Here is a 144,179-nt window from a genome sequence, read left to right on the forward strand (position 1 = left end):
ATTGATTTGCACATTTCTCACCAAAGTACGTTCATCTCTAGGAGACAGAACGCGTCTCCTTCCTGAGCGGTATGACAGCTGCGTGGTCCCATGGTGTTTATACTTGCGTACTATTGTTTGTACAGATGAACGTGGTACCTTCAGGCATTTGGAAATTGCTCCCAAGGATGAACCAGACTTGTGGAGGTCAAATACATTTTTCTGAGGTCTTAGCTGATTTATTTTGATTTTCCCATGATGTCAAGCAAAGAGGCACTGAGTTTGAAGGTAGGCCTTGAAATACCTCCACAGGTACACCTCCAATTGACTCAAATGATGTCAATTAGCCTATCAGAAGCTTCTAAAGCCATGACATAATTTTCTGGAATTTTCCAAGCTGTTTAAAGGCACAGTCAACTTAGTGTATGTACATTTCTGACCCACTGGAATTGTGATACAGTGAATTATAAGTGAAATAATCTGTCTGTAAACAATTGCAGGAAAAATTTCTTGAGTCATGCACAAAGTAGATTTGCCAAAACTATAGTTTGTTAACAAGAAATGTGTGAAGTGGTTGAAAAACTAGTTTTAATGACTCCAACTTAAGTGTATATGTAAACTTCTGACTTCAACTATACCACAGGAAAAAGGTTCAACATAAACACACGCCCAGAGGGACTACTACTTCGCCTGAATGGCAGTCTACTCTGTCACGCCAATATTGTTGGGAAGAGCACAGATCTGGGACCAGGCTAACTTCAACATTCCTTACTGAGGCTCCCAGGATGATGAAGATGTGGGAGTCAGATGGATGGGAGAGCTCTCTTCTCAGCCGTCCAAATACCTCAGAAAGGGTGAGACACTCAGGAACACCACTCATCTCTCTCTCTTGTGTTGTTTCTGCATGTCAAGCTTGGTTCCATCAAACAATAGCAAAAGGAAGACATTTGAGTATGTCTACTTTGTGTGTGAACTTACCCTCTTTTCATTGCCATCTCACTCTTTTCTCTGTGTTATCCCATTCACTCACAAAGGAGTGCAATTCTGTCATCACTGCACAGCAGAAATTGCAAAGTGAGGTAATGCTGCCACCCATTATTGCAAAGAAAGAATGTCTGACTTTGTCACAACACATTTCCTTATGGATGTGGTTTCCATACAGTTCAGACTGTGCCATATGCATTACTGTCATTCAGAGCTCTGCTATAACCTATTGTTATAAATACAGGATATCTTTCTTCTTGTCACTCAACACCCACATTTCCCCTCAGACAAATGTTCAGGCAGTAGCGAATGGAATAGACAGCACTCCATTGAAGATTGCCTTCAATAACTAATCTACTGGATGTGTTTCAGCCTATGCTTTATTGTTTTGAAGGCATCTGTGAGGGAGCATGCTACCATTGTTTATTACTCATTGATTAAATGTTCATGTTGTGACAGGCAAGGCATGAAAAGGCAACTCCCAACATCTCCACATTTCAACAGGCCTGGTTTGGCAACAAATTTTTTTTTTGTACCTTTATTTAACTAGGCAAGTCAGTTAAGAACAAACTCTTATTTTCAATGACGGCCTAGAAACAGTGGGTTAACTGCCATGTTCAGTGACAGAATGACAGATTTTTATCTTGTCAGCTAGGGGATTCAATCTCATTTGTACTAAGTTTTCATTAATTATCTAAAGGAATGACCTTAAGAGTACCAAGCAACTCCTTGCATAAACATTAATATTGCGCAAAACAAATTGTGTCCCAGGTATTTATTGACTAGCCTATTCAACAGCTCACTCAGTCACACGGAGGAATGTTTATTATTGTCTTCACTATGTACAGTGAGGGAAAAAAGTATTTGATCCCCTGCTGATTTTGTACGTTTGCCAACTGAAATAAATTATCAGTCTATAATTTTAATGGTAGGTTTATTTGAACAGTGAGAGACAGAATAACAACAAAAAAATTCAGAAAAACGCATGTCAAAAATAAGTATTTGACCCCCTCTCAATCAGAAAGATTTCTGGCTCCCAGGTGTCTTTTATACAGGTAACGAGCTGAGATTAGGAGCACACTCTTAAAGGGAGTGCTCCTAATCTCAGTTTGTTACCTGTATAAAAGACACCTGTCCACGGTAGCAATCAATCAATCAGATTCCAAACTCTCCACCCTGGCCAAGACCAAAGAGCTCTCCCAGGATGTCAGGGACAAGATTGTAGACCTACACAAGGCTGGAATGGGCTACAAGACCATTGCCAAGCAGCTTGGTGAGAAGGTGACAACAGTTGGTATGGTTATTCGCAAATGGAAGAAACACAAAAGAAATGTCAATCTCCCTCGGCCTGGACTCCATGCAAGATCTCACCTCGTGGAGTTGCAATGATCATGAGAACAGTGAGGAATCAGCCCAGAACTACACGGGAGGATCTTGTCAATGATCTCAAGGCAGCTGGGACCATAGTCACCAAGAAAACAATTGGTAACACACTACGCCGTGAAGGACTGAAATCCTGCAGTGCCCGCAAGGTCCCCCTGCTCAAGAAAGCACATATACATGCCCGTCTGAAGTTTGCCACTGAACATCTGAATGATTCAAAGGACAACTGGGTGAAAATATTGTGGTCAGATGAGACCAAAATGGAGCTCTTTGGCATCAACTCAACTCACTGTAGGGAATAGGGTGCCATTTGGGACGCCGACAGTCTCTTATCAGCATCTAGCTTCCGATATGAACCAGTGTCTTTACTCCAGAGCAATAAAGTTGGACCAATATCAAGCAGCACTAGCGTCATCGCTGTGGATACCGTAGGAGTGTGCACAACCACACATAATACATACCAGGCGGTGTCAGAGGAAGACCCCAAAAAATGTCAAAAACTCCAGCCACAGTCCGTTCTTTCTGCTATCGCAAGGCAAGCGGTACCAGTGCACCAAGTCTGGAACCTCAACAGCTTCTACTCCCAAGCCATAAGACTGCTAAATAGCTAATCAATGGCTACCATTGACCATTTTTTGAGTGCATGATATTAATAAAAAGAAAACAAGATCTCTCAAAATGACTAATTTACGTTTGCAATCGCAACAAATAATCTGCTCAGACCCCAACCAAGGAGCATTAAAAGTCATGCTATAAGTTCTCAGACAACCCAAAGATTCCTTGACGCCCTTCCAGACTCCCTCTGCCTACCCAAGGACGTCAGAGGACAAAAATCAGTTAACCACCTAACCGAGGAACTCAATTTAACCTTGCGCAATACCCTAGATGCAGTTGCACCCCTAAAAACTAAAAACATCTGTCATAAGAAACTAGCTCCCTGGTATACAGAAAATACACGAGCTCTGAAGCAAGCTTCCAGAAAATTGGAACGGAAATGGCGCCACACCAAACTGGAAGTCTTCCGACTAGCTTGGAAAGACAGTACCGTGCAGTATCGAAGAGCCCTCACTGCTGCTCGATCATCCTATTTTTCCAACTTAATTGAGGAAAATAAGAACAATCCGAAATTTCTTTTTGATACTGTCGCAAAGCTAACTAAAAAGCAGCCTTCGCAAATGGAGGATGGCTTTCACTTCAGCAGTAATAAATTCATGAACTTCTTTGAGGAAAAGATCATGATAATTAGAAAGCAAATTACAGACTCCTCTTTAAATCTGGGTATTCCTCCAAAGCTCTATTGTCCTGAGTCTACACAACTCTGCCAGGACCTAGGATCAAGGGAGATACTAAAGTGTTTTAGTACTATATCTCTTGACACAATGATGAAAATAATCATGGCCTCCAAACCCTCTAGCTGCATACTGGACCCTATTCCAACTAAACTACTGAAAGAGCTGCTTCCTGTGCTTGGCCCTCCTATGTTGAACATAATAAACGGCTCTCTATCCACCGGATGTGTACCAAGCTCACTAAAAGTGGCAGTAATAAAGCCTCTCTTGAAAAAGCCGAATCTTGATCCTGAAATTATAAAAAACTATCGGCCTATATCGAATCTTCCATTCCTCTCAAAATTTTTTGAAAAAGCTGTTGCACAGCAACTCACTGCCTTCCTGAAGACAAACAATGTATACGAATCACTTCAGTCTGGTTTTAGACCCCATCATAGCACTGAGACTGCACTTGTGAAGGTGGTAAATGACCTTTTAATGACGTCAGACCGAGGCTCTGCATCTGTCCTCGTGCTCCTAGATCTTAGTGCCGCTTTTGATACCATCGATCACCACATTCTTTTGGAGAGATTGGAAACCCAAATTGGTCTACATGGACAAGTTCTGGCCTGGTTTAGATCTTATCTGTCGGAAAGATATCAGTTTGTCTCTGTGAATGGTTTGTCCTCTGACAAATCAATTGTACATTTCGGTGTTCCTCAAGGTTCCGTTCTAGGACCACTATTGTTTTCACTATATATTTTACCTCTTGGGGATGTCATTCGAAAACATAATGTTACATTTCACTGCTATGCGGACGACACACAGCTGTACATTTCAATGAAACATGGTGAAGCCCCAAAATTGCCCTCGCTAGAAGCCTGTGTTTCAGACATAAAGAAGTGGATGGCTGCAAACTTTCTACTTTTAAACTCGGACAAAACAGAGATGCTTGTTCTAGGTCCCAAGAAACAAAGAGATCTTCTGTTGAATCTGACAATTAATCTGGATGGTTGTACAGTCGTCTCAAATAAAACTGTGAAGGACCTCGGCGTTACTCTGGACCCTGATCTCTCTTTTGAAGAACATATCAAGACTGTTTCAAGGACAGCTTTTTTCCATCTACGTAACATTGCAAAAATCAGAAACTTTCTGTCCAAAAATGACGCAGAAAAATTAATCCATGCTTTTGTTACTTCTAGGCTGGACTACTGCAATGCTCTACTTTCCGGCTACCCGGATAAAGCACTAAACAAACTTCAGTTAGTGCTAAATACGGCTGCTAGAATCCTGACTAGAACCAAAAAATTTGATCATATTACTCCAGTGCTAGCCTCCCTACACTGGCTTCCTGTTAAGGCAAGGGCTGATTTCAAGGTTTTACTGCTAACCTACAAAGCATTACATGGGCTTGCTCCAACCTATCTTTCCGATTTGGTCCTGCCGTACATACCTACACGTACGCTACGGTCACAAGACGCAGGCCTCCTAATTGTCCCTAGAATTTCTAAGCAAACGGCTGGAGGTAGGGCTTTCTCCTATAGAGCTCCATTTTTATGGAATGGTCTGCCTACCAATGTGAGAGACGCAGACTCAGTCTCAACCTTTAAGTCTTTACTGAAGACTTATCTCTTCAGTAGGTCCTATGATTAAGTATAGTCTGGCCCAGGAGTGTGAAGGTGAACGGAAAGGCTGGAGCAACGAACCGCCCTTGCTGTCTCTGCCTTGCCGGTTCCCCTCTTTCCACTGGGATTCTCTGCCTCTAACCCTTTTACAGGGGCTGAGTCACTGGCTTACTGGTGTTCTTCCATGCCGTCCATGGGAGGGGTGCGTCACTTGAGTGGGTTGAGTCACTGACGTGGTCTTCCTGTCTGGGTTGGCGCCCCCCCCCCCTTGGGTTGTGCCATGGCGGAGATCGTTGTGGGCTATACTCGGCCTTGTCTTAGGACGGTAAGTTGGTGGTTGGAGACATCCCTCTAGTGGTGTGGGGGCTGTGCTTTGGCAAAGTGGGTGGGGTTATATCCTGCCTGTTTGGCCCTGTCCGGGGGTATCATCGGATGGGGCCACAGTGTCTTCTGATCCCTCCTGTCTCAGCCTCCAGTATTTATGCTGCAGTAGTTTATGTGTCGGGGGGCTAGGGTCAGTCTGTTACATCTGAAGTATTTCTCTTGTCTTATCCGGTGTCCTGTGTGAATTTAAATATGCTCTCTCTAATTCTCTCTTTCTCTCGGAGGACCTGAGCCCTAGGACCATGCCTCAGGACAATCTGGTATGATGACTCCTTGCTGTCCCCAGTCCACCTGGCCGTGCTGCTGCTCCAGTTTCAACTGTTCTGCCTGCGGCTATGGAACCCTGACCTGTTCACCGGACGTGCTTATTGCACCCTCGACAACTACTATGATTATTATTATTTGACCATGCTGGTCATTTATGAACATTTTAACATCTTGACCATGTTCTGTTATAATATCCACCCTGCACAGCCAGAAAAGGACTGGCCACCCCTCATAGCCTGGTTCCTCTCTAGGTTTCTTCCTAGGTTTTTGGCCTTTCTAGGGAGTTTTTCCTAGGGAGTTTTTCCTAGCCACCGTGCTTCTTTCACATGCATTGCTTGCTGTTTGGGGTTTTAGGCTGGGTTTCTGTACAGCACTTTGAGATATCAGCTGATGTACGAAGGGCTATATAAATACATTTGATTTGATTTAATTCCATTTCTATCATATGTTTATAGTAATGGTTTTCATTATCTGAGAATATCTCTTAAACGTAAAAGCTGAGACTATATTTTTGTCATTTAGCAGATGCTCTGCAGAGCGACTTACAGTAAGTAGTGAGTACATACATTTTTCTACTGCTCCCCCGTGGGAATAAAACCCACAACCCTGGTGTTGCAAGAGCCATGCTCTACCAACTGAGACACATGGGACCAGTCATTTCACTCGTATGACAAATAATCCAACTGTATACAGATAAAACTTTATTTAAAAAAATTGACACCTTTCCCTTTGGCAGACATATGCATTGTCACAGAAACAACATTCACTATATCTACATTCATTACCTGACAAGATAAGTTAAGACAAGCAAAACTGATAAAAAAAAGAGAGAACACACTTCTGGGTTGTGGTCCTAGTGGTCTGGAAGAGACCTCCCGCCTGCCACTCCAGGGTCGTGTCCAGTAGGGCACACAGTGGCAAAACGTTTTGCAACAGGAAACTAAGATATGTGTTCTTACTGGGTAAGTTTGGGTAGTAGGCCTAAGTTCTCCCCGTTTCACTCCATTCCAAAACATTTTCTCCCTACTGAACACGACCCAGGCTGCAGAGTCCACTGTCCACACACTCCACGAGAAGAAACCTTCATTCATGAGTCTCTATTATCATAAATATATAGTTAAAAGGGGTTATCCTGAGATCCTTCACTTAGGTGTGCACTGCCATAGCACGGTCAGCACTCTATATTCAACCTGTCCACTCCACTTCGGTCATCAATGGTCTCCAGTGCAGTATGACTCATGTCCTGTCAGGTTCAGCTAGTACTGGTGCTCGTACTGCCTGCTTGACCCAGAGTTTATAGGTAGATTGGTAGGGTCTATACGTTTGTTAATAGCATCTATGGGTGGGTGGGCTGGCGGGGGGGTCAACGTCTAGTGAAAGCTTCATTTCTGCTTAAGGTCAGGGGTCGAAGGTTAGGAGTCAACTGAATGCCCAGTGCTGGTTGAGGTCAGCTGCTTTACAGTCGTCCATCACTATCTGGCCCCCTTTCAGGAGTAAGCACTTTCTACTTAGTGGGTTCTTGAGGAGATTCTCCTAGAGAGGGCAGAGGGTTAAAAGTACAGAGTAAGACCATGTACTGCAGTGGGATAACACTGGGTCAGCTATGGACAGATTAGATCTAGAGTAATAACTTCTCTTGTGCGTTGTGAAAGATCGTTAACAGATAGTTACCTAAACAGATTAAATGTACTTCATTGCGTTTATTTCATCAGTCACACATGCTTTACAAAAGCACTCTTCAAGAATGAGGAGTCTAAAATATTTCTCCCACTAAAATATTTCTCTAAAATATTTCTCCCAGCAGATCTAGAAATGTGTGTGCGTGTGTGATATACAGTGCCTTCGGAAAGTATTCCCTTCACTTTTTCCACATTTTGTTACGTTACAGCCTTATTCTAAAATGGATTAAATTGAAAGAAAAAAAATCCTAATCTACACACAATGCCCATTAATGACAAAGCGAAAACAGGTTTTCTAGAAATAAAATACCTTATTTACATAAGTATTCAGACCATTTGCTATGAAACTCGAAATTGAGCTCAGGTGAATCCTGTTTCCATTGGTCATCCTTCAAAATTCAAAAGGCACTCGCACATCTGAGCAATCCTTTTTGCAGGTGCATGGTAACAGTTCAACAAGAGGAATGAAAAAGGAAACCGCACACTGCTCTTGATAGTATCACTGATCTTTAATAAGCTTACGATTGGCCTCACGGTTTCCGTCAGAGCTTTTGTTAGTTAAAAAAAAATGTGCACCCTTATGTAGACCTAGCCCCACCCACATCCGTTCCACGCATCGAAAGGGGTTGGAGGCGAAGAAAAAACAAATAAGTGCTACCAAATATAACGATATGCTTTTCATAAATATTTGAGTCAAGTGTATAAATAAGATGTATTAAACACGTCTATAAAACCACAATGAGGACATAGCAAGTTTTCATTCATCATTGGGTACATTGTATGAAAAACATCAGAGTAATCTTAAATAGGAACACAATTCATGTTCATATTCACAACATAACATACATAGGCATTTCATCATTAAGTCCATTAGGAAATAATGTCTGGAGGGTGAAAATCCCAAAACATTCTCTTTTACGCAGAGTATTATTAATATCACCTCCCCTGTCTGATATCTTAACTTTCTCTATGCCACAAAATCTAAAAGGTAGAAATGTCATGCTTTAGGTCATTAAAATGTACTGCAACTGGATAATCCCACCTTCCAGACATTATTTCCTAAAGGACTTAATGATGATATCTGCAGCATTGAAGGTCCCCAAGAACACAGTGGCCTCCATCATTCTTAAATGGAGGAGGTTTGGAACCACCAAGACTCTTCCTAGACCTGGTTGCCCTGCCAAACTGAGCGATCGGAGGAGAAGGGCCTTGGTCAGGGAGGTGACCAAGAACCCGATGGTCACTCTGACAGAGATCCAGAGTTCCTCTGTGGAGATAGGAGAACCATCCTTTATGGTAGAGTGGCCAGACGAAGCCACTCCTCAGTAATAGGCACATGACAGCACGCTTGGAGTTTGCCAAAAGGCACCTAAAGACTCTCAGACCATGAGAAACAAGATTCTCTGGTCTGATGAAACCAAAATTAAACTCTTTGGCCTGAATGCCAAGCGTCACATCTTGAGGAAACCTGGCACCATCCCTACAGTGAAGCATGGTGGTGGCAGCATCATGCTGAGAGGATGTTTTTCAGCAGCAGGGTCTGGGAGACAAGTCAGGATCGAGGGAAAGATGAACGGAGCAAAGTACAGAGAGATCCTTGATGAAAACCTGCTCCAGAGTGCTTAGGACCTCAGATCGGGGCAAAGGTTCCTTCCAACAGGACAACAACCCTAAGCACACAGCAGGAGTTGCTTCGGGACAAGTCTCTGAATGTCCTTGAGTGGCCCAGCCAGAGCCCGGACTTGAACCCGATCGAACATCTCTGTAGAGACCTGAAAATAGCTGTGCAGCAACGCTCCCCATCCAAACTGACAGAGCTTGAGAGGATCTTCAGAGAAGAATGGGAGAAATTTCCCGAATTCAGGTGTGCCATGCTTGTCGTGTCATACCCAAGAAGACTCAAGGCTGTAATCACTGCCAAAGGTACTTCAACAAAGTACTGAATAAAGGGTCTGAATAATTATGTAAATGTGATTTTAATTTTAATACATTTGCAAAAAATACTAAAAACCAGTTTTTGCTTTGTCATTATGGGTATTGTGTGTAGATTGATGAGGGAAAAAAAACAATTTAATCAATTTTAGAATAAGGCTGTAATGTAACAAAATGTGGAAAAAGTGAAGGGGTCTGAATACTTTCTGAATGCACTGTATATGCTTGCGTGCATGCTTGTCCAGGTGACGCTTCCTTACCTCTGTAAAGATCCACTCCTGTTGTGGGGCCACGCTAGTCCCTAATCCCTTTAGTGTACAAAGCTCAATCTTAACCTGGTCTGGCTGGGGGTTGGCCTGTAGACACAGCTGCTTCCCTATGTTGTGACGCAGTTCCTTATGAGACGTGTACTCAAAGTACTGGGGAAACAGCAAGAGAGATAAGCATATGTAGTCAAACATCACTTTCATATGGTGCTGGGGACTTATTATTGGAGATCGTCTGGGTTCACTTGAAAAATAGATGTCAATCTCAATGTGATTTAAATAAAAGTTAAACAGAAACTTTGCCTACAAACCTGAATATGAAATTCCAATAATTGACTGCACATACTGTTGTTGAATGCATATCAATATCAGAATATCCCTCCACACAACCATAGAGTGCAGAGGAGGCTGGTGAGAGGAGCTATAGGAGGACAGCCCATTGTAAGTCAAACATGTGTTTTCCATAAGTTTGATACTGTTCCATTTATTCCATGCCATTACAAATGAGACAGTCCTCCTACATATCCTCCCACCAGCCTCCTCTGACAGCGTGAGTGAATGTACAGTACCTGGTTACCCCCCATATTGTGGCACGTGTACATGATCAGTGGCTTCCCTCCTTCATTTTTCTCTCCCACATCCAGACAGCTCTGAGCACCAGAGTTCTTAATCTGCGCGCACACACACACACACACTTAACAATGAACACTTATGCATCGCCATCACGTACAGTACTTTCCTAGTCATACTATCAACAAACTATCTGTCGATAAGCAACTGCTCGCTAAGGTTACGGTTAGGTTTTAGAATAACGGGTTAGGGTCAGGGTTAAGGTTAAATTTAGGGTTAGTAGATATTTATTTGAAATGTTACTTCTAGAGCATCTATAGATGGACTATCCAAATAAAAAGTGTTACCTCAAATACTTTTAGCGTTTGTTTTGGACTGCCTGGCTAAACCCTGCATTTAGTGAGCAGGATTTGCACTTTTGAGACATTTCTATTATTTTCATGGCAACAGGCAAGCTCAATCATGCACAGCTAAAGAATTCCAAGACTTAAAATAGTATTTGAAACCAGGTCTGATAGTTTGTACACCTGAATGGAACAAAACATACCGCTCCGAACTTGGTAGGGGTGAGGTCTGGCACGAACACCTCGGGGTAAATAGTATTCAGATACCAGGTGAAGTTCTTACACTGTAGCCTCTCCCTCAGATTCACACGCTCCGAGATGTCACCAAATCCTTTCTGCAACACACACAGAGTAGTGGAAAGTAGTGGAAAGGAGTGAAACAGGAACAAGTGACTTGCTCAATCCTGTGCACTGATAGTTAACGTTAAAGTAACTGTCCAGTGAATATCTGACTTTTCTCTAACTCATACCCAAATAATGTTGTTGACTCGTCCAATACTCGTATTTGTGGCCAAAGCATACAGTTGAGAAATGTATATATAAAAGAAATTATAATAAAAATAAAAAAATACACTTTAAAAACCCCGACATCAAATTTGTATCTCAAACAGACCATTTAAAAAATGCTTGCTATTTCCTCAGAGTATGATGTCATAACCTTGAGGAGGATGAGCTGGCCAATCAGCAGTCTACTTGCATGAATATTTAATGACCGGTATACACCCACACCATTCTGTTGTTGGGGTACGTCCACACTATTCCAACACAGAAAAGCTGCTTTTCAACATACTTAATTACCATTTATTGGAAGGAAAACTATTATTTCACTCATATTATAAGTAATTAAAAGTCATATTTCATAGAAATCTGGAAAGACTGGACAGTTACTTTAACCCCATATAAAGGTAGTCATCTCAAATCAAAAAGTATTGGTAGTATACATAGATTTGCAGATGTTATCACAGGTGCAGCGAAATGCCTGTGTTTCTAGCTCCAACAGTGCAATAATGTCTAGAAAAAAAGAAGAAAAAAAACAATGCCACAGATGTCTGAAGTTTTGAGGGCGTGTGCAATTGGCATGCTGACTGCAGGAATGTCCACCAGAGCTGTTGCCAGAGCATTGAATGTTAATTTCTCTACCATAAGCCACCTCCAATGTTGTTTTAGAGAATTTGGCAGTATGTCCAACTGGTCTCACAACCGCAGACCACATGCATGGGGTCGTGTGGGCGAGCGGTTTTCTGATGAAGAAGTGGTGAACAGAGTGCCCCATGGTGGCGGGGGGGTTATGGTATGGGCAGGCATAAGCTACGGACAATGAACACAATTGCATTTTATTCATGGTAATTTGAAAACACAGAGATCCTGATGCCCATTATGAGGCCCATTTTTTTTTAAAGATCTCTGTGACCAACAGATGCATATCTGTATTCCCAGTCATGTGAAATCCATAAAAATCCATGACTGATTTCCTTATATGAACTGTAACTCAGTAAAATCTTAGAAATTGTTGCAGGTTGTGTTTATATTTTTGTTCAGTATCCATGTAATGGATATACATATAATGGTGTGTAAAGACATTATGGACAGTATATGAATAGAAAAAGGTGTGCACAACAGTAGTTATATAGAATGAGCCATGACAAGAATACAGTATATACATACAAAGTGGGCAAAACGTTATTTAAACATTATTAAAAGTGACCAGCGTTCAATGACTATGTACATAGGGCAGCAGTCTCTAAGGTGCAGGGTAGAGTACCAGGTGGTAGCCGGCTAGAACAGTGACTAAGGCTAGTGGTGACTGTTTAACAGTTTGATGACCTGGAGATAGAAGCTGTTTCTTAGTCTCTTGGCCCCAGCTTTGATGCAGCTGTACTGTCTCCGGCCTTCTAAATGGTGGTGGGGTGAACAGGCCTTGATGATCTTCTTGTCCTTCCTGTGACACCGGGTGCTGTAGATGTCTAGTGATGCGTTAGGCTGACCATACCACCCTCTGGAGAGCCCTACGTTTGCGGATGGTGCAATGGCTGTTCCAGGCGGTGATACAGCCCAACAGGATGCTCTCAATGGTGCATCTGTAGAAGTTTGTGAGGGTCTTAGTGGCCAAGCCAAATTTCTTCAGCCTCCTGAGGTTGAAGAGGTGCTGTTGCTCCTTCTTCACCATGCTGTCTGTGTGAAGGGACCATTTCAGGTTGTCAGTGATGTGCCCGCCGAGGAACTTCAAGCTTTTGATCGTCTCCACTGCGACCCCGTCGATGTGGATGGGGGCGAGCTCTCTCTGCAGTCACCTGTAGTCCACAATCAGCGTTTTGTAAAGGGAGAGGTTATTTTCCTGGTGCCACTCCGTCAGGGCTATCACTTCCTCCCTGTAGGCGGTCTCATCATTGTTGGTAATCAGGCCTACCACTGTTGTTGTCAGTAAACTTCATGATTGAGTTGGAGACATGCATGGCAACGGAGGGGGCTGAGCACGCACCCAAGTGGGGGCCCTGTGTTAGGGATCAGCGTGGCACAAGTGTTGTTGCCTACAGTATATAGACACTCATAAGAACATATTTATTGTAGTTTAGCCTATTCCAGATAAATAATATTTTATAATAAACAGATTGCAGTATGCGCAGGCCGACACATTTTGCACAGTAGTGTGTTGTCTAACAGTTAGCCTTCATTCAGCTTTTCCTTCTGTGTCGAATGAATGTGAGATTACCAAATCTGGCAACACAAGATTATCTAAAATTATTATGGAACTTGGAGTGAACGAAAACATGCCATGGGCTTAACCCTCTTCTCTCACCACTTGTGACATTTTAGCAGCGTTCTGGTTGCGTTGGTTGTAGATGTTTAATGCACAGCGCTATATCTAACAGTACAGTATATGAAACATTGAGTTGATTGAGAACATAAGCCTACCTCCTTGGCCATCTTGGCAGCGTTACTGTTGCGTCGGTAGTAGATGTGTTTGTAGTCATCCATCCAGACCTCTGCGAGTCGTACCTGGTTCCTTGTGATGACCTCAGTACCTTTAGGGAAGGTGTGGGGTGACTTGGTACGGAACACGTGACCCACCACGGAACACGGAATGATCTCCAGCTGGCCGCCACACTGCCACACCTGGGAGAAAGTTTATTGACGTTAGCTGGCTAACTTAGTGACCTGCTTTGTCAATGGAGGCACAAGGACACCGATTATTCACTGTTGAATTGTATTGATGACATTCTGTGAACACTGTGCGATTCTGTAGCAGCTGACAATGTTAGACAAAGTTGCTTTGACTTCCTACAAGCCTTTTGGGCTGGTGTTTACAGAACATTTGGTGCTGTCTGATTAGGGCCTGTCTCCAAGAGGCCAGATTGACATTTGCTCCGCTTCTGTGCTGGTTGGGGTCTCCTTGTTGCAACTTGTAAAAACCAGATACATTTTTGATTAACTACAGCTGTGCTTGTTTTTGTTCACCTGGAAATTCCTACTACAGATACACATGCTCACAAAAACAGGTTAACAGGATTCCTAAGATCTTTTCTGAGATGCTTTGTGGATATAGGCCCAGAGCCGGTCACATGACACCATTCAACCAATTGAATTTAGGTAATAATCAACTGAATGTCTTTGAAAGAAACCCTAATCAGCAAACTCTCTATATATGGCTCTGTTTTAGACTAGCTTTAGTATTTGATAGATATTCCTTTATAATAACATTGTTAGAGGAAAGGGAAGAGGGGAAACTAACCCTAAAGGACATCTCCACATTCTCACCCCCCCAGATCTCCATCTTGTCATCGTACGTCCCGATGTGTTCAAAGTACTTCTTGGAGATGGAGAAGAGACCACCGGCAAACGTTGGAGTTCTGAATGAACAGACATGCAGAGGTGAGTAACTGATACTAGATACTAGTCCAATGCAACATTATGGAATATACATAGTTTGATTGCCGACTAGTGATCTGATACATATTTCAAGTGCAGAAATATAACAAATGCTGAATTGTAAGATGAAAAAAAATCGGAATATATTGCAAACAACTTCAGCAAGCACAGCACTATATTCACTACACATACTCTAACCGACGGACCTCTCCACTTGCTGTCGGAAGGCAATGTACTTTATGAAACATGTTAGGTGGGTCCTTAGCCCTTACTTGACAGGGTAGGTCTCGTCTTTGCGTCTGTTCCTCTCATGCTCGGGGATGCCTTCCCAGCCAAAGCTGAGGCTCCAGTCAAAGTTCCCTCTGTTGCGGGCCTTAGCGGTGGCTACAGGCTTGTTGAAGGTAAAGTCATTCAGGTTGATGGTAGTGATCTCTGGGCTGACCACGGCTGTTGGCTCCTCTACGATACGAGCCAGCAGGGGCTCCAGCCAGCCATGGAAACACTCACCTGGGGACGGGAGAGGAGGGTAGAGTTCAGCAGGTGTAAAGAGTTCTCAAAGTACAAGAAGTCGGTAGGTTGGCAGTTGGCAAACATTGTGAAGTATTTAAGATTGAGATTCAATGAATGGAGCTTAGTTGGCAAACATTGCGGAGTTCAGTTGGCAAACATTTGTGGAGCTGACACCACTCCCAATTCTACACAACAGAAAATCCTGTCTATTCTACACAATACTTTTCTATGTGAACATTGTGTAACGCTGCATCCTCCTGGCCTCAACAGACCCCCAGGATGAGTCCTGAAAATTCTGTCAATGATATGTAATCTGTGTTCACAATTGCCTGACAACATCACATTATGCAAACGCCCTTGTCGGGATGACCCTGGGGGTTCACAGTATTTGTGTATGTTTTTGTATACGTTTTATACATCACTGCAAAGCCTTTATCTCCAGTACATTAGTATCTATTGCCTTTCATCTGTATGTGTAGCCCTTCGTCACACCACTACTTTTCATATCTCTAAGCATACGTGAGTGGAATGTGGTCATACATCTAGTTCTAGCAGGGAAACCTGAAGAGCAGGTTTCAACTGTTCACTATTTTAAAAAAGCACCGCAGGTAGTAAATCTGTTCTAAACATTTATACAAACAAAGTTGTAACACAATGGTTGTAAACGGATTGATCACTTGGGAACCATTTTACCCACTCCACCTATCCTTCCTTGTGGGCTAGCAAAAAGGGATGAGGGGGTCAATAAGGAGCTAGTTGTGTTGCTCTGGCCTTGTGAGCTAGCTAGTCACAGTGCATCAATCCATCTCCTATCTTATTGTTTGTGCTTTTGAACAGAACGTACAGTAAAGGTACAGTAGGAGGTGGAGAAGGTTGAGTCAAAGGGCAGAGGACTGTATTCAAATCTATATAGACTCTGGCATACATCTGTGCCATAGGCCACCATACATATATTCCTAGCTGGCTAGCTAGTCACATTGTGCATCCAGAAAGTTAGGTGTCTCTCCCTGTGCCCCCGAGTATTAATGAATGAATCCATCCATCCCTTGTGGGCTAGTTACTCAAAGTGTGCATTCAGGAAGGTGAATATATTTCTCTGTGTCCCCCAGGCCCCTAGGAGCTTGGCTGTTATCAGGCACTCATTTATTCATCCATCGTGGGCTAGCTACTCACAGTGAGCATCCAGGAAGGTGAGTATCTCTCCCAGGGCTCCCCGGGCCCCCAGGAGCCTGGCAGTGATCAGGCCCTTCCTCTCCTGCTGTCTCACCACCTTCACTATCTTTAGCTGCTTCACATACTCATCCAGCCGAGTCCCCAGGTGTTCTGGTAGAAAGGAGAAAAAACATACCTGTTATGACATTCTTTTATTTTCTTAAGCTGAGCTGGAGCGTCGGAGGGAATCACATAAAGGGATAGTTCACCTAAATTACATTGGTTTCCTAACCCTATAAGCAGTCTATGGACAAGGTATGGTCCTTGCTTTTGGTTTTGTTTACCTGGCCACTCTTTCAAATCAAAATGTTTGAATTTGTGGCACAATCCAATGCAAGTCAATCAATGGTAGCATTTTTGTTCTTCATGTACAAACCTATAAGTAACTTAATTCAGTTATACAGTCCATTTTCTTAAACCTAAGGATGATTTGGACATTAAGAGAGGAAATGCTAATATGGGTACCATTGACTTGCATTGGATTGTGTCACAAATTCTAAACAACATTTGAAACAGTGGTCAGGTAAACCACAACAAAGCATTGATTACAGTCATACCTTGTCCATAGACTGATTACAGGGTAATGAAACCAATATGTCATTTTGTAATTTGGGTGAACTATGTAAAAACTAGACATCAATTAAACACAAACACGAAACTTCATGTTTAGTTAGGAATTTGGCTGGCTCTTCAGGTAATACAACATTATTTTCATCAGGTGAGGGTGGAGCGGTTAATGACAGGAGGTGAAAACCAGCATCGCTAGGTAACTGACTAACAGAAAGCAGGGGTGTGTTCAGTGACATGTACATAGAAATAGAACTAACACAATTCCCAATACTGCCAGACAGTCATATCTGTTCTACATAATGCATTGCTTTCTAAACGTGATGGGACAGGACGGTAACTATAGTATTCTCTCTGGTATGCAATCTGGTTTCCGCTCAGGTTATGGATGTGTCACTGCAAAAATGATGTCACCATTGCCCTTGATTCTAAGCAATGTTGTGCTGCTATGTTTATTGACTTGGCCAAAGCTTTTGATACGGTAGACCATTTTATTCTTGTGGGCCGGCTAAGGAGTATTGGTGTCTCTGAGGGGTCTTTGGCCTGGTTTGCTAACTACCTCTCTCAAAGAGTGCTGTGTATAAAGTCAAACAATCTGCCATCTCTGCCACTGCCTGTCACCAAGGGAGTACCCCAAGGCTCAATCCTAGGCCCCACGGTCTCCTCAATTTACATCAACAACATAGCTTAGGCAGTAGGAAGCTCTCATCCATTTATATGCAGATGATACAGTCTTATACTCAGCTGGCCCCTCCCCGGATTTTGTGTTAACTGCTCTACAATAAAGCTTTCTTAGTGTCCAACAAGCTTTCTCTACCCTTAACCTTGTTCTGAACACCTCTAAAACAAAGGTCACATAATTTATAGATCGGCAGGTAAGGAACATTCTGTTAAAGGTCCCCAAAGCACACACATCCCTGGGTCGCTCGTCTTTTCAGTTCGCTGCAGCTAGCGACTGGAACAACCTGCAACAGACACTCAAACTAGACAGTTTTATCTCAATATCTTCATTCAAAGACTCAATCATGGACACTAACTGACAGTTGTGGCTGCTTTGCGTGATGTATTGTTGTCTCTACCTTCTTGCCCTTTGTGCTGTTTTCTCTGCCCAATAATGTTTATAACATGTTTTGTGCTGTTACCATGTTGTTATGTTGTGTCGCTACCATGCTGTGTTGCCATGTGTTGCTGCCTTGCTATGTTGTTATCTGTAGTGTTGTGTTGTCTCTCTTGTTCTGATGTGTGTTTTGTCCTATATTTATATATTTTTTATTTTTAAATTTTTAATCCCAGCCCCCGTCCCCACAGAAGGCCTTTTGCCTTTTGGTAGGCCATCATTATAAATAAGAATTTGTTCTTAACTGACTTACCTAATTAAATAAATGTTAAACACAAACCCCAAAATACAAAAAACCCACATCCAGTTATATTTAGAACAGACAAGACCGTAGAACCGTAGAACCGTAGAGGTGTGAAATCGTGTCACAAGTTTCAGTTTAGTATTAATAACACGCACTGTATGCAATGCACTGGCCACAACAGACATCACACTTCTTCCACAGCATATTTTCTTAAACCATGTGATAATGCAGCTAGCTAGTATACAGGCGATTGTTAAAACACAGCGAGAGATTAAACCAAACTATATGGCCAGGAGGTTCCAAGGTCCAGAAGTAGATATTGAACTAGGTGTCAAAGCACATCCTCTTTTAGTTTTGATTAGCGAAGCTAGGCCAATGCAATTTCCTGTTTATAAGAACAGTACCCTTAGTTTCAGAATGACTGACGAAAGGTTTTGCTGTTGGTGTGCCCTAATGTACACTCCCCTTTGTTTTCCCTTAGCCCATGTTTAGTATCAGGCTCCATTACCTAGACTGCTTGCGTCACTGCCTGGTATGGCAACTGCTAGGCATCTGACCGTAAGGCGCCTCAGAAGGTAGTGTCTACGGCCCAGTACATCACTGGGGCCAAGCTTCCTGCCATCCAGGACCTATATAATAGGCGGAGTCAGAGGAAAGCCCATAGAATTGTCAGAGACTCCAGTCACCCAAGTCATAGACTGTTTTCTCTGCTACCGCACGGCAAGCGGTACCGGAGCGCCAAGTGTAGCACCAAAAGGCTCCTTAACAGCTTCTACCCCCTAACCATAAGACTGCTGAACAGACTACCCCCCTCCATTTGTTTTGTACACCGCTGCTACTCGCTGTTTATTATCTATGCATAGTCACTTCACCCCTACCTACATGTACAAATTACCTCAACTAACCTGTACCTCCGCACACTGACTAGGTACCGGTACCCCCTGTATATAGCCTCGTTATTGTTATTTTATTGTGTTACTTTTTATAATTTTTTACTTTAGTTTATTTGGTAAATATTTTAACTCTTCTTGAACTGCACTGTTGGTTAAGGGCTTGTAAGTAAGCATTTCACAGTAAGGTCTGCACCTGTTGTATTCGGCGCATGTTTACCTCCCTAATCTTACTACATTTGCACACACTAGAAAGATTTTCCTATTGTGTTATTGACTGTACGTTTATTTATCCCATGTGTAACTCTGTGTTGTTTGTGTCGCACTGCTTTGCTTTATCTTGGCCAGGTCTGGCCCAACTGGCCTACCTGGTTAAATAAAGATGAAATAAAAAAATAAAAATGTGTCAAATAAAGTTTGATTCGACTTTATTTAGAGTCATCATGCCCACGGTACCCATAGAAATAGAATCCCCATTCAAGTCAATGATGCCACAATGGGTAGACTGGCGGCCATTTTGAGTGAACCCATAGGATTTATTTTCTCTGTGCCCACCTGCGGTGCTGGCGTCGTCCACCATGATTATCTCAGTGAGCAGGGCAGCAGGGGAGGTGTGGAGGACACTGTAGACGGTACGCAGCAGGGTGGACCAGGCCTCGTTGTGGAACACTATGATTACACTGGTGGTGGGGAGAGGAGGGCAGCGACGGAACTTACGCTCCACACACCTGGGAAGCAAAGGAAGAGCAAGACACTGTTCGTCATAAAAAGGAAAAACTGTCAATATTATCTGCCCTGTGTTTGAGTTCACATGGGGGGTGTTTGTGTCTACGTAGATGCCCTACCCTTACAATATATTAAGAGCATCCCTTAGCAAATATTCGTACATAAACCAAACTGATTGTGCTTTTCATGGCTATCAAGGTTCTGAAATGTTGATTAAATAAAGAAAAAGAAACATCTGCTGTAATACAGTAGCAAACAATAGAGAATCTTGCTATTGAAAATGCATCTTTGAACAAGACTAGGAAACCGCCCCCAAGAATAATACGCTACCCACCCTTCAACACTCCTTTCATCACCATGGTTACAGTTAAGACTGAAGTTTTAGGGTGCATCCCAATAATATTTTGTTTCTCCTAAAAATGTGCACTTATTCATTACTTCCCACAGATCTAAAAGCATTAGATTGGTATAGGCATGGGCCAGTGGTAGTTTCCACTATGTTCATTATACCAGTAATTTCCTTTCAAAAACAGTGAACTAGTGCACATTTTGGGATGATGGAGAGATAATTGGGACATAGTCTTACTCTGGTGGCCGGGTGTCGTCTCCTAGGCTACGGCTGAGGGAGATCCTGTCGGAGGAGAACTGGTTGAAACAGTTAACGGTCATCCCCTTTTCCTTCTCTTTCTCCTCCTCTGGTGTCATGTTGTTTTTCTCGTAGCCCCTCCCGTCGGCCCCAGGCCCCTGGGGGTCCTGTGGGGGCCTCTCCAGGGCCGGCTTCAGCTCTGCCTGACTGTAGTGACCTGGAGGACAGTGGTGGTCTGGGGTGGCCTGCTGCTCCTCTATCGAAGGGGGCTGGGGAGCTCCGATCTGGAACGCCAGGTAATTGTTTCTTTATTTTATCATTTTATTTAGATTTCTTGTATACTTAACAAAAATATAAACGGAACATGTAAAGTGTTGGTGCCATGTTTCATGAGCTGAAATAAAAGATCCCAGAAATGTTCCATACTCACAAAAAGCTTATTTCTCTCAAATTTGATCTACACATTTGTTTACAACCCTGTTAATGAGCATTTCTCCTTTGCCAAGATAATCCATCCACCTGACAGGTGTGGCATATCAAGAAGCTGATTAAACAGCATGATCATTAGACAGGTGCACCTTGTGCTGGGGACAATAGAAAAAAGTGCAAAATGCCACAGATGTCTCAAGTTGAGGGAGTGTGCAATTTGCATGCTGACTGCAGGAATGTCCACCAGAGCCGTTGGCAGAACATTTCAATGTTAATTTATCTACCATAAGCTGCCTCCAACATCATTTTACAGAATTTGGCAGTACATCCAACCGGCCTCACAAGCGCAGACCATGTGCAACCAAGCCAGTCCACACTCGGCTTCTTCACCTGTGAGACCGTCTGAGACCATCCACCCGGACAGCTCATGAAACTGTGGGTTTGAACAACCAAAGAATTTCTGCACAAATTGTCAGAAACTGTCTCAGGGAAGCTCATCCTCATGCTTGTCGTCCTCACCAGGGTCTTGACCTGACTGAAGTTCGGCATTGTAACCGACTTCAGTGGGCAAATCCTCACCTTCGATGGCCACTGGCACGCCGGAGAAGTGTGCTCTTCACGGATGAATCCCGGTTTCAACTGTACTGGGCAGATGGCAGACAGCGTGTATGGCGTTGTGTGGGCGAGCGGTTTGCTGATGTCAACGTTGTGAACAGAGTGCCCCATGGTGGCGGTGGGGTTATGTTATGGGCAGGCATAAGCTACGGACAACGAGCACAATGGCATTTTATTGATGAAAATTTGAATGAGATCCTGAGGCCCATTGTCTTGCCATTCATCTGCCGCAATCACCTCATGTATCAGCATGATAATGCACAGCCCCGTGTGGCAAGGATCTGTTCACAATTCCTGGAAGCTGAAAATGTCCAGTTCTTCCATGGCCTACATACTCAGACATGTCACTCATTGAGCATGTTTGGGATGCTCTGGGTCGACGTGTATAACAGCTTGTTCCAGTTCCCGACAATATCCACCAACTTTGCGAAGCCATTGAAGAGTGAGATGAGGCAAATTGTGGTTACACACCAGATACTGACTGGTTTTCTGATCCACCCCCCTTACTTATTCTTTTTTTAAGGTATCTGAGACCAACAGATGCATATCTGTATTCCCAGTCATGTGAGATCCATAGATCAAGGCATATGAATTTATTTCAATTCACTGATTTCCTTATATGAACTGTAACTCAGTAAAATCTTTGAAAATGTTTAATTTATTTTCTTGATCAGTGTATAATTATATCACAAACAAAAACAATAAAGGCTGTTCATTAAACCCCTCCCCCCTACCTCCTATTCTACCCCACCCACCAAAAGGACCCATACAGGGGTACCTGGAAGCCTAGGTTGTTGACTGCTCCTCGAACCATCACCAGCACCCGATCCTTGCGTTCCACCAGATCCTGGAACCAGGGATCCTGGGCAGAGTTGGAGCCGGAGCCCACATCCTTCTGTAGGACCACCAGCACCACCATGAACAGAGTTCCCCCAGCCAGGGCCAGCTTCAGGGGGGACAGGCGCCGACGCAGGAACAGACGCATGGTGGGTCACAATTGAAAATGGCCACCGCTGAGAGAGAGAGAGAGAGAGAGCAAGAGAAAAGAGTTCAGTGTTTCCTCTATATTACATTTGTGCAGCTGCACAACTCTCTATTTATTTATTTTTTTATTTCACCTTTATTTAACCAGGTAGGCAAGTTGAGAACAATTTCTCATTTACAATTGCAACCTGGCCAAGATAAAGCAAAGCAGTTCGACAACATACAAAAACACAGAGTTACACATGGAGTAAAACAACATACAATCAATGGTACAGTAGAAAAAAATAAGACTATATACAATGTGAGCAAGTGATGTGAGATAAGTGAGGTAAAGCCAAAAAAACCCCAAAAAAAGTCCATGGTGGCAGAGTAAATACAGTATAGCAAGTAAAACACTGGAATGGTAGATTTGTTTTTTGAAGAAAGTTCAAAGTTAAAATAGAAATAATATGGTGCAAAGGAGCAAAATAAATAAATACAGTGGGGAAGACTTCCAGGATTACATGCTAGCTAGCTAGTTACCTTGGAGGATTTTTTTGTACATATCTTCCTCAGATTCTTATCAGGTACTATAGTCCGAGAAAACTCCTAAAATGATTTTAAAGCTAGGGTAAAAACAATGGTGGAAAATGATTTAGGGGATATCAATGTTTTGACCCTTGTTGAAACACTCCTCCCAAAACCAATTAGCCTTTTCAATGTGTAAACTGATATTTTTAAACTGCGGTGCTCTGTGTTTTATGTTGTAAATGTTTGAAACTGTATGCTGTTTTTTTTTGGTTAGGTCTCTCTTGCAAAATAGGTTTTGAGACTATCCTGGTGAAATAAAACGTCATCCTGGAAGTGTAGTCTACCCTATTACTAGATATATGTAATAATTGTTAGTTAAGATACAGTGACGTAATGCTAGCTAAATAACTTTTGGGTTTAATATAGAATTGGCCGGTGATGTCATTTAGATTAAGTGATCCTAGGGGAAACACTGGAGTTATAAATTAACTGGAGGCATTACATAGTAATAGCAGTGAAGAGCTGGAGTATTTGAAACTATAATTTTCTTAAATAGACACTGGAATCAAACCCTTTTCAGAATAGAACAAAACAAACAGACTCAAATACTTTACCTGATGCAAAGGTGAATCTATGGCGACTAAGGAGACAGTTTAAAATGCAGTTCTACCCAAAACCAGATGACTATAATAACTATATGCCAAATGTCAAAAGATGTGATCCAGTCAGCTCTTCTAAACCAGCATGTACTGTTCCTGTGTACCTAGCCACTCCCATAACACTTCTCTGCTGTCATAGCTACTTTCCCTCCGTCTCCCTTCCGCTCTCCTGAGTAGAGGTGGAGCCTCAGAGGAATAGCCTCACACACACACACACACACACACACACACACACACACACACACACACACACACACACACACACACACACACACACACACACACACACACACACACACACACACACACACACACACAGGGAGCAGAGTGAAAGAACAAACAGAACACACCTCTCGGTAAACAACTTGGAATATTGCACCTGTATTCACCTTCTCTTGCCAAGAACACACCTGTCATATACCCACCTGTTCCACTCCTTCCCGGATGCACATGTCAACAGGTTGGCCTTCCCCTGTTGGCTGACTTAGCAGCACCAACATTCACATGAATGAATGCCACCTTACATAGACACAAACACCAGTAGAATGAGTATGACTGGACTGATGACAAACACACCGGACATATTTCGCTCCACAACTAGCCTGAGTCCCAGATCTGTCACCCACTCATCAGCGTACGTTGAAGTAAAATGTATCAAAACATTTCGCAACGGAAAACGAAAACAAGCGTTTCTCATTTCTTAAGTTCAGGTGGTCGCTCCCCGTGTCAGCCCTTTCACGTCCAGTTAGTTCTTTGTGAATACAACCCAGTTTGTGCTGTCACGTGAACTCCATTAAGGTCATTCAATGGAGCTGGACACACGTCACAAAACAGATCTGGGACTCAGGCTATTTAACAATGTCCTGCTTTATTAAGAGGGGTATCAAATCACAATAAATGATACCCTTAGGTGAACACTGCTTAGGGCCTCAAACTCTTAGTTTGTCATCATTAATTTAAGCCAGTCCTCTCAAGGAAATCCTACCTCCTTCATAATTGATCAAAGACACTCTCATGCTTCCAGAGCCCAACAATGGGCACACAGTGCACTCTCCTTGACTCAAATGTCATCTTAAGTTGACAACCTGTTAGGCTTGTACCTATACTGGTTACAGACATTGGTAATGTGAAGAAAGGAAGAGTGGGAGGTGAGAGGCTTGCTGCCTCAACTCTTTCTAGTTCTCCCATATGATATGGAAAATGTTTTCAGAAGAACTTTGAATTAAACGCCTGCCCTTTAATTAAAAATGTCATTAATGTGTAATAATGCCAAAAACAAATACAAAGTCCAATGCAGCCCTTTTTGTCTCAATATAAAATAATTTCTGGGTAACAACTAAGTATCTTAATGCGATTGTTTTCAATTAAAATGGTCAAAAAGAAACTTAATAGCTTCTTAGCAAAGAGCAATTTCTGAAAGCAAGAATTTTACTAGGACTGCCTGGGAGTGGTCTGAGCAGGTAGGGGAAAACTGAAAACGAGCTATTATTTACAGAAAGGTTTGGAAGTCTATTTCTTATTGGTCTATTAACTAATTTACCAGGCAGGCCAAAACTCCATCCCACCAAAACAGGCTGAAGTTTCAGGCGGTCTTTTCAAACAGCTCTTACACTAATTTGGGCATTATCATGTTTCACAATATTATTCTAACCTCACTTTTTATTTATTTATACAACACAGGAAAATAACATTTGACTGCACTGGGCCTTTAATATTTTGTTGCAAAGTTTATGGACAAACATTTCTATTAGCAAATAATGGATGGAATTTGTAACATAACAATACTCCACTTCAAAGTATTCATTTTATGGCTATCAGTGAATGCAATGCCAAATATAAATTACACTATGCAGTGAGAATAGTTTACCAGGTGGAGTTTCTCACTCATTTCACGATTAATGAAGGACTATAAGTAATCATGGTAGCATCCACATTCATGTAGAAGTGTTAAGAAACATTCTATTCTTATTTACATTTTGTTTTTTTTAAGTGACTCAAATGACAAACCTCACTTTTTTCTATTGGGCACAAAATAATCTGAAACAATCAAAAGAAACAGCAAATGCAGCTAACACATTTCTAGAGTCACAAGCTTGATGTAGGCATTGCGTGCTATGAATATTGGACCAAATACTTAACTTTCTACTACTTTAATACACATACAGTATAATTGAATTTGTCCCAATACTTTTGGTCCCCTAAAATGGGGGGGGGGGGGGGGGGGGGGGGGGGCAGTGTACAAAAAGTGATGCACTTTCTAAGCGGATGAAAATACCCTCAAATTAAAGCTGACAGTCTGCACTTTAACCTCATAGTCATTCTATCATTTCAAATCCAAAAGTGCTGTCCCAATACTTTTGGAGCTCACTGTATAAGGTCCTTGAACCTTAAAGAGTAATGGTAGGACATTATGTATGAGTACAATCTTGGGCTAGACAGAAACTACAGAGTGATCCGAAGTGAACATCAAAACCGCATCAATGTAACACTACTATACTAAATAGGATTTTGAAAGTAACTACCGATTAATGGAAGGCAACGTATGCCATGAACTGAACTCCAATGAATTCAATTGGAAAACGTTGTAGTTTTTAAAACGGTCCGTGCCAAATCGTCCTTTGGCATTGAAGATGAAATGTAAAATGGTTAAGATTAGGGTATGGGTTAGGGTAGGGACGTCCCAAGGACGCGCATTCCTTGAAACTACTGGCCGTTTTTAAAAAGTTGCCTCATCAACTAAGAAGATTTCTTTCAGCTCGAGCGTGTAACGTGATGCAATTTAAACAGGAAATTGTTTGTGACAAAAAATATCAGGAAGTATGAGAGTGTGGCCGATTATAAATGACTAGAGTTAGTAAATATTTAAAAAAGTGTTAAAATAAATATGTCCCTTTGATTTACAAAATGACTAATGTATGACAGATAGGCTAAAATAGAATCATAACATGTCACGATCTTTATCGTGTATCTCAATGTACTTATCTTGATAACCAGTGCCTCAGGAAATTACAGATAGTTATAGGAAAATGTAAAGGCATCATTGTTGCAATATAAATTCACCCTATCTAGTGCAACAATAAATAACACAATTCCTGATAAGATACAAGAGGCGCAATGATGCGTTGTCTCCCGAATTTCTTACCTGGGAACCTGTTAACAAATTTGAAGACTGCCTTGCTGTGTCTTTGCGACGCTCTTTATTTAGTAACGCGAAGGCGATAGATGGACGTAAATATTCACTTCAAAAGCCTTTTACGCAGCGCAAAAAGGATACACTAAGACCACCAATGATGTATATATATATATATATATATATACACATACACACCATAGAGCGCCACCATCGCGGCTTCCCCTTTGAACGTAACAGGTGACATTGCTTGAAAGTATTAACTGTAGTCTCCAGGGTCCTAAAGGGAACTGTGTTCTGTCCGACCATTTCAAACAAACATCCCACTGGGCACAGTTATAACTTCAACGTCTGTTCCACGTTGGTTCAACATAATTTCATTGAAATAACGTGGAAACAACGTTGGTTCAACCAGTGGGATGGGCTACTCGTTTTTTGCCACCAAGAATATAATATAACATTTGGAGCATAGATTCATTTAAATCCACATCAAAATCACTCTGATTTTCAAGACAATTTCATTTGCTTTTGTCAATGGGAAAAATAATTCACATTGTTTAATTAATGCTCAGCACAGAGTACTGTAGCCTAAGTTAACACAACCATTACCTCAACAGAGTTACATTATTCATGTCAAGAAAGTAAATACCATCTCCACAACCGCTGTCTTGAAACCGTAGAGGGATTTATTCAGTGTGGCAACCTATTCCCTACATGGTGCAATACTTTTGACCAGGGTTCACAGGGTCAAAAGAAGTGTCCATATAGGGAACAGGGTACCATTTGGGATGCAACCTCAGACATTGAGAAGATACTCTCAAAAAGAGACATGCTGGGCTCCATCTATCAGATATTGTCAGAAATCTACATTTTGTTTAGAGGCTATTGATTTTCAAGTTGCTTCTGGAAATATGACATCCCAGGAACAACACAACACCAAAACCATGGCCATGTCTCAAATAGCACCCGATTCAATATGAAGTGTGCAGCTTTTGACCAGAGCCCAATGGACACTGGTCAAAAGTAGTGCACTATACAGGGAATAGGGTACCATTTCGGACGCACCTAATGTGATATTTAATGTCTAAAATTCAATTGTTAAACAAATTGCTTATGTGGTCTGTCCAAATTCTAAATAAATAAAAATGTAAACCATTTTTTCTTTGAAAAAAAAACGAGACAAAAGTGAAAGTGTGGTCTTTCACTTCCCTCCAGTGGTGCTAGCTAGGTACTTCTGTATGGTGTGTCGAGAACAGAGAAATTGATAGAGATCATTAATTGGAAGTAACTCGTTTTTGCTTGGAAATTACCATTGAGGACTTGCATACTTTTAAATTAGTCAACAGGGTTGGACTTCCTATGGGTTAAGGAAGGATCCAGGTCATCAGGAGGGATCAGCCGATGAATTATACTCGTGCACAAACATTCCATAACATACAGTGCATTTGGAAAGTATTCAGACCTCTTGACTTTTTCCACATTTTTTATGTTACAGGCTTATTCTAAAATTGATTAAATAGTTTGTTTTCCCCCTCATCAATCTACACACAGTACCCCATTATGACAAAGCACAAATAGGTTTTTTGACATTTTTGCTAAAAAAAAAAAAAAAACGTTTTTTAAAAGACGGAAATATCACATTTACATAAGTATTCAGACCCTTTACTCAGTACTTTCTTGAAGCACCTTTGGCAGTGATTACAGCCTTGAGTGTTCTTGAGTGTGACACTACAAGCTTGGCACACCTGTATTTGAGGAGTTTCTCCCATTCTTCCCTGCAGATCCTCTCAAGGTCTGTCAGGTTGGATGGGGAGAGTTGCTGCACAGCTATTTTCAGGTCTCTCCAGTCGGGTTCAAGTCCGGGCTCTGGCTGGGCCACTCAAGGAAATTCATAGACTTGTCCCGAAGCCACTCCTGCGTTGTCTTGGCTGTGTGCTTAGCGTTGTTGTGCTGTCGGAAGGTTAACCTTCTCCCCAGTCTGAGGTCCTGAGCACTCTGGAGCAGGTTTTCATCAAGGATCTCTCTGTACTTTGCTCGTTCATCTTTCCCTCGATCCTGATGAGTTTCCCTGTCCCTGCCTCTGAAAAACATCCCCACAGTATGATGCTGCCACCACCATGCTTCACCATAGGGATGGTGCCAGGTTTCCTCAAGACGTGACGCTTGGCATCAAGGCCAAAGAGTTCAATCTTGGTTTCATCAGACCATAGAATCTTGTTTCTCATGGTCATAGAGTTCTTTAGGTGCCTTTTGGCAAACTCCAAGCGGGCTGTCGTGCCTTTTACAGAGGAGTGGCTTCCGTCTGGCCACTCTACCATAGAGGCCTGATTGGTGGAGAGCTGCAGAGATGGTTGTCCTTCTGGAAGGCTGTCCCATCTCAACAGAGGAACTCTGGAGCTCTGTCAGATTGACTATCGGGTTCTTGGTCATCTCCCTGACCAAGGCCCTTCTCCCCCGATCGCTCAGTTTGGCCGGGTGGCTAGCTCTAGGAAGAGTTTTGGTGGTTCCAACCTTCTTCCACTTAAGAATGATGGAGGCCACTGTGTTCTTGGGGACCTTCAATGCTGCAGATATTTTTTGATACCCTTCCCCAGATCTGTGCCTCAACACAATACTGTCTCGGAGTTCTGCGGACAATTCCTTCGACCTCATGGATTGGTTTTTGTTCTGACATGCACTGTCAACTGTGGGACCTTATATAGACAGGTGTGTGCCTTTCCAAATCATGTCCAATCAATTGAATTTACCACAGGTGGACTCCAATCAAGTAGTAGAAATATCTCAAGGATGATCAATGGAAACACGAAGAACCTGAGCTCAATTTCAAGTCTCATAGCAAAGGGTCTGAATACTTACGTAAATAAGGTATCTGTTTTTTGTAATTTTTAATACATTTGCAAACATTTCTAAAAACCTGTTTTCGCTTTGTCATTATGGGGTATTGTGTGTAGATTGAGGAGGTTTCTTTCCCCTTTTAGAATAAGGCTGTAACGTAACAAAATATGAAAAAAGTAAAGGGGTCTGAATAATTCAAACACACTCCCGGTGGTAGTATACACCCTTTCCGTTTGTTAACCAACTCATTGAAGTAGTAGAAACAGTGACTTTCAACATACAGCACCATCATAGGATGCCACCTTTCCAACAAGTCAGTTCGTCAAATTTCTGCCCTGCTAGAGCTGCCCCGGACAACTGTAAGTGCTGTTATTGTGAAATGTAAACGTCTAGGAGCAAAAACGCTCAGCTGCAAAGTGATAGACCACACAAGCTCACAGAACGGGACCGCCGAGTGCTGAAGTGTTTAAAAATAGTCTGTCCTCGGTTGCAACACTCACTACCGAGTCCCAAACTGCCTCTGGAAGCAACGTCAGCACAAGAACTGTTCGTCAGGAGCTTCATGAAATGGGTTTCCATGGCCGAGCAGCTGCACACAAGCCTAAGATCACAATGCGCAATGCCAAGCGTCGGCTGGAGTGGTGTATAGCTCACCGCCATTGGACTCTAGAGCAGTGGAAACGCGTTCTCTGGAATGACGAATCACGCTTCACCATCTGGCAGTCCGATAGACTAATCTGGGTTTGGCGGATGCCAGGAGAACGCTTTGTGCCCAAATGCATATTGCCAATTGTACATTTTGGTGGAGGAGGAATAATGGTCTGAGGTGGTCTTCATAGTTCGGGTTAGGCCCCTTAGTTCCAGGGAAGGGAAATCTTAACGCTACGAACGTTCCAACATCTAGTGGAAAGCCTTCCCAGAAGAGTGGAGGCTGTTATAGCAGCAAAGGGGGACCAACTCTATATTAATGCCCATAATTTTGAAATTAGATATCCAACAAGCACATACTTTTGGCCATGTAGTGTACCTAGGTCTACACTATGCCTTTAGGCCTACTCACATCTAGTCTCCAGGGTTGGGGTCAATTCCATTTAAATTCCACTGAATTTAGAAAGTAAACCTTAATTATAATTCCACATTTTCCTCATTGAAAAGCATTGAAGATAATTGGAATTGGATTTTCAGTATACTTCCTGAATTGACTGGAATTGAAATGGAATTGACTCCCAACCCTACTAGCCCTTATCCACCATCCTGACCACTGTGCTCTCGTTTAGTTTCACTTAAGGGACAAGTTCACTTTCTTTTGACCAAATCTGTATTTTGGATGTATATGAAATGTTAAAGGGAAAGAAAAGGGAAATGGGGATACCTAGTCAGTTGTGCAACTGAATGCATTCAACTGAAATGTGTCTTCCGCATTTAACCCAACCCCTCTGAATCAGAGAGGTGCGGGGGGCTGCCATAAATGACATCGAAGTGTCCAGACACTTTATTTTTTTGCAATTTTCACTTGGTTTTAAGAAACTTAGCCCACCAGCGATAGACTTCCCCATGCTTCTATAACATACCATTTACATCTAAAACACAGATTTGGTAAAAAAAAAAAAAAATGTTAAAAAGGGAACTTGTCATTTAATCCATATAGCGAAACAGAATGTTAGCTCATGGGATCAGGATCGTGGAACGAGGCTAACTCCATCCTAAAACCCATCTATATACATAGATATTCTTGTTACTTGCAGTTATTATTACTGTATAGTTACATAGGTATAGGGGTGATTTAAGGCATGGTACCCATTATTATGAACATGACATTACCAATAACTTATCCAACGTATTATTTTAATAAAATGTGCATTGCAATAAAACAGCAGAAAAACACACAGGCCTAGATTGCACATTGATTAGGGGAAGACACTGAATAGTAACATAATAATAAATAAATGATCATCAATAACACAAAACAGTAATGTATTGATTTCGTTTTAAGGGGAAATCAAACCATTTAATTTCTTCAATTCTGCTATATTGTTATTTTTGGAATGGAAAAACAAACAAACAGTATTTTGTTGGCCTTTCAACTCAAATACAGTAAGAAACTAATGGGAAAAGGATGGGGGGGAAAAAAGAAAAAAGTGGGAACAAAACAACTTCAATCCGAGATCCATTCCTTCCTACACACAGGTTGCTCAGGATCAGCAGGCTCGTGTTCATTAGGCTTGTGTTCACAGTAGGAATCCGTTTTGCCACGAAAAACCTAAACAAGCCATTTCGCATTTGACAAGTTCAGGTACTGTAGCACCTCCCTGTTTCACTTATTTTCTTCCGTTCCTAATGAACATGACATAGGTCGAGGAAGAAGATAGATAGACAGAGGCCACAAGTCACCACGGTAGAGCCTACATACTGTAACCTACTCCCTTGTACAGTACAGTGAGCCTCAGTATTGGCGGGATAAGTGGGATCAAGGGAATTAACCTTAATTTCTATTCAATAGCAATAGTACTTCCCATAATACAGAAGTAGCTCTTTCCACGTCCCTGTCCTGCCCTGGGAGCATGTATTGGCACCATTAAAACTAGTTTTCTGGGAATTTCTTTCAATACAAGCCAGATGATGTTTGTACCACAAAAATAGTAAGTAGTAGTAGTTTCACCATAGACATACAGTATATTTTTGTACATTCATAAGATGAGTTTCAACTACTCCTTTGGGGGGGTAAAGAGCTTCTATGTACTAAATACCAATACTATCTGATGGTGTCAAATACTATAGAGTACAGATACTACCATTATATGTACCTCTTATTTCAAGTTAACAGCTAGTGTTCATGCCAGGTAACTTTTGTGTATTCTCCTGTACATGTAACATTGCACTGTAGGCTATAGGCCCAGCGTGTGTAGATAACCACCTCCTTTAAACACAATCCAAAATCAATTTGTGGGCTTTTAGACATTAAGGGTTGGAATGGAATTGTGATCATAATCACAGACAAAATAAACGGCATGAAGTAAAGGTGATATAAACAAAATCAACAAACATCAATCAGGAATGAACACACAACTCCAAAGCATAAGATATAAAAATGACACGCATAAGCCTTGCAGCATCAATTTGGCACATGTGCGGTCCAAAATGGCACCCTATTCCCCATGTAGCGCACTACACAGGGAATAGGGTGTCATTTTGGACGCACCCCCACTTGTCATACAGAATCCTTAAAAACCTCACAGTGAAAAATTATGCCCCTTTAAAGATAAAGAACAGCATACACTTAGCCTCACACGCACACACTTATTTCATATAAAACATCTCACAGCAATGAAAACACTCATTCCGGTACCGTGGTAGCAATGCAGTTGTTTGTTTGTCCGTCACTAAAGTTTCTGTTTTGGCTTGTACCCCAAAAATACATCTAGAGAGGGAATGTCATTGATGATACATAGAAAAATGAAACCACAACCTTATGTGGGTTAGAATTAGCCTGCACACAATAGAGGCCCTGAAAGGAACACCGAAATCCAATCCAAGGCTGCTCTGCGTGTGTGTGTGGTCTCTCTTCGTTCACAGTGCACAATCAAAGACACGATTTCTCAGCTCTCCTTTTCATATTTGCAAGCACATCAAAGTCAAAAACAATAATGTGTTCGCCACTATCAAAGACAATGACGTTGTTTTCCGTGGCCCTTGTTGTCAAAAGTGACAAGAAAGAAAAAGCTGAAAAAACAACAGGTTTGCAGTTGTTCAATCCGCTGTCATGTCAGTTGTTCCTTCTGCAGTCATTTCAAACAGAAATTGGTTGATGCGTGTAGCGTCAGTCCCTCATAATTAAACATTTGTTCTTTGGTCATTGTCATCCTTCTCATCCTCTTATCCTTGAATATTTCATATAATACATATGTAGTTTTTGTTACAAGGTCGTCATGACAACAAAAAAATCCATCCATTTCAGTGAAAAATAAATAATAGCGCCGGATGTGAAGTATTTGCTGTGTAGCTCACAACAAAACAAATATAGCCTTTTGTTCAGTAATTTCCTTCTAAGGCAATAGGTCTTCACTATAATTCGTTCATTATATCTTTCAAGTAGCTTCGTGTCAAAAGCCTTGAAGTGAGAACAAAATTCCTGGTTTGCGTCCCATATGGCACCGTATTCCCTATACAGTGCACTAATTTTAACCAGGGCCCTGGGCTTATACAGGAAGCCATTTGAGACCCAAACCTAAAGTAGTGTGCATAAGAATACATGATTGCACACACACACACACACACACACACACACACACACACACATTTCCTTCAGGGCTTTGAACTGTTTCTTTTTTTCTCATCTCTCTCCCTCCTCTCGCTCTCTTTTATCACACACTCACTCCCCCCTCTCCCGCTCTCTCTCCCTCTCTCTCCTCTTCATGTATTAGCAGCCAGCGGTAGTCCCGTGACCGTCTGTTAACTGCCCTGGGTACCATTGGGACCGCTGGTCAGGAAGTAGGTGGTCATCTCTCCTTTTCCCTTCACCTTGACCAGGCCTCTGTGGTCGAGCTGGTAACCTTTGTTTACCAGGACATGGTACAGGTCTGTGGTCACCTGGGAAAAGACAACACAAGGACACGTAAGTGTGTGTGCGCGCGTGTCATTCGACACAGAGACACTCCACCTCGTCTCCACAGACAATGTCAGCCACAGCTACACAGCAGCTATCCTAGAGTTTTCTGTTCTATCTAGGATGACCAAGGCGCTACACGGTGGAAGGAAAAGTATATGATGACAATTGTAGCGAAGGTTGAAGTGGAGAACTTGGTATCTGGTTACAATTCTTGTTCCTTGTAATAAATCGTAGTTGCAAAATGCTGCGCTGCAGTAGGGTTTTATATTCAGCAGGTGGCAGCACTGATCATAGAGGACGGAGGGGACACAATCTATATTGTGGACACCCATTCAAATTAGTGGATTCGGCTATTTCAGCCACACCCGTTGCTGACAGACAGGTGTATAAAATCGAGCACACAGCCATGCAGTCTCCATAGACAAACATTGGCAGTGCAATGGCCTCACTGAAGATCTCAGTGACTTTCAACGTAGCACCGTCATAGGATGCCACCTTTCCAACAAGTCAGTTCGTCCAATCTATGCCATGCTAGCAACAACAGCAACAACAGCTCAGCCGCGAAGTGGTAGGCCCCAAGCTCACAGAACGGGACCACCGAGTGCTGAAGCGCGTAAAAAATGTTTTGCCTGTCCTCGGTTGCAACACTCACTACCGAGTTCCAAACTGCCTCTGGAAGCAACATCAGCACAAGAACTGTTTGTCGGGAGCTTCATGAAATGGGAATCCATGGCTGAGCAGCCGCACAAAAGCCTAAGATCACCATGCGCAATGCCAAGCTTCAGCTGGAGTGGTGTAAAGCTAATCGCCATTGGACTCTGGAACAGTGGAAACATGTTCTCTGGAGTGATAAATCACGCTTTACCATCTGGCAGTCCGATGGACGAATCTGGGTTTGGCGGATGACAGGAGAACGCTACCTACCGAATGCATAGTGCCAACTCTAAAGTTTGGTGGATAGCGGTCTGGGGCTGTTTTTCATGGTTTGGGCTAGGCCCCTTAGTTCCAGTGAAGGGAAATCTTAACGCTCTAGCATACAGCAGAAATGGTTTGTCGAGATCGGTGTGGAAGAACTTGATTGGCCTGCACAGAGCCCTGACCTCAACCACATCGAACGTCATTGTGATAAATTGGAACGCAGACTGCGAGCCAGGCCTAATCGCCCAACATCAGTCCCCGACCTCACTAATGCTCTTGTGGCTGAATGGAAGCAGGTTCCCCATGTTCCAACATCTAGAGGAAAGCCTTCCCAGAAGAGTGGAGGCTGTTATAGCAGAAAAAGGGAGACCATCATCCAAGGAATTACATTGACAGATTAATATAGCATTTAAATAAGTTTTAAATGGGTGAACATTGTATGACTCTCAATGACATGTCTAAAATACAGTGCATACCAAAGATATGTACAATAATTCTTAATATCAGGCAAAGTAGGTGTATCTACTTGTATGCAGTCTGGGACTCCTGTGCTGTCCATACGACTGGCCACGTTGACAGTGTTCCCCCAGATGTCATACTGGGGCTTCTTAGCCCCGATCACCCCTGCCACCACCGGACCCATGTTGAGACCTGCATGAGGAAACAAGACACAGTCAACCTGCCTGCCTGCATTGCACCACTTCACCCATCTAGAAGTAAACCTGTAAATTCTGTCCTAGAGGGCTGCAACATGTGCCGGCTTTTGTTCCAGTACAACGCATCTGATTCAAATAGTCAACTAATGATAGACGACTGCAGCCCTAACCAGAATTGATTCTTACTCTGTGTGTTGTCTTTTCAAAGGGACACTTTGCCACACATGTAATACCACTCATCTATCTTCATCTGGAAGTTATTGAAGGAGTATTTGTAGGTGTACTTCATCTGTTCCCTGAGTCTCATGGCTAGTCCTACTCCTAATACTACTACTACCACCATCCCACCCCACCGGGGATCTCTACTATAGGTCCAGGGACTCACCTATCTTCATCTGGAAGTTATTGAAGGAGTGTTCGTTGATGTACTTCATCTGTTCCCTGAGTCTCATAGCATAGTCTGCCAGAGCCAGGATGTGTGATCGTCCCTCACGGTCGTAGGTAGAGTCGTTGAGGCCAGAGGCAGCCATGTAGGTACTACCGATGGTCTTTATCTTTTCCAGTTGACGGAAGTTGTCCTCACTGATGATCTGGGCGGTCGGGGGGTAGACAAAAGCGAGTCATCGGTGGAAAGGGAGAGAGTTACAAGCAGTGCCAAAACGCACACAATAACAAACCGTACTATAATAGCTGGGTCGTTCCACAAATAGAGTACATTTTGCATCCCTTTGATATGTTAGGTAGAAATTGTGCACCAATATTGAACTTTAAAAGCCTGTAATATTAAATGAATTCCTGTTTAAAATAGACCACATGAAACATTCAATAAATTTGATTTTTTATATGAATATAGCGGCATTTTGTCCCTCGTCATGTTTTCCCGACTTCTAAGAAGATTTGATTTAACTCTAAAATTTGAAACTATTCCTTTAAAAAAATAATTTAAAACATTGAACATATAATATTCAAATCATAGTGTAGGTGAGCTGGTTCTACTATTGTTGGCAATTTTCTGGTGTTTTGAGGTGGAAAACTGAGCACGTCAGGCATAACATGTCAAACCATAGATAGATAGCCTTAGGGCTGACCCCAATTAGTTGACTGGTCGATTGTCTGCGTGTTAGGCTGTTGGTCAACCAACATTGTTTTAGTCTAGCAGTAACAAATATATATACAGTACCAGTCAAAAGTTTGGACACACCTACTCATTCAAGGGTTTTTCTTAATTTTTACTATTTTCTTACACTGTAGAATAATAGTGAAGACATCAAAACTATGAAATCACACATGAAATCATATAGTATTTTATATTTGAGATTCTTCAAAGTAGCCACCCTTTGCCTTGATGACAGCTTTACACACTCTTGGCATTCTCGCAACCAGCTTCACCTGGAATGCTTTTCCAACAGTCTTGAAGGAGTTCCCACATATGCTGAGCACTTGTTGGCTGCTTTTACTACACGCTGCAGTCCAACTCATCCCAAACCATCTCAATTGGGTTGAGGTCGGGTGAGTGTGGAGGCCTGGTCATCTGATGCAGCACTCCATCACTCTCCTTCTTGGTCAAATAGCCCTTACACAGCCTGAAGGTGTGTTGGGTCATTGTCCTGTTGAAAAACAAATGATAGTCCCACTAAGCCCAAACCAGATGGGATGGCGTATCGCTGCAGAATGCTGTGGAAGCCATGCTGGTTAAGTGCGCCTTGAATTCTAAATAAATCACCCACAGTGTCACCAGCAAAGCACCCCCACACGATCACACCTCCTCCTCTATGCTTCACGGTGGGAACTACACATGCGGAGATCATCCGTTCACCTACTCTGCATCTTACGAAGACACGGTGGTTGGAACCAAAAATCTCAAATTTGGACTCATCAGACCACAGGACAGATTTTCCCCGGTCTAATATCCATTGCCCAAGCAAGTCTCTTCATCTTATTGGTGACCTTTAGTAGTGGGGTTTTTTCAGCAATTCGACCATGGCCTGATTCACGCAGTCTCCTCTGAACAGTTGATGTTGAGATGTGTCTGTTACTTGAAATCTGTGAAGCATTTATTTGGGCTGCAATCTGAGGTGCAGTTAACTCTAATGAACTTATCCTCTGCAGCAGAGGTAACTCTGGGTCTTTCTTTCCTGTGACGGTCCTCATGAGAGCTAGTTTCATCATAGTGTTTGATGGTTTTTGCGACTGTACTTGAAGAAACGTAAACATTTCCGGATTGATGTTCCGTTAAATGTTCCGGATTGACTGACTTTCATGTCTTAAAGTAATGATGGAATCCTCATCTTTTACCAAATAGGGCTATCTTCTGTATACCACCCCTACCTTGTCACAGCACAACTGATTGGCTCAAACACATTAACACCTGTTAATTGAAATGCATTCCAGGTGATTACCTCATGAAGCTGGTTGAGAGAATGCCAAGAGTGTGCAAGCTGTCATCAAGGCAAAGGGTGGCTACTTTGAAGAATCTCAAATAGAAAATATACACTTTTTTGGTTACTGTATGATACCATATGTGTTATTTCATAGTTTTGATGTCTTCACTACTATTCTACAATGTAGAAAATAGTAAAAATAAAGAAAAACCCTGGATTGAGTATGTGTGTCCAAACTTTGACTGGTACTGTATGTATATTTGCGCCCATCTCAGTGATCTAATCCATTGCAGAGACCAAGACTAAAAACACATTTTAGTTTAATCCGAAAATGTGGTCGGAGCCTCCAGAGGCATGCAGAGGCCAAATCAAGCTCTGTACCACCTCCCAAATGTTGTAACAATGCCGAGGGTTCTGTATTACTCAGCATTGACATGATTGGTTGACGGTAGGTGGGGGCGGTACATCCTGTAGAAAACACAAACTCACTTCCTTTACAACTGCTCCGCACTGCTCCACGAAGCTCAAGAAGTATGTATGCCCTGACTTCTGCTGAGGCCGTATCACCGTAAATGCTGCATGGCCAATTCAGACGTCGGATTGACCATGCGCCCAGATGCACTTCTCTCTCCAGAATGCGCTCTTTCTCGCCAATTTGTGCTCATTCATTTTTTCATAACTTCATTAAACTGTTTAAATGAAAATGTGCATATGAAAACCATAACTGGCACTTAGATCGGTATAAATGGTAAGACATATTGGAATTTCACATGAGAAAAGGTTGCCGACTCCTCGTGTAGACTATTACCGGCAACTTCAGGAGAGTGATGGCAGAATCTGCTAAAGCCAGCAGGAGCAGAATAGTTGGGTCAGGTTACATTTTTTTCTTCGATTGGTCGAAAGAACAGACAACTAGATAAGGCTAGATTTTTAAAATGTATTTAACAGTTTTTGTGAAGCTTGCATACAGTTGCCCCTTCCTGTTGCACACAGCAAGTTTCCATTCCCCCAGTGATGGAGATTTATGGCTGATTTAAGATGAAAACCTCAACCCTGTTACGGTAAACCCTGTCAACACTTACTAGTCTTTTTTTTAAATTATTAACCCCTTGAGATGAGTAAATATGTTTTTTTTTATGACAAAATGTTCAAAATTAGGTGCAAGTTACACTACCCAAAATGTACTCTATTCATAGAACGACGATCATGTACTCTATTCATCTGCGACGATCTCGTTCGGTAATCTCAAAGACTCCATCCCCTCGTTGTCTCTCTGCCCTCCCCCATTCCTCCTCTCCTCACTCCCCGACCTTTCCCTTCCTTTATACAGATTATTCTCTCTCACCTCGTCAAAGTCGGCGATGATCTCGTTGAGCAGCCTGAGACACTCCACTCCCTCGTTGTTGGCCTCCAGCTCCACGTAGAACTCAGAGAAGTTGGAGATGGAGGCGAACATGACGGCCACACACTCACAGGACTGGTAGTAGAGCTCGTCGTTACGCCGCTCCCGCGCCAGGAAGTGGGCGGCCACGTCTTTAGGCAGGATGTTGTGGAGGAGGCGGCGGTTGTAGGCCTGAAGCTCCTCCATCTCCTCTTTCTCCTCTGTAGCCTGGAGGGGACAGACACCGGAGAATGGGGAAATGGTTTGTTAAAAGAGATGAGGAAGTGACTAAATGACTAATAGGGCAACCTCATTGCTGTCTGTCTATAGGTATTGAGAGGAACCGAAAATGCTGATTGGCGTTTAGTATTCCACTGAACGTAGACCAGAGTCGAGATTAAAAGTCACTCTGCTGCAACCACTATCTACAGAGAAAGGCTGAGATCTGCTGAGTGATGTCACCAGATACAACAACCGAGGCATGTGGACTCTACCTGCTGGACGTGTGTGTGAGGGGGTGCCAGGTCCTACCTAGCTTCCAGAGGAAGTCGAGGCGTGTGTGTGTGTGTGTGTGTGTGTGTGTGTGTGTGTGTGTGTGTGTGTGTGTGTGTGTGTGTGTGTGTGTATGTGTGAGGGATGTGATTTATTTATTTTTTGCTGCCGTTTATCCAACTGTTAATGACGATGATGCAATGGTGGAGAGTCGACTCTCCAAAATAATTTATTCTTTGCACAGACCCCATTTCTGAGTGTCAAGATTCAGTATTTTTTAAACAGAGGAGACTGATTAGTTGCCGTACTTCAGAGAATACAAACACTCGTGTCTTTCATAGCAAGCTAGCGAGGGACGGAGAGAGAGGGGAGGGGCACAGGGGCACAGTATAGACAGGTCGGCCACCAGGCAGACAGAGTCAGAACCGTGCACTAGGCCTATCTATCAGCAATCAAAAGGTGTGTCTCGCAATGGAATGCTGTATCTTGCAATTTCTTGGCTTGCAATGTCTCGCAACTTCAGTAAAGCAGAGCCTAATATCAATGAATAAGTTAGGATATTTTACACGCAACAGACCGAAGACTGAACACACACTCGCACCATTAGCATTAGTGGGAACCAAGACTGTTCTCAGGGCAGGTCTGCCGGTTTTGACTAGCAGAAGTGACTTTTCGTAGCAGGTTAGGAGAATTTATAAAGCAGGTTAGGGAAATTAACCTGTTAGGGCTAGGGGGCAGTATTGACACGGCTGGATAAAAAACGTACCCGATTTAATCTGGTTACTACTCCTGCCCAGTAACTAGAATATGCATATAATTATTGGCTTTGGATAGAAAACACCCTAAAGTTTCTAAAACTGTTTGAATGGTGTCTGTGAGTATAACAGAACTCATATGGCAGGCCAAAACCTGAGAAGATTCCATGCAGGAAGTGGCCTGTCTGACAATTTCTTCCCCTTCTTGATTATCTCTATCCATTACAAAGGATCTCTGCTGTTACGTGACACTTCCTACGGCTCACATGGGCTCTCAGAAGGCGGCAAAAAGCTGAATCGTGGCTTTGCAGGCTCTGGCTGAAAAAAAGTAGCGCGTTTGGGTAGTGGCTGGTTACAGTACTGTGAGACTCAGGCGCGTGCCCGCGTCGACCAAATGCTTTGTTTTCTTTCCTCTGTTTACCTATACGGAGATTCCCGGTCGGAATATTTTCGCTTTTTTTACGAGAAAAATGGCATAAAAATGGATTTTAAACAGCGGTTGACATGCTTCGAAGTACGGTAATGGAATATTTAGACATTTTTTGTCACGAATTGCGCCATGTTCGTGACCCTGATTTACCATTTGGGATAGTGTCTGGAACGCACGAACAAAACGCCGCTATTTGGATATAACGATGGATTATTTTGGACCAAACCAACATTTGTTATTGAAGTAGCAGTCCTGGGAGTGCATTCTGACGAAGACAACAAAGGTAATCAAACTTTTGTAATAGTAAATCTGACTTTGGTCAGGGCTAAACTTGGTGGGTGTCTAAATGGCTAGCCGTGATGGCTGGGCTATCTACTGAGAATATTGCAAAATGTGCTTTCACCGAAAAGCTATTTTAAAATCGGACACCTCGATTGCACAAAGGAGTTCTGTATCTATAATTCTTAAAATAATTGTTCTTTTTTTTGTGAACGTTTATCGTGAGTAATTTAGAAATTGTTAGTAAATTCCCTGGAAGTTTGCGGGGGGTATGCTAGTTCTGAACGTCACATGCTAATGTAAAAAGCTGGTTTTTGATATAAATATGAACTTGATTGAGCAAAACATGCATGTATTGTATAACATAATGTCCTAGGTGTGTCATCTGATGAAGATCATCAAAGGTTAGTGCTGCATTTAGCTCTCTTCTGGGTTTTTGTGACATTATATGCTAGCTTGAAAAATGGGTGTCTTATTATTTCTGGCTGGGTACTCTGCTGACATAATCTAATGTTTTGCTTTCGTTGTAAAGCCTTTTTGAAATCGGACAGTGTGGTTAGATTAACGAGAGTCTTGTCTTTAAAATGCTGTAAAATAGTCATATGTTTGAGAAATTGAAGTAATAGCATTTCTAAGGTATTTGAAAATCGCGCCACGGGATTCAACTGGCTGTTGCGTAGGTGGGACGAATTCGAATTCGAAGCCCAGAGAGGTTAACGTGGCAGGTTAGGAGAATTAACATGCCAGGTTAGGAAAGGGTTAGCTAAAATTGCCCCAGACGATGCAACAACCAGGCCATTCCTGAGAACTGTCTTGGTTTCCACTAATGCAATGCTACCAGCACGAGGGAGAGAGGAGTGGGCAGACAGAAAGAACCATGGTGTGCATAGGTCTTGGTAATCTGTATCTCTTGTCTTTTTCCCCCACAAAAAACCTTTGTGGGGAAAAAAAGAAAAAAGGAACTTAACGTTAAGGATCCCAGTTTCTAAATGTTCACAACCCTAGTAAATGTGTATGTGTGTGGTGCCAGGTCCTACCTGCAGCTTCCACAGGAAGTCGAGGCGTGCAGTGGACTCAACCTGCTGAGCGTGTAGGTACAGAGCCAGGACGAACACCGTCAGGATGACAGGGGTCATGACCTTTAGAGACACCTTGGTCACACTCTCCTGGCTGGGGGGAGGGAGACAGGATGACAATCAATCAATGAATCAAGCAATGAATCAAGCAATCAAATCAGTGGAGGTTCCTTGGAGGAGGAAGGGGAGGACCATTTTCAGAAAAATACAAATAGTGAAACATTAAAAAAAGCTCATTTCCATCCTCCTCTGGGTACATTGACTTCAATACAAAATCTAGGAGGCTCATGGTTCTCACCCCCTTCCATAGACTTACACAGTAAGTATGACAACTTCTGGAGGACGTCCTCCAACCTATAAGATCTCTTGCAGTATGAACTAACATCTTGTCCATCCAATCAAAGGATCAGAGAATAAATCTAGTACTGAAAGCATACAACTACAGCTAGCTAGCACTGCAGTGCATAAAATGTGGTGAGTACTTGACTCAAAAAGAGAGAAAGAAAATATTTGAAAAGTTTAACAACAATATAACAATGCTTAACAAAAAATAAGAAGCAGCAGAGACAGAGAGGTAGCTATATTTCATGTTTTTTTTCCTTTTTAGTTTACCTTTAGTTTAGCTAATGCAGATGATTTAGCCTACTCAACAACCTGACTCAAACAAAGAGGAATGCTGTTTATGTTAGCTAGCTGGCTAAGGCTATCCAACACCGCAACTCTTCTAAGGTAAGCTTTCAGTTTTAGAAATGTATTGCCACTGGGGCCTGCCGGTTTAACTGCTAAACTGCTTGTGCTACATGTACTGCGTGATTTGACACATGGATTGGATTGTGGGTGTACTAACGCGTTAGTTCTAGTTTGTTGACTATGACGTTAATATGGTGACAATGATGTATGCTCTAGCAGTAACCTTATGGTATAAAGGTTTGGTTCGGAGAGGTTTTTTGATGGAAAAGTTAGAGAAGGAGAGCGCGTAGATGCGAGAATGACTTATACAACGAGCAAAGCGATGATGCTGTATGTGGCTGCTATGAAAGTGAACTGTGTTTGCGGGTGATCAGGGGTGTATTCATTCCGCTGATTCTGTTGCAAAAAGTTTCTTAATTAAACACACCTACCTGAATTTGTCCAATAGAATCTCTTGTTCTAGTTGATAATGTAATGTTTTGCAACTGTTTGGACTAATAATTACACCTGCTAGATGCAGGCAAGAGTGTGCAAGGCGGTATTGTTTGTGTCACTGTATGTCACCTTGATTTCTCCAATTTGTCTATCGACCTACGTTACAAACGTTCATTTGTAGGCTAGGTTGTAACAACCCCATGATTGGTAGGTATACTGTAGGGGAACATTTAGTATCATGTACTGTAGTAGCCTAGACCTATCGCTGTTACACTGAGCTGGGTGAATGGAATATATGAGGCCATGCTCATAAAATTAAAATTGGTCTCCCTAATCTTGATGGGCATGAACTGCCACTGTAATCAATCAATCACACTCCTGGCTGAGGGGGAGACAGACGGAGGATGGACTCAGTCTAAGAGTAGACACGCACACTAACATGGACATGGTAACAGTACGCTGACCAAAATACTAAAAGAGAAGACCAAAAGATAACATTGAACTTACCACGTCTCTGTAACTGTTTCATTGAAACTAGGAAACCAATCTAGAGAGTCATTCAATGGTGTGAAAGAGCTAAGGGCAAAAACATAACACAAATTGATTAAATACCTTCAACACTTGACAAGAAATTTGTGCTTTGCACACCAGAAAGGTAGACACAAGTTCACATTGACTAGAATTGTATACTTGCGCTCTTAAGCTTGTAATGTGGACTGCAACGTGATTCAACCTGCCTTGAGTACCATATGGTCAGGGTTTGCACTTTCGGGACTATTCCATGCAACTTTATCAACTAGTGCAGCTTAAGTATTTGAACGAAAACAAGTACTACTTGAACAAATACTATGAGGTGGGCGAACAGTAGGCTACAGTTAGTGACAGGGTGTGTGTGTGTGTGTGTGTGTGTGTGTGTGTGTGTGTGTGTGTGTGTGTGTAAACTCACAGGGTGTTGGCGGTGAGCAGCAGATCTGCGTTGTCGAACAGGGCCACCTGGGGCCACTCCACGAGCAGCAGGAAGGTGACCTGGATCAGCACCATAAGGGCCAGCTTGCCTATACTGCTGATGTGGAGGAACACACTGCAGGCCAGCAGGGTCAGGAGAACACTGTAGCAGAAATACTGGAGGAGGAGAGGGGGGGGGGGGGGGGGGGGGGGGTGTAGCAAGTTATAACAATGTTATTACATACAGTGTTCACACCACACTCACACCACCCACTAGCGTCCCTGCTGGGCTCACCTCAGGGAAGTGGCATGGCATGGGCTGGCTGGGGCACAGGGTCAGTCCGTCCTGTGCCGACTGTGTCAGGTTGTGTAGTAGACACAGAGTCACCAAACTGGAGGACAGGTTACGCTCACGCACCACACAGTCCACCAGGCCCTCTCTGTCACAGGTAAACTAAAGGGAGAGCTACACATGTCAACCAACAGAGAAACCCAAACACACGGATGTCAAACTGAACTACTACCGTTGTAGGCACTATTGGGAGAATTATTCACAATGTTTGCGCAACACGGCACTCTATCATCTTCTACTGATAGCTTGTCACAAAAACCTATGCCACAGTACCGTACAACGTTTTAAAAAGGAAAATGTTTAATTACCTGCAATTCTAACTGCACTGTTATTGTACATGAACGGGAAAGCAAATAGTGGTCCCTACCATGTTAACGAAGGCAGACATGAAGAGGAGTATGATGGTGAGGACCCCCACCAGGGTACTATTGGTACGAGACTGGACGATCTTCTTAGTCACCGTCTGCAATGCAGCCGGGAAGAGCTGGGAGGGGGAGGGGGGCAGAGAGACAGAGAGCGAGAGATGAAGAAAGAGAATAATTCATCTTAGTCCTCCTCTTAGATAAAAAGATACAGCCTGCGATCTGGGGAATATGTTTAATGGTCATTTAAATTCTATTTACACACGGATTCTTGAAGAATATAATGCATCATCATAACAAATGGCAACTTTTGGCTACATTGTTATGAAAGGGTGATTATACGATTAGAAAATGGTGGCCCTTGTCCCGTACCTTGATGCAGGAGTAGATGGCACAGATGAAGAGGATGTTGACGAGGATGATGAAGATGCTGATGTAAAGACCCAGCATCAGAGGAGTGCTATGGAGAAAAAGAAGAATACATCTTACCGGAAGTCACATACTGCACCAAATTCAATTTACCATAGGCTACTATTCAGTACATTACTACATGAATTCAGTACATTGTCTTTGATGGGTGTAATACAGTTAAAAAGGCTGTCCCTTATTTGGTCCTTTGAGCCGGCTACCCCGTAGCGGTTCAACCAGACCAACCAGCAGCCTAGTTTAGTTCCACACAGGTAACAATTAGAAAGGTTAATAAATACAAAATAAAATACAATGAGAAGAGAGGTTAGGTATAATTAAAAGATATTGACTTACTGGGGGAAGATGATAATCTGGATGAAACAGATGAAACAGAAGACTAACAGACCACAGGCCACGTAGCCTCCAAAACGATCATCCACCTTCTTAGAGTACTGAAAACATCATCGGGAGAAGGAATAATACAATTAGTGGTTGTGTCACTATTAGCTGCAGCAGCAAGCTGCTAACACAATAAGGAGGACCACAACGGGGGGGGGGGGGGGGGGGGAATCCTTCAGGCTTTATTGTGCTTTCTTTATCATGTTGTAACGTATGTGATGTCTCCTGGTCTGGAGTGGGTTTATATGTAGTTTAATAGTCAAATCAATCAATCAATCATTGACTCAATCAGCCAATCACAACGCATCATACTGAATTTAAACAGTGTTAACATTTCTCCTCTGACCTTCTTCTCCAGGTCTTTAGTCTGGAAGGTGAGGAGGAACTTCTTGACGTGGTCTTTACGGAGTTGGTCTATGCTGCGGGCGTCGATGGCTCGGCCCAGAAACTCATCCACCTCATCCTCAGGGTTCAAGGCCTCTTGGGCACAGCGGCTACAAACAGGGAGATAGGACAATAGACGGGGTCACGGAGACAGACAGACAAGGACAACAGACAGGGTCACGGGGACAGACAAGGACAACAGACAGGGTCACGGGGACAGACAAGGACAACAGACAGGGTCACGGGGACAGAGAGACAACAGACAGGGTCACGGGGACAGACAGACAACAGACAGGGTCACGGGGACAGACAGACAACAGACAGGGTCACGGGGACAGACAGACAACAGACAGGGTCACGGGGACAGACAGACAACAGACAGGGTCACGGGGAAAGACAGACAACAGACAGGGTCACGGGGACAGACAGACAAGGACAACAGACAGGGTCACGGGGACAGACAGACAAGGACAACAGACAGGTTCACGGGGACAGACAGACAAGGACAACAGACAGGGTCACGGGGACAGACAGACAAGGACAACAGACAGGGTCACGGGGACAGACAGACAAGGACAACAAACAGGGTCACGGGGACAGACAGACAAGGACAACAGACAGGGTCACGGGGACAGACAGACAAGGACAACAGACAGCGTCACGGGGACAGACAGACAAGGACAACAGACAGGGTCATGGGGACAGTCAGACAAGGACAACAGACAGGGTCACGGGGACAGTCAGACAAGGACAACAGACAGGGTCACGGGGACAGACAGACAAGGACAACAGACAGGGTCACGGGGACAGACAGACAAGGACAACAGACAGGGTCACGGGGACAGACAGACAAGGACAACAAACAGGGTCATGGGGACAGTCAGACAAGGACAACAGACAGGGTCACGGGGACAGTCAGACAAGGACAACAGACAGGGTCACGGGGACAGTCAGACAAGGACAACAGACAGGGTCACGGGGACAGACAGACAAGGACAACAGACAGCGTCACGGGGACAGACAGACAAGGACAACAGACAGGGTCACGGGGACAGTCAGACAAGGACAACAGACAGGGTCACGGGGACAGTCAGACAAGGACAACAGACAGGGTCACGGGGACAGTCAGACAAGGACAACAGACAGGGTCACGGGGACAGTCAGACAAGGACAACAGACAGGGCCATGGAGATAGAAGCACAAATCAAACAGTATTTGAATTCTTAGCCTGTTTACAGATGTGCAGACTTTACACTTTTGAGACTATTCCATTCCATCCCGGGCATTGCTCAATCAAGCATTTTATTGAAAGAAAACAAATACTATTTGAACCCAGGTCTACCTCTGTGACAGGCAGTGATTAAGAGCCAATAGGGAATTAGTGTTGGACTGACTCTGACCCTCTAAAACCAACAGTCTGCTCTAAACTTAGCTCCAACAATAACTAACAGTGTGCCAATCAGTCCCCACTACTACATTAAACACACACACACACAAACTGGCCAATGCCTACAACAACACAGAGTACACACACAGTAACCCGATAACAACTACTGGGCCAAAATAGGACTCACTTGTCTTGTCTGGATGTTTCATCGATACCCTGGGAAAAGTGAGAGGAACACAAAGAGCGAGAGAGAGAGAAAGAGAGAGAGAGCGAGAGAGAGAAGAATGGATGAGAGAGAGAGAGAGAGAGAGAGAGAGTATGAGAGAGAAGAATGGATGAGAGAGAGAGAGAAAAAGAGTATGAGAGAGGAGAGAGAGAGAAGAATGGATGAGAGAGAGAGGGGGAGAGAAAGAAAGAGAGTGTGAGAGAGGAGAGAGAGAAGAATGGATGAGAGAGAGCGATGTTTTAGACACGTAGCCAGGGAAAACCACAGTGTAACCAAGCCAGTGAAAAACATACCGCCAGACTCAGACATCTGCACAGTTAATCCCTGGGAGCCAGACTGATGTTTTAATTAATGCTGTAGGATTAAAATTACACCCTCCTCCCCCTGGGCAATACCCCTCAGAAAAGAAGAGAGAGTGAGGGGAAAGGAGGTAATGAGAAGAGGAGAAAAGAGAAGAGAAGGAGAGGAACAAGATGACAGAAGTTGAGAAGGGGAAGGGAAGTGAGTTTGGAGAGAGGGTGAGAAGAAGAGGAGAGGAAAGAAGAGGAGAGAGTTGAGGAGAAGACAGGTGAAGTGTAGGGTGTGAGGAAAGAGGGGAATGGAGAGAGGTTGAGAACAGGAAAAGAGGAGAAATGATCATGGAGATGCAGTCCTGCTAGACTGATCAGATCTGAAGCATTGTTGTTGTGAATCATATCAGAGTCAATAACAAGTGTTAGACTAGCTGTCTGCCACTGGCCACTAACTTCCATTGGGTGTTGGGTGTACATTAAAGGGGCAATCTGCGTTTGAAACAATAACAAAGGGTACACCCTGCCTCTGTTTTGGTAAAAAGCTGAGGGATGGGCCTGGAGAAATATAACCACGTAAATTCATAGACAGACCTATTGATGCAAAGACTGACCATCCAAGATATCAAAATGATAGTTTTATGCATATTTTGAGGCTATACAAGGTTTGTTTACATGTAATTTGTTTACAAACATTGGGGTAAAAAAAGCTTATATTTTGGGTTCTGATGAGTACGACAGTTGAACTGAGCTCATGAGGCATTTATAAGTTATATTCCTCAAGAAGAAATGCGTATATATATATATACATATATGTATATATATATATAAGTATATATGTATATATATAAGTCAAAAAAAATTATATAGCAATTGTGGATTACCCCTTTACTCACAGCGGAGCTGTGTAACTAACTCCCACTTGTTGTGATGGTGTTGGCTCTATACTGATCGATACATGATTTCAGTTTTCCATTGGCTGTTTTAGAGGCTTGAGGCTTGTATTACGCACATGATTAAAGCTTAGGTTGCTAGACAAAAGCATGAACCATTTTATGTGAGTAAAGTCATACCGTATCATTTAAAAAAATCACAACAGCTGTGATGGAAACAGGAAGTTTTGGTACAATTTTATAAATGTCGACAGATAATTTGTTTGTTCGACATGGTGGGAACTTTTTGTGTCGATACAATGAATTAATTATGCAGAAAATGGTGGAGTCAAGTGATGGTGTGGTCCTCCCACTACGACTCAGGAAACCATGCAGTTTATTGGCTACCGATGAAATAAATGATGAACTTCACAGGGTGGTGAAAGTGCACAGTGATGAGCTTGATGCTCCTTTCCAATAAATATCGAGGGTCTTGTTCTGGTTAGACAAATAAAAACATTCTCTCTCTTACCCATAATCATCTCATCATGTAGACTAGCCTACCCGCACTATCTGCAAGCTGTTAGCTAGAGTGCACATACTAAGACCAGAGTAGGCACAATTAACGTAACCGTTTTTGTGACCAAACAATCAGTAGAGTTGAAAATGCGATGGAAACACATTGAACTTTAGATTTTTTTATTCGGTACATGTAAACTTAAGCCAAAAAGTCCATTTTGTGTGCAACACGTAATCACGCACTGATTTTCTATCCGCAACAAGTCAGTTTGGTGGAAATACCTCTGATGGGAAAATGCACATATTTTCTTGACGCAGATTTTAGAATACTCGCATGAAAATCTGTCGCCAATTGGACGGGATCCTAGCTATATAGAGCAATCATTTGCTCTCAGACCATTTCAGGTAATCAGTTTCTCACCATCTGCCTGAAGACTTTGGAGTCCTTGGTCCTGGAGAACCTTGTGTCGGGTACCCAGCGTGGCATCAGGCCCTCAGTGGAGTTGGCACGTGCCCGCTGCATCATGGCACTCTTGGCCATCGCTGCCTTCTCCTCTTTCTGCGGGGAGGGAAATGACCACACCAATGGACCTTATTCACACTGGACATTTGAATATTGTTCCACAGTATTTTTTAATTCCCAAAAAATTCAATACTATTACCAACATAGATTCTGACAGAGATTTTGAACAATACACATTCTTTTTGATAATTCAATTAATAATTAATGATAAGTACCATCCAGGAGAAAAAGAGGAAACCAATTAATAAATGGATAACTAAAGGAAATGAAGAATTTCTGTGATCTGAAACTGACAATGGACAATAAACTATTCTTTTTCCTAGTATAAATGAAAAAAAAAAAACGATTGATTTAACTCGTTAATTAAACAACAGACCCTTTTCTGGCTGCACCCCAGCACCAGGAATGTCTCGATGTTGTTCTCCTTCAGATAGGCGTTCCTGTCCCCTCCGAACCCTGGCTCCACCTCATAGTCCCCATTCAGGTACTGTAGGGTGGCCTTGGTGATGTGGATACGCCTAGTAACACACACATACACACAAGGACAAGGGGTCACATCGACACAGTACATCAGAGGACATTTTGAATCTCGAGGACTGCAGTACCAGAAAGAATGTAATCAATACTAACACTTTATTATGATGCCCCACATCTAGTTAGATTTATTGTATTATCAAGCGTGTGTTTTATCCTCTATTTGTGTCGAATTGTGATGCGTCCGAGCCATATGCCTGTAAGCCAAAGACAAATGTTTATTTTTTACAATAAAAAAAAAAATAAAGGCTTGAACTTGCATGTGCAACTAAATGTTTAGCAGCAGATCAAGTGCAACCCTATTGGAGTTTTCTATGGTGTGTTGGGAGGGGCTTACCCTGCCGCACCCCCTGCCTCCATGTGATTGGCTAGAGTGACATCGTTGGACCATACGTCAAACTGCCACTTCCTGAGTCCCAGCACCCCACAGTGGACCCGGCCGCTATGGATACCCACACGCATGTTCACATTGACCCCTGTGACCTCTCTCACCAGCCTGCAGGGAGACAAACACACACACACAGTTAGACACACAGAAGCTTGCGCAGACACACACCGAAAACCCCCTGTTACGATAGATTCTAGACAAGCCAAAATGTGCTTTCTACTAATTCAAAGTAGGTTATTCATTAGTGTGTGTGACTCACGAGATGGCCTCTATCATGTCCACTCCCATCTCCACACAGCAGTGTGCATGGTCGGCCCTGGGTTCAGGCAGTCCAGACACACAGTAGTAGCAGTCTCCAAGGATCTTGATCCTCAGACAGTGGTTCTCCTATAGGACACACACAGGTTCAGGGTTAGGGAGTAGTTTACACATCAAATGTTAAATGTATTACGGAGCATTACACAACACAAATGTAAGTGGCCAGTAGCCAATGAATCACACGTCACTATGGGCGATGCAAAATCCACAATTTAAAAGTAAAGAGTACATCTATAATAGGTTTGAAATCTGACGTACGGGGTTGAAGTGACTGATTATATGATGTCTAACTGCTCACCGAAGCTAGTTTGTCGAAGCGAGCGAAAAGTTCATTCAGTGTCATGACCAACTCTTGTGCGGTGCATTGTGATGCCAGGCTGGTGAATCCTTCGATGTCTGCAAACAGTATACTGTTGGATGGAGAGAGAAAGAAAGACAGGGAGAGAGAGAGCGAGAGAGAAAGAGAAAGCGGGAGTAAGAAAGATTGTAAGACAGAGGGAGGAAAAAGAGAGAATGAAAGAAGGAGAGAGAGAGAGGGGGAAGAGGGAGAGACAGAGAGATAGATCAATAACCCATCATTGGCATGGTCATGCGCCGACCAGCCTGTCTGCTCCCTCCCGCCATCTCTTGTTGAGATAGAGAGGCATTTATTCTGTTCAGCTTTTCGTCTGGACTCATATAGGTCACCTTCAGTCCTCCCTCCCTTCCCAGTGAAGACATCTCAGCACGATTCTCATTTTCTAATTTGTGGTAATAATTACAAGGAAGAGGAAAAACAACTGGAATGTTGACACTTCTAGTGGAGAGATGAGAGATGGCGCTGTTGCCCTCTTGATCAATGTTCTGACTCAATAATAATAATAACAACAACAACAACACAACAACAACATGATAGAAGACAGACCGATAGAGAGAGAATGTCTGGGGAGTTTCACAGTGTTAATTCAACACATCTTGATGGTGATTGAATAGAGTTTAGACTAATATCTGGGTCAAGAGGCTGGTGGTGTTAGATCAGGTAGTCCAGGGTCCACAAAACAACTCAGAGTAGGAGTGCTGACCTAGGATCAGTTTAGCGTTTTAGTTAATACTTAATAAAATAGCATGGACTGATCCTGGATCAGCATTCCTACTCAGACACTTTGTGGATATGGGGCCACGGCAATGTCTGAAAAAATGACTGGCTTTCATATGCTTGCTTCCTCCATCCTTGTTTCCTCAATTCCTCTCAAAGTTCATTGGAGGAAGCAGTCCCAGGGAGGGACCTTGGATTCTTTCCTTTAATGTGCTTTAAGAGGATTTGAGGAACTGTGGCAGTTTTGTCATTTGAGCCAATACAGATGTGTCACATTTTGACCTCAGCACCACTTGTTGCGGGAAGAGAGTGAAATGGTCAGTGTGTGTCCATGGTTATGGCAGAGGGAAAGGGTGTGTGTCCATGGTTACCTGACGTTGTCATGTTTCTGGATGTAGATCTTGTGGAACATCATATCTTCCTTCTTGGCGTTGATATCTGCCTTCATCTCCATGGCAACGTGCCTCGGCAGCACCGACAGCAACAGGCGCTCCTGGAAAATGTGTATGATAGACAGAGAGAGACAGAGAGAGAGAGAGAGAGAGAGACAGAGAAGTGAGAGAAAAGCACTCAACCCATTCCCTTTCATGTGTTTCAACAGCTAGAAACCTCAATGAGTCACTGCCTTGAGTGCCAGTCATTGGTTGGAATACTGCGTGGGAACATGTTGGTAGAGTATAGAGGCATTCAGAAATACTCTATATTGTTGACCCACAATAATTTGAAAATATAGTTAGGTCAACAAGTGTAATGGCTTGTGTAAATGTATGCCTGTATGTGTGTGTGTGTGTGTGTAGCCTACCTGTTGCTGATTCTCTCTCTGTAGGTAGAGCCGGGCCTGGATATACCCCCTGGTCTCCTGAAAGGCCTGTCTCTGAGATACCTCGGCAGGGTAGTGGGTACAGATACCTATCATGTTGGTGCACAGGAAGATCAACACGTTGGCACTCAGCTGGAGGGGAGGGAGAGAGAGCGAGCGACATGTAAGGTTACACATTTCACAATGTTATCATATGTTCCCACTGAGCTAGAGAAGAGAGGGAGAGAGATCTTGAATTATTATTGACATGTGGTGCGCTTTCTGGCACCACGTAACTGCCCTAGTCATCCAAGTGGGCGCCCCTTCATTTTGATAGAAGCGAAGGAGTAGCTAGCTAGCTACCTACTACGGAGTCCACGGACCGCAGTGGCTTAGCTCAAACAAAATCCGAGGTCTACTACGGATAAGACAGAGAGACACCTTGAGACCGCGCTAGCTGCCTGCCTGCCTCCGGACATTTTCTTACCGCTTGACCACCTCCCTCAGATGACCACTCAAGCCATGAACTTTCTAATGACTGTCCATCCCATGATGTTATGTTGTTTTTTTGTGCTTTGAAGCGCTTTGAGATTCTTTGAAAATCGCTATGTTTGAAGTTGAATAAATGTATTATATGTTAATTACCTATTCTAGTTCAGATGAATGTTTCTGCGTGTCATCTATGTCCTGTTGAATTATTCAACATTGTTTTTCCTGACAATGCAAGTACTTTTGTCATGCCAATAAAGCATTTTAGAACTTGAAAGAGAGAAAAGAGCGATGGAGAGAGAGCGAGAGACAAGAGAAAGGGAGGTGGGGAGAGAGAGAGAGAGAGAGAGAGAGAGAGAGAAAAGAGAGAAATGTAAGTATACACTCTGTTGTGACAGAGAGAACCTGGTGTGACCTGGGTGAGGTTGAATACGACCATTCACCATCACCATGTCATAAGATTTACAGCACGAAATCTAGACATCTAATCCAGAAATGTCTGGATACACAAATTAGGTATGATATACAGTATATGGTTAGAGATGATGAGAAAAACCTTGTGTCTTTCCAAAAGTGGACATTCTTGAGATGTCTTCTAGGCTATAATTGGGAAGTCGGGATATCTACACATTCTTTTTGAAAATCTATACATTCCCCTTCATACTGGTAAATGTACAGATTTACCGGGGAATCTATATATTTACAGGTGTTACTGGGAATTTACATTTCTGTAACTATACACAACCTGGAGTAGAGGGTTAAACCTACATTGACTGTAGGTTACAATACAACATTATAGACCAAGCGTGTGTACCAAATGGTGCCCTATTCCGTATATAGTCTCTGGTCTAGCTCTCCCTCCCTTTCTCATACTGTTAATAACCTTATTGTGACTGGCTCAGTGATTAAGTGGACATCAATAGGACAGCATTATGTTGCCCGTCTGTCTGTCTGCTTCCCTTATTGGATCTGACAACGCATCAAAACACAACGCATAATCATAGACAATACAAAGAAACGGGGTCAGAGACAGAAGGCCCACGCTTCTTCCTTACTCCACTATTCCTCCGTACAGATAGACACTAGGAACTGATTGAGAGAGGAGGCTCACTATTTCTCGCACTGTGCAGATAGGCAAATGCTAGTCTGATTTGCTTAAATTCACAGGGCGCTTGTGTTTTCAGACACAGCGGCAGTGGGGAAGAGACTAGGCGAATGTGAATTGTTTATGAGCCCACTGCAGCAAAACACAACCGCATTGTAGGCTTATATGCATGGGCTGGCTCAAATGAAGTTTAGAAGTTTAGCCTACAGTTAGACTAGACCAACACAACAGCATTAGGCTAGCTAAGTGAAGTTAGGATAGCCTGCAGTTAGCTTAGTGAGGTCGTTGACCTCGAGAACATTCCTCTGCTGCGCACACACACCCTCTACAGGCAACAAGCCAGTGTCTGTAAGTGATTTTGTCCACATCCAATGGTGTACACTGAACACACATGACTACAAGATCTCTCTCTCTCTCAGCCTGGGAAAATAGCTTGACCCTTGACCAGAGGACAGACTATTTCATCCCTAATGAGAAAAAGACAGACAGCCTCAGACCCTGGGTGAAGCGGACCTTATCACAGCCAGATGGCCATGTTGTTGTCTGATGGAGATTAATGAAGGAAATGACTTAGAGACTGACTGGTGTGTTCTGCTGTTCTCAGAACAACATTCTAGACCAGTTCCATAGAAGTTCTAAGGCCATTCCTTTTATGGACTCTGCTCTCCTCAAAGTGAACAATATGGTATTTTTGGGGGGAGCGTATCTACTGGACCATCAGAACAACCAGTTCCACAGAAGTTGAATAGAACTATTGCAACTAAATCAAATCCCACAAGGATGGCAATGTGGTGTGCTCTGTTCTCCTCAGAACATTCTGGAACAGTTGGTCTTAACAGACAAGATTCTAAAACAGCCAGGCTTTAGGCTGAACAATTTCCACAAAATCAATCAAATGGCATTACCAAACATGGCAAGTATGCACCACTCAAAAATGCAGCGCAGACTCTGCTCAAAGATCAGAGTGTGAAGTGTAATACAATACACTTCAAGTTGTTTTCAGTTGTATATTATAGCTGGAGGATAGTGCGCCTTTACTGCCGTACTTGGTATTTATTTATCTCCAACATCACTACCAGCATATGTAAGTCGATGCTGGTATGTGGCCAAACATGTTTGTGTATCTGTGCATTCGTACACCCACTGCATACTTCCTTGCATGTGCGTGCTTTGCAAAGGGCCATTCGCTTCATTGGATTCTACTGATAGTGTCCAGTACGTCTTCGTCTACGATTACGAGGTAAAACAGACGTGTAGCTACTGTAGTGTGACTTTGCTCAAACATGACTTGTGAAGCACCCATGTCATCTTTATGAAGACTTAATAAATGTTTTATAAAGCCTATAAGTTGTAGTTTATTTATAGTGGGACCAGCCGACGTGTAGTAGCCACTGAGTCTAGACAAAGAATAGTATTGGACGTTGATCCAAAAACACATATGTTTTTAGTCATATGTATGGCTTACACATGGTATACAGTATATATGAACATAAAGTAAATGGCTCAGTAGAATAGAATAAACACTTGAGCATAACTATAATACAGGAAGACACAATTTATTGTCCAATATTCACAGTTGAAGTCGGAAGTTTACATACACTTAGGTTGGAGTCATTAAAACTCATTTTTCAACCACTTCACAAATTTCTTGTTAAAAAACTATAGTTTTGGCAAGTCGGTGAGGAAATCTACTTTGTGCATGACACAAGTAGTTTTTCCAACAATTGTTTACAGACAGATTATTTCACTTATAATTCACTGTATCACAATTCCAGTGGGTCAGAAGTTTACATACACAAAGTTGACTGTGCCTTTAAACAGCTTGGAAAATTCCAGAAAATGATGTCATGGCTTTAGAAGCTTCTGATAGGCTAATTGACATCATTTGAGTCAATTGGAGGTGTACCTGTGGAGGTATTTCAAGGCCTACCTTCAAACTCAGTGTCTCTTTGCTTAACATCATGTGAAAATCAAAATAAATCAGCCAAGACCTCACCATGGGACCACGCAGCCGTCGTACCGCTCAGGAAGGAGACGTGTTCTGTCTCCTAGAGATGAACGTACTTTGGTGCGAAAAGTGCAAATCAATCCCAGAACAACAGCAAAGGACCTTGTGATGATGCTGGAGGAAAGAGGTACAAAAGTATCTATATCCACAGCAAAACGAGTCCTATATCGCCATAACCTGAAAGGCCGCTCAGCAAGGTAGAAGCCACTGCTCCAAAACCGTCAAAAAAAAGACAGACTACAGTTTGCAACTGCACATGGGTACAAAGATCGTACTTTTTGGAGAATTGTCTCTGGTCTGATGAAACAAAAATATAACTGTTTGGCCATAATGACCATCATTATGTTTGGAGGAAAAGGGGGAGGCTTGCAAGCTGAAAAACACCATCCCAACCGTGAAGGACGGGGGTGGCAGCATCATGTTGTGGGGGTGCTTTGCAGCAGGAGGGACTGGTGCACTTCACAAAATAGATGGCATCATGAGGAAGGACAATCATGTGGATATATTGAAGCAACATCTTAAGACGTCAGTCAGGAAGTTAAAGCTTGGTCGCAAATGGATCTTCCGAATGGACAATGACCCCAAGCATACTTCCAAAGTTGTGGCAAAATGGCTTAAGGACAACAACGTCAAGGTATTGGAGTGGCCATCACAAAGCCCCGACCTCAATCCTATAGAAACTTTGTGGGCAGAACTGAAAAAGTGTGTGCGAGCAAGGAGGCCTACAAACCTGACACAGTTACACCAGCTCTGTCAGGAAGAATGGGCCAAAATCCACCCAACTTATTGTGGGAAGCTTGTGGAAGGCTACCCAAAACATTTGACCCAGGTTCAAAAATGTAAAGGCAATGCTACCAAATACTAATTCAGTGTATGTAAACTTCTGACTCACTGGGAATGTGATGAAAGAAATAAAAGTTGAAATAAATCATTCTCTCTACTGTTATTCTGACATTTTACATTCTTAAAATAAAGTGGTGATCCTAACTGACCTAAGACAGGACATTTTTACTAGGATTAAATGTCAGGAATTGTGAAAAACAGAGTTTAAATGTATTTGGCTAAGGTGTATGTAAACTTCTGACTTCAACTGTATGTGTGTTTTGGGGAAGGGGAGATTGGGGGAAAGTGAAAATGTGCAGTATTCAGCACTCATACTAAGAGTCTGATAGCAGCAGATGTGTGTGCAGCATGAATGTATGTGTGTGTGTGTGTGTGTGTGTGTGTGTGTGTGTGTGCTAAAGAGTGGAGAATCAGAACAGGTGGTCAGTCCAGTTCAAGTGTTCAGCAGTCTGATGGCTTGTAGATTGAGACTGTTGGTACCAGACCTCATGCTCAGCTGCCTTAGGAAGTAGAGACACTGTTGTGTCGTCTTGACAAGAGTGGTGGTGTTGTTGGTCCAAGTCAAGCCCTCGGTGATGTGGAACTTATAACTCTACTGCAGTCCTGTTCCCTCCTCTGCTTCCGAAAGGTCGACAATCAACTCCTTTGTTATGCTGACGTTGAGGGAGAGATTGTTGTGGTAGCACCGCAATGCCAGTTCACTTACCTCCTATAGGCCTACTTGATGATGGAGTTTGCGTCGTGCAAAGCCACACAGTCGTGTTTGAACAGGGCATATAAACTGGGTGGTTTGAGCCCTGAATTCTGATTGGTTGAAAGCCATGGTATATCAGACCGCATACCTCGGGTATAACAGTTTTACTGTTCGCATTACGTTGGTAACCAGTTTATAATAGCAATAAAGCTCCTCTGGGATTTGTGATATATGGCCAATATACCACACCTCCTCGGGCCTTATTGCTTAAGTATAGCAGAGAGCTGAGGTCACAACACAGGGGCCCCCCAGGGATAAGAGTCAGTGTCGAGGAGGTGTTGTTGCCAATCTTCACAGACTGGTCTGTCCATCAGAAAGTCCAGGATCCAGTTGCAGGGGTTAGTGTCCAGACCCAGAGGTCTGAGCTTGGTGACGAGCTTGGAGGGAACAATAGTGTTGAATGCTGAACTGTAGTCAATGAACAGCATTCTCACATAGGTGTTCCTCTTGTCCAGATGTGTTAGGGCTGTGAGAATAGCAATGATCTTCCATGGATCTGTTGGAGCAAATTGGAGTGGGTCCAAAGTACCTGGCATGCTGGCCTTGGTGTCCCAAATGTCACCCTATTCCTTATTTAGTGCAGTTCTTTTGAAGTGGTTTACTCTAGTGAAGACCTTGTTTGTGTGAAGATGACAGGTTGGAGTGCTCTCCTCTCCACAATATCACTAGACCTGAGAGGAGGTTTACAGTGTATACAAAGAGACAGGCAAGGCTCTGTGTTGTTACAACAATACAGACAGAGGCAGGCTAACAACCTGACCCGGTACTCTGAAAAAAAGTGTGTGTGTGTGTGAACAAAATATCTATCTATCATCTCAGTGGCAGCAAAACAACTCAATATGTCATTGCTGTACTATGTGCTAATGTTGCACCAACCAAATTTCATTTGGGACAATAAAAAGGTATCAATCAGCACTGTTTAACTGACCTGATAATAACACTACTGACTGCGTGGTTTGGGCTGTGTCCATTTGAAAATGAATTCAAGACCAACTGGGGTAAACACTAGACTACAGCAGTAAACAAACAAACAAGTAAACAAATGGTTTGCATATGTGTCGGACAACAACAAGCCCTGAAGGGAGGGCGGGCATTACAAGAAATCCTTCAGATAAATAAAAGTGGTCGAAGGCACTGTATCGCAGTGCTAGCTGTGCCACTAGAGTATCTGGGTTTGAGTCCACTAGAGTATCTGGGTTCGAGTCCACTGGAGTATCTGGGTTCGAGTCCACTAGAGTATCTGGGTTCGAGTCCACTAGAGTATCTGGGTTCGAGTCCACTAGAGTATCTGTGTTCGAGTCCACTAGAGTATCTGTGTTCGAGTCCACTAGAGTATCTGTGTTCGAGTCCACTAGAGTATCTGGGTTCGAGTCCACTAGAGTATCTGGGTTCGAGTCCACTAGAGTATCTGGGTTCGAGCTGACACGGTCGCCAGGTGCACAGTGTTTCCTCAGACACATTGGTGCGGAGGGCTTCCGTGTTTGGTGGGCATTGTGTCAAGAAGCAGTGCGGCTTGGTTGGGTTGTGTTTCGGAGGACGCACGGCTCTCGACCTTTGCTTCTCCCGAGTCCGTACGGGAGTTGCAGCGATGAGACAAGACTAACTACCAATTGGGTACCACAAAATTGGGGAGAAAAAGGGGTAAAAGTAAAACAAAAAGTCATATTCTGAGGTGTCCAGGAAGGGAGAGAGCGCTACTTCTTCCTTGCAGCACTATGATGACACAGAATGGTTGATAAGAACCAGAGTATGTGAGCGGAGATGAGCGGTCGGAAATCCCGCTCATCACTCATGGAGCAGTGCTTGTGCACCACTCCAGCACTCCATGTCCTTTCCAACCGCTCTGCTAAAAACCGCACAGCATTCACAGGGGAAAAAACTGCCTCTTCAAATTCAAGCCATTCATTAAAATCACAATTAAACCAATACCCATTTATTTTGTGACTACAATTTAGGTTTTGAAGTATTGAAAACAAACCATATGATTTGAATTAAAAGTTTTTGAATAAACATGAAAAGGTGAATGTAAGGAGCGCTCATCATTTAAAATAGGCTACATGTCATATTAAACAGCATGTAAACACTCTAAATAGGCCAGGAGCCAGACAGGGAGCCTAAGAAGGAACAAAAATGAATTTTTTAGGCTACATTATTTCAAGGCTATAGTCTACAAAGAAATACATTGTGAAGCATTTGCGAGTGCGACACACTAGGCTGGTAGGGAGTGAGGAACATTATGCGCTTAGCATTTAAACAACATTTTGTTGTATTAAATCATTATAGTCCATAAATTGCACGTATAGGCTGTGACTTACTTAGATTTAAATACAAAACAAAAAAAATGCCTTATTAGGCTCAGTCTACAGTGCCTTTGAATTCATTTTTAGAAACACGAGTTTGGCCAGTCTGTGGCTTCAGGCTCATGCGATGTTGCCTGGAGAGCAGTCCAGCAGTAGAGAATATCCTCTCTACACTTGCAGAGCCACTGGGGATGATAAACACCCTTTTGGCCTCTTTTTGCCAGACTGGGCACGGATACAGAGTATTTTTATTTTTTATTCTATTGGTAAGCCTGAAGGTTTTTAGGCAAAATAACTCAATCAAAACTGAAAGACCCATTGGGCCAAAATCAATTATTGGCCTATTGTATAGATAATATAACAAAATGAAGGAAACTTTTAAGAGACCTGATTTTTGGTTTATAGATACTTTACTACAATGACACACTTAATTAGCTACCCATTTTGTTCCTTTCTTTTAGCAAGTGCACATAGTAAGTACATCATTTTTTCGGGACACATGTCTTTTCAGATCCCACAAGGATTCTTTACATCACCACACTCCCTCTCCTGCTCTTTATCTTTGTAAGTCACCTTGATTTTGCACCTGTGTGTTTTATCAGTTGTTTCTTTATGAAAATATTTAGCAAACTTCATGACAGTAGATAAAGCAAGGGGCTATAGCAGCACACAAGTAAACTACAAATGCATGCTGGGCCGGGCATGCCCCGAGGTTGTGAAGTGAGCGCTACTGTAGCAAAATTGGAGCAGGTGAGAAGGCCGAAGATCCAGACATTGGGAATCTCGCTCTGCGCTCCAGTCAAATTGGGCACGCTCTGCTCCTTGCTCCTCTCACCTTTCTCAAAGTGTTCATAATGCCAGGCTAGTCTAGTAACACAAAAGGTCGCTGGTTTGAATACCTGAGCAGACAAGATGAAAAATCTGTTGATTTACCTTTGAGCTTAATCCTAATTGGCTCCAGGGGCACCGTATTACCATGGCTGACCCTGTAAAACAACACTGCACCTATCTGGTTTATGTGACAATAAAACATTTTTTTTTTCTTTGATCGCGTGATCATATTTGTGCAAACAAAATTCAAATTTTTCAAAACCATCAACACGCACCCCCAAACTGAAATACGTTGGCCAAAATTACACATTTAATTTGCAAAATGCATTAAGACTCAAAACATGAAATACATGACACAAAATCAACTACCTCCAAAACATACAAACGTGTTATCTAATGAAAAGTAATTTCAATCAATCGTTACATAATGGCCCAATAAATACTAACTACAACTATCAATATACCCTAACATGGTTAACCTTCTTTTATACAGTATGTCTGTGCCATTTGTTGGTACTATAATTATAGTATGACCTTAAAAAGGCAAGTAAACACATTATCACATCATGGGCTGTATTAGTGTTTCCTAAAATGATTTACATTTACATTTACATCATTTAGCAGACGCTCTTATCCAGAGCGACTTACAGTAGTGAATGCATACATTTTATACAATTTTTTTTTGTGCTGGCCCCCCGTGGGAATCGAACCCACAACCCTGGTGTTGCAAACACCATGCTCTACCAACTGAGCTACAGGGAAGGCAACTATGACCAACTATGACCAATGCATAGAGGATGTCACTCAAGAGCATGAATATCCAGAAACAAAAGGCTTTATTTCACATTTTTCCATGTTGTACTTTACAGATTCACTGATGCTGTACAGTATACACAGAGAACAAAAATTAAATACACCAAGTCAACCAAAACAAGGCAACGTGAAAAAAGGCAACAAACACAGATCATTCAATCCATTCTTTGTCGATCAGTCCACGTTTTCATCAACATTACACTGGGTGTTTTCCCCTCGCAATGCAGCGAGGGAAAAAAATCTCCTTGTATGGCACATTCATGCTTGGCAGTCCTCTGCAGTGATGCCCAGACAACCAGCAATCATTGCGTCTAAGAGGGACATCTGGTCATGTGGACGGCAATCATGAACCTTCCACCTGCACGCAGAGAAGAATTCCTCGGTTGGATTGAGGAAAGGAGAGTATGGAGGGAGAAATTGCATCATCATTCGTGGGTGGGCTGCAAACCATTCAGTAACAAGACGGGAGTGGTGGAAAGCAAAATTGTCCCATATGTCAGGCCTTACTCTATGGTCCAATGCATCAAGAAATGTGAGGAGACGTTGTGTATTTTACGGGCCAACTGAAGGTATGTGGCAAAGAACAACATCGCTAAAGATAGAAGCACACAGGGTGATGTTTGCATCCCTTTGCCCTGGCACATTTTACCAATGAGGTTACTCCCTCGTCTCCTTACTTTTGAAAGGCTACATTATTTCAAGGCTATAGTCTACAAAGAAATACATTGTGAAGCATTTGCGAGTGCGACACACTAGGCTGGTAGGGAGTGAGGAACATTATGCGCTTAGCAGTTTGGAAGCACCAAGATTCTTCCTAGACCTGGCCCCCCAGCTAAACTGAGCAATCAGGGGAGAAGGGCCTTGGTCAGTTTATTTTTATTTATATTTTTAAAAAAATCTGTTTTTGCTTTGTCATTATGGGGTATTGTGTGTAGATTGATGAGGGGAAAATCTATTTAATCAATCATAGAATAAGGCTGTAACCTAAAAATTAGGAAAAAGTCAAGGGGTCTGACTACTTTCCGCAGGCACTGTATACATGAAGTAAATATATTGTAAAATATTCCAGCTGCATGCAATTTAATGTTTTACTGTAAGAAAAGGCATTACAGTGACAAACCCTTACCTGTACACACTGGAGTCTAGTCTCCTTCACGCTCCCACTGTTTCTTCGGAATGGGACCTTCCAAAGTTGTTTCATTCCCACTTTGTGTATTTTAAGGACCTGATCAATAGTTGCCAAACTCATACTGTTGACGTTTCTGAACATGTTATGATCTTGAATGACTGCTGTCTGGATCTCTGACAGTTTGGTTACATGAATGGCATTGACAGAACCGTTTTACACACATTTGACTGGATACAGTACAGTAATACCGAAATACAGTGTGGTTTAGCATTGTAACTTAAATAACGTCATTCTTCAATATTGTCACTATTGATGCCAAAGTTGATCAACGGAGATTGGGCTAGACCCGCTGCCCAGCCTCTCTCGTGGAAAGGCCATGATTGACAACACTGTCAACAATTGTGGCATGAATTTCATCTAATACATTAGCTCTTTGTGCAATGCCTTTGGAAAGTATTCAGACTTGACAGTGGGAGCGATTACAGCTTTGAGTCTTCGTGGGTATGATGCGACAAGCTTGGTACAACTGTATTTGGGAAGTTTCTCCAATTCTTCTCTGAAGATCCTCTCAATCTCTGTCAGGTTGGATGGGGAGCATTGCTGCACAGCTATTTTCAGGTCTCTCCAGAGATGTTCGATCGGGTTCAAGTTTAGTCTCTGGCTAGTCCACTCAAGGACATTCAGAGACTTGTCCCGAAGCCACTCCTGCGTTGTCATGGCTGTGTACTTAGGGTTGTTGCCCGGTTGGAAGGAACCTTTGCCCCAGTCTGAGGTCCTGAGCGCTCTGGAGCAGGTTTTCATCAAGGATCTCTCTGTACTTTGCTCCATTCATCTTTGCCTCGATCCTGACTACTGTCCCAGTCCCTGCCGCTGAAAAACATACCCACAGCAGGATGCTGCCACCACCATGCTTCACCGTAGGGATGGTGCCAGGTTTCCTCCAGACATGACACTTGGCAATCAGGCCAAAGAGTTAAATCTTGGTTTCATCAGACCATAGAATCTTGTTTCTCATGGTCTGAGAGTCTTTAGGTGACTTTTGGCAAACTCCAAGCGGGCTGTCGTGCCTTTTACAGAGGATTGGCTTCCGTCTGGCCACTCTACCATAAAGACCTGCTGCAGAGATGGTTGTCCTTCTGGAAGGTTCTCCCATCTCAACAGAGGAACTCTAGAGCTCCGTCAGAGTGACCATCGGGTTCTTGGTCACCTCTCTGACCAAGGTCCTTCTCCCCTGATGGCTCAGTTTGGTCAGGCAGACCGCTCTAGAAAGAGTCTTGGTGCTTCCAAACTTCTTCCATTTAAGAATGTTGTTGGCCACTGTGTTCTTGGGGACCTTCAATGCTGCAGAAATGTTTGGTACCCTTCCCCAGATCTGTGCCTCGACACAATCCTGTCTCAGAACTCTACGGACAATTCCTTTGACCTCATGGCTTGGTTTTTGATCTGACATGCCCTGTAAACAGTGAGACCTTATATAGACAGGTATGTGCCTTTCCAAATCATGTCCAATCAATTGAATTTACCACAGGTGGACTCCAATCAAATTGTAGAAACATCAAGGATGATCAATGGAAACAGGATGCGCCTGAGCTGAATTTCGAGCCTCATAGCAAAGGGTCTGAATACTTATGTAAATAAGGTATGTTAAAATAAAAAACTTTTCACTTTCTCATTATGGGGTATTGTGTGTAGATTGCTTAATCAATTTTAGAATAAGGCTGTAACGTAACAAAATGTGGAAAAAGTCAAGGGGTCTGAATACTTTCCAAAGGCACTATATTCCCCTTTGAGCTACTCCACCACCACACATTTGAATCCCAGTTCCTCTATGGGCCCCTCTACCTCTCCTTTGGCCTTGCCCTGGGCCTCTTCCTTGGTCCATTAATGCAAACAGCGACTCAGAGAGAGGTGACATCATGTATGCATGAATAAGGACTGATTGCTAATTGAACCACCATGCAAAGAAGTTTTGCGCACATGCAGAAGAGGTTCACATTAATAGGAGTAATTTGTATCAGCTGTGACCAAATGTTTTAATTTTGTTTGTCATGATTTACTCAACTGAGTTTTGTGTCTTTTGTAGAGTTGCGTTTCCTGTTTTGCAAAAATGTGCTTAGGATTTGCATTGTGTGGGAAAGCAATGAGAAATGACTTACAGTTTTGCAAAAGATAATAGTGTTGTACTCATTAGGTTATGATGGAGATCAAGTGGACCTCAGTTTCATTGAAAGTTTCTTAGCATTTGAGAAAAACTTTATTCCCGTACCAAACTTTACATTTACTTAAAGGTCTCCTCCTTAAATTATATTTAGTCTATTCAAAACACCCCACTAAACATTTTTCATGGAACGTTTGTTTATACAGGTTAGTCTAATTGTGCTAAAATCTCTTGAGAAACACAGACGCTCTTTTGAAATGGAGTTAACAGCTTTGTGGCAGACAGAAGACTTGAACATAATCTAAACATTAGCTTATAAGGTGAGGACCTCCACAAGTTTAAGGAAAGAGAGATGGAGAGAACACACCCAACAAAAAACACTTTCCCAGGCACGTCCAGACACACACACACACACACCAGCTGCTAATAGACTTTATTATTGCTAAAAATATTGCACAATTTAAACACTTTGCTCTCCATATCCCCCTTCCCCGACATGTGTAAATATTGTACTGTCAGTTTGTTGAGTGCCTTCATGTATTTATACCTATGCTACACTACACTACATGACCAAAAGTATGTAGACACCTGCTCGTCAAACATCTCATTCCAAAATCATGGGCTTTAATATGGAGTTGGTTCTCGCCTTTGCTATTATAACAGCCTCCACTCTTCTGGGAAGGCTTTCAACTAGATGTTGGAACATTGCTGTGGGGATTTGCTTCCATCCAGCCACAAGAGCATTAGAGAGGTCGGTCACGGATGTTGGGCAATTAGGCCTGGCTCGCAGTTGGCGTTCCAATTCATCCCAAATGTGTTCGAAAGGGTGGAGGTTAGGGCTCTGTGCAGGCCGGTGAAGTTCTTCCACACCGATCTCGACAAACCATTTCTGTATGGACCTCGCTTTGTGCACCGGGGCATTGTCATGCTGAAACAGGAAAGGGCCTTCCCCAAACTGTTGCCACAAAGTTGGAAGCACAGAATCATCTAGAATATCATTGTATGCTGTACTTTAAGATTTCCCTTCACTGGAACTAAGGGGTCTAGCCAGAACCATGAAAAACAGCCCTAGACCATTATCCTTCTTCCACCAAACAGTTGGCATTATGCATTCAGGCAGGTAGCGTTCTCCTGGCATCCGCCAAACCCAAAATCGTCCTTCGGACTGCCAGATGGTGAAGGGCAATTCATCACTACAGAGAACATGTTTTTCCACTGCTCCAGAGTCCAATGGCGGCGAGGTTTACACCACTCCAGCCAATGCGTGGCATTGCGCATGGTGACCTTAGGCTTGTGTGCGGCTGCTTGGCCATGGAAACCCATTTCATGAAGCTCCCGACAAACAATTATTGTGCTTAAGTTGCTTCCAGAGACAGTTTAGAACTCAGTAGTGAGTGTTACAACCGAGGAAAGAATGGGTTTACGAGCTACGCGCTTCAGGGGTCCCGTGCTTCACAATAACAGCACTTACAGTTGACCATCCTCTTTTACCAGTTCAACAAATCTTTCCCAAACATTACTTTTCTGGCCGACCTTCTCTTTATTTAACTCTCCATTTTGCAGCTTTTCTCTTATCTAATTCAATTCCGACATTGTCCTTTTTGCTTCCGTGGATCAACGTTAACTTTTTCTGCCCGTTCCCAAAAGCATTCGGCGATTGGCGTGTAGGCTATTTGGCGTGCATACAGTTAGGCCCGAAAGCCGGGGTGTCAAACTCTTTCCACGGGGGGGGGGGGCGAGTATATGCAGGTTTTTGGTTTTTCCTTTCAATTAAGACCTAGACAACCAGGTGAGGGGAGTTCCTTACTAATTACTGACCTTAATTATTCAATCAAGTACATTTATGATGCGTTTCTAATGTTTCCCTTTTGTATCTCCCTTCCACACCACCAGATCCTAATTGACACAGCCAATCCTTTCTCAAAGGCCTCACAAGCCCCAACATCCAACCTCATACTAACCTCCATCCAAACCCTCCTCCGATGTGCATCGTGTTTCTGTGTGTAATAAATACCCCTAAACCTGGATTCCTCATCGCATACTCACCGATATGCCATGGTGGCAACAAATATTCTGAACCAGTCAGTCCTATAGAAAACATCCTCATACAGTCCTTTCTTCGTTGTTAGAATCAGAAACGGCTCATTATAAAGATGGAAAAGTTGCAATGTAGAGATGGGGAGTATATGGAGAGAGAGAGAGAGGGGGAACGAGAGACAGAGGGAGGATATAAAGAGAAACAAAGACCGAAAGAGGGCAGGAGGGCGGAGAGAAAGGGAGAGAGGCCCATCCATCTGTGCCAACTTGGACAGCTTCCATCTGGATGCTGGTCTCTGTTTGTGTAATGGCTTAAAACCAAAATTGGTTTTAAGCGACCTGCGAGCCCATGGAGTAATCTGGTGTGTGTGTGTGTGTGCGTGCACGTGTACATTCCACTAGACTCAGCAGATTGAGACTGGAGCCATACATCTGTCAGAACTAAAATTAAACGCAAAACATGAACGCAAATCTTCCCCAGCTATTCAGGGATTTAATAAGTAAAACAAACATACTAAACGTCCTCCTCCACCAGAACCCCCCCCCCCCCCCCCTTTTAATAGAATATACACAACTTGCAAATCAGATGGGATTACAGAGCTGTTTTCATATTGCTCTTTTCAGTGGGGTTTGTTGTGCTCGTGTCCAATATCACTCACCCTCACATTACCTCACTCTGCAACTCAGTCGCCTCAAAGTTAAGCAAACTAATGTTTTGCCTAAACTTAACCAATCGCATTCATTTCCGCCTTCGAGGCAGAGCTGCCTTTAGAACAAGATGGAATAAGGTAATTTCCATGTAAATGGACCCATGAGCAACAACATGTGGAGCATGTCAAATTGGGTGTCAAATGAAAGCTAAGTCTATAGACAGTATATCTTTTTGTTATTAAGGTATATATGTTTTTCAACCATTTTCCATCCTAAAAATGTGGAATAAGCAATGGCTTTGATTTTGTGTTAAACAGATTGAAAAGGAGTCTTAGAAAACATATACCAGAACAAGTTTTCAAAGGTAGATTAGATTAGAGAGTTTAATAGTCCTATGTGCAAATGTAGTTGCAGGGTACGGTGAAATTCTTGAGCTCCAACAATGCAGGACAAAGTGAAATAAACCAATAAAAATACATAATTAAAATATACTGTACATATTAACAACTGTGGAAATTATAAATAATAAAATGTCGATTGGGGTGGGGTGGGGTAGGGGGAATAGCAGACTAGTGGTGGCTATTCAGCAGCCTGATGGTCAGGGAGTTGGCCAGTCTTCCAGTTTTTGCCATGATGCTCCTATACTGCCCACATCTGAGTAATGGAAAAGGGAGAACAGACCATGGCTCGGGTGGCTGGGGTTCCTGATATTCTTGGCCTTCCTGTGACACCTGGTGTTGTAGGTATCCTGTAGTGCAGACGGTGTGCCCCCAATGGTGCGTTTGGCTGAGCGTATCACCATCTGTAGTGCCTTGTGGTTCGTGGCAGTGGAGTTGCCGTACCAGGCTGTGATGCAGCCCGACAGTATGCTCTCGATGGTGCTCCTGAAGAACACTGAGGGCCCTCGGGGATAACTCACATTTCTTCAACATCCTGAGGATGAAGAGTCACTGTCATGCCTTCTTCACCACGATGTCCATGTGGTTCGACCATTTCAGCTCCTCACAGATGTATACAGCGAGGAATTTAACGTTTTTGACAGTCTCCACGACAGCCAGGTTCCTCCTGAAGTCCACAATCAGCTTCTTTGTTTTTCTGATGTTGTGGGAGAGGTTGTTTACCTGGAACCTCGCCGTCAGAGTGCCTACCTCCTCCCTGTAAGCCATCTCATCGTTGTTGGTAATCAAGCCTACTACTGTTGTCAGCAAATTTGATGGAGTTGGAACTGTGTGGGGCCACGCAGTCGTGGGTATACAGGGAGAACAAGAGGGGACTGAGGATGCACCCTTGTGTGGCCCCCATGTTGAGAATCAGTGCCTGGGGGCGGCCCGTCAGGAAGTCCAGGACCCAGTTGCATAGGGAAGAGTTCAGTCCCAGGGCCGTGAGCTTTGATGTGAGCTTATAGGGCACTATTGTAATAAAGGCCGGAGCAGTAGTCGATGAACAGCATCCTCACATACAGTATGCATTCCTTTTGTCCAGGTGGGTGAGGGCAGTGTAATAGCGATTGCGTCGTCAGTGGATCTGTCAGGGTGGTAGGCGAATTGGAGAGGGTCAAGTACGTCATGAAGACAGAAGTGAGTGCTACGGGTCGGTAGTCATTCAGTTCAGTTACTTTCCCTTTATTGGGCACGGGGATGATAGTGGACATATTGAAACAGGTGGGGATAGCGGCCTGAGCTAGAGAGAGGTTGAAAATGTCTCAAAACAACAGCCAGCTGCTCTGCACATGCTCTGCTCTGAGGGCGCAGGTAGGGATGCAGTCTCGGCTGGCAGCCTTGCGTGGGTTAACACACGTCCTCCGTGGAGACCATAAGTACGTAGCCCTCGTTGTAGCCTTTGTCCTCAGCGGCTCTCCTCGGCCGCTCAGAGTCGTTGCTGTGCTCTAAGAGTAAGAAAAGGTGTTTAGCTTGTCCGGTAGGGCGGAGTTGGTGTCCGCGACGTGCCTGGCTTGCTTGCTTTTTGTAATCCGTGATTGTTAGGAGCCCCTGCCTCGTGTCCAACCTTGTCCTACACTTTGTCCACATACTTGTGCTTCGCCATCTTGATCGATCTGCGTAGGTTGTATTTGTACTGTTTAACCATACTACTGTCCCCGGTCACCTTGCCATGTTTATAAGCAGGGTCTCTCTCTCTCTCAGTTTCCCTAAAAGGCTGCCATCAATCCACACTGCCAATGTCTTTTGAAAGACACTATCAGTATCACATCATCAATGTATTTTTTTATGAATCCAGTGACTGAGTCGGCGTATTTATTGATGTTGCCCCAGAGGCGACCCGGAACATATACCAGTTCATGTGAATCAAAATACTCTTGGAGCATACATTCTGATTGGTCGGACCAGCATTGTACAGACCTGACCACCGGAACTTCCCTATTGAGTCTTTGTTTGTAGGCGGGGAGAAGCAGAATTGAGTCGCGGTCAGATGTGCAGAAAGGATAACTGGAGAGGGCCTCATCCCCGTGTCGAAAAGGCATATACTGTAGCAGTGGTCAATTGTCAAATTTCCATGAGATGGACAGTTAATGTGTTGATAATAATAATAATAATAATAATAATAATAATAATAATAATAATACAGGAGCACAGTCCTCTCCATTACTTTTGTTAAAGTCCCCGCCGACGACAACGAACGCTGCCTCCGGGTATGTGGTCTCCAGTTTGTTCAGGGTCCAATGAAGATCTCTGAGAGCATTTTTGGTGTCAGCTTGGGGCGGGATGTTCAAATCCATGACGATAATCCCTCAAAACACAATGCAAAGTAAGACCCCTACCAACTAATAGACAGATATTAGTTAAGTGTTTCTTGTTTATTATACTGAACAAAAATATAATACGCAACATGCAACAATTTCAAATATTTTGCTGAGTTACAGTTCATATAAGGAAATCAGTCAATTTAAATAAATTCATTAGGCTCTAATCTATGGATTACACATGACTGGACAGGGGCGCAGACATGGGTGGGCACTTGGTAGCCTGACCGACCCACTGGGGAGCCAGGCCCAGCAAATCAGAATGAGTTTTTCCCCCACAAAAAGGCTTTATTACAGACAGAATTACTCCTCAGAACCCCCTCAAACGATCCCGCAGGTGAAGAAGCCAGATGTGGAGGTCCTGGGCTGGCGTGTACACGGGTCTGCGGTTGTGAGACCTGTTGGATGAACTGCCAAATTCTCTAAAACGATGTTGGAGATGGCAAATGGTGAAGAAATGAACATTAAATTCTCTGGCAACAGCTCTGGTGGACATTCTTGCAGTCAGCATGCCAGTTGCACACGCCCTCAAAACTTGAGACATCCGCGGCATTGTGTTGTGGCCTTATTGTCCCCAACACAAGGCGCACCTGTGTAATGATCATGCTGTTTAATCAGCTTCTTGATATGCCACACCTGTCAGGTGGATGGATTATCTTGACAAAGGACAAAATGCTCACTAACAAGGATGTAAACAAATGTGTGCACAAACTTTGAGAGAAATTATATTTTGGTGCGTATGGAACATTTATGGGATCTTTCATTTTGGCTCATGAAACATGGGACTTTACATGTTTCATTTATATTTTTGTTCAGTGTAATTATGAAGTGATTTAATCAGGAACAGAATCCCCCCCACCAATTAGTTTTATCGGTAAAGGAATTTCTGCAATTGAATTGGCTACAATAGGGAATCATAGAAGTCACACACCACAGTTGGGTCACCTGCTACAATCCTCCACTGGTATACTTATGTTTAGCTGATAACTGTTTTTCTTTCTATCGTCTGGTAGTCAAAGCAAGAGCACAACAAGTCTGGATAATCCCTCCCCACTGGGCACAGACATCAGTTCAACATCTAGTTTTGTTTTGCATTTGGTTGAGTTTTCAACTAACGTGAATTCAGTTCAATTCAGCAACAAAAAAAATCACCATGACCACGTCATTGGATTTCGGTAAAAAAGTTGTGACAAAAATACGAAATGCCTTTACGCTGACGACTTTTTGCAAATCCAATCAGTTTTCCACATCGATTCAACGTCGTCACATTGATTTTTTGGGGGGTTTAAATGATGTGGAAACAATGTTGATTTAACCAGTTTTTGCCCAGCGGGCTCCCCTTCACTCTCTCTGTACAGTAGAGTAGAATAAAGGAGTAGAGCTCAATACAGAACACAGTAGAGCACACCAGAGTTGAGTACACTAATGTACTGTACTGAACTCTACTGAATTATACTCTACTCGACTCTACTGCGCTGAACTCTACCGTGCTGAACTCTACCGTGCTGTACTTTGATGTCCAAATTTGGTCTTGTTTAGTGGCAGAGCTCAATAAAATAAAAACAATTGTGTAGAACAGTGGTGTAAAGTACTTGAGTAAAAATACTTGAAAGTACTACTTAAGTAGTTTTTTGGGGTATCTGTACTTTACTATTCATATTTTTGACCACTTTTATTTTTATTCACTACATTCCTAAAGAAAATGATGTTACTTTTTACTCCTTACATTTTCCCTGACACCCAAAGGTGCTTGTTACATTTTGAATGCTTAGCAGGACAGAACATTTTTCCTATTCAAACATTTATCAAGACAACATCCCAGGTCATCCCTACTGCCTCTGATCTGGCAGACTCACTAAAGACATGCTTTGTTTGGAAATGATGTCTGAGTGTTGGAGTGCCCCTGTCTATACGTAAATACAAAGAAAATGATGCAGTCTGGTGTGCTTAATATAAGGAATTTTAAATGATTTATACTTATACTTTTGATACTTTAGTATATTTTAGCAATTACATTTACTTTTGATACATAAGTATATTTAAAACCAAATACTTTTACTCAAGTAGTATTTTGCTGGGTGACTTTCACTTGAGTCATTTTCTAATAAGGTATCTTTACTTTTACTCAAGTATGACAATTGGGTACTTTTTCCACCACTGGTGTAGAATAATAACCAAATTTCTACTTTTCCATACATATTTAGGATGCATAAACAAGTCCAAAAGACTTCTTAACAGCTTCTACCCCCAAGCCATAAGACTCCTGAACAGCTAATCAAATTGCTACCCAGAATATTTGCATTGACCCCCCCTTTACGCTGCTGCTACTCTCTGTTTATTAACTATACATAGTCACTTTAACAATACCTACATGTACATATTACCTCAATTACCTCGACTAACCGGTGCCCCCGCACATTGACTCTGTACCGGAACCCCCTGTATATAGCCATGCTATTGTTATTTTACTGCTGCTCTTTCATTATTTGTTGCTGTTATCTTTTACTTAACACTTATTTTTTCTTAAAACTGAATTGTTGGTTAAGGGCTTGTAGGTAAGCATTTCACTGTTGTATTCGGCGCATGTGACAAATACGCTTTGATTAGATTGACATTCATATCCATAATTATGCATTTGTGTGTAGTACAGATCTGGGACCTATGATTCAATTATCTTACAGCAATTCTGTTACTGGGTGTAAGTCCACTTATGATTTACTGTAGTTTCAATAACCAAAAGAGATTTTTTCAAACTCAAGTTGTCATTTCATAGCTAACACCCCATTATTTCAGCAGACATCTTTGAATCTTAATAGTCTTAGTACATAGAGTTGTATGGTTTGTTAAACTTTGAAATCAATGGGAGGGTTTTGGCATACATTTTAAGTGAAAAATCTGAGTCTCAGCACAATTCCATTACTGTGGAATTGCCCATAAAGGAAAAACTCCAATCTGTGCAAGTTGCAACTCTTGCTGAACCTAAAGAGGGAAATATCTGATATGTAATTTTCCCCTCACAGCTGTGGCATCATGCTGTGCGTGGACTCTTTATGTAGAAGTTAATTCCTAACCCTAACCCTTGCCCTACTGTGTAGTGCTGAGCGATTAACCAAAATTACAGTTATTTTTCGTTTTTTAAACAACTAATTGACCAATGTCGGTTCAATTATTGGAATCCATTTTTTTCCTGTGAGCTCAATGCGCACATTGCACCGTTTATCTGAAGTCAAATCAGATCAAACCCGAACTGTGAGATGCAGTAGAGAGTTGAAGTTTCCAATAGGCCAATATTCTTCATAGTTTACCCAGAAAACTACAATGACCACAATCCATTGCACGCCTACTTGTGTGTTTCTTTTACACATGGGATTCGATTTTAACAAACCTAACGCAATGGTAAATCTAAGCGCAGCCGGTAGCCCTATAGGTTCAGGAGTATTTCAGAAATATTTTTGTTATTTTCACTATTATAATTATTGGCGCACTTGCTGCCATTGGCGCGAAAGGGATGGGTTTTGATGAAAACACGAGTTATGGGTGTGTCGAGACTTGACCCTCTTGTGTATTTACGGTCTTTTATGTATTGCCTTGGAATCAACTTCAATGTTAGTCTGTTATAGTTTGTTAAATGGCTTACAGAAACGAAATCGAATGTAGACATATATTTGATAAATACGGTTGAACCCATTTACAATCCACATTGTTCTAAGTAATGACATGGCTTCAATAGCTTTCACACTGATATGGGGCCTAGGCCTACAGAACATTGCATTATGACTGAGCATGGACATGCCAAACATAGTCAATAAGCAAGATTAAATTCATTATTGAAAAGGCCTAAAAAGAGAACGAATAATTCTAATCAAATTCTAAACGAAACTTATTTTAAAAATAGGCTGTCACACTTACAGGCACCATCATTTCTGCCCGTGGGCATATAATATTAAAACAACGCAGACTTGGAGGGTTTTACGCACATGCAAACTTTTCACAGTAGCTGGACAAATATCCTATGTAAAGAGAAAGGAAGAATGTCCACTCACCGTTATACTGCTCCCAAATAGGCCTATGTTTCACGAAGATAATCGGAACCATTTTACAGATCAGATCGCATTCACACATCTACAGAAGTTACATTGCATGTGCGCCACGGACGCTTTAATCATAAAACCAGGAAGGTGAATCATTCTAATAAGATTGCTTGTTTCCCTTCAATTGTATTACAACCAAATCAGTTTTTTGTAAACAACAACAATAAATATAATGTACAAAATGTTATGATATCATAAAATCGCCTGGATAAATAAAAAGACACGCATTGCAGTTAAACTAGCCTTCGTTACAGAAGGCCTACGGGGGGGCTTTGTGTTTTGAACATATGAAACGGAATACAAGTAATTGTTACAGGTTATAGATAACCTCGTTGAATAGCGGTAAACTTCTAAATACTAGGTTCTCTCTAATTTTATGATGGGCATGGACACGTAGCCTACATCATTTTACGCACGTCCAAAACGGGACCTGCATGGCTAAAATAATGTGGGCCCGCCTACAATGCATAGATACAAAGGGAATGTCAGCTCACTGTTTTACTCCTCTCAAACTTTGTATCTCAATTAAGTTTTGGTGGTTAAGATTTATTTCCAAGCGGTCTCAGGAGCCAATCCCTTTATCAACAGTCTTGACTACTTCGCAACTGCATTGGGCAGGGGGGCTATAAACATTCGTTTTTTATGTTTCTTAATAAGAAATATACAGTCACCAAAAGCACATTAGGATACTCTTGTTTCATGCGCATATGGGCAGTGTGCGTCACGGCTGGTTAGGCAAAGTTTCAACTGTCATAATTCATGTTACCGCTAAAAAACAGGTTTTGGTTGGTCTTAAATATCCCGACCAGCGAAATTAGCACGTTGGATCACGTTAAGGACACGACTAAAATATTTCCAACCCATCCCATCTGAGAGCAAGTGTGCTGATGTTAGACAGGTACATTGCTGAACCTGGCATGAGGACTGGAAATGCCAGTGACGAAAATGAAAAATACGGTGCGTATGACACTACCGCCGCCTTAACGGCAGCCGAAAATGTTTTAGTCTGTTGTTATAGCATTCAACTCACATAACGCATAACGCATAGTGCATTTAATTATTTTTTTATTTTTTATAGTCGAAACCGAAAACCGTGATTATTTCTAATAATCGAACCAAAACCGAACAGTCCTAAAAAAACACGAGTTGCTCAGCATTAACACACGAAAGCAATTACGTGCATGCCACGACGAGGCGGACACACTGAACCCAGTGTTCAGCTGCAATTACAGTTCTGTACAAATGGCAGAAAACAAGCTTTCAATAATTATCCTGACAGACCTGATTAGTGATTAGATTCTCTGTTCTATTCACTGATCTTTACTGTCATAGGCGAGCTAGACCTTGAACTGTACAATGTCCCGGACCTAACCAGACCACAATGCTCAAAGGAATTGGCTTTTTCAATAGCAGTTGCCTCCATTTTAAGTAGGGCTGTGCATATAGCCAAAATATATCACAGTATATATATATATATATATATATATATATATATGACACTGTGGCGGTATTTTACGTTTTTGAATAATCAAGGTTCTAAATTTGCTTCATGAGTAGTTCTGACCCTAGGGTGGCAACACATACACTATATATACAAAAGTATGTGGACACCCCTTCAAATTAGTTGATTCAGTTATTCCAGCCACACCCATTGCATAAAATTGCGCACACGGCCATGCAATCTCCATAGACAATCATTGGCAGTAGAATGGCCTTACTGAAGAGTCCAGTGACTTTCAACGTGGCACCGTCATAGGATGCCACCTTTCCAACAAGTCAGTTCGTCAAATTTCTGCCCTGCTAGAGCTGCCCCGGACAACTTAAGTGCTGCTATTGTGAAAAGGTCTAAGAGCAGCAATGGTAGGCCACACAAGCTCACAGAACTGGGCCGTTGAGTGCTAAAAGTGCTAAATATCGCCTGTCCTTGGTTGCAACACTCACTACCAAGTTTCAAACTGCCTCTGGAAGCAACGTCAGCAAAATAACTGTTCATTGGGAGCTTCATGAAATGGGTTTCCATGGCCGAGCAGCCGCACACAAGCCTAAGATCACCATGAGCAATAACAAGCGTCGGCTGGAGTTGTGTAAAGCTCGCCGCCATTGGTCTCTGGAGCAGTGGAAACGTGTTCTCTGGAGTGATGAATTACGCTTCACAATCCTGCAGTTCCACGGAGTAATTCTAGACGATTCTGGGCTTCCAACTTTGTGGCAACAGTTTAGGGAAGGCCCTTTCCTGTTTCAGCATGACAATGACCCGGTACACAAAGCGAGGTCCATACAGAAATGGTTTGTTGAGATCGGTGTGGAAGAACTTGACTGGCCTGCACAGAGCCCTGGCCTCAACCCTATCAAACACCTTTGGGATGAATTGGAACGCTGACTGTGAGCCAAGCCTAATCGCCCAACATCCGTGCCTGACCTCACTAATGCTCGTGGCTGGATGGAAGCATGTCCCCGCAGCAATGTTCCAACATCTAGTGGAAAGCCTTCCCAGAAGAGTGGCAGCTGTTATAGCAGCAAAGGGGGGACCAACTAAATATTAATGATCATGATTTTGGAATGAGATGTTCGACAAGCAGGTGTCCACATACTTTTGGTCATGTAGTGTAAGTGGCTGAATTAACAAGGTGACGGGGCATCATATTGTGTTAGCTAGCTGTCTGCCGTGTTTGAGAAGTTATTAGTACAGCTGCCACTGCTTTCTTGATTTTCTTGCATTTTTTCCCCCTCTCCGTTTTCAGCCTGTCTGCTGGTCCCCCCTCTTCTCCGAGCAGGCAGGCCCGTTGCCCTAGCGACTCAAGACTCTACACAGACACAGCGTGTAGAACTGCTGCTGGAAAGCCCATACTGCATGTGTCAAAACTTTGTTCATTTGCACAATGTCTCTCGTTCACATTAGCTTGTAAAATGTCCAAACTCACCAAAATGACATTCGGTAGCTCCAACATATATATGTATAACTTTATGAGCTGGACTGCCTGTCTTTGCAATTTGTTTATTTTCGTTTGCGTCGTTAGCATATTTAGCTACCAGCCTCCATGGAAATTCGCTATTACTTGTGCTAATTTTGTTAGCATTCTGGTAATAGACGTCCAATGGGCTTTTTTGCGCCCCCTTGTGTACTAAACCGGTAATACCGTAAATCCCGGGGTGAGAGAAGGACGGAATGACGATATGAACATCTGGATACCGCCCAACCCTACTATAGATGAGTAAACTGGAGCATTGGTACATTGTGGGAGGCAACCTGTCTGTTGAGAGAAAATACAATAAGCAGTTCTCTATTCAATAAATTGTAAAATGACTTAGAAGTGCGGATAAAAACACAATTATTATGAATTAGGTGACGATTCCAACAATGGTCTGTTTGAGAGTGGAAGGCTCTGGGCGGGAGCGTTTTGAAAGGAGTAACAAGCAATGAAAGCCTGGCTAATCTGGATTAAACCAGAAGGAGACCAATGATATCATGAGGCTAGTGTCGTTAAAGGACAACTGACAACGTCTTTTGTCAACATAGACCAAGAGACTTGTTTGTTTTTTGTCATGACAAAGATGACTGATGTTGATGTTCCAAACCCAGAGGCCCAAGTAAGGCATGCAACACTATCAAGTGAGGTCATTATTGGGGATGGCGCCTGCCTGTAAGAGGATAGGGCTACATCCAAAAGTGTCACCCTCTTCCTTATTTTAGTGTCCTACTTTTGACCAGAGCCCTATAGGCCCTGGTCAAAGGTACTGCACTACATAGAGAATAGGGTGCCATTGCAGACTGGGTAGTTTAGCCACAGTCTGTCAGAGTGACATTTGACAAGAAGGTCAGTGCCATTGATTCACCCTCACTATAATCACCACAGACAGATCCGGATGGAACACAGCAGGAGACTAAAGTGAAAACTGTCTTCAAAAGCCTTGGGGCTTAGCATCCCAAATGGTACCCCTATCCCTATATAGTGCACTACTTTTTATCAGGGTCCATCCTCTTGGCCAACAGGCTCCGGCCAAAAGTAGTGCACTATATAGGGAATAGGTTGCCATTTGAAAAAGACCCTTGGAGCTTGGCGTTCCATGATGGAAGATGGGGATCAACAGTTAACACAGCGCTAATGGAGCTTAGTCTCCCACTGCCATTCTCATCTAAATCCCTCTATTTACTTTAGTACAGGGGCCTGGACCGGTCTTTAGTGCAGTGTCCGTCAAACCTGGGTTCAAATACTATTCAAAATCGTTCAAATAAGTGGAGCGTTTGCTTTAACTTGCCTGAAGTGCCAGATGGGACGGGTTTGCACTTGAGGGAGTGTTCTACTGGTTTCATTACACCAGCCAAACTCAATCAAGACTACTTAAAGTATTTGAAAGAAAACAAATACTACTTTCTTTTCACTGCTGAATTTAGCTCCCAGGGAGGACTTGATTAATTATTGTGAAGATCTAGATAATAGACTACATTTCTTGCACATACCCTTTTCATATAAAATTGTTTACATAGTATAGAGCACATACAGTACATGCTTAATACAAATTGAGAGTACATTATGTTTAAAGTAATTTAGACCATATTGCTAATAATAATAATGAGGATAATGGATCAAGAGCCATTGCTCCTACAGCCATCCTATTTGACTGTTTAGACTTGCATTTCTGTTATATTTAGCAAACTTTTTTCCCCTTTTCCCCCACCCTAACTCATCAAGTCTGCAAACTTACATTTAAATGTCTGAAGGCGTAAAATGGTTACTTATTTTATGTTTTGCTTTCTTTCTTTCTCAATACCTTAAGACCCCACCAAAATATGCTGCTTAAGAGATTTTATATGTAAGGCTGCCACTCACCGTTACATGGGGGACCAATGGGGTGGGGAACGACCAATGCGTGGGGGGGTTTCCCTGTGGGTCCTGCTTTTTGTTTCACATCCTTGAGCTTATTAACACTGAAGATAACAATTACATCAATAATAATACATTATTTTCAGAACAATGGCACCGCTAGGTATTTTCTCTTGGAATTTGAAAGGCCTAAACTGTCCCATTAAACATTCCAGCTGTCTTGATAACCTAGCAAGAAACCAGGTTGATATAGCAATTCTCCAAAAGGACACACAGAATAGAGAAACATTTGTACAAACGGACTGCCTTTTCATCAGCCCCGAACAAAACTAAAAGTGTTATCATAATGATGCATAAGAAACTAAAAATCACCATCTTGTGTAAAGCTGAAAACCAAGAAGGCAGAATCACTTTGTTGAAATGCATCCATAATGGAAAGAAAATAAAATCAAAGTTTATTTGTCACGTGCGCCGAATACAACAGGTGTAGACCTTACAGTGAAATGCTTACTTACAGGCTCTAACCAAGGCTCTACGTCTGTCCTCATTCTTGGATATAGCGAAGCAACATCTCAAGACATCAGTCAGGAAGTTAAAGCTTGGTCGCAAATGGGTCTTCCAAATTGACAATGACCCCAAGCATCCTTCCAAAGTTGTGGCAAATGGACAACAAAGTCAAGGTATTGGAGTGGCGATCACAAAGCCCTGACCTCAATCCTATAGAAAATTTGTGGGCACAACTGAAAAAGCGTGTGCGAGCAAGGAGGCTTACAAACCTGACTCAGTTACACCAGCTCTGTCAGGCGGAATGGGCCAAAATTCACCCAACTTATTGTGGGAAGCTTGTGGAAGGCAACCCGAAACGTTTGACCCAAGTTAAACAATTTAAAGGCAATGCTACCAAATACTAATTGAGTGTATGTAAACTTCTGAACCACTGGGAATGTGATGAAAGAAATAAAAGCTGAAATAAATCACTCTCTCTACTATTATTCTGACATTTCACATTCTTACAATAAGGTGGTGATCCCAACTGGCCTAAGATAGGGAATTTTTACTAGGATTAAATGTCAGGAATTGTGAAAAACTGAGTTCAAATGTATTTGGCTAAGGTGTATGGTAACTTCCAACTTCAACTGAATATTTGCAATGAGGGAAAGAAACTATTTAATTAATTTTAGAATAAGGCTGTAACGTAACAAAATGTGGGAAAAGTCAAGGGGTCTGAATACTTTCCGAATGCACTGTATTTCCTTCCTTAGATAAAACCATTGGCAGACATGAACAGAACGCTCAAATCAATTCAATCCGACCTCAGTAGATGGACTAACATAATAGTTGCTGTAACCGGAAGAATATCTATAGTCCAAATAGATATATTGCCACAGCTGAATTTCTGTAGTTCAATGCTTCCCTGGGGTCCCCCTTCTGGCTGTAGGGATCAAATTAATGTATACGTTTTAAAATGTATATGGCAAGTAAGCAATCCCGGATAAAGTTACCAAACTTACAAAGAGGGAAAGACATAGGAGGACTAGCAATCAAATCAAAGTTTATTTGTCACGTGCGCCGAATACACAGTGCATGCCCCCCATCCTAAATTGATTGAAACACGATTCGTCCACTCCCTGGCTAAGTATAGAGAAACATGGCATATTACTCGGGAAGAAGTGGCCTTTACTGATATCTCCCTTAAACAATGCAAACTACTCTTTGGTCCTATTATTGCTCACACAATTACTATTTGGTACAATTTTGAAAAACAATGTAACTGGGAATCAAAATGGCATGCACCCCCCCCCCCCAACGGTCAAAATGTAGAAGCCGTATCCTTTCTGATATCATGGACAGTAATGGTTTGAGAACATTTCAAGATTTGAAAGACACACACACACTCACTCACTCACACATTACCAGGCAACTAATTTTGTCTATATCAACAACAACTTAAGGCAGCTATGCTGACCTATGGAATCCCTTGGGAAACCCAACTAACAAACCATACAATGATGTGACTTATAAAATAAATTATCTGGGCTTCCGAAAGGACTGATTTCTATAATATATAAAATAACTCAAATGAAAGCTCATATTCTGAGCTAGCCATTAAAAAAAAGTATGGTCCACAGATCTAATTGAATATGAACAACCCTTTAATTGGAACAGAATATAAAAAAATATGACCTTGGCATCCCGTAATCTAAACCATTCATTTATACATTTTAAGTTTGTTCGCAGACTGTATTTAACACCAAGGAAACATTTTATGATGAAATTGTCTCCCAACTGTTCACTGTGTCACATAAATCAGGTAGGCACATTCTTTCATACGATGTTGGATTGCCCTGCAGTTAAATGCTCCTGGGACAAAGCTACAAAATTAATTTAGAAGTGCATGAATGTAAATATTCAATGCTTTGCATCTACTATATTACTTAACAATGCGAGCTCCTTGAATCTCTCAAATCAGAGACGATAACTGTTGGCAGGCAGCACTGCCGCAAAAAATGATGTTGGCTCTTAGATGGCAATCACCTCACTCTCTCCCAATTCACCAATGGATACAGTTACTATTAGAAGTTAGAACATAACTATCGACAGTGAGAATGGCCTGGCCAAATATACTGTGATGTAAACGTTTTACAAGTTGACAAGCAACCTGGATGTCTTAAAGGGGTGGGAAAATAGCTATTTCCTGTGCTTGGCCCTCTTTTGGCTCCCTATCCTCTGGATGTGTACCAAAATCATTAAAAGTGGCAGTAATAAAGCCTCTCCTGAAATTGTTTAAAAAAAAATCTGGGTCAAAGTTTGGCTATCAGCCTATAATCAAATCCCCATTCCTCTCAAATATTTTAGAAAAAGCAGTTGATCTGCAACTCACTGCCTTCCTGAAGACAAACAATGTATATGAAATGCTCCAGTCTGGTTCTAGACCCCATCATAGTAATGAGACCACACGGGAAGGTGGTAAATTACCTTTTAATGGCATCAGAACAAGGCTCTACGTCTGTCCTCGTTCTTCTTAGTGCCGCTTTCGACACCATCGGTCACCACATTCTTTTGGAGTGATTGGAAACCCTAATTGGTCTACGTGGACAAGTTCTTGCCTGGTTTAGATCTTATCTGTTGGAAAGATATCAGTTAATCTCTGTGGATGGTTTGTCCTCTGACAAATCAATGGTAAGTTTCGGTGTTCCTCAAGGCTCGGTTCTAGGACCACCATTGTTTTCACTATATATTCTACCTCTAGCTGATGTCATTCGGAAACACAATGTCTATTTTCATTGCTATGCAGACGACACACAGCTATACATTTTGATGAAACATGGTGAAGCCCCAAAATTACAGTCGTCTCAAATAAAACTGAAGGACCTAGGCGTTACTCTTTTTTTTTTTTAAACTGTGCCCCTTGTGTGCACTTCTGGTAATACCATATACCCCGGTATGGTACAGAAACAGTACGACGGTACGAAAATGTGGATACTGCCCAACCTGGCTTTCAACTCCTGGCTGTCCCTGTCCTCAGTCCACCTGGTCATGGTGTTGATCCAGTTTCTACTGTTCTGCAGGTCAGCACCTCAGGAGTAAATGTCAGTTGGCTTTTCATTGCCGAGCATTCAGAGGTCAAGAGAGAGAGTCGAAAAAGCAGGTCCGGGACAAGGTAGCACGACCGGTGAACAGGTTAGAGTTCCATAACCGCACAGCCAGTTAACAGGTCGGGGTTTCATAGCATGCCATCTTGTCCCGGACCTGCTGTTTTGACCCCAGAGCCTGGTTCCTTCATATGTTCCTGCCTTTTTAGGGAGTTTTTTCTAGCCATTTACATCTGCTCTGGATGGAGACATGTTGACTGGATAGGGTTGAGGGTGGAGTACCACTTTTTAGTTTATTTTCCTTTTAATACTGAATGTACTATTACTTAATATGTGACCTGTTTCAGGAAACTAGGCATATGTCACGAGTTCACAGGAGAGCCATTTGAATAAAAAAAAAAAAAATACATTTAATCAAAATGCTATTTCTTTTTGGCAGAAATGCCTTCTAGAACATGTGAACTTTCATGTGCCTTAATAACAAACTTGTATGCCATCTGTAAATAGAAATAAAATTGCTAAATTATGAGCCTTGTTGGTTAAGCCACAGAAAAGGACAGCAACCTTCCCACTAGCCATGATTGGCTGAGATAATGAGTGGGCTGGACATGCCGAGAAAGGAGTTCGGTTTGGTCTGCCATATAGCAGGCTTCTGTCTATTTGAGCTGGTCAGTCTGTGTTGGTAATCCTGTCGAACACAGCTTTTTTGTTTTGTTTTAGTATTGTGTAGTGCTGCTCTCCACTTTCTGGAGGATTGAGTTTTGAAATCAGTGGAATTAGAGTATGATAGCTAAAGAGATGGAGAAAACACCTGTCTCCGGATTACATCTTCAAACTAAGGGCAACTGTGGCATGGTATCTGTGACAGGGAGATGCGTCCATCATGCATGATGATGTATACGGGTAAGATATTCCAGTTAACTACATTTTCAGATATTACACATTTCAAATTTTTACAGAAAGTGGTTTAATTTCAAGCTAAAGTGTACTGTTAGCTAGCTAGCTAATGTTATCTGGCTGCCTCCCTAGCTAATGTTATGTGTATGACGTTATTATTCATATCCCAGAACCGTTTGCCTTGCTAGTTAGAGCTAGCTAACATTGAACCTGGTTTTGTTAGCTACCAGCAGATTCATGAGAGGAGTAACGACATGATTTGGCACTATGTTCATTGTTGTTTAATTAGCTAACGTTATCTGGCTGACTCGTTAGCTAATGTTACGTGACGTGTGTGATCTTACATGTTGTTTACCTAGCTAGGTTCATTGTTTACCTAGCTAGCTAGCTACATGTCTTAAGCTAAAGTGTTCTGTTAGCTAGCTAGCTAACATTAGCTGGCTGGCTCCCTAGCTAATGTTACGTGTATGACGTTATTATTTGAATTCCTGATCCGTTTGCTTTGCTAGTTAGAGCCTATTGTTAGATAGCTAACATTGAAGCTGGTTGGTTAGCTCCCAGCAGATTCATGCAGGGTAACATTAGTAAGATATGATTTGGCACAATGTTCATTGTTGTTTAACTAGCTAACGTTAGCTAGCTGGCTCGATAGCTAACATTACGCAACGTGTGTGATCTTACACGTTGTTTACCTAGCTAGGTTCATTGTTTACCTAACTAGCTAGCTACATGTCTTAAGCTAAAGTGTACAACACTCGTTGAATATGGCCAGTGTCAGTAAACGTCGGCAAAAAAGCGTAATGAAATTGTTGCCAGCAGAGCTGGTTAGGGTGTTTTCATGTTATCCAGAGGTAAACAAATCATCGGCCAGAGCATCAAGTGTGCGCTCTGAATGCTCTGAGAGCGAAACGAGATGGGTTCAGCTAAAGCTTAACAGGGTGTGAACGATGCTGAATGGATGTAGACAAGCAAGAGCTCTTCACTAGATACCAAAACATTCAAAGGCCATTTCTTAAAAGTGAGTTTACAAGTTTATCAACTGTCGAAGCAGAATGATTTTCACATTGTTCCTCAAAAATGCAGTGTATGATATACAATTTTGTAGCTCTGAGTCTCTACTTTTAACCAATGTAAATAATACAATTTCAAATTTTGCTACATAATACCAAATCCAGGTGGTGAGTCATATGAGCAAAATAAGCATAACTTTGAATTATGTATAAAAATAAATAAACATGTTGTCCAAAGGTAAAATAAAAATATGGAAAATAATCAATGAAAATGTTATATGAACTGAATATATGAATTTGAAGATTTTACCTATAACCTAAAATGTGGTCCACCCAAAAAATACAAAAATACTACTTGAACCCAGGTCTGGTGTCTGTTATTAGAAGTTTCAGCAGTGTTAGCCTAGCCTCACTCAAATTACTATTCTTAGCCCAGACTATTCTTAAGTTTCATCAGTGGTGTTATTTTATGTGCAATATTTATGTTATCGCTTATCCTGTGGTACGTCCCAAGTGACACCCTATTCTCTACTTTTGACCAGATTCCCTATATGGTGCACTACTTTTGACTAGAGGCCTAAATAGGGAATAGGGTGCTATTTGGAACTCCTCCCACCCACTAGTATGGTGTACTATAGAGTTATCCAGTGTTATATCACTGTAGTATCACCCTTCTAGGCTGTAACACAATGACAGGATGAGTCACACGTGTGTGTGTGTGCACGTGTGTCTGTCTCACTCGCTCTCTTACACTGTGTATCCCTAGGTCTCTCCTCCCTTTCTCTCTCTCGCTCGCTCTGTGTGTATGTCTCACTACCTCGCTCTCTTTCTCAGCTGGGCTCCTGCGTTTCCATGATCTGAGCCAGTGTATTGTAGGCCTCCAGGGTTTGTCTTTCCCTATGGACTTGTTTGGCGCCCGTGAAATCTGACGAAGAATTCTCACCGCCATTAGCCAAGTCTGCTGTACTGTGTTAGAGACAGAGACAGATCATACAGTCCACTTTTTACTCTACTGAGCCAAACCAAGCTCTACTAAGCTGGCCTGGTTACGCATCCACCAGTTGCTGGAAAATACAATATCCAAGCCAACACAGTTCGGTCTGGTTCAGTACGATAGTGTAAAATGGGTACCAGTTTACTGGATTGATCAATGATCCCATAGCACAAAGGGCCCAGTAAGACCCTGAAGACCAGAGGAGTGAGCAAAACAATATTGATCTGCATTTAATGGAAATTAAGCTCTCCTGTGCATGCTAACTGCTAACTCTATGAGGCTGCCCTCATTCCCTCTGACTGGGGTAAATGTCAGTGGGCCATGCGTCACAGATTGGTCTCCCTCATACAATTACAATGAATAGAAGTACCAGCCCACCCATTATGGTATAATTTACTTGAATGGGTCCCCGTTCTACTAATTCTATGGTCTACCTAACACTTACCTCACAGTGCGAGCAATACACGCAGAAGTGAGGTATTTTCTGAGCAAAAAGTGTGGATGATCAGTCTAAGGTTCAGGTAGATAGTGTGGTGATGGCTGGTGGTTGGTTGTCAGGCCGTTTTCTTACGTAAGGAAAGAGTTCTGCCCTAAATGCATTATGTACACCTCTCAGACTGTGACAACTCATTGATTGGTATCTTGTTCACCACTGGTGTGCAGAACTGGGTGTACATACTATTCAAAATCTTTCGAATCCGTTAAGCATTTGCTTTAGACTGCCTGGAGTACCAGGTGGGCAGAGTTTGAACTTTTGGGGCTTTTCTAATGGGTTCCATTCAACAGGCAAGCTCAATAGAACACAGCTAAAGTATTTGAAATGTTTTGAACAGTATTTGAATCCAGGTGTACTACTGTGCACCAGGAGGATCAGTATGTTATCTTTCCACTGGGTTGACCTGCAGACAGCGAGTTGAGTGACTACACAACAAACTAATTCCACAGAAACAGGTTTTTCCACTAGCAGCAGCACCAGGTCTAAACAAACTGCAGACACAAAGCATGGTCTATATGTGAAATCAAATATATTGGCACCCTTGCACAACTCACAATTTCTTCTAAAATAATTTTAAATTTAATGTAATAAAAAGGTGTATATTTGTTTGATTTACAAATTGCACAGGACCAACAACAAAAAAACTAAACTGAAAGAGATTTTTCACTTTTCTTTCCTTCTCACAAAGTAAAAAAAATGGCCTAAAAATTTTTATTTTTTTAAAAAATTGGATTAATATGTCAAGAGGCAAGTGATCTTGTTTACTGTGTAATTTATCTCACCTGTGAAAATGTTTAGGTGCCTACAGGGTAAAAAGATAACAAATCAACCAGAACAGAACATTCTGCTCCGTTGCACTCCATTAAAAAAGGGCAAGGGTGCCAATATATTTGACCGTCTGTACTCTAGTACTACCACAGACTACCATGTGAATTCTGTAGTTCCTGTTACTGTTCCTAAGTAGTGTGTAGCAACTGTTGCTACCATATGCGCCTGCCAGTGCAACAAGGATGAGTAAGTGAGTTGAAGGAAAGGTCGGTACAGAATGAGGGTTGAGATTAATATACACTGCTCAAAAAAATAAAGGGAACACTAAAATAACACATCCTAGATCTGAATGAATGAAATAATCTTATTAAATACTTTTTTCTTTACATAGTTGAATGTGCTGACAACAAAAGCACACAAAAATAATCAATGGAAATCCAATTTATCAACCCATGGAGGTCTGGATTTGGAGTCACACTCAAAATTAAAGTGGAAAACCACACTACAGGCTGATCCAACTTTGATGTAATGTCCTTAAAACAAGTCAAAATGAGGCTCAGAAGTGTGTGTGGCCTCCACGTGCCTGTATGACCTCCCTACAACGCCTGGGCATGCTCCTGATGAGGTGGCGGATGGTCTCCTCCCAGACCTGGACTAAAGCATCCGCCAACTCCTGGACAGTCTGTGGTGCAACGTGGCGTTGGTGGATGGAGCGAGACATGATGTCCCAGATGTGCTCAATTGGATTCAGGTCTGGGGAATGGGCGGGCCAGTCCATAGCATCAATGCCTTCCTCTTGCAGGAACTGCTGACACACTCCAGCCACATGAGGTCTAGCATTGTCTTGCATTAGGAGGAACCCAGGGCCAACCGCACCAGCATATGGTCTCACAAGGGGTCTGAGGAATTCATCTCGGTGCCTAATGGCAGTCAGGCTACCTCTGGCGAGCACATGGAGGGCTGTGCGGCCCCCCAAAGAAATGCCACCCCACACCATGACTGACCCACCGCCAAACCGGTCATGCTGGAGGATGTTGCAGGCAGCAGAACGTTCTCCACGGTGTCTCCAGACTGTCACATGTGCTCAGTGTGAACCTGCTTTCATCTGTGAAGAGCACAGGGCGCCAGTGGCGAATTTGCCAATCTTGGTGTTCTCTGGCAAATGCCAAACATCCTGCACGGTGTTGGGCTGTAAGCACAACCCCCACCTGTGGACGTCGGGCCCTCATACCACCCTCATGGAGTCTGTTTCTGACCGTTTGAGCAGACACATGCACATTTGTGGCCTGCTGGAGGTCATTTTGCAGGGCTCTGGCAGTGCTCCTCCTGCTCCTCCTTGCACAAAGGCGGAGGTAGCGGTCCTGCTGCTGGGTTGTTGCCCTCCTACGGCCTCCTCCACGTCTCCTGATGTACTGGCCTGTCTCCTGGTAGCGCCTCCATGCTCTGGACACTACGCTGACAGACACAGCAAACCTTCTTGCCACAGCTCGCATTGATGTGCCATCCTGGATGAGCTGCACTACCTGAGCCACTTGTGTGGGTTGTAGACTCTGTCTCATGCTACCACTAGAGTGAAAGCACCGCCAGCATTCAAAAGTGACCAAAACATCAGCCAGGAAGCATAGGAACTGAGAAGTGATCTGTGGTTACCACCTGCAGAACCACTCCTTTATTGGGGGTGTCTTGCTAATTGCCTATACTTTCCACCTGTTGTCTATTCCATTTGCACAACAGCATGTGAAATTTATTGTCAATCAGTGTTGCTTCCTAAGTGGACAGCTTGATTTCACAGAAGTGTGATTGACTTGGAGTTACATTGTGTTGTTTAAGTGTTCCCTTTATTTTTTTGAGCAGTATATTTATATCTAAATATATATTCTATATAGACTACTCCATAGTGCTTAAAACGCTCTACAGACTAAGCCCGGTCTAAGCCGGAAGGGGGGGGGGTTTAAAGAAAGTCATACCAAGGATCATTTAGCTATTTGATTTTGAATTGTAAGACCCCTTGAACTATATAAAAATAAAAAATAAATATTTGATAAAACACCGGGGGACCTTTAGACGAGTCTTGTGAGGCAGAGATCTTTGTGGGCTATACTCGGCCTTGTCCCGGGATGGTATGTTGGTGGTTGGAGATATCCCTCCAGTGGTGTGGAGGCTGTGCTTTGGCAAAGTGGGTGTGGTTATATCCTACCTGTTTGGCCCTGTCCGGGGGTTTCATCGGATGGGGCCACAGTGTCTCCTGACCCCTCCTGTCTCAGCCTCCAGTATTTATGCTGCAGTAGATTATGTGTCGGGGGGCTAGGGTCAGTCTGTTACATCTGGAGTATTTCTCTTGTCTTTTCCGGTGTCCTGTGTGAATTTTAAATATGCTCTCTCTAATTCTCTCTCTCTTTCTTTCTTTCTCTCTCTCGGAGGACCTGAGCCCTAGGACCATGCCTCAGGACTACTTGGCTTGATGACTCCTTGCTGTCCCCAGTTCACCTGGCCGTGCTGCTGCTCCAGTTCCAACTGTTCTGCCTGCAGCTATGGAACCCTGACCTGTTCACCGGACGTGCTACCTGTCCCAGACCTGCTGTTTTCAACTTTCTAGAGACAGCAGGAGCGGTAGAGATACTCTCAAAGATCGGCTATGAAAAAGCCAACTGACACTTACTCTTGTGTTACTGACTTGTTGCACCCTCGACAACTACTATGATTATTATTATTTGACAATGCTGGTCATTTGAACATCTAGGCCATGTGCTGTTATAATCTCCACCCGGCACAGCCAGAAGAGGACTGGCCACCCCTCATAGCCTGGTTCCTCTCTAGGTTTCTTCCTAGGTTTTGGCCTTTCTAGGGAGTTTTTCCTAGCCACCGTGCTTCGACACCTGCATTGCTTGCTGTTTGGGGTTTTAGGCTGGGTTTGAGATATCAGCTGATGTAAGAAGGGCTATATAAATACATTTGATTTGATTTGATTCTGGTGGTCCTAGAGCAACATACATGTACGTGTTCGTGAGAGTCACCTTTCCACAGAGGGGTCATATTAGTGTGTAGCCCAAACTGTTCGGATGCTACAGACGATTTTGTTAGAAGACCGATTTTCGGGATGGTCTGAAAAACACCACTCTAGCTCCGTCACCTTTCACTGTTGATGCAGAAGTGCAACATTGGCGGACGCATCCAATGCAAAAAAAACAACATCTCAGATTTTTTATGGGGTTGTTTTAATATGCTAATTAGATTTCCACGGGGCGCGGACATAGACTAAGGGGTTAAGTTCATGTTATTACCACAGCAACATGGAGAATAGCTACAGCTGAGCAATAACTGATGCAGTATATCACAATAATCCATATAATATCAATATAGAACACTATAGTCAATACATCCAGTGTGTCCAACTGCCAGGACTTTTCTTTCAGAATCAAAACAAAAACGATCGGTCCACTTTCTAACTTTACAAAAGTTGGCCATATGTACTGTACTCCTGATTTGGATGTACTCCTGGTTTGGATGTACTCCTGGTTTGGATGTACTCCTAATTTGGATGTGTCGTCTTACCACTGTCACTAGGGACAATGACACAACAAACAACCAAGGGGAAAGGTGGTCCACTTCATGAGCTATTCCCTCAGAGCTGGTTGGTCTCTGTGGTGTCGGTCTGTCTGAGCGAGGAGTGTGCGTTCTTGCGCCTATCTGTCCCAGCCACAGTTTGAGCACACGGCGCCAGCCACCAGGCCAGGCAAGACTACAGCAGCCAATACTCAGAAATCCCCACATACACTCACAATGACCAGGACACATCAGAGCCATATATCTCTATCTATCTATAACCACATCTCCATCCATAGTTTTTATGCAAGTAAAGTCATACCGTATTTTGAAAAAGAATCACGACAGCTGACGGAAATAGGGCAAAATTGGTTACTGTTTCAGTCATGTCTTTGGTCACCTTTGCATGGGTCAAACAAAAACAGTAATGATTGGTTTACAATAGAGCCTCCCAAAATGCAGGCGATGGCTGCAGGATGAAGTTGAAGAGCAACTGCAGAAACTTGCAGTCGACTGCAGTCAAAACTTCATGACCTTTGATAACATGATTTTTGTAAATTTCATGCAGTCGACATGTACTGTAGGTACAAGTCGGACTATTTTTATCTCCATAATGCAACACTCTTTGAAAAGTAAAATTGTACAAATGCCGACAGATCATTTGTTCATTCGACACGATGGGATCTTTTTGTGTCGGTACCTTTATGTGCAAATATTGATATAATAACCATCATATCGAAGTAAACTTGGAGTCACGCGATGATATGGCGTGGTCCTCCCACTACGACTCAGGAAACCATGCAGTTTATTGGCTACAGATGAAATAAATGATGAACTTCACAGGGTGGTGAAAGTGCACAGTAATGAGCTTGATGCGCCTTTCCAATAAATATTGAGGGTCTTATTCTGGTGTCATGATGATCGATGCTTGACTGCCGTATGACAAATACAAATATTCTCCATAATAATCTCATTATGTAGGCTAGCCTAGCCATACAGTCTACCCACACTTTATCTGCGAGCTGTTGACTAGAGCGCACGTGCCAACAGTTGAAAATGCAATAATGGAAACGCATTGAACTTGAGATTTTATTCAGTACATGAAAACATAAGTGAAAAAGTATATTTTGTGTGCACTACGTCATCACGCACTGATTGTTATACGCAACAATCCATTCTTGCTTGCAGATATTCCAAAGCTCTGTTAAGCTAGATGGAGAGCGGTGGTGAACAGCAATCTTTAAGTCATTCCACAGATTTTCAATGGGATTCAAGTCTGGGCTTTGGCTGGGCCACTCAAGGACTTTCACATTCCTGTTCTGAAGCCATTCCAGCATTGCTTTGGCTATATGCTTGGGGTCATTGTCATGTTGGAACTCTTTGCACTCTGAAGCATACCAGTCTCCCGGTCCCTGCCGCTGTAAATCATCCCCATAGCATGATGCTGCCACCACCATGCTTCACAGTAGGGACGGTGTTAGACGGGTGATGAGCTGTGCCTGGTTTTCTCCGGACATATAACTTTGCATTCATGCCAAAGAGTTACATGCTATCATGTGCCTTTTTCTCAGCTGTGGCTCCCGTCTGTCCATTTTCACATAAAGCCCAGATTGGTGAAGTGCTGTAGAGACTGTTGTCCTTCTGGCAGGTTCTCCCATCTCAGCCAAGGAACACATTCCTGACCAAGGTCCTTCTTGCCCGGTTGCTCAGTTTGGTCGGACGGTCAGCTCTCGGCAGAATCTGGTTAGTTCCATATTTTTTTCAATTTCCCAATGATGGAGACCACTCTGCTCTTACAAAACGTTCAACACTCTAGAAATTGTTTTATACCTTTCCACAGATACATGGCTCGTCGCAAATCTGTGTCTGAAATTATGTCCAAACAATTGAATTGACCACAGGTGGACTCTAATCAAGTTGTAGTGAGATCACAGGAATGATCAAAGGAAATTGGATGCACCTGAGCTCAATTTGTAGTGTAGAAGCAAAGGGGTGTGAATACTAATGTAAATTAGATATTTCTGCATTTCATTTTCTAAAAACATGTTTTCACTGTTGTTATGGGGTATTGTGGGTAGACGGCGTGATAAAAATTATATTCCATCAATTTTGAATTCTTTCTGAAGGCATATATATATATATATATATATATATATACACACATATATATACATACACACACACGTTCAAAAGTTTGGGGTCACTTAAACATTTCCTTGTTTTTGAAAGAAAAGCAAATTTTTTGTACATTAAAATAACATCAAATTGATCATAAATACAGTGTAGACATTCATTGTTAATGTTGTAAATGTCTATTGTAGCTGGAAACGGCAGATTTCTTATGGAATATCTACATAGGTGTACAGAGGCCCATTATCAGCGATTTCTCGCATGGAATAGCCTTAATTTCTCAGAACAAGAATAGACTGACAAGTTTCAGAAGAAAGTGCTTTGTTTCTGGCCATTTTGGGGCTGTAATCGAACCCACAAATGATGATGCTCCAGATACTCAACTAGTCTAATAGCGGACAGTTTTATTACTTCATTAAATCAGAACAACAGTTTTCAGCTGTGCTAACATAATTGCAAAAGGGTTTTCTAATGATCAATTAGCCTTTTAAAATGATAAACTTGGATTAGCTAACAACGTGCCATTGGAACACAGAAGTGATGGTTGCTGATAATGGGCCTCTGTACGCCTATGTAGATATTCCATTAAAAATCTGCCGTTGCCAGCTACAATAGTCATTTACAACATTAACAATGTCTACACTGTATTTCTGATCAATTTGATGTTATTTTAAAATGGGCAAAAAAAATAAGCTTTTCTTTCAAAAACAAGGACATTTCTAATTGACCCCAAACTTTTGAACGGTAGTGTTTGTGTGTATACATATATATTTTTTGGGGGTGGCTCCTGTAGGTGGCGTTAGCTAGCGCTCGTCGGCAGTACCTGCGCAAAAACTCTGGTATTTCTCATTCTATAACTTGTTCTCCATCTTCTTTTTAAATAGTGAGCAAACATGTTTTCAGCTAATTTTATTTCCCTGACTGATCAAAAAAACACTTCTCATGCTCTATTTTGTGTCTGCAGCAGACACATAGTGAGCAATATGTTTGGAACATCAAAATATCAAATCACAATACATATAGAATTGTGAGGATCGCAATACATATCGTATCGGCACCTAAGTATGGTGATAATATTGTATTGTGAGGTCCCTGGCAATTCCCAGCACTACTATTTAGTGCACTCGTTTTGACCACAGCCATTGGGCTGCCATTTGGGACACGGCCTATGGTTCTAGGACACATGACAGGTGCAGGTGACCTAAAACAATAATAAATGAAATATCCATGACGTCATGTGCCATCTTTAATACTGACATGCATGTAGGGCTTAGGTGTGATGTAATGAGATTAAATCAGATGTAGGCCTATAGATGAGGAAGGATATGTGTAAGCAAAGGCTTTACCACAGTCACATGCCTCACATTCAGCTTCTTTCTCCCTCACTGGTCAGGTCAATATAATTTGGTGAGGAACGCACAGACAAATAGTAGCTACATAGATATGCCTAAATATCCATTCATTTTGTGGTCTGCATTTGTTGAATGGCACTAAAGTGTCCCGTTTCTGATCTCTCCAATCTCTCTAAAGAGCCCACCCCCTAGAGAATTGGTATGTCAATTATGATGAAATGTCCATGTATTAGTTTCAGCCAATGCTTTTCAGCCAATGGCCTTGCTTCTGTGGTCTCCATTACTAGCAACAGTTGTTTTGCATGACAGTAAAGTTTCCTGTTTCTGGTCCCTCCACTTTCTCTAAAAAATAGTTTTTTCCAGAGCACCAGAACCTCTGAACCTCAGCTCTTACATGGCCCAAAGTGTGAATGAGGACATTCTCATCCAGCTCTGTGACTGACGAAGACCAAGACTGACATCAAGGGACAGAGTAGGTGTCTCTCTCTTGAGAGACAGTTATCTATCAATCTTCATCGGTCTGCTTTCATCAGAGTGCCAGCCAGGCCAGGGCTCAGCCAGGGTGAATCAAGATGTAGCCCAGACCGAGCGAGGCAAGCCCAGAACAGAGAACGGGACACAGAGATCTATTGGAAATAATCATCAGAAGTTCTGTCGGCTCAATCTCATTCTCAGCCGAGCAAGAAATAAAAAGGCCACTATGTTAAGGCAGTCTTTGTGGAGAATAGAATCGTGTGACACACACACACACACACACAGAGAATGAAAAGATATACGTGCTGTCGTTTTTCAGCTGGATGAGTCAGCCTGGTGCTATTTCACACACTCTCCATCTCTGTCACCACCCTCTCCGAGTCTCTTTTTTTGTCCCTCCTATCAACGGTCTATCTCTGTCCCTGATACTTCATGTCCATTTCAGAGGGAAAATTCAAGTAAGGGGAAAAGTGAAAAACATAGATGGGGGGGAGAGAGGTTTGTGTGTGTGTGGAGAGAGAGAGGTCTCAGAAGAGGAGAAGAGTTTCCCAGATTAGGGATGTCTGGCCATGTGATGCCAGGGGCCTCCCAGCCTCCCTCCCTCCATCCCTCGGGGCTGGCTAAACTGAATGGGGTTCTACTGTACATTCACAAAATCACTGGTGGCAAACACAGACAGAGACTGACTGGCAGATTGTTCCCCCAGAGAGGGTGAACAATTGCGCAAACTACTATCATTCACCACTGAATCAAAGGGAGTACGTACAATCATCATCATCACGCTCATTTTTTTCAATTTTAATAAAGTCACATAAAACCTTTTAGATATTATTTACTTTATGTAACTCAAGAATGTCAGAGAACTAGAGGAAGGAGCACTACAGCAGTGTCCTCCCTCCCACCACTAGAGCTCATGTCCCTGTCATTGATTGCTCATGGGACTGGAACTTATTCCCATGGATGGGATAGAGAAAGGGAGAGAAACCCTGTCCCTGCGCACCAAATGGCACCCTATACAAGGACACAGGCACACTGTCCCTGCCAGAACATTCCCCCCAGTCCTATTAACACCCATGCATGGCCAGTCCAGTCCCTACAGCCCCAGGCCAGTTCACAGTCTATCAGGAGGCCATGATCACCAGAGCAGGCTTGCTGGCCACCCTGCTCTGCCAAAACCCACCAGGCAGCGAGCCTCACACAGCCAACCACTGAGCCCACAGACACACACTCCCTGGATCCCAAATCGACCCCCAGCCCCTACCCCCATAGGCACGTGGAGATCTGACAGGATTGGATAGGTGTCTGCAATATTGTTTTTCTTACCCATCTACACACTATACCCCATAATGATAAAGTGAAAACTAATTGAAATTAATTGAAAATGAAATACCTCATTTACATAAGTATTCACACTTCTGAGTCAATACTTTGCAGAAGCCCATTTGGCAGCGATTACAGCTTTGAGTCAGCTTGGGTATGTCTATCAGCATTGCACATCTGGATTTGGGGATTTTCTCCCATTCTTCCTTGCAGATTTTCTCAAGCTTTGTTAAGTTAGATGGGGAGTGGCGGTGAACAGCAATCTTCAAGTCTTTCCACATATTTTCAATGGGATTCAAGTCTGGGCTTTGGCTGGGCCACTCAAGGACTTTCTCATTCTTGTCCTGAAGCCATTCCAGCACTGCTTTGGCTGTATGCTTGGGGTCATTGTCCTGTTGAAACATAAATCTTCGCCCCAGTCTAAAGTTGTTTGCACTCTGAAGCAGGTTCTCAACAAGAATTCAAAGTTCTCTCTATCCTTATCTCTATCCTTACCTTCCTGCTGAAAAGCATCCCCACAGCATGATGCTGCCACCACCATGCTTCACGGTAGGGATGGTGTTAGACGGGTGATAAGTTGTGCCTGGTTCTCCAGACATCGCGCTTTGCATTCAGGCCAAAGAGTTTTGTCTCTCCAAACCACAGAATCTTTTACTTTATGCTCTCCGTCTTTTACCTGCCTTTTTGCAAACTCAAAGTGTGCTGTCATGTGCCTTTTTTTCAGGAGTGGCTTCTGTCTGGCCACTATCCCATAAAGCCCAGATTGGTGAAGTGTTGTAGAGACTGTTGCCCTTCTGGCAGGTTCTTCCATCTCAGCCAAGGAACTCTGTAGTTCTGTCAGAGTGGTCATTGGTCACCTCCCTGACCAAGGTCCTTCTTGCCCGGTTGCTTAGTTTGGTCGGACGGCCAGCTCTAGGCAGAGTCTGGGTAGTTCCATATTTTTTCAATTTTCCAATGATGGAGACCACTGTGCTCTTGGAAAAGTTCAACACACTTGAAATTGTTTTATACCCTTCCCCAGATATATTCCTCATCACAATCTTGGAGATCTACGAACAGTTCCTTGGACTTCATGGTATAGTTTCTGCTCTGACATGCACGGTCAACTGTGGGACCTTATATAGACAGGTGTGTATCTTTCTAAATAATGTCCAGACAATTGAATTGGCCACAGGTGGACTCCAATCAAGTTGTAGTGACATCTCAGGGAGAATGATAGGAAAATGGTTGCAACCTGAGCTCAATTTGGAGTGTCATTTTTTTCCCCTTCTAAAAACACATTTCCAGGTCATCAATATGGGGTACTGTGTGTAGATGGGTGAGAAAAAAAACATATTTAATCAATTTTGAATTCAGGCTGTAACAATAAAATATGGAAAAAGTCAAGGGGTATGAATACTTTCTGAAGGCACTGTATATAAAACACTAGATTGCTGATGCTATTTATTGGCCATTGAGAACCGGTCAGACATTTTGGCACTCCCCAGTAAAAGCAGTCCTCCATAGGAATGAATGGAATTCTACAGCGCTTCAAAGACAAAATCACAGGTCTTTTTTTGTTGTAGTGGGGACAGTAACATTAGTCATCAAAAAAATTATACTTTAAGGAAAATGTTTTTGAATGTTACTGTTTATCTCACATAATATAATTTAAAAGTATGCATTAAAGTGTCTGTAATAGAATAAACGTCACCAAAACATTATGTAGACATTAATAAATACATTTCTATAGCTTTGAAAATATATTTTTAGCAATGGTTGCGGAGTGCCAACAAGGTGGCGAAGTGCCAACATGGAAGCATGGTGGCGAAGTGCCAACATGGAAGCATGGTGGCTTCAACATAGCACCCCCTATCGGTCAACTACTGTACATATAAATAATTGAGTTGAATGCTAAAGGGTCTGGGATTCAGTGTCTGTCTAGGGAAGGAGTGGGGAGTGGACAAGCAAAGCACCAGACCACTGAACCAGTAGTAAACTGTACCATGTCAATACGGTCCCATTCAGAGTGGTTGTATCTACAGATGTAAGGTCTTAAATTTGAGCCAATTTACTACAGCAGAAAAAGAATCCTGCAGCAACAGGAAATGTCAATCATTATGTGGATTATAATTAAATGTACAATTTTGTATGGGTTAATACATTTTTCATTAGGGCAAATTGAGTCTGTCATTTCAAAGTAGAAATGACTAACTTCAGAAGCCTTTTTAAAACTCAAATACAATACCAGTTTGAACTTCCTGCTTTCCAGGAACATTCTCAGCAACAAAAGAGTGATCAAATTAGGATCCCACATCTGTATCATACTACACTGCATACCAAATTGCACCCTATTCCCTATTTAGTGCAGTAGTGCACTAAATAGGGAATAGGGTAGCATTTGGGGCTCAGGCTACATCTGATTTTAAATGGTACTGATCAAATGGACATGTCAATAACTTGTCATACCAAATAGTATCATAACTATAAATCGATATGTTTTGATAGACTCTGTGTACAGCAGAATCTACTGCTACTGGCAATTTGTCAAGAACTCTTTATCTGAAGTGTTTGCTTATGAACTGTTTATAAAGTAATGTCAACAATTTGACAAGACTTGTTCATGTATTTATCAACATTAGTAAGTAAAGTTTAGCAAACTATGTAATAACGTTTATAGGCAGTTTATATGCAATAATCATTCATAATGACAAAATAATGCATAAATCTATTTTCAAGCAATGGATGTTCCTTTGTCAAGTCCGTTGGACTATCAGAATCCTCCCCAACGCCCCCATCCGCAAAATTTTCCCCACCCCTTACACAAAACCACAATGGCATCCTTGTCTCAGTGAATTGAGGCTTGAATATGAATGCTACTGTATTATATTATCATGATATTCCTGCAAAACACAGCTAAACAGGCTCATTCAACCCAAATGACCTTCTACAAACTCCAAAAGGAGCTTCTAATCGTCGCCCTGAAGCTGAAAACACACGCACGCACACACAGCTTCATTAAAAATAACATTTTAAGGCGGCCAACACTTCACAGTCCCATCTACTTTTAGTGAGGCACCTTTGACACCACACCATGGGAGAATAGTGAAAGGAGTGTGTGTGAAATATGGAGTCCGTACACAGTTTATCCTATATTATATGAATGCAGAGGGAAGAAAAAGTAGGTTGCTTCAGGTCATGGATAGTCGTGGGTAGTGGGGCCTGATTGTAAAATGATAAATAGGGGGCCCTGGCTAAGAAGGAAGAGGTGGAGTGATTTTGTATCTTTCTTCTCATGCCAAAAGTGTGTTCCCTGAAACGTTCATTGAAGTTTAGCTACACTCGATCTAGCAAGAATTTGGATTGAGCAAGACTCCATGAATGGTCATGCATTGTTTTTTCTTAAGTTAAAACGTACAGTGGCAAGAAAAAGTATGCGGAGCTTTTGGAATGACATGGATATATGCATAAATTGGTCATCAAATTTGATCTGATCTTCATCTAAGTCACAACAATAGACAAGTGTAAACTAATAAACACACAAATTATTGTATTTTTCTTGTCTATATTGAATACATCATGTAAGCATTCACAGTGTAGGTTGGAAGAAGTATGTGAACCTCTGGGTTAATTGGAGTCAGGAGTCAGCTAACATGGAGTCCAATCAATGAGATGAGATTTGAGACGTTGGTTAGAGCTGCCCTGACCTATACATTTTTTTTTTAACTCACAAACTTTGAGTTTGCTATTCCCAAGAAGCACTGCCTGATGTGCACCATGCCTCGAACACCATGCCTTGCATAAAGCTGGAAAGGGTTACAAAAGTATCTCTGAAAGCCTTGATGTTCATCAGTCCACGGTAAGACAAAGTGTCTATAAATGGAGAAAGTTCAGCACTGTTGCTACTCTCCCTAGGAGTGGTCGTCCTGCAAAGATGACTGCAAGAGCACAGTGCAGAATGCTTAATGAGGTTAAGAAGAATCCTAGAGTGTCAGCTAAAGACTTACAGAAATCTCTGGAACACGCTAACGTCTCTGTTGACGAGTCTATGATACGTAAAACACTAAACAAGAATGGTGTTCATGGGAGGACACCACGGAAGAAGCCACTGCTGTCCAGAAAAAACATTGCTGCACGTCTGAAGTTTGCAAAAGTGCACCTGGATGTTCTGCGCTACTGGAAAAATATTCTGTGGATAAATGAAACTAAAGTTGAGTTGTTTGGAAGGAACACACAACACCATGTGTGGAGAAAAAAAGGCACAGCACACCAACATCAAAACCTCATCCCAACTGTAAAGTATGGTGGAGGGAGCGTCATGGTTTGGGGCTGCTTTGCTGCCTCAGGGCCTGGACAGCTTGTCATCGACAGAAAAATGAATTCCCAAGTTTACCAAGACATTTTGCAGGAGAATGTTAGGCTACCTGTCCGCCAATTGAAGCTCAACAGAAGTTGGGTGATGCAACAGGACAACGACCCAAAACACAGAAGTAAAACAACAACAGAATGGCTTCAACAGAAGAAAATACACCTTCTGGAGTGGCCCAGTCAGGGTCCTGACCTCAACCTGATTGCGATGCTGTGGCATGACCTCAAGACAGCAGTTCACACCAGACATCCCATGAATATTCCTGAAACAGTTTTGTAAAGAGGAATGGTCCAAAATTCCTCCTGACTGTTGTGCAGGTCTGATTCACAACTACAGAAAACATTTGGTTGAGGTTATTGCTTCCAAAGGAGGGTCAACCAGTTATTAAATCCAAGGGTTCACATACTTTTCCCACCCTGCACTATGAATGTTTACACGGTGTGTTCAATAAAGACATGAAAACGTATAATTGTTTGTGCGTTATTAGTTTAAGCAGACTATGTTTGTCTACTGTTGTGACTTAGATGAAGATCAGATCAAATTGTATGACCAATTTATGCAGAAATCTAGGTATTTCCAAAGAGTTCACATACTTTTTCTTGCCATTGTATATATATTTTTTGACATATAGTTACCACAGTGTCAGATACATGAGCCGAGCTCTATTCTACATACCTGGTTTGTGGAGTTAGCAAGGTAATTTTGGTCAACTGAGTTTAACGCGGGATAACTGGTACCACGAAAAATGGCTCACCTTTTAGCCAGGTAAATTTCTATGGCACCGAATCCTTCAGAACTCCATTTATCCTGAATGAAGAGTCTGAGTCGCGAGTTGAGGACCAATGAAATCAGATTCCGTCCCTATCGCAAAGATTGCGCCATCATCCCCTTCATTTAAATAAAACTGACTAAATATTTTATCAATCAAATGTTTTTTTTGTGTGTTAGAAAATAGTAGTTATTAAAATACCTATCACATTACACATTCAGTAATGACAGAATGCAATTGAAACTTCAAGCACAGTAAAACTTTTATATAACTTAATACAATTATTCTAGTGATAGGAGTGGGGGGAAAAGGTGTTTGTGCATTGATGAGCACACCAAAGTCGGCATTAACGATAAGCAATAAAATAAAAGATGGCACTTCTAAAAGCCTATTTCACACCATAGCCTGCTGAATTTGCAAGACAAGTTTAATTCTGATTTCGGCACAAATGAAAATGTGTCACTGACTCGCCCATGGATTGATGTTTCTCAATGAAGAGTTCGGCGTTCGACTAGCCATGTGCGACATGCACGCGCAGTTACAAGCTTGCTAGAGTTAGCAGCAGGCGGACAAGCAATATCCACAGTCATAATACAGTTGATGCCTGAGCAGGAATGTGAAGCTTACTGATGCTGGATAGCTCTAGAAAACCCTCAGTAGGTCTAGCTTGAGTCGTAGTATACACCTCCGGTCTTCAAGCTATTCTCAATAAAGCAATGCACAATTTCAACCAATGCACAGGCAAAGATGATTATTGTCATCAAAACCATACAGATACTGCTCAACAAAACTTGCTGAATAGAGTGTAAAGCCATATAACGTCAACACTTTACTACATTACTGCGTGTGTGCAAATGGCAAGTGAATTCCCCCATGACTCATAATAAAGTTAGACTGTGTATCAAGATGGCCACCAGCTGAATAAGATTAATTGCATTGTATTAAAAAGTGTTGATTATATAATCCTACCCGTTTCCAATAAAGTTGTATGGGATCATATCATGTTGACTGTAGAGCCCTACCTGTTTCCATAGGAAAACATCATCCTGGTTGAGTTGCCATGCGGTGATGAGGTGTATGGTAGACAGTACCCCTCCACTCAGCACTGCAGCTCTCATCCTCACTGGCAACAGCGTATAGATTATGTATATAAAGAACACGGACCACCAGATCCCCTCGGAGGCGCTTCGGGGGGCAACCATCAACACCCCGAACACCTGGACCACCAGCAGCACCCCGATCACCAAGTAGCTGACGATCCACATGTAGTCCTGGTGGAAGCCGTTCCTGTTACACACCACCATCATGGACAGGAAGAGGGCCATGGCCACGGAGAGCACCGAGGCGTAGGCTACGTCAGGTGGAGCGTGGACACAGTGGAAGGCTAGCATGACGCCGCAGACTATGACAAGGACACCCATCAGCATAGTCAGAGAGCTCTGGTTGAGCCTGAAGAAGTAGCGCTGGTACAGACGTTCCAGTTTCGCCGACGTGAATTTCTTGGACTGGAACACTCGTACGACGCGCATCCAGCACTCCGCGGCTGTGAAGGCTTTGCATGCTCCTCCGTCCTCCCCTGTTCCTTCCCCCAAATCCTCCCCCCCTGGACCTTTCCTCCCCGTCAGGTCTCCGTCGTCGAACCCCAGATCCACGGCCTTCAAACCCAGGTCTCCCGCTGCCCCGGTCCGTTTCCCATAGTGGTCCTCCTGCCAGCCACAGCGCATCCCAAAGTTACCCCCTCCGCTGGGGCCGGACCCCCCTCCTCCACGGTGGTAGTGCTGGGGGGTGGGAGGGGTGGGGTCCAGGTCCTCAGCGTCCCGCAGGCAGCTCATGCAGCGGGGCTTGCAGAGAGATGACCCTGAGCAACCGTTCTTCCGCTTGTTGGACTTTCTGCCATTGCGCTCCCCCCACGCGGTCTTTCGTTCGTCCACTTTGGCTACGAAGAAGCCTCGGACCCACGACATCCTACTGGGGGGAGATAGCAGGGACAGATAGACAGGGATTAGACCAAGAGACCTCAGTACACAGTCAGAGACATACGGGGGTTAGCAGGACTACAATAACACACAGTTAGGGACGGACATGAAATAACACTGTTTTTTTTATCATGGTTTCAATATGGTTGACAATGGATCAAATGATAAAGTAGAAACAAACACAGGGCTCAACTGTTTATCATTCAGTTCATTCCTAGCATCTTCATACACATCCATAGTACAGCTTCTGTAAAATCACTTGATTTACTTGACTCCGTAAAAGAGCATAAGTCCTCCTATGCTTCTTATAAAGTAAAAAGGTTCATGCGAGGTCTGAGAGTCCGGTCCCCTCACCTGTGTAGGCTTTGTGGTGTGTGCCAACGCTGCGACCCTCAGCCAGGCCACTCATTTATCCCACTGGTCCCAGATCAGATCACACAAGGACTGGACAAGGACACATAGGAGGAGTGTGTCTGCCTTGGAGTGGCCCACTACTGTCAAAGAATTACAGTGTCAAACACCACTCATTTATCACATTTAGGTCACAGGTCCCATCACAACACAGCGGGCTCAGAGTCAGACTGGTCAGGGAAAAATAGGATTCAGGAGGTGTGTATGTCTGCCTTGGAGCCGCCCACCTCTGTCAAACAACCAATCACAGTGTCTAACATGATTTCCTGAAACACAACCTCCATTACTATGCAGTTAAAATGCATTTACTAAAGTACAATGTAACATGGTAATCCATGTTGTTAGTGCAATTACAACACAGGTATGAGAGTTACTTATTACAAAAGGGTTTTCAGTTGTATGTTGTTCAGTTGTTGACTGTAGCCTAAATGTGAGGATAGCGTGTGCAGCCAGACAATACAAAACTCTAACTCAAAATGTGGCAGTGTGTTTGTTCTAATCAACAACAGATGAGCTAAATTGTCAAAGTACATGTATAGTCCTGCATTCTCTTCTTTGTCACCACCACCCTTTTCTATTCCTCCCCCAATCCCCAACCCTACGCTTTGGCAGTTTCACCCAGAGAGAAGGCCTTCAAATGTCCTCATGTTGTTTTCTTTACTAATACTCAAGTGTGACTGCCCTATCATTGACGTCTTACACTTTTCAGTGCACAATTTTGTATACAGATTAGGGTGTCCTCCCACTCTGCCCAGAGTTGGTGAAAACGCGCTTTGGTGATGAAATTTTACTTCCTTATGTTATAAAATACATTTTACCAAGACAAACATGATTATTCCTGTTCTGAATCGTTCAGTGGGGTCTTTCTCTAACACATAATTAACAATTTTATCACAAAAGTCAGACTTCGTAACCTAATAGGTCCGATAAAAAGCACCGAGCTCTGTTGACTTAGTGGTGCAGGTTTCTCTGAACAACCTTTGAGGATTTCACATTCTGTGGTCGTCGTCTTCAAAGATCTCAAAAAAAGCTCAAGCATGGCGAGAATTAAATATAAAAGGCCGACTTGAGTAAGACATTTAAGCGTGTTAACCCTCCCAAGGCTGCTGGCCCAGAAGGCATCCCAAGCCGCATCCTCAGAGCATGCGCAGAGTGTTTACGGACATATTAAATCTCTCACTATCCCAATCTGTTGTCCCCACTTGCTTCAAGAAGACCACCATTGTTCCTGTACCCAAGAAAGCGAAGGTAACCGAACTAAATTAATATTGTCCTGTAGCACTCATTTCTATAATCATGAAGTGCTGTGAGAGGCTAGCTAAGGACCATATCACCTCCATTTTACCTGACACCCTAGACCCATTACAGTTTGCCTGGACAACAGGAATAGCTATGTGAGAATGCTCAACTACAGCTCAGCCTTCAACACCATAGTGCCTTCCAAGCTCATCACGAAGCTCAGGGCCCTGGGTCTGAATCCCTCTCTGTGCAACTGGGTCATTGACATCCTGACTGGCCGACCCCAAGTGGTGACGGTAGGCAAAAACACCTCCCCACGCTGGTCCTCAACACGGGGCACCACAAGGGTGCGTGCTCAGCCCCCTCTTATACTCCCTGTTCAGCCATGACTGCGTGGACACGCACGTCTCCAACTCAATCATCAAGTTACTGACGACACAACAGAGGTAGGCCTGATTACCAACAACGATGAGACAGCCTACAGAGAGGAGGTGAGTGCCTTGGCAGAGTGGTGCCAGGAAAATAAGCTCTCCCTCAATGTGGACTACAGAAGACAGTAGAGAGAGCACACCCCCAACCACATCGACGGGGCCGGAGTGGAGAGGGTCAAAAGCTTGAAGTTCCTCAGCGTGCACATCACTGACTACCTGAAATGGTCCCTTCACACAGACAGTGTGATAAAGAAGGCGCAACAGCGCCTCTTCAACCTCAGGAGGCTGAAGAAATTCATCTTGGCCCCTAAGACCCTCACAAACTTGTACAGATGCATTATTGAGAGCATTCTGTGGGGCTGTATCACCGCCTGGTACGGCAATTGCACCGTCCGTAACAACAGGACTCTCCAGAGGGCGGTCAGCCAACCGCATCATCAAGGGCACACTGCCTGCCCTCCAGGACATCTACAGCACCCTGTGTCACAGGAAGGCCAAGAAGATCAAAGGACCCCCAGCCACCTTAGAGACAGTACAGCTGCAGCAAAGCTGGGACCGAGAGACTGATAAACAGCTTCTATCTCCAGGCCATCAGACTGTTAAACAGTCACCACTAGCCGGCCTCCGCCCAGTACCTAAACCTCAAACACTGTCACTAGCCGGATACCACCTGGTACTCTACCCTGCACCATAGAGTGGTCACTTTAATCATGTTTATACTGTTTTACCCACTTTATATGTATAAACTGTATTCTAGTCATGGCTCATCCTATATAACTACAAGTATACACACTTTTGAAAATTGGATTTGTTCTGATATTTCTTATTTTCTTTCTTTTTACTTTTTGGATGATGCGTGTATTGTTTTGTATTGCTAAGGTATTACTGCACTGTTGGAGTTAAAAACACAAGCATCTCTCTGCACCTGTAAGAACATATGCAAATCTGTGTATGTGACCAATAAACTTTGATTTGATTTGTAATGAAAGCTTGGTATACGCTCAGTGCGCCATTGACATTTCACAGAGACACTTGTTTTTGTGAGAAACTGTTGAAAAATAACAGGAAATTTGAAACGTACTACGTCATGTCTCAAAATCGAAAAAAGGTGACGAGTTCAAAGGGAAAGTGAGCCCGTCTGGTAGCCAGTAGCCTTCATTTTTCACAGAATTCAGCCTAGCTGACGCGATGCTCCACGTTTTTTAACACTTTTTTTTCTCTGGCCTCCATTGATTTAGTCACCCAAATTCTGGCCACCCTACAAGGGTAAAAAAACCTCCAATAACTTTTGAACGTATTACGATAGAGACATGAGGTAATTGGTTTTCATAGAGGATGATCTACTATTTGACCATTTGGTCAAAAGATGCGTTTTGATTGGACACCTGATACAGATGTACTGTATGTATATTTCTGGATTTCAATATGGTTCCTTCCATTCCAAATACAATTGGCCTATACAGTTATACTGCTTTATGGATTACGTGAACACTTATATCACGCCTTGTTTAGGTCGATAACAACAACTGGAAAACCCAGACAATTGTACATTTGTATAATGTAATTCAACTCTCACCAGCTGCTGCTGGTATAATGCCTCCAACTAACTTTAAATAAACCATTCTCCTCCAACTCTACTAGTCCCATAGACTTACAGAGACAGAGACACAGAGAGAGACACAGAGAGAGAGAGAAGTTAGCTAGCTAGTTACATTATATCAATCTCCCCATAACATCAGGGCAGAGTTGGGTTTGCCCTATTAGACAACAAAGCTCCTATGAGTGGGCAGTTAGCAGTCAGCAGCCATCACAGATGAAACACACACACATGCCGCACGCACATAGAGATGAAGAGCCCTCCAATCCAGATTAAATTGTGCATGTTTCCTCTCCCCCATTAGCCCTGATGACTCACTGCTTGTATCCCAAATGACACCCTATTCCCTATATAGTGCGCTACTTCTGACAACGGCCTAGGCTGGCTTCCGGCTGCATTCAGCACACATCAAGGACATAGGTATATAACCTCTAAACTTAATGAAGACTAAATCTCTCAGCCAGGGAGAATCTGTAGAACAACAACATGGATGAAAAATAATAGAGGTGCAGTGTTTCTGCATGCGTGTGCCTCGACAAGCAGCACTTGTCCAGGGCAACAAAAAAAAAATTGTCAGACAAAATTAATATATACAATACATACAAAAGTATGTGGACACCCCTTGAAATTAGTGGATTTGGCTATTTCAGCCACACAAGTTGCTGACAGGTGTATAAAATCGAGCACACAGCCATGTAATCTCCATAAGGGTGGGGCGGCAGGTAGCCTAGTGGTTAGAACGTTGGGCCAGTAACCGAATGGATGCTGGATCGAATCCCCGAGCTGAAAAGGTACAAATCTGTCTTTCTGCCCCTGAACAAGGCAGTTAACCCACTGTTCCCCAGTAGACCGTCATTGCAAATATGAATTTGTTCTTAACTGACTAGCCTGGTTAAAAAAAAAAAAAATACAAAAATTGCGGTAGAATGGCCTTACAGAAGAGCTCAGTGACTTTCAACATGGTACAATGATAGGATGCCACCTTTCCAACAAGTTAGTTCGTCAAATTTCTGCACTGCTAGAGCTGCCCCGGTCAACTTTAAGTGCTTTTATTGTGAATTAGAAACATCTAGGAGCGACAATGGCTCAGCAGCAAAGTGGTAGGCCACACAAGCTCACAGAACAAGACTGCCAAGTGCTGAAGTGCGTAAAAATTGTCTGTCCTCAGTTGCAACACTCACTACCGACTTCCAAACTACCTCTGAAAGCAACGTCAGCACAAGAACTGTTCGTTGGGAGCTTCATGAAATGGGTTTCCATGGCCGAGCAGCCGCACACAAGCCTAAGATCACCATGCTCAATGCCAAGCGTTGGCTGGAGTAATGGAATACTTTCTTTGTGAGGCATTGGAAAACCTCCCTGGTCTTTTTGGTTGAATCTGACCATACAGATAATTGTATGTGTTGGGTAAAGAGATGAAGTAGTCATTCAAAAATCATGTGTGTAGGCCAGTGTGTGTAGGCTAGTGGCAGTCTCTCAATTGAATCCATTTTAAATTCAGGCTGTAACACAACAAAATGTGGAAAAAGTCAAGGGGTGTGAATACTTTCTGAAGGCACTGTATCTCAGTAGTTAACTATTGTCATGTATTAAATGTAATTGTCATATCAAATTTCCTAAAAACTTTCCACCAGCTTAAGCGCAAATTGTGACCCACAGCTGATGAAAGGGTGCTTCCGGTAAACCGTCTCTCAGTGACCAATATTGGAAACTGGGAAATAAATCTGAAGCTGTCAGACAGCTGGGACTCCCCTCTATACAACATAGATCATGTCATTCTGCCAACTTTAAATATATTCTTAGAATAGCCTAACCTGAATATTTTAGCTTAACAAGGTTATAGATAAACATGTCTTAGTTATTTATCTTGCTTTGAAGTAGGCTACTTTAGCCAATTGTTCTCTGATTCCTTGAATGAGGAAATTATTTTATAAATACAAAAAGTATTTGGTTGTAATTTTGCTACTTTTTATAGCCTATGAAGGGTAGCCAACCATGCTCCAGGACAGCCTTAAAGGGACAGTGTTGTATTTTTAGACAGGCTTGAATATGCAAAGAAGTCAATAGGCAGAGAGTAGCCTGCATTTTTTGTCTGATTCTCTGTATGGTAATAGGCCTTATAATCATAATAATTTTTTATTTTTTTTTGTAAAGTGGTTCCTTGCATCATATGACACACTTTTAAGTCACCTTTTTGGCCCATAGTGTTACATACCTTTTTTTGGGGGACAAGTGACTTGGCAAAAAAGTTAATGTCAAACCCCGGTGTGTGTGTGGGGGGGGGGGGCGGGGGGGGGGAGGAGGGAGGGGAGAGAGAAAACAAATGTACATTTATCAAAATATACAAAGAATCTATTATATTATATTTGAATATATTCAATTCTACAGTACATGCCTGGCATGCCTTATTTCTAATCAAGAGCAGTAGCTATTGATAGAAGTTGCTTCAGAAAATAAACCTTTGGAACTAACTGAGGGGCTGGCAAACAGAGAATCCTGTTCTGTGGTTTGTTATTTCAAATACAGTTAGTTAAAATCTGTACTGCCATTCTGCCAATACACAACATAGTCTTCTGTCTGACATACACTAGCCTAGGTTGTATTCTGTGTATTCTTTAATAATGTAATTTCCAAAATATGTAGCCTACCTTTACTTATTTTATCATTACTAAAATTCCACCTATAATAAGTGGTTTCTCTTTTATTTTTCCTTTCCCCCATAACCATACCACAATATCTCTCCGTTAACGTCAAAGCAGGTTTAAGGACACATATTAACATTGAGTAGATGATTGGAACGTCGGATATTCTATTTTAAATACAAATATTAAAACAGCAAATAGCACGATATGCAAATGACATATATAGGTCTTGTTTCGCAGATAAAAGCATCTGATCTATGCACTAATAGATTATTCAATGCTCCTCTAGGTCAGACTGGTAATCAAGCATGTATTCACCTCTGGTGCATGCACCGCCGGTCAGACACACAGCACGAGCACACAGCAGCGGTTATGTAACACAAACAGAACAGCGCATGCATGCATTTACAGCAGCATCCGCTCGAGATATCATAAAAAATAAAATAAAAAAAATACGTATTTCTATTCTTACTGACTCTGGATAAACCGGGAAAACAGTTGTCAACGTTGTAAATGAATATATATATAGGTTATATATTGAGTTTGAATGTATATTATCTATATGCAGGACTAAAGACCACATCATTCTCAGGATGTTTGCGATAAATAGGCCTCTATAATATGTGACATGCAATCAACTATCTGCATATAGCCTATTTGGTTGCAAGAAGGCCAGCCGAACACACTGATTCCATCGGACGCACCGTTTGTATGTGTAGCCTATGTTAACCAGCCTTTACCCTGCCAGACTGCTGACATTTCGTTGCAGTTACGGCAAGTATCCTATACTTCTCAAACATTGCTTAGGCCTATATAACGGGGTGTCTGTTTCCTTGCACTGACGTTTGTTATCCATTTAAGACCCTATAGCCTTACCATTCGACGCCAGAATTTAGGTCAGGAGTAACGGTCATCACTTAAAATCTCTCTACCAACTTCTCAGATAAACTCTAGACAAGTAGTATAGCAGGGTTCCCCAACTGGCGGCCTGAGTAAAATAACACATATATATATATATATATAAGCTCCAAGTCATTTTAATTTAGGAAAATCTGTTCCCAATTATTCCCACGCATTATAGAGAGACACCTGATCGTATACAAGTGTAAACAAGGTTCGAAATGATGATGTTTTAACCAAATACACCTGTGCTTCTTGAGGTCAATTTGCAGTCTACAAATTATTTATAATTATGTTCCGGACCCCCGACCATCCACTCCAGAAAATCTAGTTAATGATCCCTGGCCTACAGTATTGGCAAAGTCATGATACCCTGATGCACCTTCAAGCATATTTTTATGGTGAGAGAACATGATACATGTCCTAAACCGGGTCCTTCTCGGTAAGTCCCTTCTTGTAAATGCACCTAGAATGTATCCTTATTTAGTAAAGGCCTCAACAAATATATGAAGCTTACACATAGCCTATAGGCTTGTTACTAGCTACATGGTCGATAGTGCCATGTAAAACAATACAGTGCAAATACCTGCATAACATAACATGCCACCTTGAGACTTGGCTACAGGCTACTGCAACACTTTGCCTTAAGAGGCCGACTCTCAACATTGTAACCTCGGATGTTCTGTTGACATTTTGTAGCACTAGTGTTTTCTATAACTACACTGATACTAGTCGACTTGCTACTATTGTAGCGTTGTTGTAGCCTACAAAAACAGTTGGCCAGAAACCTAGGACAGCGGGAGGGCTTGTACTTACCACATTGACTGACACCCTTGTACGAATAGCGCGCAATATGGACTACTTTTCTCCCTCTGCGTTGGTAGACATGCTTCGCTGTCTTCTCGTTTCAGATGAAAACGTTTATCAATCGACGTCCGTAGGCGACAATCGAAGGGAACGGCTCCAAATGTACAAATCTCTCGTTCGCGCTTTGCTCTTCTCAACGCTCTCTCACCCTCATACATTCTCATGAACTCAGTAAGCCCCCTAGAGGTAGCTCCAGTGTGAATGTGTGTGTAGGGAAGTACTTCTCATGAACTAATAATAGGACAACAAATGGCAACACAAATACAGTGGTGAAAAAAGTACTCAATTGTCATACTTGGGAAAAATCAAAGATACCATAATAGAAAATAAAAGTGAAAGTCACCCAGTAAAATACTACTTAAATATACTTAAGTATCAAAAGTACATGTACTTTCTAAAATATACTTAAGTAGGCCTATCAAAAGTAAGTAAAGGTATAAATAATTTCAAATACCTCATATTAAGCAAACCAAGCATAGTTTATTTTTGTACATTTTTTATAGATTTTTTTACAGATAGCCAGGGGCATGCTCCAACACTCAGACATCATTTACAAACATGTGTTTGGTGAGTCCACTAGATCAGAGGCAGTAGGGATGACCAGGGATGTTCTCTTGATAAGTGTGTGAATTAGAACATTTCCTGTCCTGAAAAACATTCCAAATGTAACGAGTACTTTTGGGTGTCAGGGAAAATGTATGGAGTAAAATGTACATCATTTTCTTTAGGAATGTAGTGAGGTAAAAGTACACGTTTTCAAAAATATAAATAGTAAAGTAAAGTACAGATACCCCCAAAAATGACTTAAGTAGTACTTTCAAGTATTTTTACTTGAGTACTTTACACCACTGCACAAATATGAGTGCTATTTTGAGTGGGACAAGCAATGAAGAATGTGATGGAGATTGAACTACTAAATTACTAAAAAAGTCAGTAAAAGTTAGTTAGGCCTACAAAGCCTCGTTTATACTTTGCGCCAACATGTTTTTTAATGATCTGATCAATATGATCCAATCAAAAGCTAATGTTGTGTCTGCACATTCTATTAAAATGTGTCTCTTCTCCGTTCACTCTGTCCGCATTGTGAAAAGATTAGCTGGGGCCTCTCACTATGCAAAATATTTGACAGATATTATTTCAAAATAAGATTTATTTAAAGACAATTTGATGCCATAAGTCAATGGTACTACCTGTCAAGGATATTAGAGGCCAGTATAATGATGATTTAAATGGTTTGACCATCCAGATCTGTTTACACTTGATTGATATCCAGACACAATGCACACCAGACTACCTCCAGAAATGGTCAGGAAGATTTAATCCCAATCAGATCGAAATGTGTCTTTGAATCATCTCTACACGCCTATTAAACAAATGGGGCCACAATGTAGAATGTGGACAAGATCAGGACAAAGGGAGCTCAAGAGAGTGACAATGTTGACTGCAGCTAACCAAGATATACCATTAAAGAGTGCAGCCTACTACTTTAGCGTCCAAGGACCTTAGTAAGTAAGTCACTTTGCACAAGTATTTCTCCTGTTTCTGTAGCATGAGGCAGTTTGATGTACAAGTACACCCACCAGACAGGGCACTAGTATACTGCAGGGCCTTATCCCAAATCAATGCCCTTAATGCTGAGTGCCAAGCAGAGATGCATCGGTTCCCGTTTTTACAGTCTTTGGTTCCAATCTCAGGGCAGACACTCTAACCACAAGGCCACTGAGTTGGTTATATATGGGCACAATCAGAATGTGGACAAGATCAGGACAAAGGGGGCTCAAGAGAGTGGCAATGTGGACTGCAGCTAGCCAAGATGTACTGTTAAGGGCTGCAGGCTAGCCTACTACGTTAATGTCCAAGGACCTTAGGCATATAACCTACAGGTAACTGACAAAATAAAGGAAACACTTAAGTAAATGAGGGATACAAAGTATACTGAACAAAAATATAAATGCAACATGTAAAGTGTTGGTCCCATGTTTCATGAGCTGAAATTAAAGATCCCAGAAATGTTCATACGCACAAAAAACGTATTTCTCTCCAGTTGTGTGCACAAATTTGTTTACATCCCTGTTAGTGAGCATTTCTCCTTTGCCAAGATAATCCATCCACTTGACAGGTGTGGCATAAAGAAGATGATTAACAGCATGCTCATTACACAGGTCCACCTTTTGCTGAGGACAATAAAATGGCCACTCTAAAATGTACAGTTTTGTGACACAACACAAGGCCACAGGTGTCTCAAGTTTTGAGGGAGCGTGCAATTGGTATGCTGACAGCAGGAATGTCTACCAGAGCTGTTGCCAGAGAATTTGGCAGTACATCCAACCGACCTCACAACCGCAGATGGCGTGCAACCACGCCAGCCCAGGACCTCCACATTCGGCTTCTTCACCTGAGGGATCGTCTTGAGACCAGCCACCCAGACAGCTGATGGAACTGAGGAGTATTTCTGTCTGCAATAAAGCCCTTTTGTGGGGAAAAACTGGGTCTGGCTCCCTATGCCCTCCCAGGCCCACCCATGGCTGCGCCCCTGCCCAGTCATGTGAAATCCATAGATTAGGGCCTAATTAATTAATTAAAATTGACTGATTTCCTTATATTAACTGTTAAATCCTTGAAATTGTTGCATGTTGCGTTTATATTTTTGTTCAGTATATATTGAAAGCAGGTGCTTCCACACAGTTGTGGTTCTTGAGTTAATTAAGTAATTAACATCCCATCATGCTTAGGGTTGTGGATAAAAATGTCCAGTTGCTCATTATTTTGGCTACCATGGCTAGAAGAAGAGTGACTTTGAAAGAAGTGACTTTGAAAGAAGGTCTCAAATGATCATAGGGGGTTTAAAGGGTGTGTGTGTGTGTGTGTGTGTGTGTTAGTGATGCGCGGGTCAGCTGTTTGTTCACCCGCACCCGCCCGCAATTGCCTGCACCCAACCCTAACCTGCAAATAGGCCGATAGGAAATGCGCTCTACAGTCAAGAGACGGCGGAACAATTTCTTTGACAGGGGGTGCGGGATTTCTTTTTTTACGTCTAATTTAGATATGTTTCTGCATTATAATTTCCTACATTTTGGTAGGCTATTTGTTAGACAATGTGTCTATAATTAGATACATGCAGCTTATTTTCTGTCATTACTGCCCTAGAAGACTAAATAAACCCTTGCTCACCAGAATAATGTCATAAATCGATGAATGCTTCGATCTAGTTGACATCAGTAATGTTTTCTCTTTCATCGGTGCTTCTCTCACTCAGCAGATGTTTAGGGACGGGACAAAATGCTATGAAAATAAATAAACAGAAAGATTTTCAGAGCAGCATTTCCAAATGACATCAGTTTGAACGGTTTAATAAGGAAATTAGAAGCAGTGAAAATGACCCCACATGTTCCCAGTTATCAATGAGCACATTAGAAGCAGTGAAAATGACCTAACATGTTCCCAGTTATCAATGAGCACTCAGGAGGTGGGCGTCCCTCCAGAGTGGATGAGCACTCACGAGGTGGCCGTCCCTCCAGAGTGGTCGAGCACTCACGAGGTGGGCGTCCCTCCAGAGTAGTCGAGCACTCACGAGGTGGGCGTCCCTCCAGAGTGGTTGAGCACTCACGAGGTGCCAAACGTCCTGCACGGTGTTGGGCTGTAAGCACAACCCCCACCTGTGGACGTCGGGCCCTCATACCACCCTCATGGAGTCTGTTTCTGACCGTTTGAGCAGACACATGCACATTTGTGGCCTGCTGGAGGTCATTTTGCAGGGCTCTGGCAGTGCTCCTCCTGCTCCTCCTTGCACAAAGGCGGAGGTAGCGGTCCTGCTGCTGGGTTGGTGCCCTCCTACGGCCTCCTCCACGTCTCCTGATGTACTGGCCTGTCTCCTGGTAGCGCCTCCATGCTCTGGACACTACGCTGACAGACACAGCAAACCTTCTTGCCACAGCTCGCATTGATGTGCCATCCTGGATGAGCTGCACTACCTGAGCCACTTGTGTGGGTTGTAGACTCCGTCTCATGCTACTACTAGAGTGAAAGCACCGCCAGCATTCAAAAGTGACCAAAACATCAGCCAGGAAGCATAGGAACTGAGAAGTGGTCTGTAGTCACCACCTGCAGAACCACTCCTTTATTGGGGGTGTCTTGCTAATTTCCTATAATTTCCACCTGTTGTCTATTCCATTTGCATGTGAAATTTATTGTCAATCAGTGTTGCTTCCTAAGTGGACAGTTTGATTTCACAGAAGTGTGATTGACTTGGAGTTACATTGTGTTGTTTAAGTGTTCCCTTTATTTTTTTGAGCAGTATATATCAGATATCGAGGGCCAGTCCTGGTCACCTGGATCCACTGGTGATGACAAAAATAAAATCCAGTCAAATCAAATGTTGTTTTCATGTACTTGCAGGCTTCTCACACAGTGCAATGGCGACAAAAGTAACACTGGAAAGTAATCAAATTAGTGACATTGTAAATATATAACATTTTAATAAACATACTAAATAAACCAAATCAAGTACAAGAAAATACGATTTTAGAAAAGCAGCCTACAGATGTAGGATCTTAATTTTAACCAATTTGCTACAGCAGGAAAATAATCATACAGCAACAGGAATTGTGAATTATTATGTTGATTATAATGAATAGACATTTTTGTAGGGGTTGATATATGTTTAGTAAGGGCAAATTAAGTCTGTAATTTTAAAGTGGAAATTACAAACTTTAGAAGCCTTCTTAAAAATTATACTACAAGTTTTCATTTCAAATTGCATTGGTCCGGTAGACAAAAGTGATTTCATTGTGTACAGAAAATGAATAAATGGTAAGTGTGTGGTAGGGTGCAGTAATCAGCCCAGGGTTCAGCTGTTGGAACATTGTGGTTTAGGAGGCTGGCTTTGTGACAGGTAGAGGGAGACTTGATGTTGACCCTCACTGAAGCGAATCCCTCTCCCCTTCACAATCGGAGGTCCCTTTAAGGGTGACCTGAATCTGGAGCCCTTCATCAGTGGCATCCTGGGTTGCAGGGTTCTTTCGAATGGCTCCTATACACAAACAAAGAACATTGAGTTACATTTGAATCGCACATGGTCTTACACATTACAGGCAGAAACCTAAGCTACAAAATGCAAGAGAAGTATTATAAATTACACACTGTTAACATATTTCCCTCCCCCACCCCCTATATTTTATATACATTTATTGTGACAGTCTGTAAAGAAAGACGGCAGCTTTTTCCAATAAGTATGTACATTTAAGTTGTTAACAGTTACTATATGTTCTTACCTCATGTCTGCGGCCCAAACTTGGCACTGTTGCCAATTGTAGTGTCTCACTTCTGGTCCTGTTGAAACAATAACTTTACATTTACACTTTACAAGCAGACCACCATAGTCCTTGTGCCCAAGAACATTAAGGTAACCTGCCTAAATGACTACCGACACGTAGCACTCACGTCTGTAGCCATGAAATGCTTTGAAAGGCTGGTCATGGCTCACATCAACACCATTATCCCAGAAACGCTAGACCCACTCCAATTTGCATACCGCACCAATAGATCCACAGATGATGCAATCTCTATTGCACTCCACACTGCCCTTTCACACCTGGAGAAAAGGAACATCTATGTGAGAATGTTATTTACTGACTATAGCTCAGCGTTCAACACCATAGTGCCCTCAAAGCTCATCACTAAGCTAAGGACCCTGGGACTAAACACCTCCCTCTGCAACTGGATCCTGGACTTCCTGATGGGCTGCCTCCAGGTGGTAAGGGTAGGTAACAACACATCCGCCACGCTGATCCTCAACACGGGGGCCACTCAGGGGTGCATGCTCAGGCCCCTCCTGTACTCCCTGTTCACTCATGACTGGACAGCCAGGCACGACTCCAACACCATCATTAAGTTTGCTGATGACACAACAGTGGTAGGCCTGATCACCAACAACGATGAGACAGCCTATAGGGAAGAGGTCAGAGACCTGGCCGTGTGGTGCAAGGACAACAACTTCTCCCACAACATGATCAAGACAAAGGAGATGATCATGGACTACAGGTAAAAGAGGACCCAGCACGCCCCCATTCTCATCGAAGGGGCTGTAGTGGAGCAGGTTGAGAGCTTCAAGTTCCTTGGCGTCCACACCACCAACAAACTAACATGGTCCAAGAACACCAAGACAGTCATGAAGAGGCCACGGCTAAACCTATTCCCCCTTAGGAGACTGAAAAGATTTGGCATAGGTCCTCAGATCCTCAAAAGGTTTTACAGCTGCACCATCAAGAGCATCCTGATGGGTTGCATCACTGCCTGGTACGGCAACTGCTCGGCCTCCGACCGCAAGGCACTACAGAGGGTAGTGCGTACGGCCCAGTACATCACCGGGGCCAAGCCAGTACCTCTATACCAGACGGTGTCAGAGGAAGGCCCTACAAATTGTCAAAGACTCCAGCCACCCTAGTCATAGACTGTTCTCTCTGCTACCACACGGCAAGCTGTACTGGAGCGCCAAGTCTAGGTCCAATAGGCTCCTAAACAGCTTCTACCCCCAAGCCATAAGACTCCTGAACAGCTAATCACACGGCAACCCGGACTATTTGCATTCCCCCCCACCCTCTCCTACGCTGCTGCTACTCTCTGTTATTATCTATGCATGTACATATTACCTCAATTACCACGACACCGGTGCCCCCGCACATTGACTCTGTACCAGTACCCCCTGTATATAACCGCGCTATTGTTATTTACGGCTGCTCTTTAATTATTTGTCATTCTTATCTCTTACGTTTTTGTTGTTGATATTTTCTTTAAACTGCATTGTTGGTTAAGGGGGCATTTCACTGTAAGGTCTACTACACCTGTTGTATTTGGCGTGTGTGAGGAATAACATTTTATTTTATTTTGATGTGTGGTTGTATTGTATTTTTTAATTGGCAAATGAATCAAAACAAATTCAAATCACAACAAATGTAAGCTATTTACAAACAACCAAACAGCTTGCAGCCTTTGGCTGGCTGTGGTTAGCTGGAAGGTGACCGGCCGAATTTGAGATAAGAGAAATTCCTTGCTATTGTCTTTCAAATTAACTCATGACTAGATGGCTTGTATAGCTGTCCTCTGAGGGGAGGCTAAACGCCAGAGATGCAAATCACATCTTGAACGGCAAACTCCACTCTCCTGCTTGTTTTTGCACCTCACAGTAATCACACATAACATAGCCGGCACTGCTATCACCCCACTGGGCATAGACGTCAGTTCAACATCTAGTTTTTATCAACTAACATGAATTCAATGTGAAATCAACAAAACAATTCACCATGTCATTTGATTTAGGTTAAAAGTTGGGTAAAAAAAGACAAAATGCCCTTACATTGGTGACTTTTTGCAAATCCAATCAGTTTTCGGTAACACATTACTTGACACCCAGCGTCAAAACACGTTATGACATGGTCAGAGCCATGTCATAATATCTCATAACAGCTGACATAACTTGTCATAATATGGTCATAACACTGTCACAACACATATTTAGACCTATTGTGACATATATTGCTGTATTTTATAGCTGGTTATGACACATACTTAACATAAGACTGTCAAAACCCAGAAAACCTACCACTGTACTTTTTTTATGGCTGTCATGACACTTACATAAGACTGTCAAAACCCACAAAACCTACTACGGTACATATTTTATGGCTGGTTATGACACCTACATAAGAGTGTCAAAACCCACAAAACCTCCCACACAATGCAAAACATTCCATTACACCATAAACATACTGTTGACAAGAAGGCTATGTTATATACAATATTCTGAAATTGACCGTATTAAATTAGCATTGTAATTGCGCACAAATTGATGTCAGACATGCACCTCCCCCAATGCTCTGTTGCTGATGACTGGGATGCATGCAGGAGCAAATTTCAGGAGCAGGACAAGACACCCTCTTTTTGACTGATGACTGATATAAGGGCATGTACGTGATAGGCCTATCTGGCTTATATGATTATGATGGTCATAATGCTTCTTGGCAGTGTCATAAAGTGTATTTTCTTAGTCCAAGTAAAGTGACACAGGACGGTCATAATGCTTGTTGACAGTGTCATATTTTCTGCAAGTTATTTAAAATTTGATGGAAAAAATCATGACTGTAAATAATTAATTACAGCAACAGCAAAGGACTTAAGAAACAAACTTTCAAACTAAAGGAAACTTCTTGGCAGGGAAAAAAACACATTTGAATAAATGTGGATTTTGACTCTCTTTTGCAGTTGTCATGGCCTGCCATAAAATAATGCAATATATGTCACAACAGGTGTAAATATATGGGTCATGACAGTGTTATGACCATATTATGACAAGTAGGCCGTCATTATACATAAGAATTTGTTCTTAACTGACTTACCTAGTTAAATAAAGGTTAAATAAAATAAAAAGTTAAGTTTAAATGACGTGGTAATGACATTGATTCAACCAGTTTTTGCCCAGCGGTATCCTCTTTTACCACTTCACAAACTCTTTCCCAAACATTACAGTTCTGGCACTCCCTTCCCTTTATTTCCAACTCTCCATTTCACAGCTCTTCTCTTATTGAAATACACTCTGACATTGCCCTTTTTGCCTCAGTGGATCGACATGAACTTTTTCAGCCCAAATTCCCAAAATCATTTGGCGATTGTCGTGTATTTGGCACGTGTACAGTTAGGTCCTAAAGCTTAGGCTTATGCACTTATGGCAGATAAACATAATGGGAAAAAAACTAAATGTAGCCTATAGATATGGATTGCACAAGAATGATACATTTATGGATTTTTAATGCATTGTTTTATTTTTATTCAACCCGCCTGCCACCCACCCCCTTCATCCACACAATATTACATTACCCTAAACCCGCCTGCCCCGGGTTATTAGTCAACCCGTCATCACTAGTGTGTGTGTGTGTGTGTGTGTGTGTGTCTCAGTCACCAGATCTCAACCCAATTGAACACTTATGGGAGATTCTGGAGTGTTGCCTGAGACAGCGTTTTCCACCACCATCAACAAACACAAAATTATATAATTTCTCATAGAAGAATGATGTCACATCCCTCCACGTAGAATCTAAGCCAAGACTCATTGAAGCTGTTCTGGCTTGTGGTGGCCCAAAGCCCTATTAAGACACTTATGTTTGTGTTTCCTTTATTTTGGCAGTTACCTGTATATAAATTGAAGAAATTCAGATATACAAATATTGAAAACATTTAATGAGACAACTAAAAGGTGTGCAACATGAAAATATTGTCACATTTACATTGTGTAATTTATTGACGTCCCTAACTAGCCCCACAGATGGGCTATCCAATGTCAAACCAACTTAGCCACGGGCCGGCTGAAGTTAATTGGCAAAAGAAGTTGGCTAGCTTTCTAGTTAGTCCAGGCTACTTCAAGACACATAACCTGGTTAGACTGTTTCAAGATATCTAGAAAGCTGTGTGGCTGTAACTGTGCACTGTTTTAGCAGAGTGAAAGTACAAACGCTTCTCACTTTCGAACACACACACACACAAGATACTCACATCAAAGCATGCATCCGAGACCCAAATCTCATTCTCAGTTGCATTTCCTAATTAGGAGTATTGAAACCGAGGCTAAATCAGGAAGCGCAGCCCCCTTTAAGCTATAGACATTTTTTGCATGAGGTGCATCTCAACACACTGCATCCTCCGATGTCAGGAGACCAGGAGACATCCAGAAAATCGGTCTTCTCATGAAAACGTATAAAGAGAATGAACGGTTTGGGCTTGAAACTACTATGACCCCGCTATGGAAAGCTAACTCACACAAACATGTACATGTTGGTTGTTTTACTCTACGAAGCCCACAAGCTTCACAAGACTTGTCTGAATGTAACCTGGTACCGGGCCGAAAAATGTATGGAAGTGAATAGGGCGTTACCACGTCAAAGGAATATGGGTCATCCCAAGGAAAACATATATCTTTTAAGATACAAACATGTTTGGCTGAAGTTTACACATTCCTGACTCAATGCAATTCATAGGAAACACACATCATTGTTACTTAAATTTAGGGAATACAATTGCAATGTAAAAGGTATTTCTGAGACTCGCACAAATACGTACATGTCAGTTGTTTTGATGCCCACAAGCTTCACAAGACTGGTCAGAAGGGAACCCGGTACCGGACTCATAAATACAGTGCATTAGGAAAGTGTTCAGACCCATTCACTTTTTCCATATTTTGTTACATTACATCCTTATTCTAAAATGGATTACATTGTTTTGTTCCCTCGTCAATCTACACACAATAGCCTATAATGACAAAGCAAAAACAGGTTTTTAGAAATTGTAGCAAGTTTATAATATATAAAAAACAGAAATATCACATTTATATAAGTATTCAGACCATTTACTCAGTACTTTGTTGAAAAACCTTTGGCAGTGATTACAGCCTCGAGTCTTCTTGGGTATGATGCTACAAGCTTGGCACACCTGTATTTGGGGAGTTTCTTCCATTCTTCTCTGCAGATCCTCTCAAGCCCTGTCCGGTTGGATGGGGAGCGTCGCTCCACAGCTATTTACCAGGTCTCTCCAGAGATGTTCGATCAGGTTCAAGTCCGGGCTCTGGCTGGGCTACTCAAGGACATTCAGAAACTTGTCCCAAAGCCACTCCTGCATTGTCTTGGCTGTGTGCTTCGGGTGGTTGTCCTGTTGAAGGTGAACCTTCGCCCCAGTCCTGTGCTCTCTGGAGAAGGTTTCCATCAAGGAACTCTCTGTACTTTTCTCTGTTCATCTTTGCCTCGATCCTGACGAGATTCCCAGCCCCTGCCGCTGAAAAACATCCCCTCAGCATGATGCTGCCACTACCAGGCTTCACCGTAGGGCTGGTGCAAGGTTTCATCCAGACGTGATGCTTGGCATTCAGGCCAAAGAGTGAGAAACTTGTTTCTCATCATCTGAGAGTCTTTGGTGCCTTTAGGTAAACTCCAAGCGAGCTGTCATGTGCCTTTTACTGAGGAGTGGCTTCCGTCTGGCCACTCTACCATAAAGGCCTGTTTGGTGGAGTGCTGCAGAGATGCTTGTCCTTCTGGAATGTTCTGCCATCGCCACAGAGGAACTCCAGAGCTCTGTCAGAGTGACCATTGGTGGTTACAAACTGCTTCCATTTACGAATGATGGAGGCCACTGTGTTTTTGGGGACCTTCAGTGCTGCAGACATTTTTTGGAACCCTTCCCCAGATCTGTGCCTCGACACAATCCTGTCTCGGAGCTCTACGGACAATTCCTTCGACCTCATGGCTTGGTTTCGATTGTGGGACCTTTATATATATATATATATATATATATATATATATATATATATATATATATATATACAGGTGTGTGCCTTTCCAAATCATGTCCAATCAATTAAATTTACCACAGGTGGACTCCAATCAAGCTGTAGAAACATCTCAAGGATGATAACAGGATGCATCTGAGCTCAATTTCGAGTCTCATAGCAAATGGTCTGAATACTTACGTAAATAAGGTATTTATGTTGTAAAATTTCTATACATTTGCAAACATTTCTAATAACCTGTTGTCGCTTTGTCATTATGGGGTACTGTGTGTAGATTGCTGAGGATTTTTATTTTATTTAATCCATTTTAGAATAAGGCTGTAATGTAACAGAATTTGGAAAAAGTCAAGGGGTCTAAATACTTTCTGAAGGCACAGCACATACAGTACTATGGACTGTCGTTTCTCTTTGCTTATTTGAGCTGTTCTTGCCATAATATGGACTTGGTCTTTTACCAAAATAGGGCTATCTTCTGTATACCAGCCCTACCTTGTCACAACACAACTGATTGGCTCAAATGCACTAAGAAGAAAATAAATTCCACAGATTAACTTTTAACAAGGCACATCTGTTAATTGAAATGCATTCCAGGTGACTACCTCATGAAGCTGGTTGAGAGAATGCCAAGACTGTGCAAAGCTGTCATCAAGGCAAAGGGTGGCAACTGAAGAATCTCAAATATAAAATATATTTTTCATTTGTTTTTTGGTTACTACATTACTCCATATGTGTTATTTCATAGTTTTGATGTTTTCACTATTATTCTAAAATGTAGAAAATTGTAAAAATAAAGAAAAACCCTTGAATGAGTAGGTGTGTCCAAACTTTTGACTGGTGCTGTATGTCGAAGTTAAATTGCATTTAATTTTCATGTCAGTCTACCTGTCTTAGTTCAACACCTTGTACGTGGTCTTTCGCTAAAGTTCTATTGAAATCTATTGAATTGTTTCTATTGAAAAGTTATATTATAACTCCACTATAGGGAGTTTCTACAAAGGAATTTGTGGTTGCCTTACAGAACAATTAAAGAGATCTTGCCACACCATCTAGTGTGTCTTATGTTATTGTTTGGTGTACATACAGGGAGGAGGAGTACAGTTGTACACGGAAAAAGACTCAGTCCATTGTCCTTAATATATTATGGGCCTACCCTACCTCATATTACAGTCAGAACCTATAGGTCTATAGCGTCGAGGCACATTCACGGTCAGAAAGTGGCAGTTACGAGCTCGGCTGTGATTGTCATTGGCTCAACCAATGTGTAACAGTTAATACATCTGTAATAAACAATACATCCAAAATGAACAGATATTCAAATTAAACGATTTTACAAATGATTTTGAATAAAGGGTTTTAGAAGATCTTTATTGACATAGATAATTAGAAGAACTGAAATAGACATGGAAGGGACTTGAAAATTGCACCCAAAACAGAGTTTAGGCTAGCTAGAAAACATTGACGATGAACTAATGCTCCTCACAGAGTAAATCAATAGTATAAAGTGGCGTCTTCTCATCCCCTTTCTCTCCGCCACAGATCGGATCTTCTCAAATGCTATGCTCTCTTCTTTCTGATGTTTTGAGGAGTAGGCAAGGAGAGAGTATTTAAGGAATGTAGGGACTTTTGAGATTCACAGCATTCCACCCACTTAGCAGAGCTGTGGTTCTGCATGTTGTAAGTCATACATTCCAATAGAGGGCGCCTTTGTCAGACATTGCTCACGTGCAAAGAAAAACCCATCAATATAATCTATTTTCTAGCCAGAAGTCTTAGCACATCCGAGAGTATATAGATTGAATGTGGACATGTCTTAAGAGAGAGAGAGATTCAAATGGACTTGTTCTTGTCTGTTTGACATTACCTGCCTTTATGGGTCGATACATGTGTGAAAATGGACAGTGTAGCAGGATTCCTACAAAGTGCTAGATCAGTGAAAACTGAGGCAACCCGTATCACATCCCCCCCTCCTCCTTCCACATTAACTTTGGTCAGAAGACACTGTTACACACTGTTCTCTCCCTCCTTGCACACAGAGAATACATCAATACATCAGCATCCTTTCTATTCAAGCCATGTCTATCTGTGTAGAAATACACAATAATAATAAGTAGACAAGCGGCAGGTGGTTCAGAGATGTTTTGGTTCTGTTTAAAACATTAAGATCCTATATGTTCTTCAATGTAGGAGTTATTCATACACAACAGCTTGTGCAATTTGCATATTCATCATATTTTCTCTTTACTTTCAAGACAACAGATGGGGAAACTGATGTATGGACAAACCTTAAAATACTGTGGCAATATTTGAGTTAGACTTTGTCTGTGTGGATGCATGTGCAGAGTATTTTGTTTCCGACATAATGTTCAGTTATAGTTCAAATCTATATTTGTAAGAAACTCTAATGCCTATTTCATTAGAAAATCTCCAAGCTCTGTCATTAAAACTATCCAATTAATGTATAGCCTACTTATATCAGCAGAAGAATTATATAAATTTGCTTAGTTAGCAAATCTTCAATAATTGAGTCCACAACGTAGGCAAATCAAAGGAAACAAGCCATAGCTGTTAAAGTTATGTGATGATAATGCATTATGTTGTTACAGTCTAATCCTATCCTTGTGATTACATTATGAGATGAATGAGGGAAATGCTGTGAATGCTGCTGTAGGGTTTACTTACACCAATAGTAATAAAATAAAATGTGGACTATAGAAATTAGAGATTTTTTTATTATTATACAGTAGACCTAGCCTAAGCTATGATTCATAGCCTATAGTAAAAAGTGACTTTTGATTAAATATCTGGGGTGAGAAATGTCTGCTTATCCTGTCATTTGCTGTGTCTACAGCCTACAGGACATATACCAGTAACTTGTGATGATGTAGGTTATTGGCTACTGTCAGTTATCACACATGCGCTGCTCCTGTTGCACCCGACTGTCATTCATTCGGCTTGAAATGAGTTGCGCGTTTCAGAATATACCCTCGCTGACAGGGGTGGAGTTCCCTTGGTGAACATCAGTCACCACTGCAGAAGAAGAAATCACATTCACACATTATAACAGTAAATATAATCTATTTAACCTGTTGGGGCTACAGGTTAGCAATGAACCCCGAGCCGGGATTGCTAACAAGGCTGGAAATTCAAAACATCAAAAATCTAATAATTTCAATTTCTCAAACAATCAACTATTTTACACAATTTAAATGATAAACATCTCCTTAATCTAACCACATTGTTCGATTTTCAAAGAGGCTTTACGGCAAAAGCATAAAGTTAGATTATGTTAGGACAGTACATAGCCACAAAAGTACAAACATCCATTTTCAATTCAAGGTCAGGCGTCACCAAAAGCAGAAACCAGCTTGAATTATGCACTAACTTTTGTCAATCTCCATCAGATGACACTCCTAGGACATTATGTTATACAATACATGCATTTTTTGTTCCATCAAGTTCATATTTATATCCAAAAACAGCATTTTACAGTAGCGTGAAATTCAGATTTTTTTCTTCTCTGAAATGCTTCCGGTGAACATAAAAAAAATACTATTCGAAAACATTGGTAAATTATAATATTGTCATTCAAAGAATAATATATTATCATCTCGTAATTGCTACCGAATGGCCAGATCTCAAAATAACTTTACTGGGAAATCACATTTTGCAATAAATGGGGTGCTATGCTAAGAACAACAGGCTATGCTATACAGTTAGCATCATCTAAAATCGATAATAACATTGTAAATACCCCCTTACCTTTGATTATCTCCATCAGAAGGCAGGATCCCAGGTCCGGAAGGCATTCCAGGTCCGGAACAAATGTGGTTTCTTTTGACAAAGTTCATAATTTATGTCCAAATAACACCAAGTACTTAGCGTTCATTATGCTCCCACAAAACGTGGTGGGGTGCTGGTAAAATCACGCCGAAAAGCTAAAAAAACCTAGTAAATAATCTATTTATGTTCGTTCAAACATGTCAAATGTTGTTTAGCATTAATCTTTTGGTCCATTTTTAACGTTAAACATCAGTAATATTTTCACACAACCTATCCTATGTCTAGATAAAAAATTATGACAAACTCACGTTTCTCAGATTTATGCGCAGGCGCAAAAAAATGAAGTGATGACATGTCAACTTCCTTGGATTCTAATTTGCTCTCTGTTTATCATAGACGCTTCAAACAACTTTATAAAGATCGTTGACATCTAGTGGAAGCCGTAGGTGTTGCGAAATGAATCCTTTCTCACTATGGTATCTATAAAACAATGACACTAAATAGTACAGTCACAAAATTCAAATTTTTTTAAATCTATTTTTCACAGGTTTTTGCCTGCAATATGAGTTTTGTTATACTTACAGACACCATTCAAACTGTTTTAGAAAATTCAGAGTGTTTTCTATCCGAATGTGTTAATAATATGCATATCCTAGCTTCTGAGTTGGTGTAGGAGGCAGTTAAAAATGGGCACATATTTTTTTCAAAATGTCTCAATACTGCCCCCGAGCCCCAACAGGTTTTAAATGCTCTTGTGTCCTGCCTGGCATTGACGTGAGAGCATTGTATCCTACTGATGTGAACGTAGATGTGGGCTATTTGTAGAGGATCCCTATATCACCTATAGATGGAATTGAACCCCATTCGTAAACGGAGACCGAATCCATCTCCATTGAATCCTTAAGGACGATGTGAAAAGTGCACTTCTTACATTATTTATTGACATAGAAGTAATGTAACTGTGCATCAGATCTGGTTTTGTACAATAGCATTGATCATGATTCAATCATCAATATACAAGAATAGAGGAATTAGAACCGGTATAGATGAATTTCCACCTACAAAGGATGTCCTCTAATGCATTGTCTGTTATTCTGGGAGAAAATGTATTGAGGGGAGACAGTTACCTTCTTAGTTGTTGGCATCAAACTGTAGCTTCTTTTTTACTGAAGTTGGGCTGAGGTGACCGAGATTTCCCTCAATTTTCTTTACTGAAGTTGGGCTGAGGTGACCGAGATTTCCCTCAATCTTCTTTACTGAAGTTGGCTGAGGTGACCGAGATTTCCCTCAATCTTCTTTACTGAAGTTGGCTGAGGTGACCGAGATTTCCCTCAATCTTCTTTACTGAAGTTGGCTGAGGTGACCGAGATTCCCATCAATCTTCTTTACTGAAGTTGGGCTGAGGTGACCGAGATTTCCCTCAATTTTCTTTACTGAAGTTGGGCTGAGGTGACCGAGATTTCCCTCAATCTTCTTTACTGAAGTTGGCTGAGGTGACCGAGATTTCCCTCAATCTTCTTTACTGAAGTTGGCTGAGGTGACCGAGATTCCCATCAATCTTCTTTACTGAAGTTGGCTGAGGTGACCGAGATTCCCATCAATCTTCTTTACTGAAGTTGGCTGAGGTGACCAAGATTCCCCTCAATTTCGGATGTCCCTGACCAATTCAAGCATCTTTCTGCTGAACGAGGTTAGTTATTTATTTTCTTATGGGGCTTTTTTAGGTGATTTGTTATGAAGGGACGAAGGGAAGTAGCATCTACAAAAATATTGTACATTCTATACATTTATGACAAAAAGGAGTGCAGCAGTAAATCTGAAATTGCAGGTCCGTCTGTCGTGCAATCCCAGAAAAAGTTTTTGGTATAATGTCATGGGGAAAACTTGATTTGTGCAGTTAAGCCTGCCTAGGCATGGGAGTGTTTTTTTTTTTTATCATCACAGTGCATTTGATAATAGACTAGTGACCATGCATGCAGGGTCATGCCTAATGTACAAGGAGTACTCATGGCTGAACATTTTCACATAATAAAGTGCATTTTCTCTCATGCGTTAAACATAAACAAAGTGTTTATAGTTTGGTTATGGTTTGGAGGTTACCCAAACAGAAACATATGAAAAACAGTTTATATCCATTAATCTATTTGGAGAACAGCAAAGACAAGCAAAAATGACCCAGCCATTATCACCTTGGCTGCTGTAGCTTCCTTCACTTCAGTTGAGATACAAAAACATAGCCTATTAGCTATACAATTACACATTAACTCACATTAACTCAGCACCGGGATTTAAAAAATATTATTTAATACATACAGAGGGATCTGTTAGGAAATAAGTTTGCTTTCCAGATAGTTTTGTTGTTGCGGTTTTACAGCTAATTTCCTGCAATTATACACATTTTGCCATGGGGTTGGGAGAAATGTTTGCAGTTTTAAAGCAAATTTCCTGCATTTCTACACCTTTTGCCATGACTTATGCCATATTAATATAATATCTGAGTGAGAGTGACTAACAAAGTCAATGGGCGCCCCCTGGAGGTCAGGGCCCCTGGGCACATGCCCTGCATGCCCGGTCGATAATTCAACCATGATTATTACAAGTTTATATAGCTGGCTCAACTGGCTAGGCTAATTTACTAATCTAGCATTGCTATGTAATGTATTCTCAGTGAATTTTGTGAAAAAAAATTCAGCTGTTCAGATAAATTAGCCATTGAAGTTGCTTGCATTTCCCCCCATAAATTAGTGTAAAAGTACCAGGTGTTGCCCACTAGAAGACGCTGTTCCTGCTGTTACTGAGACATTTGATTCATTTTGCTGGTCTCTTGTGTTTATTAAATGGACCCTTTTTCAACTTTGGGTAGAAAACCAATAGCTTTTGCTCATGATGAAAATAAATGGTGTGGTCATCCTTACAATTTGAGCCAGTCCTCCATGAAAAAAGCATTTCAAACACACACAAAGTGTCCTTTTCTTAGGCTTAATCTGTGTCCAGGAAACGGCCCCTGTGTTTGTAGTTTATTCCCTTCAAAAAAGGTTTGGATTAGTTAGACCATTCCTTGTGAACAAGCAAACGATTAGGCTACAGCAGTTCTAATGGTTTCAATGTTATGGTTTCTAAGGGTCTTCAACTGTGAAAGTCCCGAATACACATTGTATAGCGTTTTGCAGGGCTGGGCGGTAAATCGCATTTGACTATATACCGGTATTGATGCACAGACCGGTTTGGATTTTTACTTTACCTTACATAATGGTATTTCAATGTTAGGTTTGTTAAATGTAATATAAATGTAATAACTGCGTGATGAAACTCCCCAAAATATAGCAATCGTCAGTTCTTACTGTCAGTAAGGGACTGTTAACAGTTGACAAATGCTAATTTGCTGGCAAGAGCTTCCGGTGTACACATGAATAGCAAGGTTTTTTATGACTAAACCTATCTGTGTGAATAGTGACTGGGAGGCAGTGAGGGTGCCAAAAGCACCTCAGAAATCGGCACAATGCCCCTTGTGGTGAAAGTAAGAACTGCCAATGAATACATTGAAAATACATGGTAATAGAATAATTATTCTGATAGAGGAATAGTGACTTCACAAAATAGAGGCATACAAAGACAAAACAAATGTTTTACAGTGTGGAAATTATAACAAATGAGTGAAGGAAATACAGAAATTGATGAAAATTGTGAAAAAGATGTAACTGTACAAAGCTACTCATGAAGCATATCTACAACTTTTATTATTCAAACACATAAAATACTGTCAAATACCGTCATACCGTCAAAAATTCTAAAAATGTTGTGATAAAATATTTTGACCATATCACCCAGCCCTTGTGTTTTTTTCTAATGGCAATGGAATTGGGTTGGGTTTAATGGTAAATGTCACTAATCAAACAACATATATAGATGTTTTCTAATCATTTTATTGAAAAAGATACGACTGCTATGTTTATATATTTGGGTTGTCACAGCATTTTAGTCACTAGCCCAATTTTCTCCATCACATTTTTTGGGCTTGTAGTCAAAGTCTTCATGAGATTTGTACCATAGGGATAGCCCTCTCAGAGAGCTACCATTTGTTGGACTATTCGAAAAGAGTTGGGTTAAAGAATGAGGTTGCTAAGAGAAGGACGAACTTAATTGCTTTCATAGGATCCCCATTAGCTGTTGTGAAAGCAGCAGCTACTCTTCCTGGGGTCCACACAAAACATGAAATATGACATAACACAGAACATTAATAAACAAGAACAGCTCAAGAACAGAACTACATACATTTTAAAATGGCACACATAGCCAACATCAGTGTTGTGTTCTGTTTTCATGTCCAGATGCTTCTCTTGTTTTGAAACGCTCTATGTTCGTTATTATTAAACTCACCATCTGCACCTGCTTCCAGACTCCCTGCGTCGTTGTTACAGCATACTGCCTCAGAAACTATGGAAGCAGCAGATGATTACACCATCTTCCAGACGGCCGAGGAACAGGGTCATCTACCCAACCAACACCACGACCAGCTGTCTCTACTGGGTACGACCATGAATGAGGTACTCCTCATTCTCCAACGCCTCGACACCACCAGCGAGGTTCTCCAAACCTCTGACGAAGGGCCTCCTACCATGGGTCGTCCCCCAACCTACCCAGCCGTCTGCCCAGGTCAGCAATGCCCGACTTTCTCTTCCGGAGAAGTATGATGGTACTCCATCAAAATTCCATGGCTTCCTACTCCAATGCTCCCACTATTTTGCCTATCAGGCGAGCCCCCACCCCCGAGCGGTTGAAGTTTGCCACGGTCATTTCCCTGCTGACCGGACGGGCGTTGGAGTGGGTTCCTATGAGAAGTTCATGGCTCTGTTCAGGGCAGTCTTTGATCATCCTCCAGAGGGCAGAGAGGGAGGTGAGCGACTTTTTCAACTCCAGCAGGGTGCCCAGACCGCTTTCGGACTGTGGCAGCCTCCAGCGGATGGAATGAGCTGGCGCTCCACACTCTATTCCTCAGTGGACTGCTTCGAGGAGGTCCAGATGGAGTTGGCATGTCGAGATGACAACATATCCTTGGATGCTCATATCTCGATGGCCATCCGTCTGGATAACCTTCATCGGGAGCACCTGTGTCCACCTCGCCACTCGCCTTCCTCCTTCGGCTGTCCTGAGGCAGAACCTGAACCCATGGAGGTGGGGGCCACACACATCTCCGCGGCAGAGCGGTGTCACCGGAGACAGCTGGGGCTCTGATCCTATTGTAGCCAGGAGGGACACCAGCTTCATCGGTGCCCGGTGCCTCAAAACCCGGGGTCCACTAGAGCAGAGGGGCGGCCCCGTGACCTTCCATCTCCCAGGATAGGCATGAGTATTCCATAATCTCTTTCCGCCAAACCCTTTCTGGGTTAAATTTTATTGACTGGCTGTCCCTCATCTGTTGTCTCTACAGCTCTAGTGGACTCTGGTGCCGCTGGGAACTTTGTTGACCAGGTCCTTGCCTCCTCCCTCAACATAACTTCATACACGCTCTCCTCTCCTTTTCCTTTCGAAGCTCTGGATATGTGACCATTAGGATCCGGCAACAATACTCATGTCACAGCACCACTCACCATCACCGTGGGACCCAAGCACCAGGAAAGCCTTCCCTTCTTCATCATCACCGCACACGTACACAAAGTCATCTTGGGCCAATTCCATAACCTCACCATCTCCTGGTCAAAGATGAGAATCACCGCCTGGCGACCAGGATGCCGGAGGACATTGTTTTCCAATTGTGGTCCCCAATTCACATTGCCGGTCTGGAAAGCCTTTAGGGAAAAGCTGGGGGCCACGGTCAGCCTCACATCCAGGTACCGGCCTCAGTGTAACGGGCAGGTGGAGAGGACCAACCAGGTGCTGGGGATTCCTTCCCTGAGCGGAATACGCCCAGAATTCACTTTGTCACTCTTCCACTGGGCTGACTCCCTTCCAGTGCGTCCTGGGATATCAGCTGGCCCTGGCTCCGAGCCAGACCCTGGCCCTGCAGTTGACGAGTGGTTTCAGAGGTGTGGAAGGCCGCCCACGTGAGGCTCCAGCGCGTCGTTCGCTGTCAGAAAGATCAGGTGGACCTCCACCGCAGTGAGGCTCCCATGTTTCATCCTGGTGATGGCGTCTGGCTCTCCACCAGGAACCTCCTGCTCTGCCTGCCCTGTGTCATGACTGGCCTGTTCGGGTCAGGTTACCGTGGATCACAGTCCTACAGAGACATCTCTTACACCCACCAGCGGGGGGTGAGATAGAGAGGCTCCAGCACCTCCAGGTGGGGGGTTTTATGACACCTCACGCCCATTGTAAATCTTAAGGCAGCAGACAAAATCCCTTTGTCCTCTCAGTGTGGAGGAATGGAATGTATGATGGGCCTATGGAGAACCTACCTCAGAACAGTAACATGCAATAACAGTACTTTGGGACAATATATTTAGTCAGCCAAAATGGTGGTAATGACGATAGATAGAATATGAAAATAAATGTCGTTTTTATGTTATTAAAAGTTAAATGACGATGTTATAACGAAAACATTGTAACTTGAAGAGTTTTCATGATGTGTTTTTGATGTTTGCATACTGTACGTTGTGTGGAAAATGTCCAGATCAAAGAGAATGTTTTTGTAAAGATGAAATGTGAAGTTAGTTGTCGAAATTGGATCTGAGTAAAATCCAGACCTTCCCTCGTAACTAGTTACGCCCAGAGAACTTGCCATAAAGACGGAAACGCCACTTTCTGACCCGAGGGTATAAAACATGTGAGTTAAGAATTTACATGCAGACTAGGTGACCATGCTCTGCAGCCCAGGTCCGAGTAGTCGCAACCCCAAAACGAAACACGAGGTTGAAGAAGACAAAGGAACCTTTTAATAATCTATGCTACTGATGAGTAGCTGTGTCTAAGAGGGTGAATTCAAGCAGGATCACCCAGTTACCATTCTCCAAGGAATCGTGTGTCTACACTGTTTTCATTCCTACGCCGGAGCCCTGACCGTACTCAGAAGACCCCCTTTCAGAACAAGGAAGAGGAAACAGACCACTAAGAGAAAGGACCAAAGAAGTGCCGTCATCAGAGGAGAAGGCGAACCCGGTCCAAGAAGAGACACCCCATGGGAGACCTTCGACAAGTAATTACATAATTATATTCCGACCCATAAGAGCGGCAGTTCGGGGCAAGGTCTTAGGGCTAAACTAAGCATAGTTTACAAATGTATCTAAGTGTGATTTTCTCTCGTGCACTCTCTCTTTCTCTCTCTTTTTAAATCCCCATTTTGTGTAACACGTGTCATATTGTGTTGGCCTGCTAGGGACCTGTTTCATTGTACTAAGTTCTAATCAATTGCTTAGACTGTGTGTTTGTGTATCTTATATTATCATTTTAGCTTGTTAGTAAATAAATAATCAACTAAATTGGTATGGTACGGAATCATTTAGTGGGACTCGGGTTTGTGCAGATTCCTGGATTATGTAACGTTCAGGATGAGACTGTAGAGGAAATTAATTAATTAGCGATTGCTGCAAAATCGTTATTCTGATATTATTTGAATTAATTTGGGAAATGGAAACTCAATAAAAACAAACTCTTCCCATGATGCCCCAGGTTACTGAGTTAATGATTACCTGACTAATTTAATCACATAATTATAAATGGTTAATCATTCGATGAACAGCAGTCGTCACAGCAATCAATACGGATAAGAATAAGAAATACAAGTAAAAAGTAATTAAGAGCAGCAGTAAAATAACAATAGCGAGACTATATACAGTGGGGTACCGGTACAGAGTCAATGTGCGGGGGCACCAGTTGGTTGAGGTAATATGTATATGTAGGTAGACTTATTAAAGTGACTATGCATAGATGATAACAACAGAGAGAAGCAGTGGTGTAAAAGAGGGGGAGTCGTCTCCAGTACCTGGTGGACTGGTAGGGGTACGTCCTGAGGAGCGTTCTTGGGTCCCCGTGGCGGACATCCTGGACCCCAACATCATCCAGGATTTCCATCTCTGCCATCCGGACCGGCCCGCACCTCGCCCTTGGGGCCATACTCCTGGACGGTGTCGTCCTGCTGCTGGAGCCTCGCGTTGGGTGGAGTACTGTCACGCCTACTCCTGCTCCATCCCTCCGGCGCTCGATGTCGCTGGTCTACTAACCACCATTTCTGGTAACCCACATTGCGCACACCTGGCAACCATCGTTGCGCACACCTGATCCCCATCGTTAAGCACACCTGGACTTCATCACCACCCTGATTACTCTCCCTTAATAATAGGCCTCCTTGCTCGCACACACTTTTTCAGTTCTGCCCACATATTTTCTATAGGATTGAGGTCAGGGCTTTCTGATGGCCACTCCAATACCTTGACTTTGTTGTCCTTAAGCCATTTTGCCACAACTTTGGAAGTATGCTTGGGGTCATTTTCCATTTGGAAGACCCATTTGTGACCAAGCTTTAACTTCCTGACTGATGTCTTGAAATGTTGCTTTAATATGTCCACATAATTTTCCTTCCTCATGTTGCCATCTATTTTGTGAAGTGCTCAAGTCCCTCCTGCAGCAAAGCACTCCTACAACATGATATTGCCACCCCCGTGCTTCATGGTTGGGATGGTGTTCTTCAGCTTGCAAGCATCCCCCTTTTTCCTCCAAACATAATGATGGTCATTATGGCCAAACAGTTCTATTTTTGTTTCATCAGACCAGAGGACATTTCTCCAAAAAGTATGATCTTTCTCCCTGTGTGCAGTTGCAAATCGTTGTCTGGCTTTTTTATGGCGGTTTTGGAGCAGTGGCTTCTTCCTTGCTGAGTGGCCTTTCAGGTTATGTCGATATAGGACTGGTTTTACTGTGGATATAGATACTTTTGTACCTGTTTCCTCCAGCATCTTCACAAGGTCCTTTGCTGTTGTTCTGGGATTGATTTGCACTTTTCGCATCAAAGCCATGTGTTTTCTAATGACAATTCAGATGTTCAAACTATGGCATAAGGGGACGACAAGCGGATAAGAGGCAATCCGTAATTTTGATTAAGACATTAATGAGCAAGCTAGGACGGACATAGTCAATATAACTGTTTGTTTAGCACTTTTGAAATGTACAGCGACAGAATTCTGAACATGGGCCGTTCCTACAGTATTCTCCCTGTACACCAAGTCAGAACCGTAGGATAAATAAAGCGGGTATATAAGCAGACAATGAAAGCTCTTACAAAATTTGATGATTACATTTCTCTAAAACAGGTTATAGGCTACATGTGCACCACAGAACAGTAGGCAAAATTAGGAGGGGTAAATAGACCAAATTATTAGGGTGAGGCACATGGACTAACGGCGTACTACTCAACATACACTTAGTATTACTTTCTTAGCTACAGTATACATATCTCCGTGGCATTTATGCAGCAGCATACAAGACATTCTTGGACTCACCTTGTTGTGCTGTGCTCACTTGAACAGGAAGGTGGCACGGTGGTCCTTTGTGGGCAAATTTTGTCATTAAAGTCTGGTATTCTCTGGATTTGGGAACTCTGGAAGAAAAAAAAACAAGGTCGAATCATGATGACATCATTGATCTTCAGGTCATAGCTCCAGAAAGAGCCCCGAGTTCCCGACTTACAATTTAGAGTTGGATGACCGTTCCAAACATATTTCCCAGTCAGAGCTCATTTTTTTCCGGAATTCCTAGTTGTCTTGAACTCACTGAAGTCAAGTTTCCGCTGTTCCAAGTTAACAGTTGTTTTGAGTGAGGCACAAATCATGCTTCATTGACAGCATGGCCAATGTTAAATGTTTATTATCTTTAACTTGGAAAAAAGACACTTAATCACAGATTTGGGACCACACAGCCACTGCACTGAATAGCAGGCTAGTGATTGCTTTGCAATGCTTGCAGTTAGCCACTGTCACTGATTCCTTCCAATGCACTAATTGTTGAATTTGCAATTTCCAACTTATGTAATGTTTCCAATAGCCGATGAGCACCGATACATTTTATCTATAATTTCTCTTCATTATTTATCTTCATATGACAAGGATTAAAAATAATTTGCCAGTAGATTGTCGACTTGATTCATGATGATGACTGCTAGCTAAGATTTTGAAAGTATGATGTTGACATGATCAGTCCAATCAAAGCTACTGCAGATATAACGTGACTTGATGTCATTTTATCTGTGGCCAATGACCTTGAGCATTCTTGGATGGGCACTACTAATGTAACTCTATAGCAGCACCCAAGGGGCGTGAATTTTCGAGGTCTACCCTTAGATTTGGCAGTGACGTAGCATCCCCATGAGTGACAGCACACTGAGACAATCACGGCGCAACTAGAGAACATTACCAACCCCTAAGCTCCATATTTTCTGCTGGCTGCCCCATCACCACAGAAAGCACTGAGCTAGGCTGAAACACCTGCATTTTTTTTGGAGTGCATTATAAAAAAAGAGGAAGAAAGAGGAGGTGGGGAGAGAGGTGTAGAAGACAGAAAAGGAAAGAGGTAAAACAGAGGAGCAGGGAAGACAGCCTGTGATTAATGAATTACAGTGCTACCCTAATTCTCTCAGTTCATCACAATTACATAGTGTCTCTAGCGGTGTCTCCTAACTAGCCTTGGGCTCCCAGTCGGCCCGAAGGTTATCTTAAGAGCGGGTAAGGTGGCGATGACGGGACAGGCTTCCTCTCTCACATCAAAATATACCTGCAGACAAGAGACAGATGGATAGAGAGAGAGCAAGATTAAGCTTTGTTTTTGTTATTCTAACACGGTCAGTCATCATAATCATCAGGAGGTGAAATGCAAAACTGAACTTGGATCATTAACTCTGGGACTACTACATCGATATCTGTATTTCAATGTAAAGTATCTCTTTAATAATACTTCCTGTATAATATAAGTATAATATCCCTTATAAAAAATCATGATAACATTGGATAGATATGTGCATGTGTAGCATGTGACAATAGCAGTATTATATCAAGGGGAGCGTCACAAATGAATACATAAATACCACTTGAAGCTTGATGATGACTTGATCATTTGAATCAGCTGTGTAGTGCTAAGGCAAAAACAGAAATGTGCACCCCTTTGAGTCCCCAGGACCAGGACTGAGAACCGCTGCTATTCATTGGGACCTCTTGATCTGCAGACAGGCTTTCACAGCTCTCTGTATCTGAGAACAGAAAACCTCACAAGAAATAAACAACACAAAAGTACCTGCTCTATCCATAATAGCCTACTCTCTCACTTTGACAGCTGGGCCTGCTATCCTTTCAAAAGGGTTCACTTGACGTTGCAACACAGCAAGGTTCTCAGTAGACAGGGGGCATGGGATGTCAGGAACAATGACCCCATTGTCAGTGTTTCCAGATTCCAGATTATCCTCCTGATAAAGCAAGTCCTCCACCTTCTGAATCTGGAATGCTCAAAAGAAACAAATCTGTATTAGTGATGATAAATTTGGCAGCAACAGGGGCTTGATAGTCCAGTGAAAATGGCTGAGTGTTTATGTGGTGTATATCTTAAAATGAGCAGCTGACATCTTAAGGGTTTTTTAATTAATGCATGTGAGACAGGTTCCATGTACAACAAGACAGGCAGAGAGGACATCTGCACATCTGCATTGCTTGCTGTTTGGGGTTTTAGGCTGGGTTTCTGTATAGCACTTTGACATCAGCTGATGTGAAAAGGGCATTATAAATACATTTGATTGATTATGCCAAAATAACATGCAAAACAGGTATCCTGAAAAAAAAGTTGCCACTGCTTGTTTGTATTTTCCTAGGATTCGAAGCCCATGTCGAGACTTGCCAGTGGCCACTAAAGTGACTCGTCAGTGTAGCCTACTGATGGGCTGTTCGAGAACTGATCTGTGCTGGCTAGGCTGGTCAACCTGTTCTCAGAGAATTTTGTATTATTCTGTATGCAATCCGAGACTCTCCATCTAGTATGATATGTTACGTTTCGTATGGTATGCAGTAATTTGTGGATGTCCATCACCCATTTCGTATGATATGTTACGATTACAATGCGTATTATATGCTACGACTTTGCAAAATGTACAATATGTTAAGACTTTGCAAAAAGTACTATATGTTAGGAATTTGATATGTTACGAATTCTAGCTAGGTGGCTAATGTTAGTTAGCTGGTTAATGTTAGCTAGGCTAGGGGTTAGGATTAAGGTTAGGGTTATGTTTAGGAATTAGGTTAAAGGGTTAAGGTTAAAGTTAGGAGAAGGGTTAGCTTAAAGGGTTAAGGTTAGGGGAAGGGTTAGCTAACAGGCTAAGTAGTTGCAAAGTAGCTAAAAAGTAGTAAGTAGTGGGAAAGTTGTTACTTTTTGTGAACTCGCAACCTTGTGGTTGCTAGACATTCACGATATACGCCTACCCATCCACTCCGACCAACCACCCTACTTTCGTTTTTACCTTAAGTAACCATCTGTCTTATGTAACCATACTAAACGTAACATACTGTATTGTACTAATTTAATTATCTGCAGATAAATGTTTTCTTTTGAGTGGGGGCTTGCCTGTTTTGCATGTTATTTTGGCATTAATACATGTCACTAGGGTTGCACATTTTGGGAAATATTCAGAGGTGGAAACTTTCCATGGGAATTAACGTGAATATATGGGAATTCACGGAAATATTAGCAAATTAATATTAACACCATTTAAATGTAGATGTTTTTTGCATTGGATATATTTACCATATCATATGGAGACAGAAACATGTTGGCACAACTGCCATATTGCATCTCCATCCCAAAGCCCTTGCTTGGAAGTGTACTTCGCCAGACTGCCAAGAACCTTGCCCTCATCCAGGCCAAGGTGGCGAGACCCGATAGTGATAACACCATAGGCCTTGTTGATCTCTGCACCAGACAGGATGCTCTTGCCAGCATACTTGGGGTCCAACATGTACGCTGCGGCGTGTATGGGCTTCAGGCAGAAGTCTTCACGCTTTTTGATGTATTTCAGAACTGCAGTTTCCTCTGCTTGGAGCAACAGTGAAGTGGGCAGAGCAGTATGGATTTCTTCTCTTACATCTGCAAACAGAGTCTGAACATCAGACAGTATGGCATTCTCTCCCTCAATCCGTGCAATGGCTACTGCTATAGGTTTCAGGAGTTTCAGGCTGCTTACCACTCTCTCCCAAAATACATAATCCAGGAGGATCCTCTTGATGGGGCTATCCATATCGGCAGACCGTGATATGGCCATTTCTTGGAGAGACTCCTTCCCCTCCAGGAGACTGTCAAACATGATGACAACACCACCCCAACAGGTGATGTTGGGCAGCTTCAATGTGGTGCTCTTATTCTTTTCACTTTGCTTGGTAAGGTAGATTGCTGCTATAACTTGATGACCCTTCACATACCTAACCATTTCCTTGGCTCTCTTGTAGAGTGTATCCATTGTTTTCAGTGCCATGATGTCCTTGAGGAGCAGATTCAATGCATGAGCAGCACAGACAATGGGTGTGATGTGAGGGTAGGACTCCTCCACTTTAGACCAAGCAGCCTTCATGTTCACAGCATTGTCTGTCACGAGTGCAAATACCTTCTGTGGTTTAAGGTCATTAATGACTGCTTTCAGCTCATCTGCAATGTAGAGACCAGTGTGTCTGTTGTCCCTTGTGTCTGTGCTCTTGTAGAATACTGGTTGAGGGGTGGAGATGATGATGTCGTTAACTATTCCTTGCCCACGAACATTCGACCACCCATCAGAGATGATTGCAATAGTCTGCTTTCTCTATGATTTGCTTGACCTTCACTTGAACTCTGCATCCAGAAAATGAGTAGATAAAGCATGTCTGGTTGGAGGGGTGTATGCTGGGTGAAGAACATTCAGAAATCTCTTCCAATACACAGTGCCTGTGAGCATCAGAGGTGAACCAGTTGCATACACAGCTCTAGCAAGACATTCATCAGCATTTCTCTGACTCCATTGAGTCAAAAAAACTTCTGATTCAAGGAGGACCATGAGCTGTTGCTATTGATAAGGTGTCTGATTCATCATTTTCACCTCGAATAGAAGTAGAGGGACTTTTGTCAGAGGTTGCTTGTTGTGAGCGCTGAGGGAACTCTATGCACTTGGCCAGATGACTCTGCATCTTTGTTGCATTCTTCACATATGATTTGGCACAGTATTTGCAAATGTACACAGCTTTTCTTTCTACATTAGCTGCAGTGAAATGTCTCCACACATCAGACAGGGCCGTGGCATTTTCCTGTAAAGATTAGATTTTTTTTTTTTTAAACCCAAATACAATTTCATGTACAGATAAATAGTTGTAAGATAGATGTTTTAAAATTAAACGTATGGAAACAGGTGAATTAACACTCCTCAGTTAGCAGGCTCAAGCAAGCTAAAACCCACATGGTAGCAAAAACTAACTAGCAGAAATTGTTAAGAAGTTAAAAATGATTTAAACACACTTTGCTGTAGGCTACTATTTACTAGTTAACAAAACATCATATAAAATATATTCACCCCACCCAGTATTGTAATCAAAACTTACCAGAAAGCATGTAGTCCTTGGCTCAGACAGTGTAGTAGTGGGGGCTCAATAGCATCTCATCAGTGTGCAAGATCTTGAGAATCAGCGGTACATGTGATGGAAGAGCGCACTGTACATGTGATGGAAGAATGCACTGTGCTTGCAGAGGGTTGCAATTCTATTGAATTGGGGATAGTTTAACCAAAATATGACACAAGACCTAGAATTGCCTTCTGTGTATCCCACAAAAAAGGTTCACTGTTATAAGCTAACTTTTTTGATGAATTTAAGCAAAATTCTCCAAATTCCCGGGCTTAACTTCCCATTGAAAATTTCCGAAAAAAATCTGGAATGGCCCATGTTCTGAATTCTTTCACTGTACATTTCAAAAGTGCTGAACAAATAGTTATGTTGACTACGTCCGTCCTAGCTCGCTCATTAATGTCTTAATCAAAATGATGGATTGCCTCTTATCCGCTTGTCGTCCCCTTATGCCATAGTTTGTACATCTCAATTGTCAGTAGAAGCCACATTTGTTTAAGCAAGTCAGCCATATCAGCTATGTTTTTTTAAAGGCAGTAAATGAGGCTGAATGAACTGTTTCGCTGATAGCCAGGTGTAGCAGTGGTAATGTGCTGGGACTGCTGTGTGGACTCTGCTGTTGGGGCAGCTTTATGTAGACCCTAACAGTTTGTGGGCACTGTTTGTCACCGTTATAGTGCAATTAATGTATTGTTTAGTGTTGTGTTGTGTAGTGGCTTTGCTGGGATGCATCCCACATTTTTTGTTGTTGTTGCCCCAACAAGATTTACATGCTAAAATCGCCACTGAAAACATTAATGGAAGATCCTCAATGCAGGAACAATAGGTAGTGGAGACAGAGCTGCATTCTGGTCCAAAATATGATAAAAGAAAATAGATTGAAGGTTACAAAATCTAATGTAATGATACGTATATGTTAATTTTAAAGATATTGATATAGGCCTTTCAATTTGATTAAAGTGTCATGGAGTTGTCAACTGCTGCTTTCTGTGTAGAAAAGCCCATGTCCAACAACTGCTTTATGCTTCAATCATACCATAGGTCTATTCAGGGAGCCTGACTGTATAAAAGTGGGGGAGCAAAATCTGGCTGGTCTGGAGGTCCTCCCACTGGAAATGTTTTTTTTTACCATTTCCTGCAATTGTATATTGTTTCTCAACAGGGAATCCATGTTTACTTGACAGAACACAACCCTTTTACTTAGGTTTTTGCCACAATAAAGTAAATTGAAAGAGTAGACTAGTCATGTTTTTCTGACTAGATTACTAATCTATCCCCTTCTCTCAAAGTGATTGATTGACAGGTCTGAAACCCTACCAACTCTGTAACTCACAAACATCCTGCCCATAGGCATAGGTTTATATATGAGCCCCCCCAAAAAATTAATTAAAATAATGATTGTGCCGTTATACAATACATAGCCTACCTACCGCATATTACCCATGGCAGAAAAACATTTTTAAAGAACGATTTAAGATGTATTTGGTACATAATTGGTCTAGCCTATACTCCAAAAGCTACAAAAGTAAGTCATTAGCGGTATTAGACTGAAATATATAGAGGTAATTTCGTCAAACTTGTGAGCCTCTCCAGTCTCTATGCTCATTAGTTGCTCATTCAACATTTGCTACCACTTCACTCAAACCCATTTTAAATGTCTCCCATCCTAACTGTTTTATAGTCCCTGAGACCAACAAGAAATGTTTCCTTGGGCACATATTCCCAGACTTTTATAAAACAGCCACACTTGTGGTCTCTGCTTTCTGCATCACCAAATTTTATGTGAGGAATAAGAATAGGCTATGCGCAGCTGGTGCGCTTACATTTGCTTGTTCAGTGCAGGGGTGTAGCGCTGCCAGAGCACACCGGAGTGTCACTTCGCCACTTCTCACACTGGGGCGCCGCCAGGGATTTTGGGCCCCATGAAAAGATATCACATTGGGCCCCACCACTATAGGCCATACCAACCCTGCACAATTGCTGTAACCACACACCTCCAGAACCCAATCGACCCATTCAAAGCTTTAAATAACTCTACCTTTGCAGGCTTGCAACTCTTGTAGTCCAATATTTACTGTACAATATTTACTGAGAGTGAGCTGTGAAAATATTACACTGTGCAGACATGCATGCAACATTCTGCATACAGTGGAATTCACTATTTGATGCAAGACTGATACCCTCTATAAGAAATGTGCTAAAGGCCATCTTTTACAGTCTAAATGTAATTATAATGGTAAAATTCTTGAATGGAAAATTCTCTTAACATTAATGAATAAATTAAAATAAATATAACTTAAACATAAATTAACCTCTTCAATTAGAATAAATTGACATTATCATCTATAGAATGATATAACAAACAAAGTAATAAAATCAGCAGCAGATGTTTGAACTAAGTATACATACCAACTAGAAAATAAGCAGCTGTAAAAGTGGAAATGGGCAATGGAAAACAAAATGGAAATGGAAATGAAAATGAAAAAAACCTGATGGTGGCGCTAGAGGAAAGGTCAAGTGGTCACCAAATCAATAGGTTTCTTCCAC

General features: G+C 42.3%; 2 protein-coding genes across 6 annotated transcripts; both read right to left on the reverse strand.

Annotated features, from left to right (window-relative positions):
* Positions 1 to 6,568: 6,568 nt before the first annotated feature.
* Positions 6,569 to 27,003, reverse strand: galnt6 (UDP-N-acetyl-alpha-D-galactosamine:polypeptide N-acetylgalactosaminyltransferase 6 (GalNAc-T6)). Of its 3 annotated transcripts, none has more exons than XM_014135783.3 (12): positions 26,740 to 27,003; positions 22,223 to 22,457; positions 20,401 to 20,684; positions 19,644 to 19,816; positions 16,232 to 16,381; positions 14,821 to 15,055; positions 14,412 to 14,529; positions 13,595 to 13,795; positions 10,885 to 11,016; positions 10,337 to 10,438; positions 9,762 to 9,920; positions 6,569 to 7,423 (listed from the first exon to the last, which is right to left on the reverse strand). In XM_014135783.3, the coding sequence occupies exons 2-12, from the start codon at positions 22,427 to 22,429 to the stop codon at positions 7,310 to 7,312; spliced, it is 1,875 nt and encodes a 624-aa protein (XP_013991258.1). In that variant the 5' UTR covers positions 22,430 to 22,457; positions 26,740 to 27,003; the 3' UTR covers positions 6,569 to 7,309. The 3 variants fall into 3 exon arrangements, with proteins under 3 accessions (XP_013991258.1, XP_013991261.1, XP_013991260.1); XM_014135786.3 differs by having other exon boundaries at positions 26,926 to 26,946; XM_014135785.3 differs by lacking the exon at positions 26,740 to 27,003 and adding an exon at positions 23,553 to 23,709.
* A 4,387-nt stretch (positions 27,004 to 31,390) lies between these two features.
* Positions 31,391 to 112,164, reverse strand: LOC106567013 (adenylate cyclase type 6). Of its 3 annotated transcripts, none has more exons than XM_014135782.3 (23): positions 111,939 to 112,164; positions 104,257 to 104,393; positions 102,949 to 103,894; positions 53,446 to 53,595; positions 53,015 to 53,136; positions 51,867 to 51,978; positions 51,510 to 51,637; positions 51,200 to 51,358; positions 50,705 to 50,846; positions 50,227 to 50,364; positions 48,086 to 48,114; positions 46,474 to 46,621; positions 46,083 to 46,180; positions 45,693 to 45,780; positions 45,326 to 45,442; positions 44,902 to 45,060; positions 44,608 to 44,783; positions 44,169 to 44,237; positions 42,498 to 42,630; positions 39,469 to 39,732; positions 36,128 to 36,332; positions 35,613 to 35,737; positions 31,391 to 34,149 (listed from the first exon to the last, which is right to left on the reverse strand). In XM_014135782.3, the coding sequence occupies exons 3-23, from the start codon at positions 103,888 to 103,890 to the stop codon at positions 34,012 to 34,014; spliced, it is 3,642 nt and encodes a 1,213-aa protein (XP_013991257.2). In that variant the 5' UTR covers positions 103,891 to 103,894; positions 104,257 to 104,393; positions 111,939 to 112,164; the 3' UTR covers positions 31,391 to 34,011. The 3 variants fall into 3 exon arrangements, with proteins under 3 accessions (XP_013991257.2, XP_013991256.2, XP_013991255.2); XM_014135781.3 differs by having other exon boundaries at positions 102,949 to 103,891; positions 104,257 to 104,396; XM_014135780.3 differs by having other exon boundaries at positions 104,257 to 104,396.
* Between the last annotated feature and the right edge of the window lie 32,015 nt (positions 112,165 to 144,179).

Source organism: Salmo salar, chromosome 13 (genome assembly GCF_965601325.2).
Source record: "Salmo salar chromosome 13, fSalSal1, whole genome shotgun sequence".
Taxonomy (NCBI): domain Eukaryota; kingdom Metazoa; phylum Chordata; class Actinopteri; order Salmoniformes; family Salmonidae; genus Salmo; species Salmo salar.

Excerpts from the sequence above, each read along its gene's own strand:
- galnt6 (XM_014135783.3), bottom strand. The coding sequence starts at position 22,429 with ATGCGTCTGTTCCTGCGTCGGCGCCTGTCCCCCCTGAAGCTGGCCCTG. Across the intron at positions 14,530-14,820 it reads GACGAGACCTACCCTGTCAA|AACTCCAACGTTTGCCGGTG; the intron begins GTAAGGGCTAAG and ends CTGTTCATTCAG. Across the intron at positions 13,796-14,411 it reads ATGTGGAGATGTCCTTTAGG|GTGTGGCAGTGTGGCGGCCA; the intron begins GTTAGTTTCCCC and ends ACTTTCTCCCAG.
- LOC106567013 (XM_014135782.3), bottom strand. The coding sequence starts at position 103,890 with ATGTCGTGGGTCCGAGGCTTCTTCGTAGCCAAAGTGGACGAACGAAAG. Across the intron at positions 46,181-46,473 it reads CTAAAGACCTGGAGAAGAAG|TACTCTAAGAAGGTGGATGA; the intron begins GTCAGAGGAGAA and ends TGATGTTTTCAG. Across the intron at positions 44,238-44,607 it reads CTGCTCACCGCCAACACCCT|CTCTTTCACACCATTGAATG; the intron begins GTGAGTTTACAC and ends TTTTGCCCTTAG.